This window comes from Rhipicephalus microplus, unplaced genomic scaffold (assembly GCF_043290135.1).
Source record: "Rhipicephalus microplus isolate Deutch F79 unplaced genomic scaffold, USDA_Rmic scaffold_56, whole genome shotgun sequence".
Taxonomy (NCBI): domain Eukaryota; kingdom Metazoa; phylum Arthropoda; class Arachnida; order Ixodida; family Ixodidae; genus Rhipicephalus; species Rhipicephalus microplus.
In genome coordinates this window covers 40,488-179,684 of record NW_027464629.1, presented here as the reverse complement: position 1 = coordinate 179,684, position 139,197 = coordinate 40,488, and the positions used below count along the sequence as shown (strand labels likewise).

Sequence of the window (139,197 nt, the reverse complement as noted above, 5' to 3'; positions counted from 1 at the left end):
GGACGGCGCTGGTCGAAGGGACGTCGATTATTGTGTTTGTGGATTCCTTGGAATTCATTTCACCGCGACCTTGGACGTCGACGCGCCGTACAAACCAACCAACGAGCGGCAACTGAGCGAGCGAGCGCCGACCTTGAGTATATATACAGCGCGACGGCGCATGCACTATCAGCTGTTGAATGTTCTCGAAGGAGAAGCGCGCGCGCGGCAGAGATGGCGACGGCGCGACGGCGCATGCGCTGTCAGCTGTCGAATGTCCTCGAAGGAGAAGCGCGCGCGGCACAGATGGTGGGCGACGGCGCGACGGCGCATGCGCGCGCGTCAGCTGTCGAATGTTCGAGAAGCGGTGTGGACGGCGCGGACGGCGCACTACAAGGCGCGAGTATAAGATGCTTCCGCATCTAAAACAGTTCAGCCGGTATCTTTCCAGTGAAGGTATGCGGAGTTGTGCGACAGCACAACAGAAAGTTATCTAGTCTGTGCTGACGTGTTCTTGCACTGCCTTTTTCTTTGTCCTCCAACAACTGTTTAAACAGGGCCGTCTTAGTTGTTTGTACCGCCCGCTCCACCACCCCGTTGGACTGCGGGTGGTACGGGGGTGTGAACGTGTGCTTTACACCTTGCGCTTTGAAAAAGTTTTGGGATTCATCAGCCCGAAATCGCGGCCCGTTATCTGTTACTACTTCTAAAGGAAGTTCATGTGTGGCAAACAAAGACCGAACTACTGCCACTGCCATAGTACAGCCGTCGTGCTACATACTTTAACTTCTAGCCACTTACTGTAAGCATCAACTGCAAACAAGAACATTTTGCTTTCCTTCCCGGTGAAATCAAAATGCACCCTTTCCCATGGGTGTTCTCACAATTTCCACGGGCTCAAAGGCCCTAGCCGTGCTCCTGTTTGTACGCTTTAACGACCACTGTATTTTCGCACGGTTTCTTCTAATGCATAATCGATTCCTGGCCACCAAACCATTGACCTTGCAACCATTTTCATCTTTGCGATTCTGATGTGTTGTTCGTGCAGCAGATTCATGACAACTACCTGCGAACAATTTAGAATAGCTACTCTATTTGTCCAAACAATGCAACCAGCATCAACAGAGAGTTCGAACCACCACACCCAGAATGGTTGCAGTTCTTAAGCAACACCTCTCGGCCAGCCGTGCCAAATCAAGTCGCGCAATACTGATAGTAGCTTGTCGCACGTTGTTTCATGCTCTATATCTTTTGCTGTCATGCGGTAGTTCGTCCAGAGTGGCAAAATAACAAATGTCTTCATTTTGCTCAGAGGTCTGTGGCAATGGCAGTCTAGATAAAGCATCTGCGTTACTGATGGCCGTGCCCGGCTCATGTGCAATCTTATAGCTGTAGTTACTCTGGAAAACAGCCCATTGGTGTATTCTAGCTTTGGCTACAGCACTAGCTTTCCTTTTCGGTTCGAAGAGCACGGTGAGAAATTGATAGTCCGTAAGAACCTTAAAAGTTCGACCACACAAGTAGTTATGAAATCGCTTCAGACCAAACACAATGCTCAAAGCTTCTTTCTCTATTTGGCTGCAACTACGCTCCACGTGCGATAGTGATAGCGACGCCAATGCTATTCGCTTCTTTGGGCCGCCCACAACATGTGACAGCTCCCAAACCGTACTCGGAGGCGTCACACGTTAGCTGCATTTCTTTGTTGACATCATACAACTCAAGCACATTTTCGTTAGTAAGCATTTCCTTATAGGTTCTAAGCCTCATCATATTGGTGTGACCAATTCCATGCTGCTTCTCGACGCAACAAGTTATGCAGGTGTTCTAAAACCATAGCCAAATTTGGCAGAAAATTTGGGTAAAAACTGACCAAGCGCTAAAAGTCTTTAAGCTGAGTCACGTTGTCTGGTTTTGGCACCTGCTTGATGGCAGCTACTTTATCCGCCGTAGGATACAACCTATTCTGGTCAACTTCATGACCCAGGTGTCTGATTCGCTCTTAGAACAGCTTACACTTCTCAGAGTTGACCCGTATGCCATGTTCTCTTAGGCGTATGAGCACCTGTTCCAACCTGTCATGGCATTCCTTCCTATCTGCGCCTGCAATGACAACGTCTTCGAAGTAACAGGCCATTCCTGAGAGGCCGTGTAGGATCTGATCCATCACCGCCTGAAACACCGCCGGTGCACTAGCTACGCCATATGGCAAGCGCCGGAACCTAAATAGCCCCAGGTGGGTATTGACAGTGAGCAGTTCTTGTGCTCGCTCGTTCTATTCGAGCTGTAAGTACGCCTTGGACAAGTCTAGAACCGAAAAGACAGTTCCGCCATGTAAACTTGCAAAAATATTCTCTGACAGAGGGAGTGGGTACTGATCTGCCTCAATGGCAGGATTTACTGTGACACGGTAGTCACCACATAGCGGAAGCTCCTTGCCATTTTTCTTGGGCACGATCACCAGAGATGTCACCGACGTACATAAGTTTGCCAATTCCTGCTCGACTTGTTCGCGTAGCGCATTATTTGTTCATGATCGCGCCTTACAAAATACACGTGAAGCGTTTTCTTTAACAACAATGCTCGCCTTGAACCTCTAATCGCTCCGTAACCCGGCTCAAACACTTCGCGGTATTTGTCAGTCAAGGGAGTTTCTTTTGTCAGTGCTTTCACTTGCATAACTTCATGCCATCGTATTTTTATTTTATTGATCCAGTTACGGCCAAACAACGTTGACATTTCGTCTCTTTGGGAATTGCCAGAGGCAAATGAAAGCACTGCTCATGGTATTGCACTTCAGCGTCAATGACGCCTTTGGTATCAACGGGTGTACCGTTATATATGTAACAAGTCTGACATCTGCTTGCCTGAAATTTGCCCCAGGAAAATACCTCACGCACTCTGCTTCGGACATAATAGAAGCTGCTTCTCCCGTGTCCAGTTCCATGGGTACCTCTTTCCCGTTTAGTCTCACATTTATTAAAATGGCACGGTTGCCCGAACGGTTCTCGGTGTGACCAAGCATTAGCAGTTCAGTGTCCGACGAGTGCTGCTCTTCTAGCCGATGTACCACCCTGCTTTTACACATTTTCTTGACATGGCCCTTCTTTTAATATTCATAACACCTGCTGTTCAGGAAAGGACAACTTACAGGTGCGTGTTGTCCACCGCATCGCTGACAGGTAGTCTTAGTCCGTGTCACCGAAGTCTTTGTTGTGTCACCGGAGACGTGGCCGGTGCATGGCCCCCTTTGTGAGGCTATGGCGCAACGCTGCTGATTGGCTCTGCCAATGTATGTCACTGCAGCTAGCTGACTGTTCGACGCTCTTTTCCGCGACCATTTCCACGGCGTCTTTCGCTGCCACCTCCATGGCCGTAGCGGTGTTGCAGACGCGGTCCCAGGTGAGCTCGTTGTCACTCATGGCCAGCAACAGGCAACGTATGGCTTCGGAATGCAAGCTTGCTATATCAGGGGCTTGGCGCGTTGGTATACATGTGGTGCGGCGTAGATGCCTGCATCTATGCAACATTACCGCAACAAATTGCAAGCGTTGCGCTGACGCACTCAAAAACACACCACGAATGTACCCAGCCTGCGGTGCTTTTAAAACGGAACACAGACGACCAACACATGATTTCTGCATATTACAAAGCGCCGTTCGATATCGCTGCCTCGGTAAATTGCCTAATATTGCTGTTATTTCATCAGGAGCCGGTACGCCACCTTCACCTCAACACTATACTTCAACCTTCTCAAAGACGGGTGAAGCGCCCAAAGCCTCTTAGGGCAGGTGTTTTCAATGCAACGTTTACAGATGCTTCGACGTTGTTTTCAACACGGTACCGAGGGCGTGAAGGCACATGTTGTGATCGTGTCTTTGATCCGCATACGGCTGCACGTGTTTTCTTCAAAGATTGGAGAAGGAATGGATGCATCAAAATATACCGGGCGACGGCAGCAGCAGACAAAAAAAAGCTATACGTATGTCTCATTAGTTCCGCCTGCTGTCGCCTTCGTGCGAGGAAAATCCTGCACACAACATCGCAGTTTTTCTTCTCCTCACACAAGACCAAATTTTCGCAAGAAGAGCACGACGAGTATTTCTCATCGCACCACAACAGTATTCAGCTCGCGTCGCTTACGCCAGCGCTTTGGAATGCCATCACGACGACGCGCTTGGCGAAGCGCACCACCGTGTCGACACCAGGTCCCGACTCTATTTGCGCACTAAAGCGGCCTCTCGCTGTGGAGCTGCCGCTGCAGCTATGGAGACCTGCCGAACTCGTTCCACCCAAAAATGTCGCTTTAACTTAGATTGTTCCGGCACAATGCAATAAAATCCAACTGTTGCCGCTCTAATCGGGTGCCAACCGCTAGAATGCTCAGCACAGACGCAGTAAAAAGTGATATCGCGGCGATGACAACTTACAGCAGCCTGGTGTATAGCGAACTGGGCTAGTTGGTACAGATTCATTATGTTACAGCGCGACAAAGGGGAAAAAAAGCAAAGGGACACACGCGACAGGACACAGCGCTTTCCCTGGATAAACACGTTTTTTGAATAAACAATTTATTTCATTTGATAGCGCTGCGTGCTGTCGTGTATGTGAGAGCTTTTTTTCGTTTTCATTCTTGCCGAGTTGTAACGTACTATTATAGCGTTGTGGTCTAACCCTACTGCAGACATCCCAAGAAAAGCGAGCAGTACTTTAGAGAAGCCCCAGCAGCTGCCTGAGAGAGTTTTCTTACTGATTACAGTAGGTCATTTGTCATAGAATGGTTCAGCTTTTGAGACACGCGTACCTAACCGGACTGCAGCCGTCTTAGAGAATCTCGTCACTTGAAGCCGGTGCTGCAGTGAAAGGCAAGAGCCGGGTCGAGATTAGGAGCGCTACTGGCAAGGCCTTCAGACTTGAGAGGCATGGCTCTTCGTTAAAAACAACATTCGCTAAAAACATCATTCGTTAAAAACAAACGCCCCGCCACTGATTAATGTACCATTTGAAACAGTGCACGTTTTGCGAACATTTTATAAAGTTTCGACATCACCACTGCTTTCCACGACTTCACGTTCAGGAAGTGGCATCAACGAGAGAAATCGCTAGTCTGACGCACTCGACTAAACAGCGCAAGAGAGTGAGCAATAATAATGCCAAACGAAAAACGGATTTGATCCCTGCTGGGCAACCACTCGATGTCATTACACGCTGAGGGAATACACTAACGTTCGTGGTAGCACCCCCCTTCACAGCCGTGCACCACGTGACGAGACTGACGTCGCGGTCAACGTTCTGACCTATCACATTGTGAACTGGTGGTGTTCGAGCAGGCAGCGATACTATAATAATAATAATAATAATAATAATAATAATAATAATAATAATAATAATAATAATAATAATAATAATAATAATAATAATAATAATAATAATAATAATAATATTAAAGCACGACCACCAGGTCCTCAACAGTTGGTAGGCACCCAACTGGGTACCTTGCTTCTACAAATTACACGAAGCTCGTCCGCGTAAAATATCACTCTCGGACATAAAAGTTATTAGAGAGGTTCCGTAGTTTGTCAAACTTGTTCGAGCGATACCGTCGGAACCTTCCCCTCGGCGCGACAGTTGGTTAAAAGAGAGAGAGAGAGAACTGGAGGCCCGCCCCAGCATAGCAACGTCTTTTTTCGACTGTCGTCATCATTCGTGCCGGCTGGGTGACCCTCAAGATAACAGAGATAACAAGAAATAATGACGAAAGACGATAATATTGGACGAAGTAAACTGAATGAGTCGTAGGTGCCGCGCTTTCTACCATTCGTTCTTTCTGTCCTTAGCAAGTAATTCGAATATTACTCAAGATCAATCGTCATCAATGGATCAACCGCCCAATATTATGAGCAAGCTGATATGAACGCAAGTTGATACGGAAAGCTGGAAAATATGCGGTCACACAGGGGAAACAACTATAATGAGGGAGTAGCCCTAGAGGGTAACTAAAACGAAACAATCTGTTTACTATGAAGACTCAAACAACATTGATACCATCATCGCAGGTTTACTATTAGACGAGAAAATCACGGTAAAAGTTTCATTTTTCTGAATTTCGCGTCAAAATCTTAGCGCGTGACGTCACGGAATTCAGTGTACTTTTCGTACTTTGGCGCCACTAGCTGGACGAAATTTCTTGAAACTGCGACATGTTACGTCTCTGAGCCCCTCGGAGGACAGTGTGCGTCATTTCTACGAATTAGGAACTATGTAGGCCCTGTAGCACAGGCCATTTGAAAATCTATGAAGCCACGGAAATTAGGGCGCGGGAATATCAAGGTCAACACCCGCATTCTCTTCTCGCGCGCTTTCACACGTCAAGTGTGGGGATTTTGGTATTCTGGAATAGTAATTTACCAATAGGAGAACTCTTTGTGTCCATTTAACGGTCCAAATAAAACTTGCGCCCTGGAAAGAGATCGTACCGACAAACCTTGCAAACAGTCGGCAGCGTGTTGAATGGCCTAAACGAGCGCGGAAATCACACCGCCGTAATTAGGCGCGCATAACTACCTGCCCCGCAATTTAAGAAACGGCGATTGAGACGCTGCAGATACGATGTCACGGCATGACGGGTCGCCGCTAAACATAGGTTGCTTGCTCTGTTGAGTGGCGCGCAACGGGGAGGGCCCCCCTCCGTCCGAAAGAGCAGCGGGACCCGTTGACAGAGAACAGAAACCTGTTGTCGGCAAGCTGAGTTGATGTTTATCCCGGAGAGCGGCGAAACGTGAGCCTGGAAAACCGCGCCCGCACTGCAGGCATTCGAGCACGCACGGGGGCCAAGGTCCGGACGATCACACTCCGAGGCGCGCCACGGTAAGAAGATTGCACAAATCTCTGAACACCACCAGAAAAAAAATAGTGAAATCACTGGGACGCGTACTGCGCCTCCTGTACGCGTGCTTTTCAAGCCAATCTTCGATCGCGGTTGTATACTGCTTATGGTGCTGGACTGCTCAGCCGAAGGTTGCGGAATCAGATCCCGAACGTTGCGGCCGGATTTCAATGAAGGTGAAATTCTTGAGGTCCACGTACTTGGATTTAGCCTTGACCTGAGAGGGGCCCTCTATAACACTTCAAGACATCGGTGCTGACAGCATCAAATTCTAGTGGCGCTCGCCAGAACTAGTGCGAGCGGATGTGACGACGGAGGGCGCAGGCCTGTGATTGGATGAATGTAACGTTAGATGTAATCGCGGCATTTCATGAAAATAGCGATTACTATTGGGGTTCTTTTTTTATTTAACATGGTTTCTCACTAAATGCGCAAGAGAATAGAGTTCTCCGACTTTCTCAGCTTCAAAATTGCAAAGCTGCTCAAAGAATGCACCGACCGCCACGGCGCTGGAGGAAACGCACCGAGGACGCTCCAGGCGCCGTTGTTTGAAGAAAGAAAAGGGGAAAAAATGTGAGTGTTGATATATAGACGGTAATACAAAAATAAGGATCAGTAAAACTATAAAACAATGAGGAAGCGTTTGCGGGCTGCCTCGTTTCGCCCGTGTCATTCACTCTCCAAGTGCCTTATTTGTTACCATCGCAACGGCGTCCTCAATACGCTGGAAATAATGGGCAATATGGTACGCAAGCTTCCTGTTCGGTAGGGCTTTCAGTTAATTTCATTGGACTGCCCTCCGACGTCACAGGGCGAGGGAAACATGGTCAGGTGAACCCGCGAGAATCGAGTTGAGGGCAGGCGTCCATTTAATTGTATTTAGATTTTTCTACGCTGAATAACTAAACGAACTGTATGCCCCTAACGCTCCCATTCTTTCGGCTCTTATCTCTTAACCATTAGTGTATACGCAACCAGCTAGAAAAAACATGTAAAACAACGAGGTCATGAAAAGTGTTACAGGGCCCCTGTAAAGAGCAACAGATCGTCATAATTCTCGGAGTCCTGCACTACGGCGTCCCTCAGCCATTATCAGAGAAACTGCGCGAGAAACAAAAATGAACGGAAAAAAGAACAGCACATTTCTTTTGTCCCTTCATCCATGTTTTCCACACAGTTTTTCTGATACCGAGATGCCAACTTGCCGAAGCCCCTCAAACCGTCGGAGCAGTTGAAGCACGTCGCAGCTAATTGATTATGAGTGCCGCCAGCTTTTCGCGCAGCGTATGCGCACTTCGTGGTCCAATAAAGAAAGCTCTACAGTAATTGACCGCTGGCAGGAGCAACAGGGAGACTTGAGGCGCCAGAAGTGAAACTCTGGCGTGTACAACGAGATTGCCGTTTTGCTGCGACTAAACGGCTACAAGCAGGTGCCATCAGAAATAAAAGTGAAGATTCTCGCACAGCAATGCAGGTAAATGCAAGGAAAAGTCTATCGAATGATGGATTATGAAATTACTTTTGTAGTGGCACGCAAAGCTTTTTGACGTTCGAGTGGTTCTTGCCCGAACAACATTGCTGATAAATGACTCTATAGAAAAATCGTACGCAGAGTTTTGTCAGTGGCATGACACCTGGTACATTTCATCTGACCGAAGCTCGAACTGGATTAGCCGTGTAGCAGTGGTCGTAAAGTTGATTGCGTTCAAGAAAACCGATCCAGATCGACCTGATGGCAATTAAAAGTGCCCGTGTGACACTGGTATTAGTTTTGGGACATGAAACCTCACCCATTGTTATTAAGCCAAAATAATAGAATGTCGATGAGCCGAAAGGAACGTCATAAAGAGCGCCGATTAGAGACAAGCGACCGTACTTACAGATATACGGGCACGGTTGCAGATCCATTCTCTGACAAACCGTAGGACTCAGCGCTGAAAACCAACAATGAAGAAAAAGTACGCGTTTACTTGTTTGTTTTGTATCAAGAAAGGGTACCGTCTTACTTTGTTTTAACTAAACGAAAAATCTGAGGAAGAATTTTTTTTTAAGTTAAGACAGCAACTGTCGCGCAGATGCGAGCCTACAACAACGCTCCGATGCAAGGAGCCTAAGAGGGCCACCGTGCAACGCTTTTCCCAAAGCGGTATTTGCTCCTTGTTTTTACCCATGATTAACATACTATAGTGTTCAATGCGAGCTGCAATGCGTGAGCTTTTAGCCGTAGCTGCAGCGACGTGTCTTAGGAAGACAGAACAACATATATATTGCCGCGGAAGGTTTCGCTATTACAGCGATGTGCATACTATATACTACGTCTTCCTTACTACCCCGCACTTTGTCATGACGCTCATCTTGCGCCGAGCTTCTTGATGGAAAGACAGCGCGCTCGGAGGGCCTCGGGGTACTCGCATTCCTGAGAGAGAAACCCTATCCCCCCCTTTTTTTTTCGCCCTCGAGCGAAGCTGCAGCCACGGCTGGCGCAGCACATTCTCCTTACAAGTAAAAAAGAATGCGAGAAGTGGGGAAAAGAAGCCGTGGGACAAACGTTAATTCGTACCCACTACACAAAAGCCCACCCCGATGACTAGAAAAAAGGCAAAAGTGAAAGTGCGTACAATAGACACGACAATCAACTGAAAATGAGACGCGATCCATTAGGCATTTAACGCGACCTCTTCTAATTCCATCAAACATGACACACCACAGCATAACCCGAGATGCAGAGCAGGTTCCAAACATTCTAAATAAGCCGGCGGAGAACGTGCAATAAACGTACGGCTCTTGCTACGCGCTTCTCAGTTCTTCATTCGACAAACTCGCGAGCCATCAAAGGCAGGACGCAAGCGGAACACAGACACGAATAAGACCCCCCCCCACCCCCCCCCCCTCAACTTCGCCCGTGCAAAATAGCTAAACGCCATCGCGTCGACAGGATTACACCCGGCAACGGCGTGCGATTCGAGAACACCGGCGAAACGTATGGCGCTGCTATATAACGCCCTAGGCGAATGTCAATGCGCGGCTACTGTATCGGGCATAAGTGTGCTGACTGGCGACGCGACTACATTCGAGGTCAAACCAAGGGCACTCGGGTGGAACAATGGGAGCTTGTGAATACAATAGGAAGCGGCACGCACATGCATCAAATATAACTTGGCGCGATTTAAGGGTCACCCCACTCCTAGCACCACTTTGTATCACTTTTCGTTGGGACAATGTCGCGGAAACTTGCAACGCTTGGCCATTCCACGTCACACAGTACAAAAAAGCTAATGGCTGAAATTCCTTAGGACGCCGAATGGGGCGGAACGGGGCACAGTCTACTGTCTTACAACGCACTCAGTTTCAGGATTAAGCGTTAACGTCAAGCCGCTTGGAACGGGCCGTCCCAGGACGCTGCCTGACCATGCCAGCCGCAGAGCACGCACGGTCCATAATTGCTATCGCAATAACATTTTAACTATTTATGACGTAGCGGCTACCTAGCAAGTGTGCTCGTAGCAGTTATTCAAGGAGTGTAAGAGAATGTTTGAAAGGCCACTCTTCTAGATTTTGTTATGACAGTGCTGCGCGTTCCGTGCAGGCCTGGTGTTTTTTTTTTCTGCCCTGGCGTCTACCGTTCTGTACAATGTTATGGTTCTTCTTGCGAGTCCTGCCAACGCCGCAAAAGACCAGCTGCGCACCCTGCCACGCTCCTTCAACCAATCGAGTTCTTTCGCGTCAGCCTCGACCTGCTCGGCATTTTCTCTCTAACAGCAGTAACAGGTGGGTTACGGTCGCTATAAATTATTCAACCCATTTTTGCAGTCACGAGGCCTCTCCCGAGCAGCAGCGTTACAGGCGTCACCAACGTTTTTATACAAGACGTCACTTACATCTCGGCGCTCCTCGTCAACTTGTCACGGACCGTGGTCGCTACTTTTCCTCTAAGGTGTAGCGTCGTGCGTCGGACGCGACGCACAGAGAACACAGGGCACGGCGGCCGAAACGCCGGCGGTCAAGAAGTATGCAGCAGCCGGTAGCCAAGCAGGAACCCTCATTATATACACAAGTACGCTGTTTATATATATATATATATATATATATATATATATATATATATATATATATATATATATATATATATATATATATATATATATATATATATATATAAAGGAAAAGGAAGTGTATACCTAAGGGCTTGTTTTTCCGTGTTTTAACACAATAATAATGAGATATAACAGACAGTAATGCCAAGGAATGTACAGGGGAAGTTATTAAGACCAATGGAATGTAAATAAGAAGAAAGAAAAGTGGATGAAAAAATTACCAACTGTGAGCAGTTGGTAGCAGTTGAGAAGGTCGTAGGTTCGATTCCTGCTCACAGTTGGTAATTTTTTCATCCACTTTTCTTTCTTCTTATTTACATTCCATTGGTTTTAATAACTTCCTTGGCATTACTGTCTGTTATATCTAATTATATATATATATATATATATATATATATATATTGTAACGGATATAACAACCTCACAACCAGGACGTCCTATTTACAAGGTTTAATAAGGGCGAACTTGTGCCCAAGCCAAAAGAACTACACAGTAGCTGGGAGAAAGCAGCGAACGCTCGTCGTCCTCTTCTTCTCTTCTTTTTCCTTGGCCGCTGCTCGGTAGCAGCTCGTGCACAGGCTGGGCCGGCTCGTGCCTTCCGGCGGGCTTCATGAGTCGTAGCGATGCCGTCAGCGTTCCTCTTTTAACAACGTCTGCGTTGTACTGCGCCTTAACAATTCCTCGTGGCATTATCCCCCCTCTCAAGCGGCATCGCCCCGATGCTTGCGATGAGGCTGTTCAGTACTTTTTTTTTTTTTTTTGTGTGTACAAGTTTGTAAAAATGAGGTTGCAGTACGTCAAGGGATTGGGGTGGCTAGGTTTGGAATCGGTCGTAGTACGGTTTCATCCGTACAATGTGTACACGCTCCGTGGGATTGCGTCGCCTCGAATGCAGGTGGCCTGCAGGTTTGACTTCGTAGACGAGGTCATTGTGTCGCTGTACTATCTCGTAGGGGCCAAAATACCGGGAAATGAGTTTTTCGGAGAGGCCTCGTCGTCGTACTGGAGTCCATATCCACACTTTGTCGCCAACGTCATATCGCGTGTCAAGTCTTCCTCGGTTGTAGCGGTCGGCATCGATGCGGTGTTGGTGGCGTATTCGGTATCTTGCTAACTGGCGGGCTTCTTCCGCTCTTTGTAGAAAGTCGTCAAGATCGGGGGGGTAGTCATCTTGGTCTATTGGTAACATAGCATCCAGTGTTGTGGTAACAGCACGACCGTAAACTAGTTCAAATGGGGTGATTTTGGTGGTCTCTTGCACAGCCGTATTGTAGGCGAAAGTGACGTATGGTAAAATTTCGTCCCACTTTTTGTGCTCGACATCCACATACATGGATATCATGTCCGCTAGAGTTCTGTTAAGGCGTTCGGTCAGGCCATTGCATTGAGGATGATATGCAGTGGTTTTCCTATGAACAGTGTGAGTCATGTTGAGCAGGCACTTCAAAAGTTGCGCCGTGAAAGCCGTTCCGCGATCGGTGATTACAACCGTTGGAGCGCCATGTCGCAGGACTATTTTGTGTACGAAGAATTGGGCCACTTCTGCTGCCGTTCCTCGCTCCAAAGAGTCTGTTTCGGCGTATCTAGTTAAATAATCAGTGGCCACAACGATCCATTTCTTGCCGAGTAAAGATGTCGGGAAGGGTCCAAGGAGGTCCATTCCAACTTGGCGGAAAGGCGCTTTCGGTGGATCTATAGGTTGTAGAAGGCCCGCTGGTTTAGAACTTGGTGTTTTTCGTCTTTGGCACTCGCGGCATGTTTTGACGTAGTGTTGCACTGAAGCTAGTAGCTTGGGCCAATAATAATGGAGACTGATCCTTGCAAGCGTTCGCGTCACACCCAAATGTCCAGATGTGGGCTCATCGTGACACGCTCGAAGTATTTCTTGTCGCATAGTTGCTGGAACGACAAGCAGGAACTTTTCGCGGTTGGGCTTGAAGTTTCTCTTGTAGAGAACGTTTCCTCGGAGGCAGAACGATGCGAGGCTTCGAGAAAATATACGGGGTACTTGTACGTCAATTCCTTGCAGGTGTTCGATAAGCGGGAGTAATTCTTTGTCTGTACGTTGGAATTCGGCTATTTGAGTGGTCTCGACAATTCCTACGAACGGAAAGTCGTCTTCTTCTGATAGTGGTGTGTCTGTAGGAGCCCGTGACAAACAGTCGGCATCGGTATGTTTTTTGCCAGATCGGTATACCACGCTTATATCGTATTCTTGCAGTCTGAGGCTCCACCTTGCTAGTCGTCCGGATGGTTCCTTGATGTTCGCCAGCCAGCAAAGCGCATGGTGATCGCTGACTGCCTTGAATGGTCTACCATATAGGTACGGCCGAAATTTACTGATGGCCCAGATGACGGCAAGGCATTCTTTTTCCGTGGCCGAATAGTTTGTCTCTGCTTTTGTTAGAGTCCGACTGGCATAAGCTATCACTTTTTCTTCACCTTTCTGCCACTGTATTAGAACGCATCCAAGGCCGATGTTACTGGCATCTGTGTGTATTTCCGTGTCGGCTGTCTCATCAAAGTGAGAAAGAATCGGGGGGTTTTCTAACCTCTTTCTCAATTCGTTGAAGGCGCTTTGTTGCTCGTTTTGCCACTGGAAAGGCACATCTTCTCTCGTAAGTCTCGTTAAGGGTTCTGCGATCTTTGAAAAATTTCTCACAAATCGTCTATAGTACGCACATAGACCTAGAAATCTCCGTACTGACTTTTTGTCTGTTGGCACCGGAAACCTTGCGACGGCGGCCGTCTTATCAGGATCAGGGCGAACACCTTGGGCGCTGACGACATGCCCAAGAAAACGAAGCTCTTCGAAACCTAATCGGCACTTCTCTGGCTTGATTGTCAAATCTGCCGAACGGATTGCCTCTAACACTGACCGAAGGCGCTTGATGTGCTCCTCAAATGTAGCCGCGAAGATGACCACGTCGTCTAGGTACACTAGGCAACACTGCCACTTCAATCCGGAAAGCACAGTGTCCATCATGCGTTGGAACGTTGCCGGCGCACAACAGAGACCAAACGGGAGAGCCTTAAATTCATAAAGTCCGTCCGGGGTAACAAAAGCAGTCTTTTCGCGATCACGTTCATCAACTTCGATTTGCCAGTATCCACTTTTCAGATCTAGTGATGAGAAGAACTTGGCACACCGAAGTCGATCTAACGTGTCGTCGATGCGTGGAAGGGGATATACATCCCGTTTAGTCACAGCATTCAGTTTCCTGTAGTCGACACAAAACCGTAGCGTGTTATCCTTCTTCTTGACAAGCACCACGGGAGATGACCACGGGCTGTTAGAAGGCTGGATAACATCATCTTCAAGCATTTCTCGTACCTGCTTCTTGATGACTTCCCTTTCCTTAGGGGAAACACGATACGGGTGCCGGCATACCGGCCTGGTTGTCTCGTCCGTTATGATCCTGTGTTTTGTAATGCTCGTGCGCCGTACCTTTGAACTGTTGGAGAAACAGCTGCCAAATTCCCGCACGAGGTCGTATAGCTGTTGACGTTGAATCTCTGAAAGATTAGGATTTACGTATATTGTGTCGCAGGCATCAGATGGAAGTTTCACATTCGGTGACGTCGTTTCAAGACTGCATATTTCTGTCACTTCACAGAACTCATGAAGAAACGCTATTGCCGTCCCTTTTGCGATGTGCTGGAATTCGTTACCGAAATTCGTCAAGAGGATGTCTGTGCACCCGTTTCGCAGCTGGATAATCCCTCGTGCCACACAAACGCCTCTTTTCAAGAAAACATCCACGTTGCTCTCCGCCACACCCTCGTAGTCGCTGAATGTATCATTATTCACGAGAACCATTATACTGCTCCGTGGCGGTACAGTCACATCATCGTCGACGACGCGCAGTGGAGTGGTACATCGTTCATCTGATCGTGCTACCTTTAAAGCTTGCTCCGTCGAAAAGGACACGCTCGACCTCTGTAAATTGATAATCGCACCATTAGCTTGTAGGAAATCCATTCCCAGTATCACTTCCCTCGAGCACACAGGCAGGACGACAAAGTCACCGACGTAAGTGAAGCCCCGTATCATGACCCTTGCGGTACATCGGCCGGAAGGGGTTATGAGGTGACCACCTGCAGTACGTACTTGAGGTCCACCCCATTCGGTCAGAACTTTCCTGAGTCGCTTCGCTAATTCGTAACTTATCACAGAATAATCCGCACCAGTATCGATCAAAGCATTGAGCTCTAGTCCGTCAATCACCAACGGCAAGTCTGAAGTAATTTTCTCTGTACTGCACTCCTTTACCTGGAAACAGTCGTCGTTATCAGGCTCGTACCGCAGTGGAGGATCTTCATATCCCAAGTCGCCAGCGGCCTCGCCTCCACAGGTCGCCCTCTTCAGTTTCCCGGATTTGGGCTAGGCGAACGCTGCCTAGACGTGCTTGGGAAGGGACGTGGGCTAGACGAGCGGTAGCGCATAGGGGATGGTGAGCGTGGTTGATGACGACGAGGCGGGTCAAATTCCCGACGTGAGCATAGGTATTCTTCAATCTCGGAAGGTCTTTCGCCGTTTCGCGGACACGGTGCATTGATGGCGAATCCCCTAAGACCAGCTTGACGATATCGGCAGAATCGGTACAGGTGGCCAGCCTCTCCACAGTGGAAACACAGGGGCCTACGTGTGGCATCTCGCCACACATCGCTCTTCCGTGGCATCATCTCTCTCGCACGAGGTGGAGTGCGTGTTGCCTCTACGATTTCAGGCGGGCTGCGCATTGTCTGCACATAAGTACTTGGTGTCTCGATCGGCGAACAGTGCAGAGTAGGTCGCCTGAGCACCTCGGAGTACGTTACCGCCCGTCGTGTCGCTGGCACATCACTCCGCGGCTCCCGCATGGCCTGTCGAATTTCTTCTCGGACAACTTCAGCAAGAGACAGCTCGGGGGTGACATCAGGTGACTGCAGTTTCCTTAATTCCTCCCTGACAACAGACCGGACGAGCTCCCGCAATGTGTCAAGATTATCCACGACGCCTGCTGAGTAGACTCCTGCGGATGCACCGGCTACGTCGCGGTTGTACTGTCGGGCTCTCTGCTGAAGCGTCGTTTCGATGGTTGTTGCTTCCGACCGAAACTCAGCAACAGTACGGGGCGGATTGCGGATGAGTCCCGCGAACAATTCTTGCTTTACCCCGTGCATGAGGTGGCGCACCTTCTTGTCTTCCGTCATGCCAGGATCAGCTCGCTTGAAAAGGCGGGACATGTCTTCGATGTACATCGCGACAGTTTCGTTCGTTCGTTGAATCCGTGTGCGGAGAGCTGCTTCCGCCTTTTCCCGGCGATCACTGTTGGCGAACGTACTCAGTAGCTGCCGCCGAAACTCTTGCCACGACGTCAGAGATGCCTCGTGGTTTTCGTACCACACTCGTGCAGAGTCTTCCAACGCAATGTAGACGTTACGCAGCTTGCCTTCCTCGTTCCACTGATTTAGATTTCCCACTCTCTCGAAATGCTCTAACCAGTCTTCGGCGTCCTCGTATGGGTCACCATGAAACACCTTTGGAATGACCGGTTGGCTTACGATGAGTTGTGCCGGCGTAACTTGGCTCGTCATGGTGGTGGCGGCGCTTGTCTCCGTCACCGATGCCCTTGATACAGAAGGGAGTGGCCCAAATTCTGGCAACTCTCCTCGGATACGGCGGCTGACTCGTTGGTGCACCGGTGTAAGCTCCACTGGTTGCGGCTGGTCAGTGCTTGGACTTCGCTCTTGCGTGGGGCTCGGAATCATGTACCCAGCACCTCCACCAGAAAATGTAACGGATATAACAACCTCACAACCAGGACGTCCTATTTACAAGGTTTAATAAGGGCGAACTTGTGCCCAAGCCAAAAGAACTACACAGTAGCTGGGAGAAAGCAGCGAACGCTCGTCGTCCTCTTCTTCTCTTCTTTTTCCTTGGCCGCTGCTCGGTAGCAGCTCGTGCACAGGCTGGGCCGGCTCGTGCCTTCCGGCGGGCTTCATGAGTCGTAGCGATGCCGTCAGCGTTCCTCTTTTAACAACGTCTGCGTTGTACTGCGCCTTAACAATTCCTCGTGGCAATATATATATATATATATATATATATATATATATATATATATATATATATATATATATATATATATATATATATATATATATATATATACCAAAAACAAAAGTGATGCTGGGTCCGGGAAAGATTATTCGTATAGGAGAGAAGACGCACGTACGAAGTTACTTTATTGACGTTTCGGCCGTGGGTCCGGCCTGATGAAGGCCGGACCCACGGCCGAAACGTCAATAAAGTAACTTCGTACGTGCGTCTTCTCTCCTATACGAATATATATATATATATATATATATATATATATATAGAAATTGAAGGGAAGGCACTCCAGGCCCGGGTATTTTCTATATTGAATGAACTTGCACATAGCACATTTGAAAAGGAAATTGTCTTTACTAACGTTTCGGCCGTGGCACGGCCTTCGTTAGAATAAATTTCGTCAGAGTAAGTTTATTTAACCCCTTCATTTCCGTTTCGACCGTGGCACGGCCTTCCTCTGACGAAGGCCGTGCCACGGCCGAAACGTTAGTAAAGACAATTTCCTTTTCAAATGTGCTATCTGCAAGTTCATTCAATATATATATATATATATATATGTGTGTGTGTGTGTGTGTGTGTGTGTGTGTGGGTGTTTATTTATTTATTTATTTTTATTTTCGATATTGGCAGTTTCATACGAGACCAAAGCAGAAAGGCATCACTTCTTGGATACACAATAGTTTTCTGTTTCATGTTTATACAGCGGCATATTTGTCAGAACGTCTAAGAGTGGCTGGAGGCAGAAATGCTTGTAGGGGTCTCGAGGCAAAATTCAATAAGTACATTCAGAAAAAACGGCGTTAATTGTATACGAACACTGAGCAATCGGTACATACTTGTGGCGGGTGTGTTCTTTTGACAGGTACCCGGCTATATCCACGCTGGAGGTGGTGGCGAGCCTCTGTAACCCAGCGTCCGGGGGCGAGGTACCTAACAGAATGAAGTTACCACGAGTGGACACTGGTCCACTCTGCCAAGGTGTGGAAGGCTAACACCATAGTTCGCTTTGTGAACAGAACAATGCCGGAATGGCTGGGAAATTGGTGAGCTCCTGTAATCTGACGACTCAGAAGCGCTGGCATTAGGAACGCATTCCTTGAGACAGGACCTGACAGACTAGGCAGATTTGGCAGGAGGTGCTTGTGTCCCCATGTAATCCAGCGTATGTGGATGCCGCTGATAAGGAGTCGGTCCTTGCCCGCCAGGCAGAGAAGTTTCCGGTCCATTCCATGATCCAGGTGCCTTGACGGTAAGGGTGGTGGCGCACCCATGTAATCCAGCTTAGAGCCGCGACCTCGGATCATGCCCTCCCCACCTCCTAGAGGTCCGCCACGGGCAACGTGCGAGTGGAATCGGACGCTCACATGGCTAAGAGGGAGGGAACAGCGGGTAGTCCACCTCACCCCACGGTTCTCGTGCAGTGGCACCCGCTGGCGTGGCACTGCCACACTCAGGTGGCACTCAGGGTCGCTTGTCTTTGTTGGCGTCAGTGCGCGCAGCACGGTGCTGGGCTTGCGACCCACCGAGGCTTGGCTATTTTGATAATGGAACTTCTTAAAGAAAACTGCCGCCGAGTGGCGGCGGTACCAAGCCACTGGTTGGCGCGGCGCATGCCTCACAGCAGAACTGCTGTGCAAGAAGGGGGGTCACTTTACGGCGCAACCCAGTCAAATAAGAAGGGCACCCAGTTGCGCCATGGAAAAACATCCCCCGAAGTGCTTGATTACCCCTGTCCCAAGGTGCCCCAATGCCGGGGGCATGAGGTTGTTGACAACCAGTTTCTGCACCCAGCTATATATATATATATATATATATATATATATATATATATATATATATATATATATATATATATATATATATATATATATATATATATATATATATATATATATATATATATATATATATATATATATATACAACGCCTTTAGGAGACAGCCAACCGGAAGCGAAACCACGACACCATATCATCTCCTCCTAGAAATAAAGAAAACAAAGATGTTGCAAAATAATACAATGCTTAGAATACACAGACGAGTAAGAAAACGTACAACAAAGCAGTATGAAGGCTAACGCAGCAAACACACGAAAATGGAAAGATAATGTGCATTTGAGAAGGAATAACACCATAACATCATCCCCTCCCCTGAGAAAGGATGTCTGCATAGTCAGTGGTCTGCCTGGGGGGCAACTAGGGCAAGACTGAAAATTATACCGCTGCCGAAAAACATGCATCCGGCGTTTCATGAAGGCAGACGCAAAGCTAGAACTGTAGCCCTGCAGGCGAAACTTGAAGGTCGATCTGGGGTGCTTTACACGGACGCTGCAGAATACGAAAGAAAGGGAGCACACACAGCGTTAGTGGTTCGCGAGAACGGGGACCTGGTCTCGTGCTGCACCTCTAAGAACACAACCGCCACAGAGGCACAAGAACTTGCGATTGCTTTGCCGATAGCTCAAAAAGGCACACGGGTGATTGTTAGCGACTTTAAGTCAGCCATTCAAAAACTACGATATGGGCAGGATCTCTGCTACAGCCGCCAAAATTCTAAGACAAGGACCAGTAGCCGCAGAGCTAATCTCACTAGTATGGTCCCCGGCCCACCAAAGTCTGAAGGGGAATGAGAAGGCGCACGCGATCGCCCGAGGGCTCACTTTCCGGTCGATCGACGCTGACCCGCCGCCTTCACGCGAGCAGCCCCTCTCCACAAGAGACGAACTACGAACGTTTCAGGAAATCGCCACACACTATAAACTCCACCATAAGATTTATCCAGAAGCAGCTAAACAGCTGAGCAAAAAGGAGGAAATTATGTGGCGAAAATTATAAACCGGGGTGTTTCCAAACCCTCACCTGTACAGTAAATGGCACTCGGAAGTGTTCAGCTCTAGATGTGCGCACTGCAACAGCACTGCGGGTTTAGTGCACATGGTATGGACCTGCCCATCCTACAATGATTCAAGTAGAAACGTAGAATCCTGGGAAACCTTATTACACAGCCGTGACGCCGAAGAACAGCGTCAAGTCATCGGTCTCGCCCTGACCGCCACCGAGTCCCAAGGGATTCCGGCCGATGGCTAGGGGGATGATTGGGGGTAGTGGCCGAAGCCTCTTCCCCCGTCATTCTAGATGGGTGCAATAAACGTTATTTCTCTCTCTCTTTCTCTCTCTCTGCATAGTCACTGTCGTGTTTGAGTCTATTGCGTAGATGCCTGTAGTGATGCCATTTGCACTACAGGCCTCTCAATTGCCGCCGCCTACAGCTGTCTGGTGGTGCGAAAGGATCGGTCCATGTGCTTTCTTTACAGTGCCCTTCCGGTACAGTAGGGGCCGGAGAAAGCATGAGATGATGCTCCGACGGTACGCGGCTCGGCGTCACTGGTGCAGGTGCCGTGCACTGAACAGGAACGGGCCCGACCGGCGCAGACGTGACCGGCGGAAGCACCTCCACCACACGCAGAACAGAGACCGCCTCCGGAATCACGGCTGACACGATCAGCGGATGCACCTTCGATGGACAAAGAATAGTAACAGTCTCCCCATAGAGAAATAAAAAAAGGTGAAGAGTGGACACTCCCGTAGACCCCAGCGGCCCAATCGACCCTAGCACACCTGGTGGTTGGTGAGAGCAGGTGGCGTGCGCTTCCTGTTTCGGTTTCACTGGCGCAAATTTTGAATTTTTATTTTTTAGCTTTATTTTGATTAAGTTATAATAAAGAGAGATGCAGGTAGTGATGATTCACTACGATTTTATTCATCGCGCTTGTTCTTTTGTTCACTTGTTGATCGCTTGTTCTTTTGGAACAAGTGATCAATGTATATATATCAGTCAAAGAGACAGAGTATCCACAATGTTTTATTTAAAGGCAAGGTAGAGTCTGAGAATATAAAAAGCACAATATGACAAAAGTAGACAACAAATGCATCTCGCCTTACAAATAAATTGTAACAAATATTGTAACAAATACAGAGAGAACACAGACAACGCACACATCGCTAGAGTTGGCAGAAGCCGAGAAGCTGGTGAAGTATGACACACCGGGCCCATGGGTAAGTAAGGATCTAGGGCAAAAACGCAGCGCACAATGCTGAAGAAGGAAGAAGTGACGTATACACAGCAATGAAGTCTCGAATCACGTCTGGGGTTAACCAAAATAATGCATAGAAAAAAAGAGTGCACAGAAACCACACGACACAATATAGCAGAAAGGCAAAGCTGCAGTGTGCTGGCTGTGCTTAAGAACAGCTAGCCCAAAATGAAAAAAAAAGCAGACTTGATGCCTGCTTGTCCTCAGAAAGGTAGGGCTTTGCAGCTTGCTCACTACGTGAAAGACAAACTTTATGCTACAACACTGGCAGGTCTTGTGGCTCTTCTTATCATCAAAAACTTAAGATCCCAAGTGATTTGCGTCTGAATGTTGCTGTGACGCTTGCGAGCTAAAATAGATTGTAGTCATCACTTATCCAGAATTGTGGACCTTAATTGGTGTTACGAGAGCGGTATTACAGGGCTAATAAATAGCAGAAGAAAACCACTTTGGCTCATTATTTTTCACAAAGGCTCTACATCGTGCATTATCACTCACAAGCTATATAAAAATAAAATGGCAGCGTCCGCAGCCCCATCAAACGCTACAAGTTTGGGTATTCTTTTGAAAATTTTGATGGGCGAGATGAGGAGGTTGATGAGAAGCTAAAATACAAAAAGCGTGATAACGTGAACTGTGCCCACTTCATACTGTGTTCCTTACCCGCTCGAAGACATTTAAACAAGCGGTTTTTTTATCGATATATTACTTGAGCAGGAGAGATAAAGCAGACACAGTGACCAAGCGACCCACAGTAAAGTGTACAGTTCGCCCGCATTTGCTACAAAAATACAGACAGGATACCCAACATTCTTTTTAAGGTTATGCAAATCACTTCGAGCGAATACACAGTGTCCCTACTCCTCATAGCGGGTAACCAAAACAATGTATGCAACGAATGAGTGGTTAGTTTGGTGAGGCTGTCTCCGCAGTCTTTTGAAAGTTTTCCGCTGTGCTGCTACTTTGGCTTGCAGATGTTTAATGGTTTGCTTGTACTTCATTGATGGAGACACATTGGCTGGCACACAGGAACGCACTGCAATAAACAAAAAAATGGATGTAAAAGCGAAGAACAACTAATCCCATACGAGCACTTTCCTCGCTCTTTCAGACCCAAGGTGCACAACTTTCTGTGGTGCAAAGTTTTCGATTCCACTACCTAAAAACAAACCATTCACAATGTTGACAATGCACAAAAAAAATGAAAATCACTGAGAGCCCACCCTTACATTTTGTAAGTGCACACGTAGTGTCCTTTTGAGGATAGGTTCCTCAGAATGTCCTAAACATAAAATAGCACATTAAAAACAGCTGCAATAAAAGCATAGTCACCATTTTCTCTAGGGCACTCAGACGTGGAGCTGTTGGCGGAGACATCTCCTGGAGGGTCTTGTGAAGCTTGTTCAGTGCCTCGGACAGTGCTGTCGGAACAATCTTGCGAGCGGCCTGCGGAACCAACAAACCCCTTTGAATGATTAGCTAATCGATGCACAATACAAAACCAGTGATACATCTCTGACCCATAAAACTCTGACTTACAAATATATACGTCAAGACTACGTACAAAGATCTTCAGAAGTTTCCAGGCCGCTATCCCTTGTAATGCAATGGTATCGCGGCCTGGGAACTTTAGAACACCTTCGTGCGTACGCAGTATCAGCACAGCACATAGGGAAGAAAAATCGTAGTTGAAATTTGTGCGGTAAAATTATATTGGAAACGTCAAAAAAATTTGTGGGCAGCTTGCACTAGTGGCACAAGGCTAGCGAAGAAATGAAGATGATGGCCACTTGGCTAGTCCAGATTTGCCTCCGGCACACCAAGAATTATTCGTGTTGCGAGCCTTCGGGAAACGTGTCGTGAAGCATGCGAGGCCCAGCGAACGCTTCTCAATATTTTGCACCGAGCCACCGAGCCTATGACCTAGCTGCCCAGCTATGCTCAGCCTACAGACGCTCGCGTCCGTGGCAGACGCAGCACGCGTCGCCTCGGCTTGACGCCGTGCCGCCTTTGCTATACTGCATACGTTGCACAATGTTCCCGTCTAGCCGCCGCATAGAGCCACAAACTTTCTTTTTAGCGAACCTCCCAGTCCTTACAAGCTTCAGAAAAAGGTTACAACTGCGTGAATGAGACGCCACGTAAGAAACAAACTCGCACACACGAAGCGCAACGTGTGTGTGTGCATCTTTCTATGTTTGTTGCATGGTGTCTTATTCGCACAGGTGTAACCGTTTTCTAAAAAAATGACCGAACAAGACCAACAACATGTCATTCAACAAGCTTCGCATGAAAACGTGCCTCACCTGTTATCTCACGCTTGAAAACGCCGACGCAGCCGACGTTGACGAAAGCGACGAAAGCTTCTCGCTGTCAGTCATGCATGGGCTTGTCGCTGGGTGGATGGTGTTTATGACAGTACGGCTGAAGAAAAATAATCGCGTAAGGTGTGCTGAATAAATTGTTTTTATGTATAAAGAACATACTTAATTTGGGCGTATAATTATTATTTTGTGAAAACAATTCCGTTGCATTGATTATAACTGTTTTTTTTGCGCTTGCGCCCTCTGACGTTTGATGAGAGCACTAGTTGGTTGCGTAATCGTGACGCACTTCCTGAGGCCAGGTTTCGCGGAGTGTCCTCTCTTGTCTTCTTCTTTCTCTATGGTCTCCCGGAGAACATCACCAATCGGAAGGCGTACAGCCGGAGCAGGAGCAGCAGAATGCGGAACGGAAGCAGCAGGCACCACCGACGTATTGAGAGCTGAGACTCAGACAGGTAAAGTATGATCAGCAGTGGTAGATACGACCGGAACAGCCATCCTCGCAGTAGAAGTACTCCCAGTCGAAGCAGGCAGAGTCCGAGTATGCCCAACCACAGGAAACAAATTAAGACAGGAGCAGGCACATCGGGAGCACGGCAAGTTGGGACGCCGACGGGTGCAGCACAAGTGAACACGCTCAGGCTGGGTCGGAATCGTCACAGTACGGGAAGTCGAAGTATGGCCCGATCTGTCAGTAGGTGCATCCCTTGTGGATCGGCAGGCGCTTCCGTAGTGGCCTCTCCTTCCGCAACGCACAAAGGTGCGGGTCCTTGCAGGGCAAGCGGCAGCGTCGGCCCAGTGGTGCGACGAACCGCAGAGGAAGCACACTCCCACGAGAGTCGACAGCGACGCCGGAGAACCGGGGTTGGACACGCCGGTAGCCGAGGGAGCAGTGGCAGTCGGCGAGCAGAGGGCGTCGGCTTGCGAAGCAAGTGAAGGAGGAACGCTCCGAACGGTGGACGGAAAGTCCCCAAGTCGCGTCCGACGCGACGAAACAGCGTCGCTTGAAAGGGCAGCCAGTAGTAATGCGCGGTCGACGCACTCCTCTTCTATGGCAAGATCTAAGGCTTTCTGTATGGAGAATTCCGCTCCCATCTTCAAAATCTTTCTCCGCAGATTCTGAAACGCGATTCCTGCTACAATTTGGTCGAATGTTAGCATGTCGGTACTCGCACCAACATTGCAGAGTCGAGCAAGCCGTTTAACTTTTAGAATGTATTGCACAGCGGTCTCGGCCAGTTGTTGCCATAGGGTCTTGAATGAGGCCCGCAGCCACATCGGATCGACTTGCTAGTCGAAATTCGCGTCCAGCTGCTAGAGCGTCGCAGCATACACGTCTTGCACGGTGTCCGCCAGGATTGCATGGTCTACTGCCGGAATCGGTTCATTCTCCACAGCAAGCAGGTAGGAGTTCAAACCTTCAACACCCAGCGCGTTCAGTAGTAACGCCTTTTTGTGCTTCGGCGTGGCGTCCCTGGCAGCCGCATCGATCTTAACTTGAAGAACCGGACGCCACTGTCCTCGTGGAATAGGAGGCCTATCGGGGCACTGCAGGAACACGGATGGAGGTATCGCAGTGTACATCCCTGTAAAGGAAGGTAGCCGAACCGGAGGACCGAGACAGACGCGTAGCCCAGTATGTTTGGTCTCGATGGTCACGAACTGGTGATCCGCAGAAACGGAGCATCGGTGGGCTGTACCAGGGTGCTGAGCTTGGTAGCCCAAGTAGCAAACGGTCGTATGCCCACCCTCGGCCGGATGCACGGGGATCCCATCCTCGTCGCCAAAATGCAGTAGCGTGCATCGGACGCGACGCACGGAGAACACAGATCACAGCGCCGAAACGCCGACCATCAAGTATGCAGCAGCCGGTAGCCAAGCAGAAACTTTCTTTATATATACAAGCACACTATTGAATGGATGGATTGGTATGGCTGTACCCATTAGTTCGGGTAGCGACTAACGTCACCTAGCTGTAGTACTTAGTGAACCAACAACTAAATTAACCGTCACGACGCGTCGAACGTTCCGCCGCGGCCGCTGACCCGCTGCACCCGCATGGCGGAATAGTATCCCAGGATTCCTAGGCTTGACGTCAGCATAGAGAAAGAAGAAGACAAGAGGGGACACTCCGCAAAACCTGGCCTCAGGAAGTGCGTCACGACTACGTAACGAACTAGTGCTCTCATCAAACGTCAAAGGGCGCAAGCGCAAAAAAAAGTTATAATCAATGCAACAGAATTGTTTTCACAAAATAATAATTATACGCCCAAGTTAGGTATGTTCTTTATACATAAAAACAATTTATTCAACACACCTTACGCGAATATTTTTCTTCAGCCGTACTGTCATAAACACCATCTACCCAGCGACAAGCCCATGCATGACTGACAGCAAGAAGCTTTCGTCGCTTTCGTCAACATCGGCTGCGTCGGCGTTTTCAAGCGTGAGATAACAGGTGAGGCACGTTTTCAAGCGAAGCTTGTTGAATGACATGTTGTTGGTCTTGTTCGGTCATTTTTTTCAGAAAACGGTTACACCTGTGCGAATAAGACACCATGCAACAAACATAGAAAGATGCACACACACGTTGCGCTTCGTGTGTGCGAGTTTGTTTCTTACGTGGCGTCTCATTCACGCAGTTGTAACCTTTTTCTGTAGCTTGTTAGGACTGGGAGGTTCGCTAAAAAGAAAGTTTGTGGCTCTATGCGGCGGCTAGACGGGAACATTGTGCAACGTATGCAGTATAGCAAAGGCGGCACGGCGTCAAGCCGAGGCGACGCGTGCTGCGTCTGCCACGGACGCGAGCGTCTGTGCGCTGAGCATAGCTGGGCAGCTAGGTCATAGGCTCGGTGGCTAGGTGCAAAATATTGAGAAGCGTTCGCTGGGCCTCGCATGCTTCACGACACGTTTCCCGAAGGCTCGCAACAGGAATAATTCTTGGTGTGCCGGAGGCAAATCTGGACTAGCCAAGTGGCCATCATCTTCGTTTCTTCGCTAGCCTTGTGCCACTAGTGCAAGCTGCCCACAAATTTTTTTGACGTTTCCAATATAATTTTACCGCACAAATTTCAACTACGATTTTTCTTCCCAATGTACTGTGCTGATACTGCGTACGCACGAAGGTGTTCTAAAGTTCCCAGGCCGCGATACCATTGCATTACAAGAGATAGCGGCCTGGAAACTTCTGAAGATCTTTGTACGTGGTCTTGACATCTATCTTTGTAAGTCAGAGTTTTATGGGTCAGAGATGTATCACTGGTTTTGTATTGTGCATCGATTAGCTAATCATTCAAAGGGGTTTGCTGGTACACTTATGACGTGCACATATCTTTTTCGTAATTTGACAGCGAAGCATCCACTTACTAACATTTTCAGACCGCGCTGATGCCATGCCGTCCGGCGGTCCAAGCTACGGCAGCTACTGCTGTGTATCGTGGTGCTTCAACAATGGCAGAACGTACAAGAAGCCTGGGACGAGTTTCTTCCGCATACCACGGGACAGCAGGTGTGTTAAAGCTTTTGTATGGTTTGCATGTCTTTAGGCTTACTGTTCGTACTTGCTCAGTGAGGGTAACAATAAAAAATCACTATTCAAGCACTTCCCCTTTCAGCTGGTAGTTCATTGCCAATGCAGGATGAAAGCATGGATGCAGTATGCTGGACGCGATGATCTCCTTAGTAAGCCGGCCAGCCTATTGTACGCAACGTACAGGGTTTGTAGCGACCATTTTACTGCTCAAAGTTTCATGGACCCTGGGCACACAAGGCTTACAAGAATGTCTGTTCCCAGTGTGCAACCAGCTGCACCATGTAAGTGATTGACTGAAACTCAAATATGTGTAATAGCAGCCACTTGTATTGAATCAGTGGCGACAGTTAACCGCGAAGATCTTTGTAGCCGGTGGAGAAACCTCACTATAGAAGTAACACTTGAAGAGTCTTAAATTTTGTGAACTATGGGCTATTACCTTCCTAACAGCAGCCTTACATTTCTGTCATTTTTTGATGCTCTCGACCAGCGCAACTTGTTTTGAAAGACTTTCAAGGGCTATTTCACGTTATCTTCAAGCCTGAGGGCACATGTACATATACCTTTCATCGGTGAAAGCTGGCACTGTTGATAATTCCAAAAATCACAAATTACTTGTTACGTAGTTGGTGCCTTCTCTTTTCTTTCACGTTCGACCAATTTATGCGTTTCAAAGAGCTGTTTAAGTTTCCCCATGCTACAAGCTTTGTAACTTGTACCAACTGCACATATATGCACGTTCTCCAAGCGTCGCTTCAAATAGTGACTGTGACATGACTGCAGAAGCTGCACTGCAAGGTGCGGATGAGCTTCAGTTTGTGTTATTTTAAGCCTCTTACTGACACATTGTCGTAATTTCATTTCTTCAGGACCTGCGGTAGAGGCTTCAAAAAGCGGCTCCCACACATTGAGGTGCCCCGATGAGCAGGGTGCGTTCAGTGTCGCAATTTCTTTTTTTTTACCCAAATTGACTGTTGACCAAACCTCTGCAGGTGGCAGCTCCCTTGTAGCTGGTGAAAGAATTTCTGCTGACTTCGTCTTGCCGGAGAAAACCTTAACCAGTCGTTCAGCTGTCACAAAAGGAACTTGTGTGACCGGTAAGTTGTATGTTCACTTCAACACCAGAGTGGATTGATATTGAGACTTCCGCAGGCCGCTCGCAAGATTTTTTCGACAGCACTGTCCGAGGCACTGAACAAGCTTCACAAGACCCTCCAGAAGATGTCTCCGCCAACAGCTCCATGTCTGAGTGCCCTAGAGAAAATGGTGACTATGCTTTTATTGCAGCTGTTTTTAATGTGCTATTTTATGTTTAGGACATTCTGAGGAAACTATCCTCAAAAGGACACTACGTGTGCACTTACAAAATGTAAGGGTGGGCTCTCAGTGATTTTCATTTTTTTCGTGCATTGTCAACATTGTGAATGGTTTGTTTTTAGGTAGTGGAACTTTGCACCACAGAAAGTTGTGCACCTTGGGTCTGAAAGAGCGAGGAAAGTGCTCGTATGGGATTAGTTGCTCTTTGCTTTTACATCCATTTTTTTGTTTATTGCAGTGCGTTCCTGTGTGCCAGCGACAATGTCTCCATCAATGAAGTACAAGCAAACCATTAAACATCTGCAAGCCAAAGTAGCAGCACAGCGGAAAACTATCAAAAGACTGCGGAGGCAGCCTCACCAAACTAACCACTCATTCGTTGCATACATTGTTTTGGTTACCCGCTATGAGGAGTAGGGACACTGTGTATTCGCTCGAAGTGATTTGCATAACTTAAAAAGAATGTTGGGTATCCTGTCTGTATTTTTGTAGCAAATGCGGGCGAACTGTACACTTTACTGTTGAAATGTCTTCGAGCGGGTAAGGAACACAGTATAAAGTGGGCACAGTTCATGTTATCACGCTTTTTGTATTTTAGCTTCTCATCAACCTTCTCATCTCGCCCATCAAAATTTTCAAAAGAATACCCAAACATGTAGCGTTTGATGGGGCTGCGGACGCTGCCATTTTATTTTTATATAGCTTGTGAGTGATAACGTACGAGCCTTTGTGAAAAATAATGAGCCAAATTGGTTTCCTTCTGCTATTTATTAGCCCTGTAATACCGCTCTCGTAGCACCAATTACGGCCCACAATTCTGGATAAGTGATGACTACAATCTATTTTAGCTCGCAAGCGTCACAGCAACACCCATACGCAAATCGCTTGGGATCTTAAGTTGTTGATGAAGGCGACGCATAAGAAGAGCCACAAGACCTGCCAGTGTTGTAGCATAAAGTTTGTCTTTCACATAGTGAGCAAGCTGCAAAGCCCTACCTTTCTGAGGACAAGCAGGCATCAAGTCTGCTTTTTTTTTCATTTTGGACTAGCTGTTCTTAAGCACAGCCAGCACACTGCAGCTTTGCCTTTCTGCTATATTGTGTCGTGTGGTTTCTGTGCACTCTTTTTTTCTATGCATTATTTTGGTTAACCCCAGGAGTGATTCGCGGCTTCATTGCTGTGTATGTGTCCCTTCTTCGTCAGCATTGTGCGCTGTGTTTTTGCCATAGATCCTTGCTTACCCACGGGCCCGGTGTGTCATACTTCACCAGCTTCTCGGCTTCTGCTAACTCTAGCGATGTGTGCGTTGTCTGTGTTCTCTCTGTATATGTTACAATATTTGTTACAATTTATTTGTAAGGCGAGATGCATTTGTTGTCTACCTTTGTCATATTGTACTTTTTATATTCTCAGACTCTACCTTGCCTTTGAATAAAACATTGCGGATACTCTGTCTCTTTGACTGATATATACATTGATCACTTGTTCCAAAAGAACAAGTGATCAACAAGTGAACAAAAGAGCAAGCGCGGTGAATAAAATCGTAGTGAATTATCACTACCTGCATCTCTCTTTATTAAAACTTAATCGAAATAAAAATAAAAAAAAAATCCAAAATTTGCGCCAGTGAAACCGAAACAGGAAACGCACGTCACTTGCTCTCACCAACCACCAGGTGTGCTAGGGTCGATTGGGCCGCTGGGGTCTACGGGAGTGTCCACTCTTCACCTTTTTTTATTTCTCTATGACGTCAGTGCAAGCTATGTATAGTGAAGGTGAGGGCTGCTAATTTGCAGTGAAGGGTTTAATTTTCACTCGTGCCTTGATTTTAGCTACCAATCAGATAGCCTCCTTCTAGTTCATTCTACCCGAATAATGTCTCTTTTGCCCTCTGTCTCTAAACACCAGTGCTTCGAAAAACTCTGCGCCATCATCCATTATATACATATGTGCAACGCTCCCAAGGGGCCAGCCAACTGGTTCCAAAACCGAAACCACAACACCATGTCACTAACGAACGCTCAGAAAAGCGCGTGCCGCCGAATTCTGGCGATGGTGATGCTGGCACCAGAGAGGCTCGTAAAGGTCAACGCTAAATAAAAACAGGCATCCAAGGACTCCTCGGGCGCACCATCTCTCCTCCTCGGAAGCGTAGTTTCGCCGACCAACCTCCTCACATCAGCCCCCGAACAAGCCCTGGAAAGATCTCGAAGGGGCGTGGTGACCCAGAGTTACGGCGCGTGTCGCAGACGGCTCTCGAAACGTCTCCCCCTTTCCCCAGTCTTGGCTGTGTATCGCGTCAACGAAACGATTGGAATTTTCTGGAATCTAGCGCTAAAGGTATTTAAGCGAGCAGCGGAGAAGGGAAATCGGGAGGTGAAGACAGTTTACGCCAGTTTGCGTAGGCAGGAGACGAGTACAGTTTACGCCAGTGTGCGTAGGCAGGAGATGAAGGAAGTTTCGCACAAGTGTGTGTAGGGTTTTTCCACCTAGTTTGGGTGAAGGCTTTTGTTGTCAGTGACAAAGCAGGTAATGAAGAGGGTTTCTGCCTGAAGAGTGAAGGCGGGCGCTACCAGCAAAAGAATAGCGTGAGTCTAGCGCCAGAAAGCGAAGACGCGTCCTGCAATCGCAACGCGCGGGAAGCCGACGTGTTTCTGGCGAAGAAGTTTGGTGCTTGGAGGGCGGACATTTGAAGACGAGGTTTCCTCGAAGAGAAACTTCGGTGGCAGCGGATCAACAACAGCGCTGTATTTCGAGTGCGTCTTTCCTATGAAAGAAACATTCAATTTTGATCCAAGAACTTTGGACTGAATAAGCGTCTTGGTTGTTAGATGTACGTGATTGCATTGTAGCGTGGAATGTTGTTTGTGTCCATTGTTTCGAGTGTATTTGATTGTACAGTGTAGTCTGTTGTTAGATTGATGAACCAGTGTACTGAACTATTGCCGAGTGTGCATATTTGTGTATCGTTTCATCTGGCATATTTGAGAATATAATTCCGTTTTGCTTATCAACTCTCGGCTCTGACTCGTTCTTTGGACCACAGCCGGCGTCTGCTGGCCCACCAAATGGGACCACTTCTAAATTGTCCGTGCTTTCGTGGTGCAGTTCGGGGGGCCGGTAACTCAGCCCTTGGAATTCGTCCAGCAATCGCCTCCCTAATTAACGGCACCTGTGACACACCACATAAGGTAATCGATGATCTACTTCGTTCTTGTGCAACCAAGCACACGCTTGCGACGGCCTATTATTCCGAAACGAATGGCCTGACAATGTTTGAATTGCACGCTCACCGACACGCTCACTACGCATGTCCCGACTGATCATCGCGACTAAGACATTATTGCTACCCTTCGTAAATTTTGCTTACGATAGCTAGCGCCACGACACTGCTGGATATACTCGATCATCTTTTGCATGAAAAAGAACTGACCTTGACGTTCGATACACTTCTATCAGCTTCTACCCGATCCTGGCCACCTGTCCACAGCATATGCTCTCCACGCTATTAGCACAGCCGAAAAGTCGCATCGAATTGCCCATCGACGCATTTCACACTCGCAGCTCCGCCAGAAACATAGCTATGATAGCCAGCACCGGAACGTCCGCTTTAAACCGGGTGACCTAGCTCGTTCTTCTGTGATCTCCGTCTGGGCATGTTGGCCTGGCCGAAAAGATTCTACCCTAGTACTCCGGGCCTTACCATGTGCTACGGCAGGTAACTGATATGTTACCTATGATCTAACCCCTCTAAACACTTTGGTGGCGTCCGCATCTTCGAACATCGGCCACGTTGCTCGCCTGAAGCCGTACCTTTCGTACGACAGCTGCTAAGAGCCGAGTCGGCGCTTTTGCTGCCGGAGGTCGATGTGGCGTGGTTGGGACTACTACGCTGTGGTTGGTTGGACCCGAAAGGAATGACGGCTGGGATTTCAAAAAATAACAAGGGTTGGGGGAGGCCTGAAAAGACCTTTTTAGGTAAACGAAAATATTAGTAGTGCTAACAGTCGTATTTTAAATAAAAATATTTATTGAAATAAATAAAATAAGTATGTGCTTGTGATATTAGCTTAGTAGCTCTTTTGATTATTTTTATAATTATATACCACTTCGTATATATTTCTGTTGCAATGACCCAGTGCCGGGTGCGAAGAAGAGGATGACGACGTGTTGGTGTTATAAAAAATACATCACCATTTTCAATGCTGGACTCTTTTCTTACTGTGAAGTAGTAATATATCCGCAATGATATCTTCATATTTAGCCATTTTCGATGGTACATACATACCCCCTAGATGCAGGAAAGGGAACCTGTAGACAACCACCCGTGCAATTTGTGGCACGAAGCCACAACTAAACCCGTACGAATCATAGAAAGTTGATCCTCACGCAAGTTGGATATCCCTAGTGGCTTCGTACCACAAACCCAATACGGGTGTTTGTCTCCTTTCCTTTCCTAACCCTTACCCCAACTTCAAACCAGCCCCATACACTGACATGATAGGGATGGAAATGCAGCGACAAACCTTTGCCCCCCCCTCCCCCATGAAGCCCTGCGCACGCTCACGTATCCGTTGCAACGCATCGGCGCATCTTTATGATGCGGCGTCGAGCCCTCTCTCATATCGAGAGAGAGCATGCGGATTCGCGTAGCCATGTGCCCACTCTCTCTATTCGCGGCGAGATCAGGCTGTAGCTGGCAGCAACGTCCCCGTGCAAGTGTGGATGGGTGGTCGGCGGCACGTATACAAGTACACGCAGCGGCGCTTCGTTGCGTGCGGCCTGAGCCGATTGTCGACGAATAAAATGTGTTGACTACAGTTTACTGTTAATATCTACGCTCATATCTACCGAATCGATGCATGATGTCTATGCAACGTTAACATTACCCGTGAGTAAAGCGCATTCTGCCTCTTATAGGGATGCTCGCTGTGGGCGACTTCTCTTCACGCTTTCGCACTTAATCACGCCTTTGCTGTGTTTGTACGTGGTTAACTTGAATTCCGCCTGCTACGCACTGTTGTACCATGAGTGAATTACTTAACTACTTATTTATATCATTGTCATCTGCCTACTACAAAGAAGAGAGAAAGATCGTATAAGTCCCGAATATCTGTGCGATTAGTTTATTACCACCATTTGACTTTATACGCATATGATTTCTTTTTCTCTCATTCTGTTCATCATGAACTGCAAAACAGTCAATAAGTCTAGTGAGGAAAGCTTAGTGGCTGACGGCGTTTTGCGCTACACTGCGTTCACCACGTGTGCGCACATGTTCTTGTACCAGTAAAGATATAAGAGTTCAGCAGAAAGCTTTCACTCGTAGATTACGTGCATGATGATGCTACAACAAAGGTTGATGGGAGAAGCATGTTTTTTTTTTTTTCAGACAAAAAATTACCACCGCCTTCCGTCGGTCACTAACAATTGCACACAAACACTGAAGACATTATAAACAAGATGAAATCTTCAGTGAAATTATACAATATACATAATGTGTGCTATCTGAATTATTTTCAATATTTGGGCTCTCTAAAACTTTCTTAAATCTAAGCACACGGTAACTCTGTTTTAAGTACAGTTTAAGTACTGATTCGTCACAGTTTATGTGATAATATGATTCATATGTAGTGGTACCATGACAAAATGAACACAACTAAGGTTTCTCGCATGATCTACAGTGCCATAGTTGTACCCCTACCAACAGCGAGCAAGTGCATGGCAAAGGGCTTGTATTTTTTTATATACAACCGAGTCACTATAAAACACTGCATTCACACACCATTTAATAGTCCTCATGTTCGGGAGGATGCCAAGAGCATTTCGCAATGTGCTTGAAACAGAAAGCTCCTCTTAAATCTGAAATTATTCTGGTGAATTGAGGGTACGACAACAATAAGCAGCACTCTGAAAAGTTGCACTCGCTGGCCTTATTACAATGCATTAGCAGCCAAGATAGACCAAATGCTTTCGTACGTCTTTTCACGCACACGTAGAAATAGTTACACTCGCGGTGACATGAACGGACAAACCGTACTTTTGAGAACGTGCGTGACGTACACGCACTAGAAACATGACGTGGCTAGCAGACGACGCACGAAGCAATCCATACTTTGCCTTTTCAGCCAGTTGCCGCCAGGCGGAGGCTCTGCTCGACTTCGCGGCCAATAGAGAGACAGCACTGCACGCAAAAACGTTTTGCGCAGACGCGCTGCGATAGGTACTTGGAGTCGGACCTTTATGCGGATGCCTCTTTCGTGCTGTTCCTCCCTGGGGCAGTGATCGAATGCTCTACCTTCCACCCTACTGACACACTGTAATGAGACAAAAGGTCACTGCGGCCGCCATATGACCGAGAAAGGCTTTCTCAACCTACTATCAGGGGTGTAGGCAGAAATTTTACTCGGGAGAGGGGGGACACCTTGACTTGAAGGGAGAACAGGCAGGCAAATGTGGTCGAGTGCCATTTTGTGCTCTACACACCTTTTCACAGGAGCTGCGCGTGGGAGTAAAGGCTAAGGGCGTAGCATAGTCGGTGCATTTTTCAGAGGTCACGCCAATTCGCGCAGCCCAAAGAGGACTATGGCGTCGCCCAGGGAGGCGTTTTTGAAAAGGTCTATATGACATGGCCATGAAAGGGGGGGTAGGGGTGCTGAGCAACCCCCCCACCCCACCTTGACCCCTCCGCTCACTGCCCATGGCTCGAGTTAGATACTTGCAGGCGGGGTGGTGACGAAGCAATCTGCAATGCAATATGCGACAATTGCGCTGCCAAAACCACTTCATCACGGGGCAAGACGCGTTTGCTTTGTTGTGCAGCGAAGTCCATGGTACAGCTACATAATGTTACCCATGGGCGACATCAGGTCACTTAGTAAACGACGAGCATGGTTGAGCACAGTAATTTTTTTATTAAATTCGCAAAAGTAAGCGCAGCGGCACCCATGGCATGAATGATTGAGAAGGTCGAAGAGTGAACAGTAAACAAAAATTTGTTCAGCAGACAGTGATTATCAGATAGCTAGATACTGCAACATTCAGTAGGTGCAACGCTGCAAACAGTTTTCGAATCAATCTATATCTGCTGAGAGAGGCTCTTTAAAAAGGCTTACAATGCTTATGGCAGGCATAAAATGACAGGTGATGCTTATGGCAGGCATAAAACTAAAAAAAGAAGTTTGGTTTTTAAAGGTTTTCTCTGGTAAAAATATCTGGCGATTCGGACTGTGCAACAAGTATCAGCATTAAATGTTTGTTAGAAATGATACTGCACTTGTCTTCTCTATGCTCAACCTTTAACATATTGCTACAATATGTATTATGTACACTGCACAGCAAGTAGATGTGAACGATGTTAGAGCGAATTTGTTTTACAACAATAATACCTGTTGACTTCTTTGGCAGAGTATTAGTATTATTGGGAGGCTTCCAAAATCAATTAGCGAGACTAAAATGTGCAGTATGGAGCTACAACAAAATTAGTGAGAGCCATTTAGTGAGGGCATGGCTAAGAGTGGGCTCCACACTCAGATCGTTGACGTCATTGTTACTAGCATATCATCACTCAGTATGGTACTTGTGGAATGTATCACACCGAACACATAGCACTAGTGTCGATGTCGCAGGGCAGTCTATTTTCTGTTTTTTCTCCTGAGCTTTTCTACGCTGTTTGATATCGAATTAAAATAACTTCTACGTGACGAATGCCATTCAAATTTGGCCAAGAAGACTTATGCATACTAAGCGATCGAATGATGGGAACATCTCGATCTTGAAATTTCATGCGAGAGCTCTTTTAATAGTTTCCTGTCGGGAAAGACGATGTCGTTTCCCTTGCAACAAATATCGTGTTTGCATACTCGTCTGTACATTGAAAACATTTTACGGTTTTATGACGCAAGCTTTCACTTTTGCTGCCAGTGCGCTGTCGTACGTAAGTTTGGCAAGTTGTTGACCGTCGCTGCTGATCTCCCGGCCGCTAACGCAAACTTCGTATCACGCACGGGGTTCTTGGTTCACCCCTAGTGCAATCTTTTTGATGCCGAATCCTCATGTTTTGGACAAGCTTTCCGTGACAACGTACCAAATGGCAAGCTAGACTTCCATCGGTAGTGGTCACGCGAATCTAAGTTGCCGTTTGGTACCGAATCAACGAAACTTTTGCGGTGGCCGCACTTGACAGGAAGGGATACATATCGTTAAATAAAAACAAGGGCGGCACGTCTAGCGCTTGAATAGTGGCTCGCGATTCGATTGCGATGTCATAAATAGTGTATGCACCCATGAAATGGATTGGTTGGCGTCTTTCAACGTATCAAATTCTGGACATGACATAGTTTCTGTGTGATGTGGATAATCGAGGCGGTCTGGTAGCCGGCGAATTCTTGCGATGGTGCTTTTACTTGTTAGACACCCCCCTCCCTTTCCTTTTTTTGTTCATTTCATTGGCAACGCCTGTATTTGGACGTTAAATTCTTTTAACATTCCGAAGTTTAAACGTTAGCAAGCATGCATCGCATGATTCGATTCTCGGACACGTGAAGGTGCATGCTTAACACCTTTTGCGCAAGTGCGGCCCTTGAAAAGGTTGTTTTGGTTTTAGCGCGGTACCGCTTATAGTGCAGATATTTGCGATTCTGACTTACATTATAGGCGGTCTATGCTGTATGTGGTATTTCAAAAGCTTTTGAAGAAGACGACACGAGTTCACTTAGATCTCCCTTTTCAGACTTGACAACAAGCGTCCAGCAAGTTTTTTTGCTTGGACTTGAGAATTTCCCTCTCTCTTTTTCTTTTTTGTGACATTACGAGAACAATTATTGCACTCCCTTATGTTTCTCGTCTGTTTTGTAACAGGTTTAGTCATGAGTGGCACCTCATTTCACAAGCATATTTTATTAATTAAAAGTCATGAAGCACAAATTTACAGAACTAACCAACTGCGACAGCATCTCAGCATTTACTATTAGCCAATTTTGTTTTACATTTGCAAATCACGAATGACATTTCACCTTCAATATGACTAATTAGAAAGCAATGATTAAATGTTTAGAAAAATAACACAGTATTACTAGGACAACGTCTACAGTTTTAACATGCTTAAACGTTGCTAAATATATGTTATAAGGAAGACTGCAATGCTTCGCGACTCCCTTGAAACCGATTGTCACCTCGTGTAAAGCGGATGAAACAATGAACAATGAGAATTAGTAGCAGTATAGAAATGTATATTTACAGTCATGCGGACATTTTACAAAATTTTTACAATATTTCCTATCTTCTCCTTCCTGGACTCTTAGACCTTGATCTCCTAGTTTTGGACCTCCGCACTGGTGATGGACTTTTACTGTATGACCTGGAAGCAAAAGAATAATGAGATGCCATTAGGAAACAAGAAAAAGTGTTACAGACGGGTAAACACTGCAGTGAGAAATGGCCGCGAACCTGCATTGTGTTACACCATAAAAATGAAAAAGATGACAGGCTTTTATTCCAGTATAATAAAGGACAAAATGAAGATGGGCTGCGACACTGAAAGCAACATACGAAGTGAACATAACAGCCTATTATCCTGGTTCATCATACCCTCTGTCAATTTTGTGCCATAACACACAACATAATTGATAATTGGATGCAAATTAAAAGTTTCAGCATGTGACAACTTGTAGCTTTCAAGCATGGAAAAAGGTAAGTTATGCAACAATGTAAGTAAAACTTTCTATAACGATAACTCAGTCTCTATACTCAAGAAAATGAACAACAAAATATTGTGCCAGGACATCCACCTTCAATTTAAATAACACAGATTTGTTCCATATTCAGCATTATACATTTGCAAACAGCTGCTACTACACTCAAATCTCGATATAATGAACTAAATGAAAAATCATTTTGCAATAGATTAGGTGTTAGAAATATACCTTTATAATGAATTTTTAGATGATTGATTGATTGATATGTGGGGTTTAACGTCCTAAAACCACCATATGATTATGAGAGACGCCATAGTGGAGGGCTCCGGAAATTTTGACCACCTGGGGTTCTTTAACATGCACCCGAATCTGAGCACAATTTTTTTTTAGGTATAACAAACTAATTTTTGTGTATGATGCAACTTTGCTATAAAAAAGCATGAGCGTAGTTTAAAATCAGAGAGTTAGCGCTCTGTTTACACAGGCATAGTCAGGGTACCGTGCAACGAGTACAGCATTGATAGCACGACGGGCATGCTACAATTGTTTAAGAACCACTATCTGGATTGGCTATCAAGACGACTTGCTTTAACTGGCCTAGTTGAAAAAATAAACCGAATACTATACATTCCTGCATATGCAGCAGCCATAACTATTGGCCAAAAGACAATGCTGACAGCACCAGACACTTGTTTTCCTAGAAAAAGATATCACCTTAGGCAAGACATGAACGTGTCAATGTTTTTATGCTGCACTCCAATCTGGCTTCGTAACTACTGCTGTCAAAGTCGCTAGTCCATTAAAGTATCAACACATATACATAACAATTCATAAACTTCTTTGAAAAAACGAGCATCAGTACCTCGAGTCAAGTGCCCTAGCTCCAATAGATTGTGCCCAAATAATTGAAGGGTCAGTCATCAAGCTACATTGCAAATTCTGGTTAGAAATTTGATATGGCACGAGCAGAAAACGTCAGACACAAATCACAATTGTAATGGGTGTGACATGACAGAAAATTATAAAATAACATTCATCTTCCCCCTACACCCATATCTCATTACAACAAAGTTGCATCTTACATGAAAATTGGTTCGTTATATTCAAAAATTTGTTATAAAAGTTTATTTTTAACACTACATCTATTGCGATACCATTCATTTACTTCATTATAACCAATATTTTGTTATATCCGAGTTCATTATATTGAGGTTTGACTGTAGTACACCAAGTTGCCCTCATTAACAACATGTCCAAGTCCTACTCTTCTATGCTTCCACCACCCCTCATCGACCACCCTTATTCCATACGTTCATCAGCAGCTTTAAACGCTTCTCTATCTCAAACCACCTCACACTTGTTTGTCACAGCACTGAGCCTCGACCTCTAACGGGGTACGTCACGGGTGCATGTGCAATTCGGCAGTTTGAAAACTACCCCCCTGGTGGCTGAGCGTGGTACAGTCATGTGGTGCTCAGGGCAAGCTTTTTTTTTTTCTTTTTCAAAGCTTAAGCTTACTCTTACACTGGCCACATTAGCTTTCATATGTGTCATAGAACATCTAGGTGTGCGGTAAACTGCACGGTGAAGTATTTGCGATCCTGGCTGACTGCTTATCTTGGAGAACACACGTGGCGAGGAACAGTGGCATCGTCTTCGAAAATGCGCAGTGTTGATTGTGACGTGTAGTGTGCGTTGTCGCATCGAAGAATTTTACGGACGGTGAAACTGAGAATACTGTGCATGGTGTGTGCGGTGTGAGTGACGATGCGTCTTGTTTGTGAAAACCTTTGGCACTCGTTGTGGGCCAGCAACAGCAACTGTGTATGGACGAAGGTTCACGATTCGACATTTTAGCCTAGGTAAAAATGTGTTTGACGTGGACATCTGCGAGTGGGTACATTTCAGCGTTTGCGCTGCATGCAGAAAAAAAGGAAAGAAAGTGCACAATCTCCGGGTTGAAAGATACCACTACGCCTTGGCTATCAACATAATGCAGCATTGCCGAATCTGCACATATGCTTCTCCACGCTGAATATGCAAACCCAATAAAGGTATAACTCGTATTATCGGAGCCCTCATACGTCTTAAGGTGAGACGCAACCTTTGAAAACGAAAAAAAAAAAAATCGCAAAAAAATCGATTTTTGAGAAACCACACTCCAGGCAGTACGTGTCATTAACTACTTTTACTGCAAATATCAATGTCTAACTCCTCACAAAACTGTTTGAAATAAAGTTTACAACAAGCCACCGCAGCCCTCGAGCAACACAGGAGCGCTCAAAATGGCCCAACTTGGCGCAGTTACAGCTCCGCCATTTTGGTGCAGTTTTTTTTTGTGTGTGTGTGAATTCTTTTCCTGCCACACGTGGCAACGGCGGCAGCACAGGAGAGGAGCAAGCTGCTCATGATTGGAAGGTTCACGAGAGCTTTAAAGTTTCCCACGACAGAGACGCGCCGCCAGGATTGGGCGATGCATGCGCTCCTCAAGGACGAGAGGGACCCTGCGACTGCGATTGGCTGCTGCGCGCGATGACATCGGCCTCCCTAAGTGCGATCGCGTTGTCAAGTGTGCACTTGCGAACACAATTTCTGACGTGTAAAGAAAAAGAGGCAGCGGATCAACAACACGCTGCTGTTCAAAGAGAACTCAGCACTATGCCAGCGACGATGCGGGAATTCCTGGCAATGGAGCGCAATCAACGGAGTGCGACCTGGTCATTCAACGGGCAGCCGAGAAAGATTCACTGCACTTGAAGAAGACGAAGAAGAGATCCTTGGAGAATACGAAAAAGCGGCGAAAAAAGAGAGGGCCAAAGAACACCTCCAGTTATGCAGCAAGGTTGTTTAAAATTTGCATATGTGCCCAAAACTTTCAAATCTCGTATTCTCAATATGACTTTCTTTGCTAGTGAGACTCCCTGTTCCACCCATATCTGGAAAACCCTCATCCTATTTTCATGAATAGTTGCCGAGGGTGAGACAGCCCAATTTTTCAATATATTGTGTCTGTCACTTATGATACCTAATCAAAACTTGATTATTAATATCCCAATCACTAACACTTTGTGTCTGTTACAGTAAAAGCTCGTTAATTCGGATTTCATGGGACCGGAAAAACAGTCCGAATTAACTGAATGCCAAATTAACGGATGAATAAGGAAAACAACATTTAAAATCAAGCTGCAGAAGCATACCTTTATTTGTTAAAGTATTTTGTAATTGTCGTCTGCGTTTTCGCACAGATTCCGGCTGATATCTGCATTTTCGCACAGATTCCGGCTGACATCACAATTTTTCTTAACTGTTCCAAATGGCCAACAGCACGCAAGCTGTCGGGAGTGTTCAGGCAAGCGTCCTCTAATATTAACAGCGCCTCCGAGACTTCCCGTGAGGTGCGATGAGGTCGCGGCTGTATCTCCTCGCATGATTCTTCGTCGGAATCGTGGTCTTCATGGGCGCCCGTGACTTCATTAATAATCTCTTGATCGGTCAGGAGACCACTCGTGGCGACACCATGATCAATCACGATGTAGTCCTGAAAGGTCACATCTGTGGGAAGAACAGCGTCGAAAGTCGGGCAGTCATCGTCGGTGGACTCGGCTGACACCTCCTCGATGCCATCGTCAGCTACTGCTGCATGCTCAGGCCTCACAAAACCGCTGTGCCGAAAACAGTTGGCGATGACTTGCGGCGGAGTGTTTTTCCACACGTGGGCGATGATGTGCACTGCGTCGAGTAAGTCCACTTGATACAACTTTCCAGCTTCTGAGCATAGGATCATTCGCTCTAGCAGGTGCTTGCGGTACTTCGACTTCACGTAGCGAATGTTACCCTGGTCCATCGGCTGAAGAGCAGACGTAGTGTTGGGCGGCAAAAAAAACTACTTTGATGCTCTTCAGTTCGACTGTACAGTTATGGGCACTGCAGTTGTCAACAACCATAATTATCTTGCGGTCCTTCGACGTGAAGTGCTGGTCCAACTGATGCAGCCAGCCGCGAAAAATGTCCGATGTCATCCATGCCTTCCTGTTCGCTGTGTACTCGACAGGAAGGCTTTTGGCATTCTTAAAACAACGTGGCTTAAGCGCCTTCCCGACGACAAGTAGTGGCAAGTGCTCCGTGCCAGTCATATTGGCAACAAGAAGCACAGCTATCCTTTGCTTGCACTTCTTGCCATTAATGCACGCGTCTTCTTTGAAAGTCACCGTCTTGTCGGGCAGAGCTCTGAAAAATAGAGCAGTTTCATCTGCATTGAACACGTCACGTGGTTCATATGCAGCGATGTGCTCCAGCGGCTTCACATTTCTCCACTCGGTGGTCACGATTTCGTCAACACTGGCCTTTTCGCCGCACACACCCCTGAAGACAAGTTCGTGTCTCTCTCGAAACCTCAGAAACCACCCTTCTGATGCTTTGAACAATTCAATGTTCATCATTGCAGCGTACTTCTCACCTTGCGCCATGATGAGAGGTTCGCTCAAAGGCAGATGCGCGTTGCGACAGTCAGTAATCCACCAAAGCAAAGCTTCTTCGAGCTGGGGATGAGCTGCGGTTCACAACCGCTTTCTAGAGGCATGAAACTTCTTGCTTTTGAAGGCTTGTCGAATCTGTTGTTCATTTTTCACGTACGTTCTAAACGTGCTCCGCTTCACGTTGTACTTGGTCATAACCTGCTGTCACGATTCGCCGTTCTTCATTGCTTCCAAAATTGCCTCTTCAGTCGCCAAGTTCTTCGCGTCGTAGTTCTGCCGCTTTTTCGGCGTTGCCATCACTGTAGCGCACGATGGTGGTGGCATGCAAATACGGTCACAATGGAAGAAAAAGAGAACTCCGCAAGAAGGGATGGTTCCGACACGACAACACAAGGGAAAATGGCGTCGGAGGCACTGAGTGGAGATGAAAGAAGGCGCCGACGTTCGGTGACGCTGTGATCGCCTCCACTAGTCGATGATGATGGCGATGCCACTCAGGTTTCGATTTCACTGCAGTGGTGCCAGTGCTGCTTTATCACACTTTTGTGTAGCAGCAGCCGTCAGCATTCGTCCGAATTAAGCAGTGCGGAGCCGAATTCCGACGAAATAACGAAGGTTTGGTCCCAAAGATTAACATGCATTTTGGCCGGGACCAATAGAGCCGTCCGAATTATCTGAATTTCCAAATTAACAGGTGCCGAATTAACGAGCTTTTACTGTTTTTGTGATACCTAATCAAAACTTGATTATTACTGTAATTACTCGAATCTAACACGCACCTTTTTTCCTGTTAAGCGAGTTCATATATCGCATGCACGTTAGAATTCTGCCTATGTGTTTCCCATGGGCAGCACTTCGTACGTGTGCTGAGGAGTTCGTCATCTTGTAGTGCATTAGCATCGATGGCATGAAAGGGCCGACTCCAAAAACTTGAGTGCACTACGATGCCGCTTTTAAAAAAAAAGTCATCGTGTATGCAGAAACGGATAAAAATCGGGCCGCATCGCGGTCGTTCGGAGTTCCCAAAACGTGCGTGCGGGACTGGCAGAAACAAAAGCAGAAGATTGTCGACAGCAAACATTCACGCAAAGGCTTCAGTGGACCACAGCAGGGTCAGTTTATGCAAATCGAAGAGCTGCTCGGCGAGTATGTGATTGAGCAGTGAGCGGCACAGCGGCCCGTAACGACAGAACTGTTCCAAGTGCAGGCTACGCAGTTAGCCTTAGAAAAAGGGCTAATGCGGAGCCAGTTCCAAGTGAGCAAGTACTGGCCAACTAACTTTATGAGAAGGAAAGGCTTTTCCCTCCGAAGGTGAACGGGCATATGCGAAAAGTTTTGCAGAGGAATACGATGAAAAGCTTCACAGTTTTCAGAGGTTCGTCATAAACTTGCGGCAGAACAATGGTTACCTGCTTGGGCAAATTGGGAATGCCGATCAGACGCCTCTTTACTTCGACATGCCTGGCACCACAACCGTCGAGAAGAAGGGGGCGAAGCAAGTTCGCGTGCTGACATCGGTCCACGGTAAAACTACAGAGACGGCAATGCTCTGTTACACGTCAGACGGGCACAAGCTTCCCCCGTACCTCATATTTAAATGGAAGACGCTCTTGAAAGGAGTCGTTTTTTCGAGTGGTGTGATCGTGCGGGCCAGCGAGAAAAATGAGTGCGCGTTGCAATCGATGTCTTACTTTTTTTTTTCGTCGCGGAAATCGGGTGCGGGTTACAGTCGAGGGCGCGATAGAATCGAGTAGATACGGTAATATCCCAATCACCAACACTTAATTTGATTGTCTGCTAGAACTTTTCCTTAATAGGAGATGCGGGTTGAAAAACGTGAGTTTTTTTTTCAAAATTACCGATTTTTTATTTTTGCCTGTTTTGATAAGATTTGTACCTCTACAGTTATGAAAAAAATAATACGGGTCGAGACTTAACTAGAAACGCTTCAAAATTGCATCTAAAGAGCACAAGGTGCCGGTTAAAAAGTCGAAAGTGTGGAGTCTTCGAGCACCTTGCCACCGATAATACACCGCCGCTCGCCATTGTTGATCGCCTGAGTCGAAGAGTCGAGCCTCACTCTTCAAATAACAATAACAACAGTTTCTCTCGCTGATGCAGCGCAAGAAATAATAAAAAGAAGCACGCTCCTGCGCCTTTTTCGAGCGCCGCGACTGGTTTATCACATGGTACGAATCGAAGACCGTCATTGGCCGCTGCGCGCCTGTATGTGCTGTGAAACCTATTTGCGGGGTCCATGTCTTGTCGAGCAGCGCAGCTGAAGAATGCTTTTCTCGTGCAATTATCTCCGTTATGAATGAAAAAAGGCATTACTCGCAAGTGAAAGCCGTTGTGTGGCGCGCTCTGTAGGAATAGGCTTTTAGCAGCTGGTCTGACTTGCGGCAGTTGTTGGCTTGCAAAAGCCAACGCATCAGTCACTCACACCCGTCAGCCCGAAAGTTCGAGATGCGGCATTGGACGACATCAGCGCCGATCTTGAGAGGTCAAAAGAGCTTGCAGTGAGAGAACTTAGCAGGGACGACATTGCCATTATGTACGACGGTATGGGACACAAACATGGGTACAAAATGGCATGACACTGGACTTAGTTTGGATTTCACAGTCCTGTCGCACTTCTTCCTAGCTTGCAGTTGGCACAAGGCTCTGCCAGATGGAGAGGACGTTTGACAAACGTTTCATGGCCCAGTCTGTGAGCAAAATGTCTTTGAGGAGTCGACTCGAAAACGCCGAGGGACAAACTCATGGTGCTGGCGTATTTTAGTCGCAGTGGCCGCTACAAGAAGGATTGTTCTTTTTGGTGTGCAAATTTCATCTGATTTAAAAATATCTTTTATAAATAAAAACTCAATTTTAACTTTAAAACTAGTTTTTTTTTTTCAGAACACAAATTTTGTCAGTTTTTCCAATGTGCCCCTCCTTTTTCGGGCATTAGTGCTCGGATCTGCATGAAATTTTGCCCAAATTTTTTCCAAAGTATGACAAATGCAATTATCTAGTTTAAATTTCAATATTTTATTTTATAATAAAAAATTGTATGTATACCTTTACTAAGGTAGGCGAAATGTGGACTTTTTACATATGTTATTTTTCACGCGTATTACATATTTTGTATGTGCTTTCTAATTAGTTATTTGCACTCTACACTTCATTTGAAACCTTATGAACTATTATGGTTTACAGAACTTTAGGGATGAAAAGTGGGGGCAAAAGGGTTAAGGTTTTCACTTTGTCATGTTGCAGAGCTAAAAGTGTGTAACTTACAAGAAAACTAATTATATATTTGAAATGAGCGTAAAAATTTCCATAAACAGCTCAAGTTTCATTGCTTTAGGGTGAATATTAAAAAAAAAAGTGTCTTGGAGTAGCATCTCCCCTTAAGAAAATTAAAAAAGAAGAGCTCTGTTACCCCCCTGAGGTATCAATCTGAGAATAATCATAGTTAATTTCACAGTTCCAGCATCTTCTAGATGTTCTCCAGGCCTGGAATAAGAGAAACATGTGCACTATTCTGACATACCATCGTAACTAGAGAACCAGTGAACATAACTTCATGAAATTTTCTAGTAGTTCCAATGCATTTGCTATTAGTCTATCCTGAACATTTCATTGAGATATTTCAATAACACGTTAAAGAACCCCAGGTGGTCGAAATTTCCGGAGCCCTCCACTACGGCGTCTCTCATAATCATATGGTGGTTTTGGGATGTTAAACCCCACATATCAATAAGATATTTCAATAAGCAAAAAAGTTGGTATCTAATTAGCCTATCCTAAAAATTTCATTGAGATATTTCAATAAACAAAAAAGTTAGTATCTGATGGTAGCCTCTCTCCTTAATGGAAACAGCGGAGATTCTTGTTTCTTTTATACTTCGTGCCTTTACGGCTCAATCACTATGAAGAGTGCACATGAGAAGTTTATGTATCAACTTTACAGGAGCATTATAGGTATGGACACACATTGTAGGCGTGAAATGAACCAATATAACTGTGCAAGATATTATGTACAGTGGAACACTGAATATACGAACTCTCAGGGCACCATGCGAAACCGTCGTATAAAACGAGGATCATATGATTAGAAAACTAAGAATATAGGCAGTGACACAGCCTTGCCCCCCTAAAAGACAGGTACAGACTGCCTGAATAAGCCCAGGGCAGAGCCTTGTAACTCTGCAAGCAAGGCAGATTAAATCATTCTCGCCAGTAGCAGCAAATGACAGCATTACTTAGTCGGAGGAGGTGCGAGTGAATCTTAAGTCTCGAGCTTAAAAAAAAAAAAATAGAATGCAAAGTGCATTTTTCTACCGATGAACGAAGTTCTAAAATCCCCTACATGCGAAACAAAAACTTATTGCCAACAGCCTCGCGTCAGAAGAGTCTTACACAGTGTCAGCGCTATCACATAATGGCGAAGGACAACGAGTTTGCATGGAGTGCCTTCGTAAGTCACTCAGCTGTGCGCGATGTAATTAGTTGCTTTGTGAAGTGCAACGAGTGGTGCCCGCTCTCTATATGAATGTTAACATGAAGTGAAACTAATTTTGCATGATGAAAATAGATGTGTTGCACCCTTATGCGTGTGCAAGCCTGAGAATGTGAGAGGCACAAAGGCAGAAGAAGATCAGCAGTATGTCGACCCGGAACAGTGTCCACGGACCAAAAACATGAAAATATCAGCTCTTTGACCGGCTGAAGCTACCATATTTACTCGAAAGTAGGTCGGGCGCAAATATAGGTCATCCTTTACTTATAGTGTTCTACGAGAGAAAATAAAAATCAAATATAGGTTGACCAATGCTTTTCCTTTTTTTTCAGTTTAGAAAGAGACAAATTAATTGAAACGTAGCACACCTTTGTTTACACAACCTAGCGCCCTAATCACTGCCGGGGCCGCCATCTTGTCAGATGTGCAAGATGATGTCGTCATCGAATTTTTTGCAAGCAACCGCGACTTCCCTATAACGACGTCCTTGGTGCCCCTGCTACTGAAGCAAGACTGATAGTCGGGCTAGTTGGTGATACATTATGGGCGGCAACAGTGCACAAACTCACGGGACGAAGAGAAGGAACACAAACAAGGCTCTGGGCTGCGATTCAGAAGTAGTGCAGGCACCAGGCCAAACAAAGCTTCTATGAACAGGTGTGTCGCCTTCAGGTAGCCGGCTTCCCGATGCCTTTTATAACTTCTGTTTACAAAGGTCTGATACCTCAGATCAAGAAGGGAAAAAATAGTGTTAAAAAACAAGAGAGCTTAAAAAAATGTGCCACCATGCCCTACAAGCATAGAATAGCCCATGGACTACAATATGTGGCATCACAATATGATGTACAGGTACTATTCTCAGCAAGAAACAAATTAGAAAAATTGTGCCCTATGGTGAATAAAAAGCATGATGAAAGAGCTCCAGCCAAAATAAAGTCGGTGTAAAACACAGGGATGCTTCACTACTCTGTGTGCTATGGGTAGTGTAGAAATTCCCTAATGGGAGGACACAGGTCTTATAAGACCGAAAATCGCAAAAAAATGAACTTTTCGAAGCTGACATTTTCGGAATCTGTACCTATTTATGCACTTAAATGAGAAATTTATAGCTTCTTGCCTCATTATTTCTGGCGCAAAATCAATTTATAACACCCCTGTGAGATGAATGTGAGCACAAATAGACACTACAATCGTGCTTTTTCCGTGCCGAAGCGTTACCACTACACACAAGCTATCGTGGTCATCTTGGTCTCGTTTGGAAGGGTCGTTCTTCATTTTCAATTTCCCGCCACCGCTGGTTCATTTTTCTCATTGGTATTTTTGCGAAAACGCGTGATCGAGAAGCACCAGCGCACGATTCTAATGGCTGCTTGAGGCACGTGACAAAACCTAGGCATCCGATTGGCCAAGTGGCGTTTCCGGTGTCTGCTTCACTATCGTGACGCGCATGGAGATGGACCATTTCGTAATGGTGCTGTCGGCTACCTGCTACAGTAAAGAAGTCTCGCGCCACACTAATTAATGAAGCGGGTGTGGCGATCGCTCGTTCGCTTTGAACTTCAGAAAGAGACCTGCTATGGCTCAGGACGAGGATAACGAACTCGCAGCGGTCAACAGCAGTCACCGAGTCACCAGTGTAGGCCTAGCTCAGGTACGAGCCGGTCGGTTGCCGACGACATCACTGAAAGCGGCCGTGTTTTGCAGCCTCATCAGTTTAGAGGAAGGCAAATGAAAAGCAGAAGTGAAGCTATGAGAGATATAAATTTATACAGCGACGGAACGAAGCACAGTCTTATCGCTAAGCTCGCCGATGCCGCGGTCCCCCGCGCCTGACGGAACAGCTCGCTTGTGTGTGAACTGCATGACGGGTCGTCAGAGTGGAGTACACTGTGCATCGACGAACAACAGAAAATGAATCTGTTCGCGATGAACGTGCTTGCCGCCTGCGCAATGGAGGCTACTGGCAACACGCAGACTGCTTTTAACGACCTGTTTGCAACGATGTAGGGGTCTCCACTCGAAAATGCGGCAGTCTTACGTGAAAAGAAAACTATCACGATCGGCACTAATGCAGCCTCTAAAGCGAATGCACAAATTTGGTTCGTGACGTCTACGTGTAACTCATTCTAGACAAGCCGAAAAACATCGTGTCATTCGGCGGATCGCAGATGACGCGTGCACATTTGTCACACATCGGCGTCAGTACCGTCACCGAACAGATAAGCGGCCTGGTCGTCAGACGAGCACACAGTGACAACTTGCAGCAGGACTTGAAGAAACGACATGCTCATGCAAACAATCTGTCCGATTACATGCCCGGTGCATATCAACTGACTACAAGTATGTGTGTCACGATTTTCTTTTGTCTCGAAACTGAAAAATGAAGTTTTAACAGTATTTTTCTTGGAACACAGATCGACTTTCCTGAAACACTTTCCTTGTTTGCTTGTTCTGTGAAACTTGACCTAGGACAGCTAGAGCTGTAATTATTTCGGCACAATGTAGCTACATGTGCACAAAAAAGAACTCTGAGAGCCGGTTTTTAATGTGTGCCTCCAATTTATCTATTTGGATATAACTCTTTTTGTTCTTGGTTCCATACAATGAACTTCATTGTGCTGTAATCCGAGAAGTACTTGTTCAATTTTTTATCAGCTTGCAGCGTTGCACTCCTTAGGCTTTCTAGTATCCATATATATGTTAATGACTTTGTAACTTAGAGTACATACATCTTTACAGTTGAAAGTGTTAGAGTGTTAGAATTCTTTTTTTTTTCTTTATTTTTTCAAAATGTCGATTTTGTACATCCTGCATGGCGATTCCTGCAATATATCAGAAACTATTACAGATAGCAGAATTATTTTTGTAACATGAAACTATATGTTTGAAGCACACAACATAGGAAGCAGACTTTAATTTGTCTTGATGCAAGTTTTTAAAATTAGTTTTTTGTGTGACCACAACATGGCCACATTCAGAGCTATGAAGTTTAGTGTACTGTAATGTAAGAAATAATGACCCATTCAAAAAGTGCTTCCTATGTTGTATGTCTTATGCTTTCTACTGTTAATTCCTGTCATTTGTAAACTTTTGTCTGGTGGCTATTTTTCTATTGTGGTAAGACCAATAGATATTGTTATCTTGATTATTGAATGAACTAATGATGCTACAGAAAAAATACCCAGATTTTTAGAGTCAGGAGAACAAACCAAGTAAGCATGCCAATTCTCATCACATTCGGTTAAAAAAAGATGAGATATCCATAGACCCATGTCCCCTCTTATCATGTAAAAAAGTGTGTATCAGGTGTCTCTATGTACGGCTAAAAGAACACTTCGGAACCTTCAAGGCCTGCACATATGCGAATCTGCCTTTGCACTGCCACACGTGTGGGTGCACGCCTTTGTTCAATAAACCAACAGCACTCTTCGAACATAGTGATCAGGTGACAAGAAAACTTGTGGAAGCATTCTACATCAAAAGAGAAGGGGAGTCCTGCGTTAGTAAAACATCGATATCTTAACATGAAAAAGAAGAAATCCTTATCAGCAGCATGTTTGTTTGAATTTATCTTTGTCGCGCCTGTGCAGTGACCTGCAGCATAAAATTGTTAATGATGTCGACACAGTCCCTCGCTGGCCCCTCTGAGCATGTTCTGTATGTTATATGTGTTCAGATAATTTGTATATTTCAAAAAATCTTCAGTTGAGAGCAGTGCTCGTTTGTGTCCCTTCTCTTCACCCCGAGAGTTTGTGCGCTGTTACCGCCCATAAAGTCCCCGCTACTGATTGCTGGGCCCCGAAAGGTACGAAGCCAACATTTGCACGCAAACAGACGGTCCCACTGTTTTCTGCAACCCCTAGTCGGCTCATTCACGCAGAACTCGCACTGCATGGCACAATTGCTCGAGTCCTCAGTAAAAAGTATCACTTAGCACTTTAAGAGCTCTGTTGACAAGACATCGTCGCAACCGCACACAACCAAATGGTAGTGGTCGTAATTAGAAGAAGGCGCCTAATTTCTGCAGCCCTGTAGGGAGCACGGTGCAGCGCCTATAGCAAATGCGACCCCCCCCCCCCCCATCACACCGATCGTACCATGAACAAAGCACGAGGCGGCGAGGCCTCAGGCCGATACCTAAAAAAATAGTAGATTTCATCGCAAACACGGTGGAGCGGCTGCATTTCGCAGGGGCGGTACACGATTATTGCATGAATAACTTTTTTGTAAATTTTTTAGGTAGTCGGAAAGGAGAACGGGGCTATTTTTTTCAGATTTTATGGTATATAACATGCGTATACAGCAGGAACCGCTTAAAGAACAGCTGGCATGGCAGTTGACCGCCATAACCTTGGCGTTATTGGTTGGTTTAATGGTGAATATAAGTCAAAATTCTTTGGTCACGAATATAGATCGATAGCTGGTTATGAACAACATTTTTGAAAAAAAAAAAGTAGACCTATATTCGAATAAATACAATACTCTGTGTGACTAGATCTTGACTAGGTAATGACCCCGGATACGCATACACACAATTAAAGCGTATGTAGAAGCGCATGATCTTCCAGAATGAATTTTACATTATAAAAAGTCTCCGTCTCTACTTTTCCAATCGTCAACCAAGGGGAAAGCAAGTTGATATTGTTCACTCGTGATCATTTGGTTGACATTTCATTCGAGGAGGGGGTGCTTTTTCTTTTGGACAGAATCTGAAAGTCATTGCAAGATGCGGGGTCGGTGTAAAACTGTTTCGTATAATTAAGGTTTTCAATAGATTATTTCTATGGGGATTTGGCAAGGACCAAACTGATTCATCGTAAAATGCGGGTTGTCGCGAAAGTGGGGGACACATAATTGATGTTCTACTATATATAAATAATTTATCAGGTTAAAAACACCACAAGTATTTAGTGGGTTATGAGAAATGCAGGGGCAGAAGTTCGCTATAATTTTCTTGGAGATTCGTTATCTTCTCAGCCTAATGCAAGACAAAAAGTGTTTCCTTGTTTTTTTTTGTTTTTCTTTTTTTTCCAGTTCTGATTAGCATTTTGCACAATGAGTGAGAACATCATCCGTGACCTCGCGCGCAGAGGCTCGGAACCATGCTGCCACCAATGCTTTGCTTTGTTTAAAACTGAATTGCACATGCCACACGTTTACATCCAGGCTATGCAAATATTTTCAAAAGCACCAGACATCGTGAACATGCAGAATGTTCGCTTTTGAAGATTTTTTTATGGCTGCCATTTACGACGAGCAAATTTCGACATGCTAACCTAACATAACCATGCATTTAAAGGCAGCGGCCCTTCCTTTTAAAAACTGGGACCATAGAAAATAGCAATGCACAAATTTCAGCCAACTGATTGTAGACACACGCAGCGCTACAACGCAGAAAGATCTTGCCGGCACAACCTTCTTCCCAATGAGCACCTGCTCTGGGGAAGGGGATGGTGAACTAGCTGTCCGCAGTAACGTCACACTGTCTCTATTGGCATAAGTCTATTGAATTTCCTCAAGTTGATAGCACCATTCCCAAACCCAGAGTCTTAGAATAGCATCTGTAGTGTCCAAAAACACATCGTTTGAAACCCAAGCCAGTGGATATGCAACCAAAACCATTACAAACTAGTCGAGCTAACCTTTTAGAGGTGACAAGCCGTGGTGACCGATGATGTTTGTGATGGTGGTGCTTCTCCCGCAACGGTGACCGGGAGGTGTCTCTGCCATGCCGATGGTGGCGATGACGGTGCTTGGTGGGGGAACGTGACCGGTGGCGGGACTTGGACGAGGACTTGTGCGACCTGTGGCGTGGGGAAACCATTTCTGCGGATGGGGCCCTGTCACTGCTTTGCTCCCTCGAGGAGTTTGCCGAAGGTGAAGCAGGAAGCGAGTCGGTGGGAGCTCGTGAAAGGTCGGCAAGCCTGCAGGTTGCAAAAGGCATGCTCATGAGGGACTTCTAAATGCTTTACGAGCAAATGTACAGTAGACTCTCGTTAAAGGAAAATTGAAGTGACCGTGAATGTTCCATTTAACAGCAGCTCCGTTTACTGAGAGAAGTGCAGGGGCGTCGAATGCAAGTACGACACCAATCTTATCAGAGGCAGTTGTTCCACTTAAGCAGTAGTTCTGTTAAACATATTTCCATTTACTGAGAGCGAACTAAGTACCAAGAGTGCTATACACACAATTTAATTAACTTAAACCTCGATATAACGAATGCCAATATAACAAAATATCGGTTACAACAAAGTAAATTAAATAGTCTTGCATTAGATATTGTGTTGAGAATAAACCTTTATAACAAATTTTCGGATTATATCGAACCTATTTTCATGTAAGAGGCAACTTTGCTATAATATGTAACTTCATTATAATGAGGCATGACTTATGAGGATGCCGCACTGATCAAATTATAATTCAGACAAAATAGCCACTTAGGCATAATAAGCTTTTGAAGCAGGAGACAATATGAAGCGAGAGACAATATGTAATGCCCAAATATGATGCAGTTATGGAGAGTATGCCATACATAATGGCTGCAAAGTTGCTAGAGGCAAATGACAGCCTATTGTCATAATGTTGTGACAGGGTCGAACGACCCAACTCAAGCACTTGAGGTTCATCAAAAATCGTTCTCACTCTACGCTTTTTCGATAGAAGTGCACAAACCCTTGGCTGCCCGAAATCCTTATCCCTCGCTCCATCTGTTCCGGTTTCAAGTAAAATCAAAGCTAAAGAAGCTTGCTTGCTTACTCTTTCAAAGAGAGATGTGATTCGGAAAAAAAAAATTCTTTAACCACTAGCCTAAAGCAAATAATTTTTTGCTGTTTACATAAGTTTTATGCAGATTTCAAATACGGAATCAGTTTTATATTAGGTTGAATCGTTTTAGTTTAGTTTAGTTTTTTACCATGAAAATTTGTTAAATTCAGCTTTTCTTTATTAATAATTATGAGTCAATAATGGCTCACATTACTGCACATTAAGAGTAAATAGTAAATAACCATCAAGAAAGGTATGTATAGTACATTTAAATGACCATAAAAAACTATATTATGAGAATCATTAAATGTCAGCCAATACTGATTGCTTGCATTAGTTCGTAATAACTATATTTATATAGTATCACGCTTTAAAAGAGATAATTGCACTCTTGACATGTGAAGAACTACCGTATTTATTCGCATAATCCTCCCACTTTTTTTGCTGAAAAACCGATGCAAAGTTGGAGGGTGCGAGAATTACGAGGGGAAAACTTTTTTTGAATACGTACATAGCGAAAAAGAGAACGAAGTGGCCACGAATCGGGATTCTCACACCAGCAACTAACAGCAAGCTTTAAGAAGTACTAATTAAAACTTACCTCAACAATAAAAGGAGAGGTTTAACACAAGACAAGATTTATTTGAGACACAAAAAGTGGAAGCAAATAGTCGAGAACTAGAATACCATTCGCAAAGCTTGTGAACGTTGCGGGTGTAGCGGTAGTGTTCGTCGCTCAACAGGAGCCCTCAAAAGGTAAGCGTAGGATGTCAGTATTGGGCTGATGGCCATTTAACAGAATCGTCCGCAGTTTCCTTCTGTATAAATCCCAGTTTTAGGCACACGGTAGGACCAAGCGTCTTGGTGGCTTGCAGCTGCAGTCACCAGTAGCGAACACAAAACTCGTAGACTCCGGAGGGCCTACTGGCAGCCCTGTTGCCGTAGTTTAGTGCATGATCTATCACTTTCAACTTGAAAGCAGCCGTGTAGCTTCAGTATTGCCTCAAAACATGACAAGATTACCGACACAACATACAAAACACACCGCAATGCGCACTGGCCACTTCGGCTAGGCTTAAATTGAATTGAATCTCTGTGCCATAGTACGCTTGATGGTTAAGAGATGGCGCGTGCCATCATCATCAGTGGCTGGAACGAGCACACGACATTACTGCGACAGTTTTCGGGGGTGCGATAATTACTCGAGGAAAAAAGAAATCGTATTTTTGTTGGGCGATGTGGGAGGTGCGAGAATTATGCGAGTGCGAGGATTACGCGAGTAAATATGGTATGTGGCAAAGGTCTTATCTTCATCTGACCATCAAAAGTACTAAAAATATGACGTGTAAACTCAAGAAGTTACCCAAAATTGCATCTAAAAAAAAAAAACACGCATATTAAACAGAACTCAAAGCTCATCTGTGTAGCAATGATATACTTCTTAATCTGATTTCCTGTACCATGAGAGCTTGCAAATCATGGTTATATTGAGCACATGGCTTTAGTGAACTCCTCATGCGAAATGCAAAGGCAAGCAGCCAGGGAACAATTTCCGGGGGAGCCTAGACAATGAGCCCTTTTAAGTTTTTTTTATAGCCCCTTTGTGCTTTTTAGAAGCGACTTTAGCCTCCTTCGAGCTTAATTTAAACCTTGATTTTTTTTTGTCATGAAAGTAGAGATACTAAACTTGTGGAAGCAATCAGAAACAAAAATTAAATTTTGGAAGAAAGCTTGCTTCTTTCTAAGTCGTATCTCCCCTAAAGAGTGGCGCATATTGCAGTGAGAAAGCATACGCAGTCGACGTGCGATTTCCCAGACCCTCAAGGCGAACATATCCAGAAAACAGGGCAGTCCGGACGAAAGGATGAAAGCGAAAATGCACCTTTTTAGTAGGTATTTTTTGCTGACGAAGAGGGTCACGGCAGGAATACAAGATTTTAATTGCAATTTAGCGAATGCATTGTTTGAATGGCTATGAAAAGAGCAGTTTATATTAAGAACAAAACAAAAAAAAGGAGAAAAAAAATCTAATGTGACCGGCACTACCGCGTTTGTAAACACTTTGGCACAAAAAAGTAGCTTCTTTTCGTTTGCACGGTATTTCACTTGTCCGCGATTACGCCAGCCTTACTTTCAACTAATACCACCCTGTTGCTGTACACCTATGACAGTGTCATCATTGCTTGTGTCAACTTCAAGCTCGTTGGCCGTGTAAGCGCTGCCTGTTCAATCCCGGTGTCTGAGTCATCGGAATCCTCCGTAACTTGAGGAATTATTTCATTATTGGTCAATTCCGCACACAGCTCAAGGCCTTTGTCCGCATCGATGAAGCGTTTAAAGGTTATCCCTGCTGAAATTGAAAACCGGCAGCGTGCAGCTTGTCGAAGGCAACATCCATGGGTGGAAAAGTTAATCGCACATGCTTTCCACTTTGGGTGAGACGGCCAGTCTCGGCATCCAGTAGAAGCTCGTGTGGTGAAAACAGTTGTGGAGGGTCTGTTATATAACCGCCTTCCACGAGTTCCAACGGCAGACCTTAGGTCAGCAGCATAGCTTTTGCCACTGTCGGAGCACAACACCATGCGGCTGTGGCCAGAACTTTGACTAAGCTACGGCTGGCAAGGGATCGGCGTGTGATACATAGCGGCTATGGCAGCCATGGCCATAGCCACACCTTCAATGCGTGTATGGTGGGTTCGAGGCTACAAACACAATAAATGGAACGGTGTCGATAGTGACTTAGAGTCTGCGGTTAGCGGTAAAAAGTCCAGAAAATCAGATGGCGAAAGCTATGAACATCCGCAATTTTGGACACTGACTCTATGGGGAACTTGACAGTGCCACAGATGGAGTCCAGGAAATCAGGCATGTCTAGAATTTCGGGCATCCGAGAAATCGGACGCCACCTGTAGTATATATGAAGAATCTTTCCAGCAGTGCCTGACAACAGAATTCAAAGGGTTAGACAGTGTGCCTCTAAATGTCTCGCACAATTACTGCATGAATCTTTTCAGACACCACAACTTAATTTTCTTTAAGTGCAGCTGAAAAGACGCCGACGGAGAGAGAATTCCGACCTGTTTGATGGTTCCTTCGGTGTAGAAGTAGCACTAGAACCCTTGGAGCTCTCGCGTTGATGTCTAGCTTGCGTCGCCGAGACGAAGCCCCCGGCACCAGCATCTTGTGAATCTTTGATCATGCTGAGGAATTTGGCAAGGCGCTTCTTTCGTTCCAGCTGTAGCTGCCGAGCAGGGGAGAGCCGGTCCTCTGACGACGCACCGTCTGAAAATGGAGGAACACAGCTACATTGCTGGCATGAGGTTTCACTATAGAAAGAAGCCAAATAAAGACCTAGCATTGCTACAGGTATCGGAGGGCCGCAAGGCGCATGAATGGATTTGGATGTGGTCTTGCGAACAAGTTCGAACCTCAAGCAATACTTGCAACAGCAAAATTTTGTGAAGGTTCTTTTGCAAACTTTAGATCTTGTAATTGCTGCTTTTTTCCGTAATTTTTGTCATCATGCAAATCGGGTCAGAACTTGAAAACAAATGCAGTGCAACTTCGATAAGTATACGGAAGGCCCAGGCGAGTGCCATCTATTGATCTCCTGTATTTGTCGAAGTCGTGCTGCATTTGAGCATGGACCAGCTCACCCCAGCCAAGCTATTATTGGTTAGAATTCAGATCGCAACAACATAACTTCATTCTATATGTATATTTCTTATAGTTCTAACCATTTTACTGATGTAAAACTACGTTCATTCCTATAACAATTACCAGCACCACAACTACCAAAAAAGGACGGTAAGAAGAAGAAACAAGCATCTTGCTTCTCCTTCACCAACTCGCTGAAATCTTGTTGCTATTATTGGTTTCCAACAAGACGTGTTGTTAAAGAGCTCTAACTCGAACTCCACTGATCCCTACCAAAATGCTTATCCTTGGCGACCTTCTCCACCGCTTTCGCAGGCTCCTCGACGGGTGCAGCAACGGACGGTGCAGCCGGTGCAGCCGGTGCAGCAGAGGCTGCGACTTCAGTCGGTTCCTCGGAGTCCGATTCGGAAGCATTAAGTGGCAACCGCTTTTTGTCCTTTCCTTCCGAATCCTTCAGCTTGAGTGAGAAACTCACAGGACCTGTGTGGAAGCATTTAAGCACACAAGAATGTTGCAAAATGAGCTGGCAGCAACGCTTTAACTGTGCAACACAAACATACCGTACTAGTATAAGCATAAGCAGGGACCAACAATATGAATTTGCATCAAGCCAATGAATGAATGAGTAAGGCCATGGCTTGTGGTTGTTTTTAACTGAAGTGAACTTACCAAGAACTAGAGAAGAGTGAGAGTGCATGGAATTAATATGCTGCCAATGGGAACTGAGAGAAAAAAACATTCTCATTTTAAAAAGAGAGACGCTGAAACCGCAACCTGCTCATTGTGCACGTGATGCTCTACATTCAAACCTAGATATAACAAACTCATATATAACAAACTACCTGTTATTACGAAGTAAATGAAAAATTGGCTTGCAATAGCTGTGGTGTTAAAATATATCTTTATAACAAGTTTTCGGATATAACTAAGTCATTTTCGTGTATGATGCAACTTTAGTAGGTATCTACTACAAGGCCTGTGTGTGCTAGTACCATACAGTGCTGTAGTGCAATGCACTAGAATGTAGCATTCGGGCAACACTTAAGGGGCATTCACACTAAGGAAGTGAAGCAAAAACTAAAGGGCTAGAGTAGCCGGAAAACTCCCGACTGCGTGTGTCAAAGATGTTCACATTCGTTCTGCCCCTTCCCACCGCCACTGCCGTCGCTACCTTGAGAGTTGATTCGATTTTGCCAGTTTCTGAGGTTTCTAATTTGATTTTGCCGGTTTCTGAGTACCAAGTTCTAGTCATTCTCGCAAAGTCCTGAGAAAAAACAGCTCTCACCTTTTCAAACGTTGTTTTGAGAGATGCACCACCAGAAACGACACGAGTGATTGCACCAGCAGGGGCGGTGACAGATTCAATTGGCTGTACACCAAAGTGAGACACTTTGGGGCATGACAACTAGAGTTAAACCCCTATATAAGAGGCATGCTCCAGGCACCAGTTCTTGTCTTTTATATGAGATGTCTTTTATAAGCAGGGTACCTTGTATGTGTTTTCTTATCAACTCGTATTTTACTGTAAGCACAATGCTGTGTCTTATACCCATTTGTTCCTTATATCAGTGTCTCCTATAAAGGGATTGAACTGTAATCCAAATTTCATCTAATTACGGAGTTCTCCCCAATCGTAATCAAAACCAGGCTCTTGATGAACGCACCCTTGTTGAGGCCATCATGCTTCATCGTGCTACGTAGGTAGTTTGCGATTTGAGCTGATGCAAGCCACCGCTGACGCCTTTGTCGCCATGTTGAATCTGCGGCCGACTGGTTAGATCACTTGGTTTGATCTAGCGCAGCCAAAAGCGATGAAGAAAAAACGGACCCGCTTTTGCGTGACGGAAAATTCGGTTTCGAATCAATTTTGGCGCACCAGGCGCGCGGCGTGGTTTTCTGGCTTTTTTGGCGGGGAAACGAACCAGTTTCCAAAGAGTTCCGCCCCTTTCGCTCTCTTCGAGGCAAAGTGTAAATGCGCCCTAATCTTTTAAAGAATTATGCCAAGCTATTTTTAAATATGATTTCCCATGTTGACAGTCACTACCTAAATACCAATTAACTAGTTGAAGCTTCTACAATGCAACACCTTGCTGTTTAAAGTTCATTATAAAGTTTAATAAATCTATGCTACTGTGCCAGTGCATATGCATCTGTCAGCATAAAGCAAAGTGAAATTTTACAATATAGTTTTTCCCATCTTATCTCATTTTCATTTTCCCATCTATATACCAAGGATGCCTCCATCACCAAGCTTTTCATTGATTTGAATGATATGTGGGCTTTAAACGTCTCAAAATGATTACGAGAGAGGCTGTAGTGGAGGGCCCTGGAAACTTCGACCACCTGGGGTTTTTTAACGTGCACTCAAATCTGAGCCCACCGGCCTATAGCATTTTCGCTTTCATCGATATTGCAGACGCCGCATCCAAAATTCGATACCGTGACCTAGGGGTCAGCAACCACTGACCATCGCTACACCACTGCGGCGGGGCATCACCACACCATTCATTGAAAAGAATACTCCAATGCAGACTACAGTGCAACCTGTTATCAGGTTCCACAAATATGCTTGAAATGCTTTTAACGATATTCTTTTATAATACATAGCACTACATTCAGTCCCCAAAACACACCTCGGAAAATAAACACGCTATTGATCAACTGATGCAACCGCATTTTCGAAGGCAGAAATTAAGTTTCCACTGGCTGACACGACAACACAAGGTTTCACATCAGACATATATCATCATACATCGCCCCAACAAACTGCTTACCTTTGACATAATTACTGTCACTGGGAGTCGAGAACCCTGGCTGGGAACTGGTGTCGTTACTGTCAATGTTGGAGAAGGGAGAGTCCGCCCGAGAAAGGCCGTTGTCCGTGCCAACGCTGAGGCCGTTCTCTAATTTGGGACCCACCACGTCGTAGCGCTCCTGAGTCGGCTCCGCAACATCACCCGTTGAGGGAGTCTTGCCAGCGTCGTCGGCGGGTCCGAGTTTGTCCTTCGATGCCGCCTCTACGACACTTGACTCCTGCTGTTTTTGCTGCTGAGCTCGCTCATTGAGGTACGTCTGCTTCTTGTGCAGGTAGTACTGGTGGTATTCGTGGTCGGGCAGCAGGAACTCGAAGCGCTTGTCACCTAGTGAATAAGAATGTCATGCCAAGACTTAGTTAGCACCGTCTCGAGATCACGAGCAGAAACAATTGTAGTTGTCCTCAAACTCCCTTGTGTCGGGCATGTCTAGTAGCAGCCTACTGATACATCTTATTGTAATTACAGTGGACTCCTCTTAAATGGAACTCGAAGGGGCAAGAAAATTTGTTCCATTTTTGAGAAGTTTTATTTAAGCAAAGCCCACAAATCGAATGAAATATGACTTTATTTCAAAAGCACCAACTGTGACTGACTGAACAGAAACATTTTGAAGTATACAATACTACTATAGTACTAGAAAAAAAATGTTTATAATATTGCTGATTCGGAAAAAATGAGGTGATAACAATTTTCTTGGCCTTGTTCAAGCACTTTCTCACACTGTAGAAGTGCATTACTGAAAGGCTGGGCAGGAACTCTGTGCCACCATCGTGTTCAACGTAGCGCTGCAACAGGATGACAGCATCTCTTGCTGCACTGTCAGCCACTGAAACGGGCTCGGGATCACAAACTATCTTATTACCACTTGAGCACAAGTTCTCATCTGGAACTTCAGCTATAGGTTCCTCACGGCTGTCCTCAAGTTCACGACAAGACATCGATCGCTGCTCCGTGTGCCCGGACATGTGCAATCGCTGGGTTGGTTTGGCTAGACTAGCTTTGGCATTTGTTTCATGGTTGCTAGACTGCCATATTCGCTTCCGTTATTCATGGATTTTGCCCGTTTCAGTTTCATTTAATAGATGCAAGCTAAAAAAGCGTTCCGATTACCCGAAACTTTTTATCATTACATATATAGAAGACCAACCAAACAGTTGTCACGAGATAGTTTTGTTTAATGGGAGTCCACTGTATATGAACACTCTTGACGAGCTTCTGCAATAACATCCTCCCATGCATTGTATGTTATACAGTTGAAACCCGCAATAACGAAATCAGCAGGAAAAGCACGAAATTTCGCTCTTGTGGGAATTCCATTGGCGCGAGAATGTAGCAGAAAAGACATGGAATTAAGAAAAAAACACATTTTATTTCCAAAACTCAGTAAGTTTACTTTGGCGGGCCTTACCATGCAGCAATTTCATGCCTCTCGACTCCACTGTAAGAAATAGTTCATCGCCACGTCGTCATCGTGCTCGTTGAAAAACAAGTGAATTGTGTCGAAGGCATTCAGCACATCCTGCGAACTTGTTTTCTCTGGCTGCTTCGGTCGTTGCTCATCGGATCGGCCGCCTCGCACAGCTACTGACAATGGCTTCATCAGTAACTTCCTCGCGCATGACGACGCCTTCGTCGGCGCAAACGAACTCTTGGACACTGAGGCCATCGGGAATCTCGTTTGCCACGGCAAGTTCGCCCCATGCACTGGTCAGTGACGACGGCACTGCGCTGTTACCAGAACTGTCATCAAGTGGGCCTACAAGCGAACCTTCTTCCAGTTCCTCTGAATCAGTGCGTGATGCCTGCGGAGTGACAAGGCTGGCGTGTGTGAAGCGATTCGTTATCACGGCTGGACTCATTGCAATCCATGCAGTGGCGATCATCTCTAGCACCATAAACAAGTCCACATCAGTGGGCCACTTCATATGTATATTTAGCAGCAAATGATGAATCAGCCTCTCTCCATAAGCGCACTTCATGCTGCAATTAACTCCCTGATCGAGAGGCTGCAGCACCAAAGTGTAGTTGGGTGGAAAGAACACCATACGCCTGTTTCTGAGCTGTACGTTGACGTGATGGGCACTACAGTTGTCGAGAAGAAGGCAGACCGACCTGTTCGCCTTCTGCATGTTGGCATCGAAGGACTGGAGCCAGCTGCTAAAAATAGCCTGCGTCATCCACGACTTCCACGCGGTGTAGGTTACTGGCAGCCTGCGATTCCCCTTGAAACAGCGGGCTTCTTGCTCCTGCCAATAACGAGCAGTGGCCGTTTATCTTTGCCATCCATGTTGGCGCACAATAAAATCGTCACACGCCGCTTGCTGTGCTTGCCACTGCGGCACTCCTGGCCTTTAAAGTCCAAGGTCTTGGACGGCAGCATTTCATAAAACAGTGTCGTTTCATCGGCATTACATATGTCCGAGGGCTTGTACTGGCCGCGCAGTTCTTTGTTGCTCAGCAGTCACAACGACGTCACCGTGTCGACGGCTGCTGCCTCCCCAGAGATAACTTTGGCCACGATGTCGTGGAGAGCTTTGAAACGGCTCAGCCAGCCGGGACTCGCCTCAAGGGGGGACATGGTTCTTAGGGCTCTCTCATTTATTTTTGAACCAAGTGTGACAGAAGTTGGCATGCTTACTTAGTTTGTTCTCCGGATTCTAAATATGTAGTTATTTTTTCTGTAGCTTCGTTAGTTAATTAAATAATCAAGATAACAATTTTTATTGTTCTTACCATAAAAGAAAATTAACCACCTGTCAAAAATTTATAAATACCATAGGGATTGACAGTAGAAAACATAAGACATGCAACATAAAAAGCACTTTTCTGAATGGGTCATTATTTCTTACTTTACAATACACTAAACTTCACAGCCCTGAATGCGGCCATTGTGTGGTCACACAAAAAACTAGTTTGAAAAACTTGCATCAAAGAAATCAAAATCTGCTTCCTATGTTGTGTGCTCCAAACATATAGCTTCATGCTGCAAAATAAAATATTCTGCTATCTGTAATAGTTTCAGATATATTGCAGTAAATTTCACGCAAGGTTTACAAAATTGCCATTTTGAGAAAATGAAGAAAACAAACATTCTAACATTTTTAACTGTAAAAATGTATGCACTTATAATTACGTAGCCATTGACATATAAATGAATGCTAGAAAGCCTAAGGAGTGCAATGCTGCAAGGTGATCGAAAATTGAACCGAGTACTTCTCGAATTACAGCATAGTCAAGTTCATTGCATGTAACCAAATACAAAAACTTTTATATTAAAATAAAAAAAAATGAAGCTGCTCATTAAAGATAGGCCCCCAGCATTGTTTTTTGTGCACATTTAGCTACATTGTGCAAAAACAATTACAGCTCTAGCTGTCCTAGGTCCACCTTTAACGAACAAGCAAAAGAAAGTGGTCACAATCTGTGCTTCGAGAATAATGCTGTTAAAACTTAATTTCGCCATTCCCAGGGAAAGATATCATGGCACACATACTTTTAGTTAGTTAATATGCACCGGGAATGTAATAGGACTGATTGTTTGTACGAGCGTGTCGTTTCTTCTAGTCCTGTAGCAAGTTGTTGCCGTGTGCTCGTCGGCCGCGAAGCCGCTTATCAGTTTGGTGAGTGTACTGACCGCGATGTGCGACAAATGTGCGTGCGCCATTCACGATCTATCGAATAACGCGGCGATGTTTTCCAGCTTGTCCAGAATAAGTTACCCGTAAGTGTCGCGAACCAAAGTTGCTCCCTCGCTCATCAATTTGGAGGCTACACGAGTGCCGAGGTGTTAGTTTCCTTTTCTTGTAAGACTGCCGTATTTTCGAGCAGAGATCGCGACAAGACAACGTTGCAAACATGTCGTTAAAAGCAGTCTACCTGCTGCCAGTAGCCTCCATTGTGAGGGCCGTGAGCATGTTCACTGTGAACGGATTGACTTTCTGTTGTTGGTCGACGCGCGGCGTACTCCACTCTGACGACCCGTCGCGCAGTTCAAGGTCCATTCGTCAGGCGGAAGGAACCACAACATCGGTGGGTTTAGCAATAACACTGCACTTCCGTTCCGTCACTACAAAGATTGATATCTCTGGTAGCTTCACTTCTGCTTTTTACTTGCCGTCCTCTAACTGATGAGGCTGCAAAACACAGCCGTTCTCAGCAACGTTGTCGGCAGCCAACGGGCTTGTACGTGAGTTATGCCTGCACCGGTGACTCGGCGACCGCCGTTGACCGCGTCGAGTTTGTTATCCTCGGTGTCCCGAGCCATAGCGGGGATCTTTCTGAAGTTCACAGCGAACGAACCACCGCCACACCCGCTTCACAAATTACTGTAGCACGGAACTTTTTTACTGCCGCAAGCAGTCAGTAGCACTATGACAAAATGGCGCATGTCCGTGCGCGTCACGATGGTGAAGCAGACGCCGAAAGCGCCCCTTAGCCAATCGGACGCCTAAATTTGGTCACGTGCCCCAAGCAGCCAATTGAGTCGCGCGCTAGTGCTTCTCAATGACGTGTTTTTGCTAAAAAACCAATAAGCAAGGTGAGCCAGCAGTGGTGGGAAATTGAAGATGAAGAACGACCCTTCCAAACGAGACCAAGATGAACACGATAGCTCGTGTGTAACGGCAACAGTTTGGCGCGGCAAAAGCGCGATTTTTGCGTCAATTTGTGCTCACATTCATCTCACAGGAATGTTATAAATTGATTTTGCGAAAGAAATAATGACGCGAGAAGCTAGAAACTTCTCAGATAAGTGCAAAAATAGGCGCAGATTTAAAAAATGTCAGCTTCAAAAAGTCGATTTTTTTGCAATTTTTGGCCTTCTAAGACCCGTGTCCCCCCTTAAAGTTGTCGCGGCTGAGCATACAAGCGAAGTCCAGCGCCTTCTGTCGCAGGATCCTGCCAGATAAAGGCACCTTGTTGGCACCCTGTTTCGAAAACCACGCGTCCAAGAACGCTGCAGCCGTCACGGTTTCGTTTCTTGCACTCGTGTCGTTTTCAAGGGCACCAAGAATGGAGGCCTTGTTCTTGAGAATCGTGGACCACGAGCTGCAAGTAACCCCGAATTCCTCGGCGATGTCCATTTTTTCTGCCCTTTTCCACCTCGCTGATGATTGCAACCTTATTTTCCAGCGTGATCAACTTCCACTTTTTCGTGGGGAGCGGCATCTTCGCAGGCAGCAAAATCAGATGAAGCAATCGCAACACACGGTTCACGTTGCACCAAGCGACCAAGCAAACTCTCCACAAATGGCTCCACACACGCGACCATGTGTGTGCAAAGTCGACAAAGCCAAGCACAGAGCCAAGCCAACGAACGATACTCCATGAGGATTGTGGTGTTGGCTACGTACGTAGTCCGCGATAATGAGCAGGTGTTTCGCAAGCCATAATCATCATCATTGTCGCCAGCTTTTCGTTTTTTTGTAGACAATGATGGCGGCTGCTTCTCAAGTGCGCTTAGCAATAGTTTTGCACAATTGAAGTGAAGCATGAATGCATTTCAGTAGTTTTCGAATGTAAATGTTGCGAGAGTAGATTATATGCACACTCGTGTTTCAAAAATGTCATTAATGAGGGACTGTGTTATGAATATTTTTCATTGTCGCGAGTTAGGAAATGCATTGACTCCTATGGGCATGCACCGATGCTCCGAAAATATTTCGTTGCGGTGAGAATTTCGTTCCCTCGGGATTTCGTTATCGCGGGTTTCGACTGTACACGTGGGCGAAAAACGCGCTGGTGGGGGCAATGAACGCGGCTGAAGCAGAGATGAAAAGAGCTGACCCATCTTCGTAGCACGAAGGATACATGCGACACCACCTTGCGTGCCACGCCTTCCACCGACTGCTACTGAAGCAGGGAGGAAGCGCGCAGCCCGTCTTCAAGGAGCATTAAGTAAGGTGGGAGAGTGGAATGCGTCGCTCAAGCTGAAACTGTAAACTTCGACTTTAAGGGTGTGGTAGAAATCACTGGCATGCAAGCTATCTCAGCAGGCATTACAGCAGGTTCGTATACCCTTCTATGTAATGTGCTCTCCATGCAAAGAGAGATGGCGAAAAGAGCGTTTCTTGCTGGAGTGGCTGTATTCTCTAGCACATATGTTTTGAAGTGCAAGATCTTTATCTAAAAGAGCTATTTACCAGCCTTACTTCATGTAATACTACAATTTGTTGCTAACCCACCCACTCCTTTACCGCTGCAATGAAAAAAAAATTTTTTTTCAGGCAAATGTGTAAAGTAAACAGAGTAAGTAGTAAAACATGCAAGATTTGAGAAATTGCAAAAAAAAAGAAGAATAAGGATTGTATTGGAATGCACATAATTTCATTTCAGTGGATGAAAAATGCAATGCCGCAAAGGTGGCAGACAAGAATGACACGTACGCGTTGCAAAGGCTCTTTTGCATATTATTTCAATGCTTACACATGAAAATGAAAAAGGACAGTGCCTGCAGTGCTGTGTGATTCTTGGCATGCTCATTTGAGTGTACCACAGATTGAAGTGAATGTGCGTCTTTGAAACAGAGTTTTGCCTATTGCAAACTGGTTCTTTGGTAATATTTGTGGGAACTATTGTAATATTTACAAATCTGCCTGTCCAAAATTTTACTCTGCTTGATGATCACACCACAAGTCGGGGAATTTTTCGAGAAATGGAGTATGTTTACTTAAGGGGGCAGACTGGTCTTAGACATTGTTTTGTTTATTTCTTCAGTTATCTTGATCAAACTGCAGAGAATTATGCAGTTTTTGTCTGCTGAATTCAAATATTTATTTAGTTTTTCTGTAACTCACCTCCAAGTTCACCCCCTATTGTTTAAGGCCACCACGGAAAAAAAGTGCTCCATAAAAAGTGATATTTAAAATATGCCAACATAGACTGATAACTATAAATTGAAAGTATGCAGATAGATTGAAAGTCTGATTGAAAGTCTGAAAGTTTTAGTTAAAGTGATATTTAAAATATGCCAACATAGACTGATAACTATAAATTGAAAGTATGCAGATAGATTGAAAGTCTGATTGAAAGTCTGAAAGTTTTAGTTTATACGTAGGCCTTTCTTGGTTACTATACAGAAAAATGAACTATAATTTTCAAAAGCAGTTAGAATTGTGTTACAATTATGATGAGTAATTAATAGAAAAGGCTTGTGCTCTAAATGCTGCTCCCATACCTGCATTCGACACACATACAGGTTTCCATTACTAAAAGAATTATTGTTGTATCTGCCCTAGCTGCAGAGATATTGAGGCCTCAAAATTGAACAGTCGTAATTTTTTTTTTCTTTCAGAAAAATGGAAAAAACAGAACACTAAGCTTCTTCTAAAAGCAACAATCATGGTGCGCATGTTTTGCAATCCTCATAAAGATGCTCATAAATTCGTAGCAGAGCTTCTAACACAAGTGCCGGCAAATTATAAAGCAGCCTCGAAGTCGGTTCCCCATTTGTTTTTTTGCAGGTTCTGCATGTTAAAACATCAAGAATCTGGACAAATAGAATAACATTACCAAAAAATTACCACTTCCTGGTGTGTGAAAATTTGCAAAGAGATAGAAAAATACTTGCAATTTTTAAAAAGGAATTTTTTTGTCACTTTTGGCTCCCGAAGACCTGTCTGTTCCCTTAAACGGCCAGTCAACAGGCTCAGACTATTTTTTACATCCCCCAAACAAGCTTGGTAATTCATAAAGTAGGTCGCAGCGATCACGTTTTCTCAATATTACAGAGCTGCGCGCTGCGCACAGCCTCCATTTCGAAAAACAATTCCCATGCTCCTTTCCTACGACTGACCAATCTCCTTGCACGCGCAGTGACGAAAACTCGGCGATCGGCGATGTGACGCAGCACGCAGCTCTTTGATTGGTCTAAACCATGTCTCAACAAACAGTAATGAAGTCAACAACAGTTCCTGTTCCCAGTCACAGCTACGACAGAGCTATTCAATCATACGAGTTGGGAAACTCCCCATAGGCTCCATGCATCAAAATCGGGACACTTCACTGACCCAGTCTTTGGGAGTGAGCAGATTGTCGCGCCACCTGTTGATAGGCACACCCACTATTAGGAACATTATTTGTGTTTTGTGTTGCTGCTTCCAGATGGTGCGGCAGTCTACTCCCAAAATTTTGAACTCCAGAAAAATTGAGCCAACTTCATGTCCGAGATTTAGAACGCAGTTTTGTTAAGGGGGGACGCGGCACTTCGGGACCGAAAATCAGCCAAAAAATCGAGTTTTCGCGGACCTTCTTTTCGCGTTCCCAACATCATTGCGCACCTATTTACAAAATTTCATAGCCGAATACCATCAACTTTTATCGTTATTCAACTTAAAAAAACCGAAAACGTGCGTTCTGCCCTTTAAATTGAGGGCGAATAGCGCAGGTTTCGGCTCTACGATACGCGGGAACTACGCGCTCGATCGGCGCCATTTTGGTCTTGTTTGAAAGAACGCGTTTTCAGCTGTTTTTTTTATTCAGTAAGCAACATTGAGCGTTTCCCCCGGCTCGAAAAACGGGGCCTCAAAGACGAAGAGCCGCGCTCACTGCCATTGGCTAAACGGCGCACGTGACTGAAATGGCGCTTTCCGGTTGGCTGGAAGCTCGCGGCTTGCGCCTGCATACGCGACCCGACGCCATTTTGAAAGGGTTACTGCTGTGACGCCTCGAAATCGGCAGAGCACTCTGAAGCTTCTGATCGTATCGCCATGCCTGGAAACGCAAAAAAGTATCGGACCGTGCACGCATTTGGTCGCAGGAAACGCAAAGGTCGTGGGAGAAAGTCTACGAAGTCATCAGAGCCCTTGGTTGACTCCGACGAACGATGTGTCGACGCTCCGCGGCCGTTCAGCGATGGTGCGACCGAGCGCGTTGCCTCCGACGACGATGACGGTGAAGCGAACTCCGGACGACTACGAATCGACGCCAAGGTGGTGACAAACGCCGAAGTTGAAGAAAATCATGCCCGGGAGAAAGCGACGCTCGACCGGCTTTCATCGGCGCCAGCAACTGCACGGAAAATTGACTTTTTCACCGCGAGTTGTAGCGAGGCAACCGCACAGGACTCGGACCACGCTGCTCCTTATCTGCTTATGCATCTAGATATCCTAAACGCGATAATGGGTGCCTTGTGTTGCAAAGCCTGCCACTGACCGGCTACGATCGTCAGAGGGGATCGGGACTACGGACTTGCCGTGAAAGTGCTAGTGCAGTGTGAAAGGTGCGACGAGATCGCGAATGAATGGACTTCGCCCCGCGCGAACGGCACGAAAACGTGCAATCCGTTTGAAGTAAATCTTCTCGCTTCGAGGGCGATGGTGGCTACCGGCAACGGCCAAACGAAAATGAACGATATTTTCGCAACAATGGGCATCTCACACCGCGGTATGCACCACAAGACGTTTCAGCGGCACTTGAAGAACACGCTGGCACCCGCTGCAACGCGAGCGGCTGAGTCCGCTATGAGCGAATGTGCGGAAAAGGTTAGAACAATTTATGATGACTTGTGCTTCGGCCACCGGGGCAACATTGCCGTTAGCTACGACGGCACGTGGAAGACGCGAGGCCATTCTTCCCACATCGGCGTGGGCACAGTTATCGAATTATTTAGTGGCTACGTGTTGGACTACGTCGTTCTTTCCAACTTTTGCCTAGGCTGCGAGGTGGGCCCAAAGCCTAGTAGTGAGGGCTATCAAGAATGGAAGGCTAACCACAAATGCCAAAAAAATACGAACAGCAAAGCGGGGCAAATGGAAGTGGAGGCGGCTCTAATTCTATTTCAGAGGTCGCTTGAACGCCATGGCCTGCGCTACACAACTATGCTGTCCGATGGAGACTCTAGGACATTTTGCGCCATACAAGACGCCAAGGTGTATGGTTACATTGACGTGCAGAAGGAAGACTGTATTAATCATGTACAGAAACGGATGGGCACCGCATTGAGAAACCTGGTGCAGAAACAAAAGTGCGATGGGAAAAGAGGCCTTGGTGGGAAAGGCAGGCTCACAGGTGAGCTGATCACCAGGCTGAGCACATATTATGGCCGGGCTCTGAAATCGCATGAAGGTGACATGGGCGAGATGCAAAAGGCTGTGATGGCCACATACCCCCACGTCACCTCCACTGATGAATGCTCGGACCACAGTCTGTGCCGAGCTGGTGAAACTTCATGGTGTCGGCACAATGCCGCAAAAGCAAAGGGTGAGCCCGACCCCAGGCATGCCTACAATCTACCGAAAGACGTGGCAGAGGCATTACTACCGGTTTATACCCGGCTTTCGGAAAGAGCCCTGCTTCAGAGGTGCGAACGCGGCAAAACGCAGAACTCCAACGAGAGCCTACATTCGGTAATCTGGAGTTTGGCCCCCAAGGAGCACCATGCGTCCCTGTTCGCTGTTGAAGGGGAGACGCTCCTCGAAAGCACTTTTTTTTTGTTATTCAACTTAGAGCTTCAGAAATTGGACCACTGATGCAGTTTTTCCTCCTGATTCCAAATCTGTAATCAGTTTTTACATAAGTGCAATAGTTTGGGAGTTGTGTTTCAAGTAATGGTGAAACTTGATAAGTTTTCCGGGAACTTTCGCGCATACTAAATGTTCATGCAGAGAGTTGTTCAATGGCTCCTTTTGCTCCCTATTAGCCATAGAGTGCCGATATCTAGCTAGAAATTGTGCTCCAACTTTGAAACTATGAAAAAAACATCTGTGTAGCAAAGTACCCTTTTTTTTCCACTCGACCACCATTAAATTTATTAATAGATATTTACAGCTGATAGGTTGTGCTGATTCAAGTAGATATCGGCACCCTACGCACTCTCCTCAATGTGTGTGCCAAATTTCGTCGTCGTATGACCATTCTAAGTGCCCGAAACACTTCCCGCAAAAAATGCAAATTGGCCAAAATTGCGAAATGAGAAAAACGCGTTTGAAAGTTTGAAAGTCTGTATTTACAAAAATGAAAAACGCAGTAGCACGAAACTTGTGCTGAACACATACACACATGTCCAGAGGGAATATCAGTTGTCTAAAACTCTCCAGCACCGTAGGTTTTCCCTTCCCGGCTGGTGCGGCAGGACTCTTCCACCCGGGCCCTCTTGGCTGCACTGCGACGGTGTGCCCTCGCCTCAGCAATCTGACGCACATTCATCTTGTGCATGCGCATGCTGTCTCGGCGGTCGCTGAGGGTAACCAGGGCCTCCGAAGGAAGCACCCCAAGCTCTTCCAGCACCTTTTCAAAGCTCGCGTGGCCCCGGTTGAACCACAGGACTGCAATGGCTGTGGCTGTTTCCACAGCAGTCCGGGAAGCAAACCGGGTCTTTGGACACAGCAGCCATATTTTGCTGTTCAGGGACTCGGCCGCGTTCTGTGTCTTGCCGTGGAGGCACCGGGCAAGCAGCTTCGCATCTGTGAGACGCTTGTAGATTGGGAGGACTGCCAAACCCTGGGCCTTGGTCAGGAGGGGGGTGTGGCACGGTGCAGGCTGGCCCTGCGCCTCAGCACGTCGGTGCTTGCACCACGAGTCTGGGCCTGCAGGACAGAACTTGTGACTTCCAGCACCGTCTGTTGAGCACGAGTGCAAACATGAGGCCCATATGGCAGTGTACATCTTGTGGACATTTCCCCGATTGTTCACAATGGCCACCTGAAAGTAAGTTTGAAGCTTCTGGATGGTGGTCTCCTTCAGCTTCTCCCCTCGTGGAAGTGGCGTTGGCAGCTTCCGCAGGCCGGTGCCCAGACGTTTCGCCACGTGGTTGGTGCACTCCTCTTTTTCAATTGGAGTGTCAGGGTACACGTTGGCATCACAGACCCCGTTGTAGGCCTTGCTGTCTCCATCGCTTAGGAAGATGGTGAACCGCAGGGGTGTCTCATAGTCCACAGTCCTCTGCCAAATGCGCACTGCAGCTTCGGCCTCCATGGCATGCGAAGAACAGTCGCAATTCTTCTCACAAACGGGATGATGAAACGCCTGCCATGTTTCTTCATCGCCTCCCATGTCGTTATGCAAACTGCACGCCAGGCAGAAGTTGGAAAGCACTTCATAGTCCAGGCACAAACCAGTGTCCAAGGACACTACAGTTCCCACACCATTGTGGCTTTTGTGGCCTCTTTTTTGCCATGTGCCGTCAAACATGACTGGCACGTCACTGTTACCAGCCACCTCTTTGGTGACGCTGCGTGCCCTTTGCATGTTTTCACAGACAGCCTTCACTGCCGCACTGTGAATCTTTTTGCCGATAGCATGGAAGGTCTTATGGTGCATAGGGTTTGGCAATCCAACTACTGCACAAAATCGTGAAAGTTGCTCATGCCCGATACCGACGGCACGCGCTGCAAGCACCACTTTCAGGTTCACGGCAAAGGCGTCACGCGAACTCCCGCTGTCGTAGCTTCTGCTTGCACCGCGGCCGCCATCTGACGCGACCCGCTTCGACGAGTACGCGGACGAAAGGATGCTCTCCGAGCACTCCGCATTCTCGCAGTGTAGCTCCAGAAACGCCGAAAGGCCTTTCCGCTTTTTATTCGGTGCCCGAACTGCGAGTTTACTCTCGTGACAAACGGGGCATGCCGCGCCTGCGACGACGGCCGTCAATGCACCCAACTCGCACAGCACTACGCTTTCGGCACGATCGGCATTCGGCCTGACGTCGTTTTCGAATAACGCGATCTTTTTCTGCGATGCACTCACAAAATTCACTGCAGCGTTGATCTCGTCGTCGCAGTTGCCATGGTCGACGTTGCCGTGGTCGATGTTAGGCCTACCGGCCGCTGGCCCGTCGCGGACATTTTCGTTGGCGGTGGCTTTCTTGTACGTCCTCCGCCGCTTCCCTCTGAACTTGTTCTTACTTCTGTATTTCCGATGGTCGGCAACGGCCTTTTTCGGGCTTGCCATCGCACGAAAACAGCGAAAAATAACTCCGGAAAACAGTGAAGCGAACTACGGCAAGAAAACACGGGTGCTGTCAGCCAATGGCGGCCCTGCGTTAGTGGCGCGCGGTTTGAAACGGCGGGAAAAGACTGTTTTTGTTGCTTTTTTTTTAGATTTTTCGTGAACGTACGAGACTTCAAGAACCGGGATCGTGGAGAGTAAGGACAACTCTACACGAGCCAGCGGCCGCAATATGGCGGACAGCTCTCTTCGCGGCCCCGCGAGCACGCGAACAGCAGCCCGTTTTGTGTAAATTTCGTGATGCTGCGCGTCACTGCCGCTCACTCAGACGCGTTTTTCACTGACTTCTGATGCTTATTTCGCTGTGATATTTTCAGATGTCAAAATATAATGTATAAAGATGATAAAGCAACAAAAAACAGAAAAGGTGAAATTTGGAAAAAAAACGCGACTTTTCGACCTGCGTCTCCCCTTGAAGCAGCTGTTGCAGAAGCAGTGCTGCGCTTCAACACGGGCAATTTGAATTCTGCAACGGCAATCTTAGGTGAAATGGACATGAATGCGACAAGTACTGGTGCCAGGAGAGCGAGAGAAAAAGACCATCGTCGCAGCATTGTCTCCAACAAGAAAAGAACAGCCTCATTGGAACTCCGGAAGCTAGTGCAGAGGAGGCATGAGCACAGAATGCATTCAGACTATGCTTCTGGTGCGTTTTGAGGTTGTCTTGTTGCATCTTCTGCAATAAAAATGTGTGCCCACGTTTTTTCTCGATTTCTCAAAACGACAATTTTCATGTGCTTCCCATTATGCCGGAGCAATATCTCTTGTTCTATCTGGGTTATCATTACGATTTCTTTTTTGTTTCGAAGATAAATGCAGGGGATGTGTCGTAAAGTAAGTTTTATTGTAATAATTTTTGGAAAAAATTCTCTAAATGGATCTTTTGTTTCAAGTGTAGATGGGGAAATTTTTCATGTTATATTCAACATCCCACAACTTTGCTTCGAAATAGCCCAGAACAATGATTTATACTTTATTGCACACTGTGAACATACCGAATTGGTTCTATAGGTTGCACATCAATATCCAAGTTACAGTTAATTAGCTAATTAGGCCTTAATTGAGAAAGTCGCAGTTCATTATATCTTTAAAACTAATTCTCACAGCAAAAAAAGAATTAGATTTTTGAAATCAGCAGTAAAATCTACATAGGCTCTCCAAATTTGACTGAGGTACTCGCAAAAATAAAAGAGTTTTTGGAAGGTGTAGTATCCCCCCTTAAAAATGTCGACTGCAAGTCAATCGTCTGGGCTGCAGAGAAGCATCGGCACCAGGTAAATGGAATTAAACCAGGCATTGCAGCAAGCGGAAGTGCTTTGCGACTGATCGAGTTCGCCGATGACGTAAATCGCTGACGTCTTGCCATATTGCCGAACTGGGCAGAGTCACGACGACGGGCCACGCCTTCCGCTTCCTACGTAGGAGAAGGGTGGCGAGACCGAGTGAAAATTTGAAACTAGCTGGAAGCGATGTTCTAGGCCCTGTAACTTCCTTAATATAGCACGTATTCGCAAAATTTTTGTGGCAGCGTGTTCACGAAGTAAATGTGCACATATCTCTCTTTACAACAATTTCTTGAGCTTGGGGTTGTTTACTGGCCCTTTAAGGGGAGACGCTCCTCGAAAGCACTTTTTTTTTGTTATTCAACTTAGAGCTTCAGAAATTGGACCACTGATGCAGTTTTTCCTCCTGATTCCAAATCTGTAATCAGTTTTTACATAAGTGCAATAGTTTGGGAGTTGTGTTTCAAGTAATGGTGAAACTTGATAAGTTTTCCGGGAACTTTCGCGCATACTAAATGTTCATGCAGAGAGTTGTTCAATGGCTCCTTTTGCTCCCTATTAGCCATAGAGTGCCGATATCTAGCTAGAAATTGTGCTCCAACTTTGAAACTATGAAAAAAACATCTGTGTAGCAAAGTACCCTTTTTTTTCCACTCGACCACCATTAAATTTATTAATAGATATTTACAGCTGATAGGTTGTGCTGATTCAAGTAGATATCGGCACCCTACGCACTCTCCTCAATGTGTGTGCCAAATTTCGTCGTCGTATGACCATTCTAAGTGCCCGAAACACTTCCCGCAAAAAATGCAAATTGGCCAAAATTGCGAAATGAGAAAAACGCGTTTGAAAGTTTGAAAGTCTGTATTTACAAAAATGAAAAACGCAGTAGCACGAAACTTGTGCTGAACACATACACACATGTCCAGAGGGAATATCAGTTGTCTAAAACTCTCCAGCACCGTAGGTTTTCCCTTCCCGGCTGGTGCGGCAGGACTCTTCCACCCGGGCCCTCTTGGCTGCACTGCGACGGTGTGCCCTCGCCTCAGCGGTCTGACGCACATTCATCTTGTGCATGCGCATGCTGTCTCGGCGGTCGCTGAGGGTAACCAGGGCCTCCGAAGGAAGCACCCCAAGCTCTTCCAGCACCTTTTCAAAGCTCGCGTGGCCCCGGTTGAACCACAGGACTGCAATGGCTGTGGCTGTTTCCACAGCAGTCCGGGAAGCAAACCGGGTCTTTGGACACAGCAGCCATATTTTGCTGTTCAGGGACTCGGCCGCGTTCTGTGTCTTGCCGTGGAGGCACCGGGCAAGCAGCTTCGCATCTGTGAGACGCTTGTAGATTGGGAGGACTGCCAAACCCTGGGCCTTGGTCAGGAGGGGGGTGTGGCACGGTGCAGGCTGGCCCTGCGCCTCAGCACGTCGGTGCTTGCACCACGAGTCTGGGCCTGCAGGACAGAACTTGTGACTTCCAGCACCGTCTGTTGAGCACGAGTGCAAACATGAGGCCCATATGGCAGTGTACATCTTGTGGACATTTCCCCGATTGTTCACAATGGCCACCTGAAAGTAAGTTTGAAGCTTCTGGATGGTGGTCTCCTTCAGCTTCTCCCCTCGTGGAAGTGGCGTTGGCAGCTTCCGCAGGCCGGTGCCCAGACGTTTCGCCACGTGGTTGGTGCACTCCTCTTTTTCAATTGGAGTGTCAGGGTACACGTTGGCATCACAGACCCCGTTGTAGGCCTTGCTGTCTCCATCGCTTAGGAAGATGGTGAACCGCAGGGGTGTCTCATAGTCCACAGTCCTCTGCCAAATGCGCACTGCAGCTTCGGCCTCCATGGCATGCGAAGAACAGTCGCAATTCTTCTCACAAACGGGATGATGAAACGCCTGCCATGTTTCTTCATCGCCTCCCATGTCGTTATGCAAACTGCACGCCAGGCAGAAGTTGGAAAGCACTTCATAGTCCAGGCACAAACCAGTGTCCAAGGACACTACAGTTCCCACACCATTGTGGCTTTTGTGGCCTCTTTTTTGCCATGTGCCGTCAAACATGACTGGCACGTCACTGTTACCAGCCACCTCTTTGGTGACGCTGCGTGCCCTTTGCATGTTTTCACAGACAGCCTTCACTGCCGCACTGTGAATCTTTTTGCCGATAGCATGGAAGGTCTTATGGTGCATAGGGTTTGGCAATCCAACTACTGCACAAAATCGTGAAAGTTGCTCATGCCCGATACCGACGGCACGCGCTGCAAGCACCACTTTCAGGTTCACGGCAAAGGCGTCACGCGAACTCCCGCTGTCGTAGCTTCTGCTTGCACCGCGGCCGCCATCTGACGCGACCCGCTTCGACGAGTACGCGGACGAAAGGATGCTCTCCGAGCACTCCGCATTCTCGCAGTGTAGCTCCAGAAACGCCGAAAGGCCTTTCCGCTTTTTATTCGGTGCCCGAACTGCGAGTTTACTCTCGTGACAAACGGGGCATGCCGCGCCTGCGACGACGGCCGTCAATGCACCCAACTCGCACAGCACTACGCTTTCGGCACGATCGGCATTCGGCCTGACGTCGTTTTCGAATAACGCGATCTTTTTCTGCGATGCACTCACAAAATTCACTGCAGCGTTGATCTCGTCGTCGCAGTTGCCATGGTCGACGTTGCCGTGGTCGATGTTAGGCCTACCGGCCGCTGGCCCGTCGCGGACATTTTCGTTGGCGGTGGCTTTCTTGTACGTCCTCCGCCGCTTCCCTCTGAACTTGTTCTTACTTCTGTATTTCCGATGGTCGGCAACGGCCTTTTTCGGGCTTGCCATCGCACGAAAACAGCGAAAAATAACTCCAGAAAACAGTGAAGCGAACTACGGCAAGAAAACACGGGTGCTGTCAGCCAATGGCGGCCCTGCGTTAGTGGCGCGCGGTTTGAAACGGCGGGAAAAGACTGTTTTTGTTGCTTTTTTTTTAGATTTTTCGTGAACGTACGAGACTTCAAGAACCGGGATCGCGGAGAGTAAGGACAACTCTACACGAGCCAGCGGCCGCAATATGGCGGACAGCTCTCTTCGCGGCCCCGCGAGCACGCGAACAGCAGCCCGTTTTGTGTAAATTTCGTGATGCCGCGCGTCACTGCCGCTCACTCAGACGCGTTTTTCACTGACTTCTGATGCTTATTTCGCTGTGATATTTTCAGATGTCAAAATATAATGTATAAAGATGATAAAGCAACAAAAAACAGAAAAGGTGAAATTTGGAAAAAAAACGCGACTTTTCGACCCGCGTCTCCCCTTAAGAGTAACAATAGCATACAAGGTAGGCTTCACGAATTTTATAGCTAGCCAAACCCTGTGATCACACTAACACGTAAAAAGAGAACGCACGCACCTTTGCTCTTGACGATGGTCTCAAAATCCTCCCCATTTTTGGCTACATAGACGGCCATCTTGTCAATGATTGGCTGCACATCTGGGGGTGGTGGTATCGCATATCCTGTAAGCACAGCTTCTGTTGGAAGGAGGATGGGCTCCAGGCCTGGAGGTGGAGGTGGCACTGAACAGTCTTCGGGTGCTCCGTAACCTTCATAGCCTGCATGAATGACAAAATTTGAAAGATCGCCGACCACGTCAAAGGGGTCGCAGCATGCCTTTAAGAGTGTGCAAATATACAAGTATAAATGCACCCCCAACTTCAGTAGTTGATATGTGGGGTTTAATGTCCCAAAACCACCATATGATTATGAGAGATGCCGTAGAGGAGGGCTCTGGAAATTTCGACCACCTGGGGTTTTTTAATGTGCACCCAAATCTGAGCACACGGGCCTACAACATTTCCGCCTCCAACAGAAATGCTGCCGCAGCAGCCGTGATTTGATACCGCGACCTGCGGGTCAGAAGCCGAGTACTTTAGCCACTGGACTACCGTGGTGGGACCCCAACTTCAGAAGTGAAAATTTAGATTTTTTTTCCTCCCATAATACGCACATCCCTACATTCATCCGCTTCAGTCCCGCAAACCGACAACTGGTGCTTTCCTGACTGTTTGATCTTCTCTAGTACCCTTCCAACTATTACCCTTCTGACTGATCTTTTCTGTACACCGTGGCGGCAGTTTCTGATGGTGCCATCGAGTGTTTTAGACTTCGTCTACACATTTTCATGTTCTGAAAATGCATCAAAATGTTCAAGATTGTGTGAACTGCGTGGCAATAAATACCTTAGCCTAGAATTGCATAGTCAAATTTCGTTGAAGTGGAATGGCAGATTAAAAAGTGCTCGTTTTGAGTGAGTGAACAACTTTATTCACTTCCTGCAGGTTACCGAACTGGGATTTCACCTAGGAGTTGGCCGAGAGACCATGTCTCTCAGCAGCTTCCTTGGCCTGCTGGATCCCCAGTGTTGATTATCTAGTCTTGAGCTGAGCAGCGCCGTCCGCCAACGCTTCAGAAGGTCTTCAATGGAGGCCGCATCTCTCATATTGACAATTAGTGCTGGACATTCCCTGAGAATATGTGCTAGTGTGGCCCTATTACTACATACAGTCGCTCACAGATTCTTCGGACTCCGAAAATTCAGACTTGCTGGAAGCATTTTTTCGGCTGATTTTCCGGACGAATTCCTCCCCCTAAAGTTGAATTTTTTGGACTAAATCACTTGTTTTGAGGCACACCACGAACCCGCATGGACGCTGCCGTGTTGAATTTTCTGCCGGCTTGACTAAACTTAGTGCCTTAATTTTAAAATGGCTTTCCTGCCTCCAAGATTGGAAAGCAAATGTCATATTTCAAGCTTCCGAGGCCGTGCCTGCTTAGTAAACGCGGCACGGGACCATTTTTTCGTCTTCAGTCAGCCGTAGTGGTCAGCACTGTCGTCATCGCACTGTACAGGAAGGAGGCGGAGCTGCGCAGTAGTGGAGTGAATGTGCCTGCCACAATGACATTAGGGAGTTTTAGAATAGCGCACCGTGAGCCCTTCGGTGCCGTCACTGCCACTGCGCGTGTGTCGTAACGCGAGTCGCCGTTCGGGGCCTGCCCGCAGAAAACTTGAAATAGTGTGCGACAATCGCAGCCCACGAAGTGTTGTGTGTAGCTTCCGTGCATTTGCGATTGTGGTCGGGGCGAATGTCCCTAGACCTTTCCCTAGGAGGAGCAAACGCTATTCTAGAACTCATAATGTGTCCGCTATACCGGCAACGCCCGCAAACGTTATTCTAAAACTCCATATTTAAAGACTTCACTCGTGCGAACGATGACGATTTCGTGCGTGGAGCTCACAGGTGAAGAAATTCTTTGCCAAGTTGTGCCACAGCCGGTGAGCGGTTCAGATGATGACGACGATGATTGGCCGCAGCTATCGGCAGCAGAGATTGGCACCACGGTGACGTTTTTGTTGAGCATTTACGGTGACGATGTCACCTGGCGCAAATATAGGGGAACCAAATTGCTTCCAAGCGTAGTATGACGCAGGCAGAATCATGGACTTTTTTAAGCCTGCCTGATGCAATAAAGCTTATATTTCTGACAAAAGTGAATTTTTTGGACTGTTCAATTTTTCGGACTTTTTTTCGGTCCTCGCCAGGTCTGAAGAATCGGTCGGCGACTGTATACAAATCAGGGTAAGTGGGTTTTTTAATTACAGAATTAGTGTAGGTGCCAGTTTGTAATTGCCGCCACTGAACGAACTGGGCCCTGTTGGGCTTGGGGTGAGGCGGGTAGTATTCCCTTAGTTGAAGTCTACAGTGTTGGGTAATGTTGTTGAATTTGGTAAGTCTATCTTGCCACTCCTCCCCAAGAGAGTCCGTATGGGTGGTGTCAACCACGGACGTAGCTCGGTAGCTCAGAACGTGAGGCCTTGTGTGATCGATAGGTGTGTTGGCGGGCAACCAGAGGATGCATGCGCTTTCGTCGTCAGAACGGCTTTTGCTTTTAGTAAGAACTTTCAATGCCACTGGAGAGATCCTACCATATGCAACACGGACGTAGCTCGGTAGCTCAGAACGTGAGGCCTTGTGTGATCGATAGGTGTGTTGGCGGGCAACCAGAGGATGCATGTACTTTCGTCGTCAGAACGGCTTTTGCTTTTAGTAAGAACTTTCAATGCCACTGGAGAGATCCTACCATATGCTTGTGAGTCACTGATAATACACTGGGCATTGGTATGAGCTATGGCGAGCGCGATAGCAACCTTCTCTGCCGTATCCACATGATTTGCGTTGATTGAAGCGTTGGTTATGCATTTGTGCATGTGGTTCTCTAGAACCGCAGCAACAAAATGGCGATAGTTCCGATAGCGCGCTGCATCAATGAAGACCGCCTCCTCATTGCATTGAAAAGTTTAGAGCATAGCTTTGGCTCTACCGATTCTTTTACCTTTGTTGTGCTCAGGGTGCATGTTCTTTGGCAATGATGGTATTATGAGTTTAGAGCGAATTTCGCAAGGTATGCGTATTTGATACCATGCTGTGTGAAGAAATGCTGAGACTGTCGTCAATTTGGAAACATTCTTTCGTATTGCTCAAGCACTCATACTGTGAGATCTGTTGCGCTTCAATTATTTCTTCAAGCGTTTTATGAAGGCCTAGTTAAAGAAGGAGTTTCGTGCTACTATTTTGTCGAAGCCTTAACGCCTGTTTATAAACTCTTCTGATGAGCCCGTTGAGTTTGGTTTTTTCCACCGCGTACCATCAGTGGTAGGCAGCGACATAAGTAATGTGGCTGAGCACAAAGGAGTGGATAAGCCGAAGAATACTACATTCCTTCATGCCCTGATGTTTGTTACTTATTCTTTCAATGAGTTGCATCGTTTGCACAACTTTAGCTTCTAATTTGAGAATTGCCTCACCATTTGTGCCTTTGCTTTCAACCACCTGAAACCCGTATTATATTGACTGTCGGTACAACGCGTCCATCTGCCGTCTTTGGGTAATGTCTGTATATGAGGTTGTTGGACTTTACTGTTTGGGTGGTCTGCTTCTGAGTGTGGGGCAGTATAAGAGGAATTCGAACAAGTGAGCTCTGTTCTATGTAGGTATTGTTCCACTACCAGGCTTGCACAAATATTCAAATGCTTCGAATATTCAAACAAATAGTTCAGTATTCGAATGCGCTTCAATTCGAATTTAAATTGTCGAATATTGGAAGTATTCGCAATGAACGAATAGATGTATAATAATCCACATGTCATTGCCTGTAAAGGTGGTTTCACTGCAGTGTATTAATGCTAAGCCATGAAAGTACCTATCAAGGGAAAATTCACTTTGCCGCGAAACCCCCTTCAAATTTAAAGGGGCCCTGCAACACTTGCTGAACATGGTCAGAAAATGCTGCCGATCGGTAGTCGAGGCTACCAAGAACACGGAGACAAATATTACAGGGCAGCACGCGGCCTGTAATTCAAAATAAATTTTCAAAGCTGAAAATTGCCTTTTTTTTCTTGGCAAATGACACTACAAGCCTAAAAATCACTTGTCAAAGCCAAGAAGGAATATACGGCTCTGGTCACAGCCACTGGCTGATTTGAACAACGCGCGCTCGTCATTACTGGAGCTGCCGCAGGAGACCGCCGTTTGTCCACGAGTAGGTGCACGATTGCACTGAAAATCCGTGTATTCGAAAAAAAAAAAAGGTGCTCAAGGTCACGATGTGCATGCGTTGTATTTTCTTTTGCCGTGCCATTCCTCCCTGCTTAACTTCCAGCAATTTTGTCGGAACAAGAAGAGAGAGTGCAGTTGCAGCGTGCGAAAAATTTTTGGAACTCTGCTCGTACTGAACTGATTCTATAAACCTCACCGCAGTAAATTTGTGAGGCAACAAGCATGTTTACTGGCTCCATGGTTACTTGAAAAAGTGTTGCAGGGTCCCTTTAAAAGAACATGTTACCCTCAAATCAATTCTTTATTTTTTAACAAATTCTTTATTTTATTAAGCTGGTTATGACAGCATATGTTCTCCAAGTATAATAAATTTTAAGACATTAAGTATCTTAGAGGTTATCGATCCCATTCTACCGAAACTACTCCTCAAGGTTGTTTCGACTTCCTTTACAAAAAAAAAAAAAGGAATTTGCATAGAGCTCCTACTTCAAATCAAAAGCAATAATGTGCAGGTTATTACATCATATTAAATGTTCCTTTCTTTATGTCATACATATTATTAAAATTCTATTCAAAATCATTCAATCAAAATCACCATTTGCTTCGAACTCGGTTCGAACCTAAAATTCATTATTCGCACAAGCCTATCCACTTTGTTTACTGCTTCTTGTAGCCGTTCTTCTATAGAGCCGTCACTGCCATCACATGTGCTGAGAATATTTATGCATTGGCTCCTATGAACTGCTGACAGGGCCCTGAGAATTTTTTGTTGTAACGGAAATTTTAGTGAAGCAGCGTTCGTTGTAGTGGGGTTTGACTGTAAACCTTTATATAAGTGCTTTCACAGCTTACCACGCCTCCACTGTCATGAAATTACAGTTACAGGCAACATCCGAAATAATATGCCTATTTATTAATTTCGAACACTTCAACATTTCAAATAAATTAAATTCAAATCAAAGCAAATTCGAATACTTAGTATCCGTTTGTATTTTCGAAGCACTTGAATCCTCACACAAGACTGGTACGGGGTCATTCTAACATGGCGGCTAATACAGGGTCACCCTGCCATGGCGGTTAACATACGACGGACTAGACTGCAGACAGTTCAGTTGCCAGACACGTGACGTAATACAGATCCCTCCCCATTGATTGATATGTGGGGTTTAACGTCCCAAAACCACTCTATGATTATGAGAGACGCCGTAGTGGAGGGCTCCGGAAATTTAGACCACCTGGGGTTCTTTAACGTGCACCCAAATCTGAGCACACGGGCCTACAACATTTCCGCCTCCATCGGAAATGCAGCCGCCGCAGCCGGGATTCGAACCCGCGCCCTGCGGGTCAGCAGCCGAGTGCCTTAGCCACTAGACCACCGCGGCGGGCAGATCCCTCCGCAGCCAGCATTAACACGACAGGAGAGAATTCACGCTACAAGCGAGGATTTCAGCTTTGCTCCCTGAGGGATCCCAACAGTGATTTGGGTTTTTGTCGTGTCACGAATTGGTCAGTGCAGACCGAAGTGGGAATGGCTGACGTACCGTATTTACACGCATAATCCTCGCACTTTTTTTGTCGCAAAACTGCTGCTAAGTTGGGGGGTGCGAAAATTACGTGGGGAAAACTTTTCACTTAAACGTACCGAGCGAAAAAGAAAACAAAGTGGCCGCAAATCGGGATTCTCACACCAGCAACTTACAGCAAACTTTAAAAAGTACTGATTAGAACTTACCTCAACAATAAAAGCAGAGGTTCAACACAAGGCAAGATTTATTTGAGACACAAAGAGTGGAAGCAAATAGTTGAGAATCAAAATACTATTATATGCAAAGCTTGTGGCCGTTGCGGGCGTAGCGGTAGCGTTCGTCTCTCAACAGGAGCCCTCAAAAGGTAAGCGTAGGACGTAGGTATTGGGCTGATGGCTATTTAACAGAATCGCCCACAGTTTCCTTCTGAAGAAATAAAGTTTAGCATTAATCCCAGTTTTAGGCACACGGCGGGCCCAACGCGTTTTGGTGACTCTCAGCTGCCGTCACCAGTACTGAACACAAAACTCGTAGACTCCGAAGGGCCTACTGGTGGCCCTGTTGCCGTCGTTTAGTGCATGATCTATCACTTGCAACTTGAAGCAGCGGTGTAGCTTCAGTATCACCCCATAACGTGCCAAGATTACCGACACAGCATACAAAGTACGCCGCAATGCGCACTGGCCACTTCGGCTTGGATTGGATTGAATTAAATCTGCATGCAACAGTACGCTTGATGCTTAAGAGATGGTGCCAGATGGTGCGCGCTATCATCATCAGTGACTGGAACGAGCAGACAACATTATTGCGGCAGTTTTCAGGGTGCGATAATTACTCGAGGAAAAAAAGAAATCTTATTTTTCTTGGGCGAAGTGGGGTTGCGAGAATTATGCGAGTGCGAGGACTACGCGAGTAAATACGGTATATGGTGACACAGTACGCAATTTGCCGGCACAAGTCGCGATCTGGTTTTTTGTGTGATTAAGGCTTTATGTAGAGAGTCGTCTTGCCACAGCAGCCGTTATGTACATGGTTGTTCAACCATGGCGGATATATACAGAGTTGTCCTACCACAGCGGTGATGTATGGGGTCTTACCAGAGCGTTTACGTACAGTGTCATCCAACCACAGTGGTTATGTACAGTGGCGCCTTACCACGGCAGTTATGTAAGCGGTCGTCCTACCACGGCGGTTATCTACAAGGTCGTCTAACCACAGTGGTTAAGGGGGGACGTGGCAATGAAAATTATCTTTGTTCTTCATGAAGCTAAAGGAATGAAATTTGGCATGCAGATGTCAATTGTTGTGCTGATATCATAACTGAAATCACTTTTGGGCTATCTAATATAACTTCTGAGTTACAACACTTGATAGACTCTGTCACCTAATTAGACACAAGTTTGTCAAAAATTTGCATAAGGATATTTACAAGGATCCGATTTGTGCCATAATGCTATTGGTTTATACGGCAGTTATGTTTGGGGTCGTCCTACCACGGCGGTTATGTACCGGCTCATCCTTCCACTGCAGTTATGTACAGGGTCATCCTACCAGAGCAGTTATTTACAGGGTCATCTAACCACGGTGGTTAAGGGGGGACGTGGCAACGAAAATTATCTCTGTTATTTATGAAACTAAAGGGATGAAATTTGGCATGCAGATGCCAATTGTTGGGCTGATATCATGACTGAAATCGCTTTCGAGCTATCTAACATAACTTGTGAGTTACAACACTTGATAGACTCTCATCGTCACCCCAAAATTAATTTGCTAATTAGACACAAGTTTGTCAAAATTTCTGCATAAGGATATTTACAAGGGTCCCTTTTGCACAGTAATGCTATTGGTTTATTTTTAATATTTAGGTGAGCACACAACTTTTTTTCTAAAATGTTCTGGACATTGTCTTACTAACAACTTTTACAAAAAGCCAATTACAAAAGTCTGTACGATGTGCACATTAATATGGACAGCTTTAAGGCACTCATTGATGCCTCAGAATCCAAGTGCAAGAAACAAAATGGCTATAGCTGAATTTGTTGCGAAATGGCACTGGGATGACTGACGGGAACTACTCAAAAAATGAAACCTGTAAAAATAGAGAAAAAAAAATTGGAGCTAGAAGCTGATAAATTGGAACTCGAAAAGATTGATAGATATGTGGGGTTTAACGTCCCAAAACCACCATATGATTATGAGAGACGCCGTAGTGGAGGGCTCCGGAAATTTCGACCACCAGGGGTTCTTTAACGTGCTGGAACTCGAAAAGAAGCTGGCTTTATTTTTCATTGGAGAAATGCATCTTTGTGGCTATCTTGAGCTCCAATATGTCCTCTTTATGATGATGCCAATATAGTGGCACTTCGCCAAGGAAAAGCTGCGAATTTGCATTTTGCTATGCCTACTTTTCACATAGCTTCTGACGACAGCCAACCAGTAAAATGCTTGTTTCTCAACTTCTAATACTTATTTTGATCTAAAAGCACACTGTGATGTAAAACATGGTCTCAGGATTACAGAAAAAAATTAATTGAAAAACCGAACATTTTGACCAAATTTACAATTTCCATTGCTACGTCCCCTATTAAATGCAGAAACATCCACATCTGAGGTGAGCCACATCAAGCCCTCATAGAAGGTGATGTTTAAGACGCCACTAGAAAAATTATTACTGTGCTTGTCGGCATGACGATTGCGCATCCCGCAAAGAATACTTCTCTCTCAAAAAAAAAAAAATGCTTTAGTTTTGCCGGCCTGAATACTGGTGAGGTGTTTACCTCAGATGTGGTCGACTGTACACAAGCAAGGTTTTAGTGTACAAGAGCACGCTGCATCGAAACAATTAAGGCGACAGACACGCACCTGCACCATCAGTGTAGCCATGATTGGCCACTTCTGCGACATCCTGGGGAGCGCACGGTGAGCCACCCCCCGAAGGGCTGTCCAGCTGTGGCTTGAGGTTTCTGATGAGCTGCGAGTATGCGTTCTCCTCGCCTTCCTTAGAGAGAAACACCTTGGAAACGGCCGCTGGCTGCACACGAGACAAACACAGAAAAAAGAGAGATAACATACAAGCAGTGTTAGAGACACTTCAAACATTCCAAAATCAAAGAATTAAAATGCCCAAGCTAAAGGGCGGCAACTCTTGCTTCCTTTAGATAAGAAATTGCCTTGCAGCTAGCACATGCTTGCAAGATATCTTTCTAGGGAATTTCAGTATGAGGCTGTACATTCCGCAAACAATATTGTTATAAGACCTATCGAGGGGAAAGGATATATCTCTAAATGCATCGCAAACATTTCTTTTGTACATAACAGTTGCGACTTTCTTTTGAAACAAATCAGGAAGGTATAATCTACCGACATACAGCTTGTAGAGATATTTTCAGGTTTAGCAAACATATAGTAGAACAGAGCAAGCACACCCGTAGTTTTCCTAGCTATCATTTTGGCATAAGCTATGTATATTATTAATTTAGCTACTAAAAAAGGCTTTAAACTAATTAAATTTAACATAAGCTTGTATCTCAGCTGGAGTAACATACGCACAATACTATTTTAAAAGGAGAAATAATCAATTCACTGCCTCCCTTCAATTGGGACCTGGACCTAATCATGAGCTCAACGAAACATTCCAAAAAGCTGACAAAAAAAAAAAGATCCTGCAAGAGAGTCCCGTTTGTGTGAGCACAATGTCACCTGAACTCACGCAATGCCTCCTTGACGGTGTTTCGTTCGTGCAGGGTATTTCTCCTGGGGCAGGCAAACACAGCGTGATTTGAGATCTTGAAGATGCACAGGCATACACAACAGCACTCAAAAGCACAGAGCAGCAAAACAGACGAAAGAATGGATGAGAAGGTCACTCTTGTTAGTGCAATACACTTAAGAGTGGCAAGTTGGTTTGACAGTATGACACACTCCTTTAATTAAGAACAACAAATATGCTAACAGAGGGACGAGACAACATAAGTGCTTGCTTTGTTGTCTCTATCTGCATGCATGTTTGTTGCATTTTGCTGTCTCATTTGAAAGGCCCTGCAATGCCTTTTCAAGTAAGGGCCTTTTCAAGTAGTCATCCAATGGATTCACTAGGCAAGCTTATTGCCTCACGAATTCCCCACTCCAAAAATTTTTCTAATCGTATCTGTCCAGCCTGAGCAGAGTTAAGATTTGACTTTGACCTATACTACAATCGCACTCTGCACTCTCTCTTTGATTGTTCCAATTAAAGAACCGGTAATTAAGCAGGGAGAAATGGCCCAGGAAGTAAAAGAAAATACGTCACGCTCACGCGTGCCTCGTGACCTTGAGCACTTTTTCTCTCTTTTTTTCTTCTTCAAATATGTGGCTTTTCAGTGCAATCGCGCACGCATGCGTAGACAAGTCGCTGCCTTCCTCAGTGGCCAGAGTAAAGACCGAACACGCCATGCAGAGTCAACCAATGGCCAATACGATGGCTGTGAAAAGAGAAAGCAATCTCTACCTGACTTTCAGAATTTATTGCGAATTCCGCGCAGCGTGCTGCGCTATATTATTTGGCTTGCACGCTCTCAGGTGCTTCGACTACTAATCGGTAGTATGTTGTGACCAGTCTCAAAAAGTGCTGCAGGGCCCCTTTAAAGGTGTTCGGAAAAACTTTTTTTTTTCAGCATAGTCACAACACACTGCAGATTGGTAGTCGAGGCTCCTGAGAAGATGCGAGCCCAACATTAGAGAGCACGAAATGACATGGAATTTGTAATTATTTCTAAAAGTCAGAGAGAAATCATTCTCTTTTTGTACAAATGATGCCATGTACACAAATGACGGTGCCATATGCTCAATTCACGGCCATTGGCTGATTTGAGCAGTGATAGCCGCATAGCTACCGAGGCTACCGCAGGAAGCTGCTACATGCCCATGCGTGTGGTCGCTTTTACACTGAAAATAAGCCACACGTTAGAAGAGAAATGTTGTCAAGGCCTTGACACGTGCACGGCATAGCTTCTTTGATCAAGGTTCTCACGAAACTAATCCCTCCTTTCTTCACTTTCAGTGCACTCATTGGAATGAGAGAAAAGAGCAATTAGTACAGCGTGCAACAAATCTCCAACTCTGCTCGTACTTGATATTAAAAAATTGTAGCATCAATTAGATCATGAGACAATAAACCCCACTAATAAAGTCATTCGATGGTTATTTTTAAAAGTATAGCAAGTGAAGACTGTACTTCACAAACGTTCGCTCACTACTAGCACAAGTTATGAACAAGACTGTTAGCTACTATGCCATGCTGAAATTGCAACAATAAGTACTAAACTGAAATCCACAACACAATAAACTTTACCACATGTTATTGTGAAATGAATCGGTAATGCGAGTTTACCACCCATACAAATAAAATTAGAATCGCATGGTTACGTTTCTAAAGGTGCCACTGAAAAATAGCCATGGATGAATTTTTATGACTACACAAATTTGCACTTCAAAAATGTGTCATCAAAGTTCTCATGAAATTAATTCAGTTTAAAAGATGATTCTTCGAATAAATTTACACCCTCGACTTAAATTTTTCAGACTAGATTGCACGTTTGGAGTTTTGCCATTCAATGTTTGAAAGTTACTACCATATTTACACAACAAGTCGACTCGAATGTAGGTCGACCCCTCTAGAACCACATTTCATTAAAAAAAAAAAAAATGTTTTTATGCATTGTGGAACACCTGGCACGGCAACATGGCTTCACGGCAGTTCTTGAAAGCTCTGCAGAAAAGCTAGCTTTGCAAAAATGTGTAAGTATCATTTTTGGAAAGACTTTACAACCAAAACAAGTTTTCGATTCTAGATCAAACCCCCTACGTCAGATTTCAATTTAAGACATATTATGTTGACCTACAATAGTGTAAATATGGTATGTTGCATTTTCTGCTGGCTTGGACAAGTGTGGTTACTAGTGGCCCACTGCATAGCATCCACGACTGGCAGCGAGCAAAATCTTCCATTTTCGGAAGCCATACCTACTCTTCTTTGGCCAGCAATGCTTTAGGAGGACGCCACTTTTTCTTTCTCAGCCAGCCTCATAATTGTAACTATTACACAAGTAGCCTTTTTTTTTTCACCCTTGTTTTCCCAATCATCATTTTGCAAGTGGCTGTTTCAGTGGACAGTCGAGTATGTTTTCAAGACATTATGCACGTCAGATATTCCATGCCACTGCGGTCGCTCAGTGACTTCGACACTTGGCTGCTGAGCTGAAACTTGCAGGTTCGATCCCGGCCATGACGGCGATGATCTGCAGGAGGCTTCCTAGCTGTGAGATGTCCGTACAAATTAATCCAGAACTCCTGCTCTCCAGTACCGCGTCGTTAAATCCCACGAACCGACCAACCGAAACGTTGTGCACATCTTTTTTCTTTTTTTTTACTGGCTTTAAACTTTGTGCGTTTGCAGCCATCACGGACGCATGAGGCGATCACAGTATAATTTGCTTCACAGGAGATGCCACATATGGACTGTTTTCAGTGGTGACTTGTGTCAGTCATTGCATGCGTCAGTAACCCCGTAATGTTCGCAGGCAGAAAAAATTGTGAAAAAACAATCATTAGTTTTACTTTTTTGTAAAGTTCTTATTGCAAAAATTTGAGGCATGACTTAATTAGCACCAATTAAAAGGAATTAAAACAGTGAATGTGTACCTCAGCTAAACTCCACTATAACCATTTAAATATTCAATGGCTTCTCTTCCATGAATCTTTCAGCAGTCTATCTATTAGACTGTTTTAAGGCATTCAATGCAATGCATTGAATAAGACCCAGTGGGCCCTACAAGGCAATGCTAACTCAATGAACCACCGTCAGTTTACACCGTATTTACTCGCGTAATGAACCCACCTTTTGTTTTTTCAGAAAAGTCGTAGCCAATTTGGGGGAGGGTTTATTACGTGGGAGAAAAAAAGTTACGGGAGTAATAAGAGTGAGAATTTCGCGTGACGGCTGTGCTTGTTTTGGCCAGTGAAATGCGCGACAAATCTTTTTTCATAGCCCAAAGCTTTTTTTGTTTTCTGCCGTAATGGAAGCGCGCAGATCGACGCCCAAATGTCCTCTAGCCGCTCTGCTCCAATGCTCCAGCGCATGCTGTTTGTAAACAGCCTTGTAGTTACGTACCCGCCTAACGCACCCTGCGCAGCAGGTGTCCCAACTAAGTTCACAACGACAAACTCGACAACAAAAACGCAGCGTTGAAAGGCTGCGCTTTGCATGGCTTCCGAGCTGGCGGGTGCGCGCCATGTTTCTACCCTGCACGCCCGCCATTTTAGAGGCAATGCACTTTGTTTTTTTTGTTTTTGTTCTGTTTTTGTGCCAATATGTTTGTATAGCGCTAATAGCAAAGAGGTTCCTCCTGCATTCAACAGATGGCACTTCGCCACAAAAGCCGTGACTTTCAAATTTTGATTGCATGATTGCAAAACTATGTTTTGACATTTATTGCATTGTTATTTTGTTATATAATTGCTTAATTTAATATTGTTATGATTGTCAATGACAGTGGCTATCATACCGAAATAAAATGAACAGATACACTAAAAATATACATTCAAAAATTTTTCCCCTATTTTCAAACACCAAGATGGGGGGGGGGGGGGGCAGTAGGTTCATTATGCGAGTGGGTTCTTTACGCAAGTGAATATGGAGGATGCATTAACCTATAAAGATAAAAAAGAATGCATATACCACCCACGAGCATAAACTAAATAGAACTGGTGTTGTATAATGGAACAGGGACAAAAATGAACCTAATGAGAGCTTATCGACGTGGTTTTACTGTAACGTGAAACGCACCACACTAACGCGAAGAAACCACCGCTGTTAAATAGACGAGAAATATGCCACATTTTTCGCAAGAGCTTGTGCCATGTGATGAATAGATCAGGAAGCTGCAAGCTGTTGTGCGTTACGCAGACAAAAGTTCAGTTGCCATGTGATGATCACGTCATGCTCCACTGGGATTGGGCAGATAATATCAGTCACCCATGGGGGGGGACACAGAAATACATGAGCAGAAATCATTTTAAATATTGATGGGGTAGAGAAAGCACACTTTCATCTGCATCGTCATTGTGGCATTTTAAAAATGTTCAGGTACAGTCCCTAATTAGCCAAGCTTTCAATCTTTCTCACAATTATTGTATGGTAAAATGCCTTGAAACACCTTGAATGTATTCAGATTTAAATAGTAGATTACGGGGGTAACGAAAATATAGCACTGCGTTGATTATTAAACATGGGAGAAAACACACAATGTACTGTATAAACTCTTATGGGCTGGACTTCTTAAAGGGGCCCTGAAACGCTTTTTCAAGTAACCACGAAATGAATTCACTGGAAAAGCTTATTGTCTCACAAATTCAACGCTGCAAGAAATTTAAGAATCCGTCCAGTGTGAGTGGAATTAAAATGGTTTGTCTCATGCTGTAATTGCATTCTCTCTTCTCTCGTCCCGACAAAAGCGCAGGAAGCTAAGCAGGGAAGGATGGCAGGGCCACTAAAAAATGTCACACGAGCCTTGTGGCCTTGAGCACTTTTTTCTTTTTTTTCCCTTCGAATGCGCCGCTTTTCCGGTGTGATCGCAAGCGCACATGTGCACAAGTCGCGGCCTCCCACTGCGATCTCTGTAACGAGCGAGCGCGCCATGTTCAAATCAGCCAATGGCTGATAAATGGGTGATTCACGTGCGATTTTTGGGCATATTCCCCCATTCGTTGGGAGAAGAGAAAGGAATCTTTAGCTAACTTTCATAATTTATTGTGAATTCCAGGCCGCATGCTGTGCTATAATATATGGCTCGTGTGTTGTCAGGAGCCTCTACTACCGATCGGCAGCGTTTTCTGACCATGCTCAAAAAGGGTTGCAGGACCCCTTTAAAAAAAGTTCGGCCCGCAGAGAAAATAATCAGACTTTCTTTGCACAGCTCCACACCCATCTAAGGCAGGTTACAAGTCCATTTACCAGCAAGCAATGGCTACTTCTTGTGTGGCACTAAATTTTAAAAAACATAACCAGCAACAACCTAACAATGCTAACATAAACCAATTTTTTTCTGTCATTCTTGATTAACACAGACTGTGGTGATTAATGGAAGATAAAGCACAAGTGCAGCGCAAGTGAGGAAACAGTGACCTGCTTTTCCTCTGCAATATGAAAAGTTCTGGAGGGAGAAAAACCGACAAAGCAGACACAATTATGCCATCACTCCACGGTAAAAGGAGAAAAAAAAAGGGATAGTCAAGAACATAGGAGCTCACCACAGCTGGTGCTGATGCGGCAAACAAGCTTGGGTGGAGATAGTGGTCATCATCATCATCGGAGTCCTCGTTGCCTGCAGCAAGCGCGAGTGACAGTTGAATAGACAAACAGCCAAAGCACACACGTAATGCCCCCAATACTGTCGCGATACCAATGGGGCAATCTTATATGATCAGTCAGGCATTTATAAACACTCTAATAAAAATATATATGGCCCTTATGCAAAACATTTAACTGCGACAGCGATGAAACTCTTCATGCCATCAGCCATGGCCAACCTTTTTAAAATTACTCTCAGTTTGCAAACTAGCTTCGAGAAGTGGCCAGGTTTTGTCGCTGTTGCGAAAAGTAGCGCTGGCATAGCGTGGAGATCACTTGAGCTGCAGTATGAAGGGCGACGCTTGCCTCAGCAATGATGCTACTGGCTTAGGTTGTTCTGGAGCAAGTTTTGGTAGGATTATGCGAGTATTCAAATGCTTTGAATATTCTAGCGAATAGTAGAGTATTCAAATTTGCTTTGATACGAATTTAAATTAGTAAAACTTTCTATGTATTTACAATGAACAAATAAACGTATTAGTCCGCCTATAACTCCCTGTAAAGGTGGTTTCACTGCAGTGTAGAAACGTTAGGCCGTGAAAGCACCCACCCAAAGAAAATACGCTCTGCCACGAACCTCCACTTCTAATTTGAAGGGGCTCAGCAACACTTTTTGGGCATGGTCAGAAAACGTTGCCAATCGGTACTTGAGGCTACCGAGAACACGCGATCCACCAAATATTATAACGCAGCACCGCGGCCTGCCATTCACAATAAATTCTCCAAGTCAGCTAAAAATTGCTCTGTTCTCCCGGCAAATGATGCCACAAGCTTAGAAATTACTCGTCACAGCCATTGGCTGATTTGAGCAAGGCACGCTTGATCGTTACTCAAGCTGCCCGCGCGCGCATAATCGAACTGAAAAGTTGTGTATTCGAAGCAAAAAAAAAATAGCAAGGGAAAATCCTGAGGCGCATGATGCATTTTGTTTCCTCATGCCATCCCTCCCTGCTTAACTTCCAGAGCTTTCATCTGGACGAGAAGAAAGAACGCAAAGGAAGCGTGCGACAAACCCTTGCAACTCCTCTCGTACTGGATGTATTCTCAATACTTTTGAGGCTGTGAATTTGTGAGGCAATAAGCTTCTTTAGTGGATCCATTCCATGGTTACTTGAAGAAGTGTTTCAGCCCCCCCCCCCCCCTTTTCCCTTTAAGCTAAAATATCAATATCGTTTCAGCATTAAGTAATTGCTCTCGGGCTGTCACGTCAACTTAGCATCGTAGTTTTCTGACCACTTAGGTGGCGAAAGGAGCAAACTTCCGATGAGTTTTGTCGTTTTCACTTCCTTTAAGGCACAGTGTGAACAGGCCTCCTCACAGACAAGTTGTGTTACGCCGTTCGTGTGCAGAAGTCAATCGTGTGGTTGTACCATTCGTAACATTGAATCACAGCGTATTTTATATAATGTAGTCCCTTCGAAGTAACTTTCAAATTCGTATCATCGTGAAATTCGCATCAACCGTAATTTTATCATCAAGACCTGTACTTTCGTGTTTGCCCATGATCCCATTGACGCGACTGCACTTGTGTTCACAGCGATTGTGGTAGTGTGTAATTGCGCTTGGGCTAGCAGTGCCTGACTGCACTTGCGTACTTATAACACCGTGGTTGTAATTCACGATAGCGAGGCTATACTCGGCGACAACTTTTCTTGATAGCACTGTGGAAGCTATAAAACCAAAACGCATGCCTGCTGCTATGCCAAAAAATAGTGCTTTAGTTTTCTCGTTACTTTTTCACGTCCCTTGCTGTAATACAGTCGAACCCCACTACAACAAAACTGATGGGGTACGGATAAATTTGAAGCGAAAATTACGTTGTAGTGAAATACAAAAAAAAACAGCCGATCTGAGCTACAAAAACAAAGACACGTTTATTCTCGAAATTCAAAAAGTGTCCGCTGCTTTTCATTCTTTCCCAGCAGCGTCACGATGTGATTCTCACCCACGCATAGTGAGACCATGCTGAAAAGCACGCAGAAACAACGAACCAAACAGTTGCATTAACACGTTAACAACAGCAGCTGTCCGCCCTCAACGTGTATCCGACAACGCCGAGATGGAGGCAGAGTATCGTGGAGCGGCAACTTCTATGTCGTTCTTATCACCTATCACTCGCAGCTAGCTGATTTTGTTGATAATGCGGACGAACAGCCGCACTGATTAGTTACCATACTGGCAAAGCGTGAACATAATGATAAGCATCGGAAAAGGCATTGTTCCGCGGTTGCACCGAGCAGCAGCGTGAAGGAAACCATGAACTAAGCGATGAGCTTCAGTTTCGGATCGTCTGCGGCCCAAAAGCAAGCAAGTGGCTTGCTTTTACTGCAAGCCAGTGGCAAAAAAGCAAGCCAGTGGCAAAACCAGGGAAGTCTCATCGCCATCGCTATCGAGCAATGACTGCGCCCACGCTTGCTCAACAGCGGCGGTTTCTGGTGGTGCCAACGCGTGTTTTAGGCTTCTTTGATGCATTTTCAGGCTATGAAAGTGCATCGAAATGTTAAAGATTGGATTTAGTATATAGGAATAAGTATCTGAACCTGGAATTGCATCGTGAAATTTCATTGAAACAAGACGACATAAGGAAAAGTGTTCGTTGTGGCGACAATATTTATGCATTGAATCCTACGGACTGCTGAGGGAGAATCATGAATTTTTCGTTGAGCGGCGTTCGTTTGTCACAAAACGAGCGCTCTAAAACGGGCGCACCGCCAAATTCTCGCGACGAAGCGCCGAGAGGTCAACGATAAAAAAGAAAACAAGCATCCAAAGACTCCCCGGGCACGCGTCCCTCTCCCCTCGGAAGTGTAGGTTCGCCGAGGAACCTCCTCACCCCACATCGGCGGCCGAGCAAGCCCTCGAAATTTCTCGAAGGAAAGGGGCGTGGAGATGCCGGGTTGAGTCATCCGTCGCGGACGGCCTTCGAACCGTCTCGCTCTCTCCCCAGCATTCGCTGTGTATCGCGCCGACGAAATGATGAGAACTTTCTGGAATCGGACGCGGAACGTATTTAATCGAGCAGCCGAGATGAGAGATCAGGAGAAGACGGAAGTTAGCGCCAGAGCGCGTAGGGATTCCGCCGTGTAGTCGGCGAAGGTTTTGTCCGTAGAGACAAAGCAGGAAAAGAAGATGATTTCCACCTGTGGGGTGACGACTCGAGCTACAGGCAAGAGTGTGTGTTTACCGCTATCAAGCAAAGACGCGTGGCAACAGCTACGTGTGTGAAGCCGACGTGTTTCCGGCGAAGAAGTTTGAAGCTTGGAGAGTGGCCAATTGAAGACGCGAGGTTTCCTGGAAGAGAAACTTCGGCGAGGTTTTCTGGAAGAGAAACTTCGGGGGCAGTGGAACGACAACAACGCTGGACTTTGAGTGAATGATTCTCGGAAGAGTATCATTCAGACCTTTGTTCCAAGAACTTTGGACTGAATAAGTTTCTTAACACTTTAGTCTTTAAGTGTCTTGGTTGTTCGATGCATGCGACTGGATTGTAGTGCGTATTGTTGTCTGTGTCCGTTGTTTCGAGTGTGGCTGATTGTACTGTGTAGTACATTGTTTGATTGGTGACCTATTGTATGCAACTATTGTGGAGTGTGCATTCTTGTGTATTGTTTTCGATCTGCCATTATTGAGAATATAATTTTGTCTGTTTATCAACTCTCGGCTCTGACTTGTTCTTTGGGCCACAGCCGGCGTCCGCTGGCGTGCCAAAAAGGACCACTTCTAAATTGTCCACGCTTTCGTGGTGCGGTTCGGGGGGCCGATACTTCGGCCCTTGGAATTAGCCTGGCGATCGCCTCCCTAATTAACGGGACCTGTGACAATTAATCTGGCGTCCGCGACAGGACCTTTTGGTGCACAGTGTGTCCAAAGTAGTGAGAAAGAGCCTTGAGCGGTTGATACTGCTATCGGAACGATTTTGTGTGTTGCTCAGTGTTCTCGTTAACGAGTGCAGGGGAGTGTTCCGATAGACTGATTTAGGCAGATACTTTTTACACGCGGCAAGACTGCATTTGTGAGACACAATGGATCTCGAAGTTAGTAGCTCTTGGTGAGAAGATGGGTCTTTCTGGCGCCGAACTACGGAAGTGGGTAAGCCAGAAGGAGAAAGAGGCGGTGGAAATAGAAAAGCTGGCCGCTGAGAGAGCGAGAGAAGAAAGAGAGGCAAAGGAGCGACAGCTGAAAGAAGAAAGAGAGGAAAGGGAACGGCAGCGGCAGCATGAGATGGAACTCGAGCGGCTCCGTTTGCAACCGCGAAGTCAAACTCCCGTCCAAGCTAGAGTTGAAAGCAGCGAACGGGAAGATCATGGCTTCCGCTTGAACCCAAGCAAGCTGCTCGTAGCGTTTGATGAAAGGAAGGACGACCTTGACGCGTACCTTCACACATTTGAGACGATTGCAAGGAGCCAGAATTGGCCGGAAAATCAATGGGCAACTGCTTTGAGTACTTGCTTGAGTGGTGAAGCGCTCAGTGTGTACGGCAGGCTGAGGCCGACTGATGCAGCCAACTATGCAAAGGTGAAAGCTGCTTTGCTGAAGCGACTTAGATTTACTGTGGAAGGATTCCGGGACAGATTTCGGACAGGAAAGCCAGCTGATGGTGAGACGGCTACGCAGTATGCCGCCCGACTTTGCCGTTATTTCGACAGATGGATTGAACTTTCAGGGACAGCGCAGGAGTACGATGAGCTTAGAGAGTTCCTAATTAGAGAACAATTTCTTAGTAGATGCCACCCAAGCCTGTCGCTGTACTTGAAAGAGAGGAGAGCTAAGTCACTTGAAGACATGCTTGAATTAGCTGATCAATTCTTGGAAGCGCAAGGTGGAACTAACTTGGCCAAGGTCAAGAAGGAGTGTCCCGAAGATTCAAAAAATTCGGCACCGGAACAAAAGAAGCGTGCACCGGAGAGTGTTCCGCGATGTTTTCTGTGTAACCGAGTGGGTCATCGCGCGAGCAACTGTCGTACTAACTTTACGAGCCCTACGGTAGTAAAATGTTTTAAGTCTGGTCAGACTGGGCACAAAGCAGACGCATGTCGAAACGGAACGAGTCAAACTCACCAGGTATCCTGTGTGCAAGCGGCACCGAAATCCGGTAATAATGCCGTCACCGATGGATTCGTAGAGTTGAAAAATGGGGAGAAAATTCCTATTGTGGGTGCTGTAATGACAAAACAGCCAACCGGTGTCACGAAGGGAATGCCCACGCTGCCTGGAAAAGTTGCGGGCAAGAAGGTTACGGTGTTAAGGGGAGATGCGGGTCGAAAAATCGCGTATTTTGCGAAAATTTCCACTTTTGAGATATTGCTTCTAAAATCACTTTTGATCATTCAACTATCATTTCCCCAAAGGTCATAGCTGAATTCAAACAAGAAAGTGGTAAAAAGTCGATCTGCGCTAGTGAAGGTAGCTGCCGAAGTCGCCAATTCACGCATCCGACGGCTATTTTTGAAAATCCGCCACTCGGCAACACGATGACGTACGCCATCGGGGTTTGTTCGGTGGTGTAGATCAAGGCTCCTTCTAGTGTACAGGCGTCCCCCTAGTTTCGTATTTTAGTGAGGAATTTCACAAAACAGTCGTTTCCAAGTCGGTTTACAGCCAAGCTGCAGCCGCTTCGCGCATCTCTACCGGTCACATGGTACGCTACCGAGGCCGCCATCGGCTACATCTGATCGGCCTCGCTCGCTGAGCGCTTGCGACGATCGGCACTTGCCGTGCGTTTCTATGTTTTTCCGAGTTCACCATGGATAACTCGAAGAAGCGAGACTTCCGAGCACGAAAGTTTGCAAGCAAGAACAAGTACCAAGGGCGTCGGCGTAAACCGAAGCGCACAGCAGCGGTAGAAGAATGCGAGCCGCGGGCCACTAGGCCTAATCAAGGCAGCGGAGATACGGCGGCTTGCGGGAACTTCGACGAAATCGACGCCGCGATCAAGTGCATCAGCGCATCAGAAAAAAAGATTGAACAGTTCGAAAGCGAAAGAACGAAGAGTGTTTGTGGCTCTGTGAGCGGAGTATTTTGTGACATCGGCGCACTGACATCGATAATAAGCCGTGCTGTTTGTCCAACATGCCACACCGCTGGACTCGTCGTTCGCGACACCGCAAGTAAACGTAAGGGCCTCTCTTCGTTCCTCGAGCTGCACTGTGATAACAGTGAGTGTCCTGAGTCAGTGGTTTCTGCCGCGCATAGTTCACGGCGTGTTCTGCCGGAAAGACAGCCCACCGATGCCGGTGATGACTGGAGCTACCGAAGCGGCAGCTCGCGCGACAGCTTCGCTGTCAATGTGAAGGTAGTTGTGGCTGCGCGTGCAATAGGCATTGGGCATGAACAGCTGTCGCGTTTTTGCGCTATTCTTGGACTGCCAATACCTATGCATCATAAGACTTTTATTGCAATCGGCAAAAAAGTTTATGCTGCAGCTACCAAAGCTGTGCAAGAAAACCTGGCGAAAGCGAGGATGATAACTAAAGAGAAAGTGGATGGGGCTGATGTTGCTGTCATGTATGGTGGCACATGGCAAAAAAGAGGGCACAAGAGCCACAATGGCATTGGCACTGCTGTGTCTGTGACACTGGTTTGTGCCTAGATTTTCAAGTGCTATCGAATTACTGCCTTGCCTGTAGCCGGCACCAGGACTTGGGTGATGAAGAAGAAATATGGCAAGCATTCCACACACCTGTCTGCGAAAAAAATACAGAGTGCTCTTCTCATGCCATGGAGACTGAGGCAGCTTTGCGCATATGGGGCAGGACATCCTCATACACAACACCATTGCCCTTCACCAAGTTCCTCAGTGATGGGGACAGCAAAGCTTATACCGCTGTCGCTGAGGCCAAGGTATGTGGTGAAGCTGTTGTGGACAAGGAGGAGTGCACAAACAGCTTCACCACATACCTTGGCCTCAGCGACAGCGGCCAAGCGTCTAGGCACTGCACTTCGGAAACTGCCAACACGACTTCCACGAGGGGAAAAGCTGACAGATGGCACAATTCAGAAGCTGCAGAACTATTACCGTATTGCTATCACAAACAACAGAGGTGATATTCTGAAAATGCATCGTGCCATCTGGGCCTCATATTTCCATTCATCATCGAGCAACACAGCAGGCAGCCACCGATACTGTCCAGAAGGGGCGACTTCCTGGTGCAAGCATAGGCGAGCCGAAGCGCTTGGGGAGGCCCCACCCGACCACACACCAATCTTGACCAAGGCTCAAGGATTGGCTGTGCTTCCCATTTACAAGCGGCTCACAGATGAAAAGTTGCTGGTGCGTTGTATTCAAGGGAAGACCCAAAACGCTGCAGAATCTTTGAACAGCAAAATCTGGTTGTTGTGTCCGAAGACCAAGTTTGCCTCCCGGACAACAGTGGAAACTGCAGCTGCTATGGCCGTGTTGTGGTTCAATAAAGGACATTCAAGCTTTGAACAGGTGCTAGAGGAGCTTGGTGTAGTCCCACCAGATCAACTGATCACCCTGGGCCAATCCCGCGACCAGAGGAGAATCGAAAGAATGTCTGCGTGTGAAACAGCCGAGGCAAGGGCCCATCGGCGGAACGTGGCAAAGAAAGCGCGCCTTGATGACTCCCTTCTCAAGCGGCGAAAAGGATCCACATATGGAGCAGGACAATTTTAGGTGCTCTAGCTGTGTCCCTTCTATGATATCACCAAGTTTTGTGCAAATCGCACTGTGTAATCATGAGTAAACATATTTACAACTTTCAAATGCATTTTTCTCGATTTCCATTTTGAGGTAATTCTCTCATCTTGTGCACAATCTTTTTTAGGCATAAAATAGTCCTATCTTGATGAAATTTTGCACAGAGCTTAATCAGTCACTCTAGAATACAAGTATCTACTTTAGGTTGCATTATACATCACAGATTTTTTGTTACACAACTTGATACACTGATAGAGAGATGTAAAATATGCATTTAGTACTTTTAATTTTTTTTTAAAATGTAGCAAATAAATTTTCTGTTTGAGGTACTTTTCTGTATTGTACTGCTCAAGTGCAGCAGAATGAGCCATTTTGCAATTCTGTGTGAAAATGTTTAGTAAGCTTTATTATGTGCACAAAAAACACTATATTTTGATATCAATGTTATAGTAACTCCGGAACTACTATAGCTATCAAAAAAATAATTGCAGTTATGAAATCAGCACTGCAAGCTTTACTTACACCTAAAATTTCAAGGAGCTGGGTTATGAAATAAAAAAAAAACCTTTTTCGAGTAGCATCTCCCCTTAAGAGATACCGGCAGCTCCACTGTTATCGTGCGGAGAAATTTGGTACGGGAAAGTGAGTTAACAGGCAAAACGAAACCAGTTTGCCTAATTGACAGTACGGTTCGGATGCTTCCCGAAGCAGAGATTGAGGTTGAAACCCCGTACTTCAGTGGGAAGGTTAACGCTCTATGCATGACGACCCCCCTGTACGACCTCGTCATAGGAAGCATCGACGGGGCGCGAGGGCCGAACGAACCAGAACGTTTGGGGGAATACCCAAAGATGGAGCACCCGCCGACACAGGGACCGCGAGATACAGCGGAGAAAAATCTCGTGAAGGATCTCACTCGAGCCCAAGGTGAAGCCTGGGCGCAAGAGACAGGGAATGAGAAGATGATCGTGTTGAATGAGTTCACGTGCTAGGCAGCTGGACTTGCGTCGGCACGACCTCAACCGACCGACAGTGTAAAGGTGACGGAGTCGGCCAGCCAGGCCCCATGTCGTGACATGAACAAGCGGGTGAATAACCGCGCCGGATCGGTTGAGCGTCATGACCCGTTAGCAGTGTCAGAAGTGACAACAATGGCTGAAACGCCGCCTCAGATACCGTCGTTGGAAGGGGCTCGCCGGAACAAAACGAGCAAAAACAATAAGAAGAGATCGAGAGAGCACCGCAAGAAAGGGCGCAAGCGCCGCTCAAAGTACACAGGATAAGTGCTGAGGTCGAATCAGAATGTGCTTGGCAGTGCTGAGTGCCATATGTTGTGTTATCCTGTGTGACAAGTGTCGAAGTGTTTGTGCTGTGACGTGATGTATAGTATTGCACAATTATTGTAATGACAGACCTTTGTACATTTGTATTGCTTGAAGTATGTGATGGAGTATTGTATTCATGTACCTGTGTCTATATCATATGTGTTGTGAGATTGAATTGCAATGTACAATTGTATTGAGTGATATATTGTGAATGTGACGTGTCGTGAGTTACGGACTATGTTACAGTCTCTGAGAGTGTAGGGACTGTTCGCGCTCGTTTGTGTGGTTTTGAAAATTATGAGATAATATTCTTAAAGTGGCAGTGTCACAAAACGAGCGCTCAAAAACGGGCGCGCCGCCAAATTCTCGCGACGAAGCGCCGAGAGGTCAACGATAAAAAAGAAAACAAGCATCCAAAGACTCCCCGGGCACGCGTCCCTCTCCCCTCGGAAGTGTAGGTTCGCCGACGAACCACCTCACCCCACATCGGCGGCCAAGCAAGCCCTCGAAATTTCTCGAAGAAAAGGGGCGTGGAGATGCCCGGTTGAGTCATCTGTCACGGACGGCCTTCGAACCGTCTTGCCCTCTCCCCAGCCTTCGCTGCGTATCGCGCCGACGAAATGATGAGAACTTTCTGGAATCGCGCGCGGAAGGTATTTAATCGAGCAGCCGAGATGAGAGATCAGGAGAAGACGGAAGTTAGCGCCAGAGCGCGTAGGGTATCCGCCATGTAGTCGGCGAAGGTTTTGTCCGTAGAGACAAAGCAGGAGAAGAAGATGATTTCCACCTGAGGGGTGACGAGTCGAGCTACAGGCAAGAGTGTGTGTTTACCGCTATCGAGCGAAGACGCGTGGCAACAGCTGCGTGTGTGAAGCCGACGTGTTTCCGGCGAAGAAGTTTGGAGCCTGGAGAGCGGCCAATTGAAGACGCGAGGTTTCCTGGAAGAGAAACTTCGGGGGCAGCGGAACGACAACAACGCTGGACTTTGAGTGAGTGATCCTCGGAAGAGTATCATTCAGACTTTTGTTCCAAGAACTTTGGACTGAATAAGTTTACTAACTCTTTCGTCTTTAAGTGTCTTGGTTGTTCGATGCATGCGACTGCATTGTAGTGCGTATTGTTGTCCGTGTCCGTTGTTTCGAGTGTGGCTGATTGTACTGTGTAGTACGTTGTTTGATTGGTGACCTATTGTATGCAACTATTGTGGAGTGTGCATTCTTGTGTATTGTTTCTGATCTGCCATTATTGAGAATATAATTTTGTCTGTTTATCAACTCTCGGCTCTGACTTGTTCTTTGGGCCACAGCCGGAGTCCGCTGGCGCGCCAAAAAGGACCACTTCTAAATTGTCCACGCTCTCGTGGTGGGGTTCAGGGGGCCGATACTTCAGCCCTTGGAATTAGCCCGGCGATCGCCTCCCTAATTAACGGGACCTGTGACATCGTTGTAGTGGAGTTCGACTGTAAATGCTGCTTTATTCATTATCAGACGGAGACAGCTGCAGGAAGTTGTGCATAAAATACCGTTATTGTTCGCCTGGAAAAAATTCTTGCCTTTTCTTTCCATTTCTTAGACAACACCACCTTTTGAGTTACCCCGTTTTCCAAAGAGACATGGTGTTTGTGACCTCAGTGTGGGTTGCAGACTTGCTGTTTAGTTTTCGAAAAAAAAAAAATGTACTCGTAATACAATACTAAAATGTACACTGAGCAATTAAAATGTTTCTCCCATTCATAATTTTCTTGCATATGTTTTTTTAAGCCTGTTAACGTTGCCAGCGAGCGAAACCAAAATCAGCAGCAAGCTGCTGCACTTCTTGCAAAGCAACACAAATGTGTGGAAGCCACACTTCATTCGCTCCAATGTCGAGAAAATTTGTCGCAGAGTATAGTGACAATGAGCAGTAGCATCGCTTCGAGCGCTGTATCAAAAAACAGGGTAGGAGTTTATGCAGAACGATTCCGCCGCGGCCCGCAAGCTCATCAAACCTGCCGGCAGCATCATGGTTGATGGACTACAGTCGATCCCGAATATATCAAACTGGGATATATAAAATTATTTGTTATATGGAACAGTTGAAAAATCCCCTTAAATTTCCCATGCAAAAGAATGGGACCGGTGCACCTGTATATCGAACTCCCGCACAGCAGGACATCCGCTATATTGAACGCTGCGCCATGCCGAAGCTCAGAAAGTGCATTTTTCCTAGCAAATATTGATCCATTTTAGGCGACGTTCCAGCGAGTTCCGATCCTTTTTCGCACGCAGGCGACGAAAAAACAGTGTCATTTCGTCGCGCTGATCTAGTTTGTTGCACGGCACTTGCACGTAGATCGGTACGTTTGATGCGTGATCTGCAGTTTTTACCGCGCGGCCATGGTGTCTTCCAAAAGACCGATTGCCGATGGCACTGAAAGAGAATGCGAAGTGACTCGGTGATCTCAGAGCAATGTTCGCATGCGGTTCTCATTTCCTTTTTTTTTGTCAACGCACAATGGCAGGCAAGCCTGAGAAGCATGGCCCTCGAGATGTGCAAATTTGTGACGTATTCTTTACGAGTTTTCGGGTTCAGAACAATGAATCGGAGGCTACGCTATTTTTTTTTATTGTTTTGCATCAAAGCCGCTAAAAGCAGCGGCTGCCAGCTACAAAGCCACAGTGACATCGATATTGCCAACATGTTGACAATGAGAACTCCGGCGAACTCGGCGTTGCATCTTTTGTGCTTTGTGGCCTTCTCGCCTGGTTCTTGATAAATCCTCATTTGAGAGTTGAACTGAACGTTGACCCGCACGTAGCGATAAAAATTATGACTGCCGCTTGGAGCCACGACAAGTAAAACACTGTCGTAAATGTTCCTTTGGGCCACGTAATGACTTCGGGTGCGTCAAGGCTACTGACAATGGCGTACGATGCCTCAGTGAATTCTGCGACTTGTCAGCGTTTCCGGGCACCATCTCAGAACTTCATCAGTACAGATGACGATGTTTCTGACTGCATCGATTCTGGTGTACTGCGTCAATCAACGTTGTGGCTGAAGGAGTTAGGTTCGCTTATTTGAAGGGCTTCAATGATATTAAGGATGACTGGAACTTGACGGCGTGCAAGAAGCATGACAAGTTTACGAACTAAATAGCGAGGGGCAACCTGCAGCTCGCACCTTGTTTTTGAGCGAATCGATATGTTAGCTCTTGTAACTATTTCCGAGGCCTGAAATTCTTCAATTTATGCCTTGAATATGCATATATTTTGTATTTCGAATTCTCAATATATCGAACTATTTCGCAATCCCCTTCGAGTTGGATATATCCGGGATCGACTCTACCTGTCGTCAAAGATTTTCAATGGCGAAAAATTTACCGGGATGTGCGCGTGGCGGCAGTAGGCGTGCATCTTTCATGATGGCACCGATCTTGCGATGCGGCCACACGGTTGTGGCAACGAGAAATTGTAGAGTTGCTAACGAACTTTCATGACAAACCTACGGAAGCTCCTTTTTCTTATGTGAGTACTGGTGAGCTTGAATATACCCAGAAAAACTATTTGTTGTGGCGAGACATTTTTCTGATTGTTTTAATTGGCCGCCTGACACGGAATCGAAAATTATTAGTTGCTGCAGAAAATTCGTTGCAGCAGTATTCGCTATAGCGACATTCGACAGCACATTTTATTTGTGTTATTAAATCTCAGCTCAGACTCTGTCTTTGAACCACAACTACCGTATTTACTCGATTCTACCGCGCCCTTGATTGTAACGCGTACCCGGTTTCCACGACAAAAAAAAAAGAAAAATAAGACATCGATTGCAATGCGCACCCATTTTTCTCGTTGGCCCGCACGATCACACCACTCGAAAAAACGACTCCTTTCGAGAGCGTCTTCCATTTAAATATGTGGTACGGCGGAAGCTTGTGCCCATCTGACATGCAACAGAGCATTGCCGTCACTGTAGTTTTACCGTGGATCGATGTCAGCACGCGAACTTGCTTCGCCCCTTTCTTCTCGACGGTTGTGATGCCAGGCATGTCGAAGTAAAGAGGCGTCTGATCGGCATTACCGATTTGCCCAAGCACGTAGCAGTTGTTGTGCCGCAAGTTTAGGACGAACCTCTGAAAACTGTGAAGCTTCTCATCGTACTCCTCCAGAAACTTTTCGCATATGCCCGTTCGATTTCGGAGGGAAATGCCTTTCCTCTTCATAAAGTTAGTTAGCCAGCACCTGCTCGCTTTCAACTGGCTCCGCATTAGCCCTTTTTCTAAGGCTAACTGCATAGCCCGCACTTGGAGCCGTTCTGTCGTCACGGGCCACTCGCTGCTCAAGCACATACTCGCTGAGCAGCTATTCAATTTGCGGAAACCGACCCTGCTGTGGTCCACTGAAGCCTTTGCGTGAAGCTTTGCTGTCGACAATCTCACAGAACACCTACACAATCTTCTGCTTTTGTTTCCGCCAGTCCCGCACGCACCCGCACGTTTCCGGACCTCCAAACGACCGCGATGCGGCCCGATTTCTATCCGTTTCTGCACATGCGATGACTTTTCTTTTAAAAGTGGCATCGTGGTGCACTCGAGTTTTTGGAGTCGGCCCTTCCATGCCGTCGATGCTAATGCACTACAAGATGACGAACTCCTTAGTACACGTACGAAGTGCCGCACATGGGAAACACATAGGCAGAAATGGCCACAGTGCCATGCCGACGCACGTAGGGGGCGGCCATTTTGAAAATGCCGATGGCAATGGAATGACCATATTCATTTTTTTTCCGTACTCGATTCTGACGCGCATGCGATTTATGAACTCGCTTAACCAGAAAAAAGGTGCGCGTTAGATTCGAGTAATTACGGTAACGTTCGCCGTTCGCAGTGCACTAAAAAGACAAATTCTAAATTGTCTGCGCTTTCGTGGCATGTTTCAGGGGGCTGATAAGTCAGACTTTTGAACTTGCCCGATCATTGCTTCCCCATTAAGAAGGGGACGTGGCACTGGAAATTGTAAATTTGGTCAAAATGTTCGGTTTTTCGATTAATTTTTTTCTGTAATCCTGAGAGCATGTTTTACATCATAGTGTGATTTTAGATCAAAATAAGTATTAGAAGCTGAGAAACAAGCAGTTTACTGGTGAGCTGTCGTCGTAAGCTATGTGAAAAGTAGGCATAGCAAAATGCAAACTTGCAGCTTTCTCTTGGCAAAGTGCCACCATATTGGCACCATCATAGAGAGGACAGATTGGAGCTCAGGATGGCCACAAAGATGCATTTCTCTAATGAAAAATAAAGCCAGCTTTCATCCGAGTTCTGTTTTATCAGCTTCAAGCTCCAATTACTCTGAGCTTTATTTTCTCAGGTATCATTTTTTAAGCAGTTGCTTTCAGTCATCCCAATGCCTTTAAGCTATAGCCAGTCCATTTCCTGCACTTGGATTCTGAGACATTGGTGAGTGCCGTAAAGCTGTTCATATTTGTGTGCACATCATAGGCTTTTGTACTTGGCTTTTTGTAAAAGTTGATGGTAGGACAATATGTCCAGGACATTTCAGAAAAAACATTTTGTGTGCCTACTTAGGTATTAAAGATAAACCAATAGCATTACGGCCCAAAATGGACTCTTGTAAATATCCTTATGCAAACATTTTGACAAACTTGTGTCTAATTAGCTAATTAATTTTGGGGTGACAACGAGAGTCTATCAAGTGTTGTAACTCAGAAGTTATATTAGATAGCTCAAAACCGATTTCAGTTATGATATCAGCATAACAAATGGCATCTGCATGCCACATTTCATCCCTTTAGCTTCATAAAGAACAAAGATAATTTTCATTGCCCCCTGAACAGAATCAGTGAAAGTAGAAATGAAAGAAAACAACACTTCTTAATTTTCTTTAGGGGGCTACACGAAAAAAGACACTAACACACGCTTTATACATCGTCATTTGCACTTTTGCACATGAGAATGTTGCACCTGGTCATGTGCACCTCGAACTCTAAATGAAGTCTACATACATATTCAGGTGAACGTCCGTCACATCTAGATCTGTTGTCAAGCCCCCTGACACACTGACCACAAACTGGATCTACAAATAGCTGTCTAAGGCAGACAAAGCAAGTGATATGCAACACTTATGCCAACCAGCCGTCACTTCCTACAATAGTCCAAGACGTCACCAAATCAGACAAAGCACTTTGGATAGGACTACAGTGAGACCACCAGGTGGTGCAGTTTTGTTTGGCTGGCTGCATACAGTGCTCCGCTTTCACGTGTTCTTGGCCTGTTACCGGGCCCCGCCCGTGTCTGGACAAGCTCAATATTCCTTCTAGAAAACTTCCGGGTCCCGCCGACACCATCCGGGCCCCGGTCCAACCCCAGGCTGGCCCTCTAGGCCCCTTCAAAAGTACAAAGCGACGCGGCGCCGCGCTAACCCAGACGCGCCGCGCCTGCACCTCCGCAATGCAGCGTCCCGCCCAGCACTCGACACCAATGACGACTAACGCCCTGTTGGTAAGCCCAGCCTCGTCCGGTCGTACCGCTGATACAGCCGTGCCTCCGCTGTCAACATCTGGCAATGTCACCAGCGCCACACCGACAATACAGCAACAGGCAGCGTTCCTCAACAGCGTGCACGGTCCCGCAACATGCAACGCTGGCAGCGTCTCTGCTACTCCCAGCTTGATAACCACGCAAACGCCACAGCCCGAAAGCCGTAATGCAGCATTGCCGTTGCAATGAACCCCGCCTGCTGCTGTTCTCACCATGTCTGCGCCTGGCCTACCCATAGGAAATTTCGATTGATTGATTGATATGTGTGTGGGGTTTAACGTTCCAAAACAACCATATCATTATGAGAGACGCCGTAGTGGAGGTTTCCGGGAATTCCGACCACCTGGGGTTCTTTACCGTGCACCCAAATCTGAGCACACGGGCCTACAGCATTTCCGCCTCCATCGGAAACGCAGCCGCAGCAGCCGGGATTCGATCCCGCGACCTACGGGTCAGTAGCCAGGTACTTTAGCCACTAGACCACCGCGCGGGGTGTATAGGAAATTCCGAGTCTGTCGACAAGAGCGTTTCAACGAACAACGTTCCTTCCGTCGCCGAAGTTTTGCCTTCCATCACGTCAGCTGACGACTTATCGACGGAAATAAACTTCATGGCGTCGCAAGTCAACGAAGACAATTCGCCATCCCCAGAAGGCAGCTGGAACACCGTTAGTGCCAATCGAAAACCTGCCTCGACTACCCGCCCCCGCTCCGAGCTCATCACAGTCAAAATCCAACTTCCACCCGGAACACTCATGCCGAAACTTCCTCTGTACAACCTGCTTGCTACCATCATAGCCGCCGCAAATCTCTCTCCCAAGGCCAGTGCGGAGGTCACTCTTCAGACCAAACCAGCTCAAAGCATTGCGTTTCTGAAAATGCACTCGCCCCTCACTGCTCACCTCCTACTGTCCCTTACAAGTATGGAACTTAATGGTAAGCCGATCACCATTAAGCCCTATGCCCCCAGTCCTCCAATATCAAGTCTCGGCATCATACACAATGTCGGTGGTCACTTCACATCATCTCAGCTCTTGCATGACCTCGAATCCTTCACTTCAGACATACTTGTGGCACGTATGATGGGCTCCACTCAATCTGTTCTCATAATATTTGCTGGAACCGTCATGCCTCGCTTTGCGTATTTTAAACTCGTTTCTTTCCGATGCCGTCCACATAAACCTAAGCCCCCTACTTGCACTCGGTGCCTTGCTATAGGGCACCATGCTCATGAATGCCCTCAACCCAGCGTTCCGGCCAAGTGCCGCCGCTGTGCTTCTCTACTACCAGCAGATCCCGATGCTCACGTTTGCCCCCAACCCTGGTGCATCCATTGCCAAGTCAACACCCACTCATCTCTCTACTCGACCTGCCCCTACCTTCTAGCTAAGCAACGCGATTGTGCCAAAGCCGCTTTTCTCCCTCGCATAGCCATGCGCCGAGCCACTCAGCCTTCGCTGTCCTCCTCTTCAGCGCATGTGTTCCTTTCACTTTCACCTCCCGCAACATCCCCCCCCCCCCGGGCTCCTATACCACTAAGGTGAAGGGGGCACCTCCCATGTGCCCTTCTTCATCAAACACACCTTCATCATCCTTGGGTAACGAGAGCCGCTCCTTCAATCTACGACTGGCTATGTTGCAGCGCAACCAGCGCGAGCAACAGCACGTTTCAGATGAGCTACAACAGAAAATACTCGCACTGACGCAGATACTCACAACTACCGCATCCTCTCTTACCTCTCAACTCATCGAGCTAAATAAGCAACTCGCCACACTCACTGCCCCGACCTCCAGCTCCCATGTAACCAAATTGGCCGACATGGTCGAAACCAACACCACTGCGCATCATACTCGTTTGGTCCAGCTGGAAAATTCAATTGTCCGGATTCTCACGACCTTCGAAACCCAATCCAAGCAACTGGAATCCTTCACCTATACGCTTAACTCCCTGCAAGAGTCGCTTGCCCTGGCAAAAAAGAAGGAATGTGCACGTGCTTGCTCAACTTCAAAGACCTAATGGCGCGTTAAAAGGACCTCGAGATTTTGCCGTGGAACTGCCGCAACTTTCGTCATAATAGGACCCTATCCACCAATATCTTCTTACCCGCCCACATTACCCCCTTTTCTCCTTATACAGGAGACTCGGACGGCCCTTACTGTCCCCGGCTACCGTGCATATCATGCTACGACAGGAACGCTACTTGCGCCCATTTATGTACGCAATGACGTTCTCGTTGAACCACTAGTTGGTGTGGTCTATTACTAACCATCTACCCGTATTTCTCTCGCTCCGATGCCCTTTTACAACCCCCCTGTCACATCAACTATGTTTAGTGCTCTTGGCCAATTACTGCACTTCCTTCCATCGACCACCCACATCCTCCTTGGGGGTGACTTTTAATGCTCCCCATAGGCTCTGGGGTTTTCTCCAAACACTCAAACCAGGTCGCCTTCTACACTGCCCCGCCCAGGAACGCCACCTCACCCTTCTTAATACCCCTGACACCTCTACTCGAGCGGGCACCGTTTCACAGCGCTCCACTACACCTGATCTCACTTTTTCTCAAAGTTCCTTCCCTTTTCACTGGCAGGTGTCAGCTGAAAACCTTTTCAGTGATAACTTTCTCATACACATCACCATCCCTTTTATCCAAAACAGGCGGAAACAACGAGTCGCTCACACTGACTGGGAATCGTTCCGTAATAATCTTTTGTCTGACTCTTTTGAAAGTTACGACGACTGGACATTGCAAATCTCCGCTGCAATGACATCCTGTAGTCGCCGCGCTTGTTTTCGACTCCCTATTCCTGACCCTGATCCTCACTTCCTCCGTTTATGGCGACGTCATCAACGTTTGAAATGCTTCCTCCGCTCCCAGCCACATAACGTCCAACTTTCCTCCCGCATTGATGCTCTGCGGGCTGAAATCATCCTTACGGCACTTCCCTCGAGCACTCTCATTGGAACACGCTGTGTGACGACCTTGACTCGGCACTGCACTCGCGCTCATAATGGTCTCTGTTTAGGTCTCTCTTAGGTACCAAGCCTGCCGTTGCTCCCACCCTAGCTAAAGCTCTCACTCAAGGGACTTCATCTGATGCTTTTGACAATTTAAATCTATGTATCTCCCACCCCCCTCACACCTTTCTACCCAGATTACTGTGGCAAAGCTAACCTAGACCTGGACCGCCCATTCATGCTCAGGGAGTTGGAAGCTGCCTTAGCCACTCAATCTACCCGCTCAGCTCCCGGCGAGGATGAGATAACGTATACTACACTACGTAATCTTCCCGAACAACGCGAAGGAATTTCTCTTACACACATTCAACGACGCATAAAACAGCGGCTGCCTTCCAAGCTCTCGGACATCCTCTCTAATTTGCATGATTCCGAAGCCGGGCAAGCCTTCATCTCTCTCTCACCTTCGCGCTATCTCTTTGACGTCGAGCGTTGACAAGAGTCTTGAGTGAATGGCCTTGACTCGACTGTCTGATTTTATTGAGGCGAAAGAGTTTTTCCCTCCTTCTCTTATTTGCTTCCAACGCCGCGTATGTGCGCAGGACATGTTCCTTGTTCTTCAGCACACTTTTCTTTCACCTTCTCGTAGTCACATCCATGCTCTTGTAACCGTCGATGTGCGGAAGGCATTCGATAGCGTGAGTCATGACCACAGACTCGCTTAACTCTCCTCCCTGTCATGGGGCTCCCGCATGTATTTTTACATCCGGTTATTTCTTTCCAATCGAGTTGCTTGCTTTAGAGTCGATACTCATTTGTCTAACCCACACTCCCTCACCCGCGCCACTCCTCAAGGTACCGTACTATCTCCTACTCTATTTATTATGGCTATGATCCCCCTTGCCTCCCAACTGTCCCAAATACCTGACCTCCACCATAATTTTTATGCAGACGACATCGCTCTCTGCTGTACATCTGTGTGTCCCGGCCATGTGCAAGATACTTTGCAACGTGGCCAGGACCTGATCACTTCCTTTCTCGCTACTGCTGGCCTGTCTCCTGCACCGAAAAAATGTGAGCTACTTTTGTTAAACCGGCTGCGTACCAGCGCTCCCACAACACCCTCATCTCCCTACATCTTTCTAGCTCTCTCATCCCCACTATTCCGCAATGCAAAGTTCTTGGCTTCCCTTTGCACGCGACAAAGAACGCGCAGGCCCTACATCACGCTGTGAGAACTTGCCACTCAGTGACTCGCCTCCTGCGACGCGTTGTCACTCGGCAGTTGGGGCTCTACGAGGCTCATGCGTGCCAGGTTGCACATGTGCTCGCCCTTAACAAGTTCTTGTAATTTGTACCCTACGTTCAGTTCACCCAAACGCAACTCAACATACTCAAAAGAGCTCTACCAGGCCTTTACAAGGCAGCTCTAAACCTTCCTGTCACTACCTCTACCACTAAGCTCTTTGCAACAGGCCTCTTCTATTCATTACGTTCTCTTATTTATCTACACCAAGACTCTCAGATTGCCCGTCTTTCTCTCACTCAACAAGGCCAATGGCTATTAGCCCAAGCGAGTATCCCTCACATTTTCGTTTCCGTTCCCACCTTGCCTTCTGCCACTAGCACCCCTGCTTCTAACCTTCGCATCCTTCCCCTCCCATCCAATATGCCTCCCGTTCTTCACGCCGGCCAGCGTCATGCGGCAGCACAACATTATTTCCCTCCTCCCTCTACACAGGGAGTTGCCAACACAGATGCCTCATACATGGCTCCTCAGGGCTCGTGTGGCTACGTTATCTACCATCCACACCTTTCGGCACCTGACACGCACACCAGCGGGCCACACTTGCACCCGCCAAATGTACTTTCGCTCGAGGTCCTTTCTATGGTCCACGCTATGCAGTCATTTTCCTCTCTCCCTTCTCTCCCCGAGTACACGATTTACTCTGACTCTCACACCGCCATCCGTTGCCCCTGCTCTTTAACAGGAGGTAGAGCGAGCAGTCTCTGCTCTTCAACTCTCCACTGTCTTCGTCCCCTGGGTTCCTTTGAGTTCAGGTATTAACGGAAATGAGCTTGCTCATCAGCTTGCCTGCGATATATTGCACCGGGCACCGTTCATTCCCTGGTCCACACCTTTGGAAGACAGTGAGAGCTCTGCGAATAAGGATGGGCAGATCTCTTTGCGTCACACTATCAAGGAGATATATCTCCAACTCTGGCTAGACAAGCGTCTTTACCCTCCCCCTCATCCATCACTCACTGCGCTCGAGGCTCGAACTCTACGGCACATCCAAATGAATTGCCTGATAACCCCCTCTCGCCTTTTCCTTTATAAATATAGGTCTAACCTCTGCTGTCCCGATTGCCCCTCCCCATATGCCGACCTGTCACACTGGCTCTTTTACTGCCCAACTGCTCAGCAATCTAGCTAATACCCTCCCCCATCCCTTTCCATTAACTCCTGGCTTGACTGGATCGGCGCCGAAGGGGAAGAAGAACAGCTCGACTGGTTGCACAGGCGGTCGAAACGCTCGGCCTGTAAATTGTGGCTGAATGTGGCTGAATAGGTGTGCCTATTACTACTACTACTACTACTACTACTACTAGCGCTACAGTTTCTTTATTTATTTATTCGGACACTCATTTATTTGAACACCTTTGCGACACCGCCACTTTTTTGATTGGAGTAACATAAACTCACGACCGAAAACTTGGACACCACTCAGTGCTCTATTCGATTTTTTGGGACTATGCTGGCTTATCGAGCGTGACATCGACTGCCAAGACCACCTGTCCGCGATATTTACAAAATTTTGCTAAGCTGCAAGGCTGCATGGCTGCACTGGCTATGGCTGGAGATCGTGCTAGTGCGAAAATCAAGGCGTGATTACTATAGCCAATTTTGATGGCCATGTTCTTTGACTTCATGTTATGGCCACCTAATGGCCAACAGATACTCAGCTTTAGCTAGTCGAGTATCTGTTGAATGGTTACCACTGTCAAACCTGAAGCCACCTCAAGCTCGCAGCCATTGGGGGTGGCATTTGAGAATGACCGCACATACAAAACGAACGAGATCTTAAAGCATTTGTGACTATCATAATATCTATAACCTTGTCATGAATGCTACACATAAAGAAAAACAGAAACTCTGCTTATCTCAAATTTACAGTTTCAAGTCAACAAGGCGCTGCAGTACAGTCAAATAAAGACATACGCATGCACATTCTTTCAATTTACTTCTTTGCCTACAAGTGCTCAAGCGCAGGAAAACCTGAAGGGTCGTCTCAACTATCTAGGTGCAAGTGCACATAACGTCACATGTGCTTCCAGAGACGCGGGAGTTCTATAATCTGACAAAAAAGCTGGCATCAATGCCAACATAAGCCTTACCAGTAGGCTCTTCAACGGGCACATAGGTTCCACACTTGATCTGCTCTACAAGGAAGCGGTAGTAGACGTTGAGTGGGTGGTCGAACGAGAGAAAGGCGAACTGGGGATTGCCGGCCTGCTTGGTCTTCACCAGGATCTCCATCTGGGCTCCGTGCTGAGACACAAACAGGGCCGTCTTCTCAATGATGGCGTGCAACTTCATAGTTGGGGGCTGCGAGGAAGACAAATCAAGCAGCCCGGTGATTGCAAGGTCTCACCGCAAATCACTACATGAATCTTCAGAACTGTCAAGGAAAAGATGACACAGCTAAAGAAGGGTTGCTGCTCCTATGCTTCCCATGTTACACTGTAATGACTCGTTTTTAAAGCTGCTTCATAAGATAAAATACACTGTAGACTGCTTGTAATTAGGTGTGCGAACATTCCAATGCTTTGAATATTTGCATGAATGATACAGCGTTTGAATTCACTTCTATTTAAATTCATATCACTGAAAATTTTGCGGTATTTGAAATGAACAAAAAGATGTACATCAGTTCGCTTGTAAAACCTGTAAAAGTGGTTTGACTGCAGAAAAGAGATGCTACGCCATAAAAACACATCCCCAAGATAAATTCGCACTGCCTCGAAGCCCCAGTTCCAAGTTAATTGAACATATTACCTTCACAGCGATTCATAAATTTCTAAGTTTTCAACAGCTTTTTATAATGGCTTATATGCTTCAAGTATTAAAAATTTTGAAACCTAACATAATTTACAGGTTATAACTTGTATTCTACCGAAACTCACATGCTGCAACTTTTCGAAGTTATTTCGCACTTTCATAGAATGAAAAAAAAAAAAGGCAATTATACAGGCCTTGTTTCAATTAAAAAAACTGTGGACCATCTCCCAAAAGAGAACCATGATATGATGCGAAGCAGCAGCGGTGCACACGGCGTTGACCCGGGTGTGGACGCAGGTGCTGGAAGAACGGTTTGAAGCGAAACTCGGTGAAACATTTACTCGAGTAAACATTTGTTTGAAATGCAAGGACATGGGAGGCGAAACGCGTTGAAGACGCTTGCACTCAGCTTCCTTGGCTCGCCTCTTGTCGGTGTTACCTGCGCGCCGTCTGTATTCTCGAACACGATCGGTGTTCTTGACTTGCACCTATACTCTGTTTCACCACTTTGGTTCAGCGCTACCAAAGCTACGGGGTGTAAGAAAGCCACACGCTTGCGCAGGGAAATGTCGTCCCACATACAAGTGCCTTGAAATTGACATGGTTGGCTAGAGCTGGCGTTTCTTTGATGTGTTTTACACCACATTGATGCATGATATGTTTATTTTTTTCCCATTTATTTCGTATGCACTTGATTATCTGTGTCGGTTACCACCGCTATCTGTGTTCACAAATCGACATGGCAGCACCCATGCAGAAGTGACCACCCGCTTCGATCCGGACTTGCTTTTGCTACGCACCCACTGCGCTGACAGCAGTAAAAAATGGTACAATACAGCCGTCGATTTGTTTCATCTCACTCTCAGAATAAAGCATCAAATACGTTTTGTCGATATTAGCGAGATATTCTGCTTGCTTAGCCGCACCTGCTAATCTTAACGCGCCGAGGCAGTGTTCAGACAGGGTCGTCAGACCAAGAACGCAGCATCTTCAAATACCGGACATGTAATTTCGCACAGCATTCTGTGGACGTCTTATCCTCCTTCGGTGAAAAAAAAAAGACAGAAAAGGAGCATTGCAACGGGAGACACGAAGGAACACATCGAAGGGAAAACAGACAAACGAGAGCCCCAAACAGCATCAGAGAAAAACAGAAAAGAGGAGAGAATGCGATTGTAGCGTGCGATAAAATTCTGCAACCCCGCTCGTACTAGACGGGTTCTAAAAGTTTTTGTGGCAGTGAATCGATAATCCTTTTTAGTGAATCTATTTCATGGCTACATGAAAAAAAAAAGAAAAAAAGAACAGGGCCTCTTTAAACATGCAAAGCCATGCGGCAGCGATGGTGCTACTCGCGGTGGTCTACTACTGCAACAAACCTCTTAGGCAGGGTCGGTAGGTACTACAGTCAAACCTCAATATAATAATCCTGGATATAAGGAAGTATCGGTTATAACACAGTAAATGAAGGACAGGCTTGCAATAGACATAGTGTTAAAAATATACCTTTACAACAAACCTTTGGACATAACGAGCTTATTTCCATATAAGATGCAACTTCGTTACAATGAGGTTTGAATGTACCTTGGAATGCCATTCACTTTCTACTTCAATTCTAGTTCATGTAATTTTTTGTAGCACGCGCAGGATTTCACAAACATCATTGATGCATGGTAGTGGAGCTGTAACATAACCTTTCACAGCTGGCGAATATTTAGGCGGCAAACACTTAGCACTTTACATGATTTGGGAAAGTATTTTGGCCTCATACCCATTTCAGTGCTGCTCATCACTTCATCTGGTTAACGTGGCAAGGGTCATACCTCCACACATCCTACGTGCGTTTATGCCAGCAAACTGTTTGACCCTCCCCCTCCTCCGGGTGCCACCTTGAATTGCATGGCGCACCACCTAGAGTTGGTGGCCGTCGCGAATTATGTTAGCTTAGGTGGTTCTGTAGCACTGCTTGCCCAATTAGCGAAATCCAAGTAAGCCTATGCTAGTTTGCGCTAATGCAAAAAAAAAAAAAGAAAATGGCTACTCACTGTAGGTACTGATACTGGAATGTGAAGTCCCTTGGGTGCTTTAAATGGTACTTCAGCCTCATCCTCTGCAATCAAAATAAGCCACATATACACACATGCTTATTGACAAATGTACCAAACTAACATAAAAATTGCGTCAGATCTCTTATATGAAACGAAGTCTGGTGCTGAGTTCTAATGATGGAGCCGAAGCAAGTTTTTTGCTCGTTTTCAAAAAAGTTCATTTCGATGATTAGGCTTGTGCGAATATTCAAACAAACAATGCAGTATTCAAATTCCTTTTGAATCGAAACTAAATTATTGAAAATTTCGAATAATTCGGAATGGATAAGTAGGTGAATAATATTCTGCATGCAAAACACTGTGAAGGTGGTTTCTCTGCACTGGAGCCGTGCTAGGCCGTGAAAGCACCTATATTGAGGCCTGATCACACGCACTCCTTGCAGCGAGTGGCTTTTTGGTGGCTTATTAATGCGATTACACGCTCTGACGCACTGCAACGAATAAGTGTGGTCAGGCCTTTAGTGTATATCAATCCGCATGCAACCTCTCTATAAAGGTGGCTTAACTGCAGTGTGGCTGCACTGCTCTGGAAGTCATGAATCAATGAAAAATCATCAATTTGCAATCAGAATTTAATGATAATCCTAGGCAAGCGTGTCTTTTTTATGTGGTAGCAGTTAGGCAAACTCCGTTCAAGTGTAAGTACTTATGAAAGTTATTGGTTGTGACAAAACACTTTTTTATTTTGTTTTTTTGTGAACAGCTCAGTGCAAATTGAAAAAAAAAAAATAATGGCAAAAACTTCATTGTAGCAGTGTTCGTTATTGTGGGATTCAACTGTTATAAACAGAGTTCAACTGCAATTATGAAAAAGAACAAGAGTAGTGCAAGACATGTAATCGAGCAAGAAGATAACAGATAATTTATTTCAGTGCTAAAATTGGCATCTAGTGCACAGACATAAGATAATACTAGCAGAGAATTGAATGAATCACCACATATTTCACACAAGAGAGGCTTATCGCCGTAATATATTAACACATGACTAGATTAGTTTCCACTAAAGAAAACACAAAAAACTTGCTACAAACAGACAAAGTTAGTTCTCAAGCTAAAAGGTTTGCTAACTATACTCACGAGCGTCTTGAGATTCCAGGCCGGAGTTTTCAGAGTCGTAAGAGAAGGCGGTTTCCTTGTAGGTGCCGTCCGCATTCAAGGCCACGTTAAGACGCTTGAGCTCTTCCTCTGCAAATGACAGCACATCACCAGTTACAAATGCTAAATTGCTTTGTCAAATACACATAAAATGGCACAACTATAGCATAACATCGCATCAAGGTGGCCCTTTTTAATGTTACCATTTTCATTTATTATGAGCAGCTATTCCAAATTGAAGGCCCAGCATACATCACATGTTCCACAAAACTTGATCCCTCAATTTTATAATCATACGAATGCACACGATAGAATCAACGTGATGTTGATTGTCATTTGCAGCTATATGGGCACTTCTTTAAAATTTAGCTTGATTACAAAAATAGTTTATACAGTCAAACCTCGTTATACCAAATCTCAGATGAAGGATTTTTTCAAATTAATGTCTTCTAAAAAATCACCGTTCAAATGACTATTGGCTTAATGTAGCAATATTTCAGTAATACGAATTTCAGAATAACATATCAAACTTTACTCCTCTTATATCTCTACAACACTTCAAAATAACGAATAGAAATTTAAAAAACTTACGCGCAGCTGTAAAAACAATGCCCAGCTCGGTATCCTTCACTATCATCAACATCAGAACGCCCGCATATTTTCATACCTGCCCACCCTATTCAAATGTGCGACAACCCTATCGCCATCACCATCATTTGGTATTTGTTATTTGCATCAGGCTTCGCCCCGTTGCCTTTGCTTTAGTCGGGCAGCTTTACCTACTTCAGGAACTTGTTTGTATGAATTCCCATGAAGAATAGTGTGTCTGCACCATCACCAAACTTCTTTGAATACAGGAGAAGTTGACATTAACATTCATTAAATGAGCATGAATAAACATTGAGTAAAATACGGGCGAGTCGTTCAAATGCGTTGAAACGCGGCTCTGTATGGACAAATGTCGTACAAAAAATGAAAGGAATTGTTACAAAGATATGAACACAAAAAATAACCAACAATCACAGTTTTTATGACAGATGGCTTTGGTGCTCAATTTAGCGAGATTTTATTTCTTATAGATGAAGGCAGTGGAATGGAAAAAGCTTATCCGAATGCTGCAAACATTTACACAGAGATGTTAAACAGATGTAATCATTCTCTATTACAACATAAAAATTATTGGTATTATAACTACAACAATGTATCTTTTTTATTCAATATGATAAAGTACAGCCCTAAGCAGTAGCACCAATATTAACTCACTCTGCGACAATACCTTCCTCTACCTTCCACTGAAGTGCAGTCTTAACCAGAAGCTAAGCTCGCATTAATAGGCAGATGTTAAAGAACAGCTGGCATTCGCTAATGCATTCATAGGAACAACTAACGCTGCTTTTTATGGCCCTCAGCCATTTACACGAAGGTTTATTTTGAGTATTTAGGAGCCACAAAGGGTAGGTAATTATAAAAGAACAATGCCAACCAGTGTACAATGCTCGGAGACAGCTTTTTTTTTGTTTGCAGCGCTGTGGAAGCAACAGAATAGAGGTGCATGGCTGCTATTGCACCAAAATATAGCACACGAGTTTTCCGTGCTGAAATGAATGCTTCCTTATTTATTATAGAACTCCAATAGTTGCGCAAAGTCTTACGTAAAATGCAGTTATTCTTCATTTTGCATGAGTGCCTTCCTTTTCTTTCGATTTCTTACACACCACCACCTCTTCAGCTCACCAGTTTTCCCAAGTAAACGTGGCATCCATGACGCAGTGGGTCGGTGTGTGGCCACTAGCACGCTGTTTACGTCTCCAAGAAAAATATACTCATACTATAACACTAAAATGCACACAGAACTGTGAAAACGTTTCTCCCATTCACATTTTTTGTCTATAATTTTTGAAACATGTTAAAGTTGCAAGGGGGAAAAATTGAAACTAGCTGCAAGCTGCTGTACAAATTGTAGCACAACACGTCATAAAGCAGCATTTGTTTCAGCAAGGCAAGTGAGAATATCAGTAAACTTTAGTGCCATTTCTTGGCGCAGCAGCAGGCATGCGCTTCCATTCTGTAGCTTCCGCACTGCTGCCTAGAGAAGTTGTCACCCAGTACAGTATCATTTAAACTTAGTTAGGTGACATCTGATATAGCTCTTCAAGCAAGCCTACTGCTACTGCTGGTGGTAGCGTAAATGAAAGTCCTCACAGAATCAGTCCATTCTCCAAGAACAACATCTAATTTAGATATGCTGCCTTATGCCTGTGTCCACTTCTAATCGCCGTGTTCAGGCATGCAAAGGCTGAAGAACACCTACACGAACAAATACTTCTGTTAAAGGAATAGGAGACTACTGGCCAAAACGTTTGAGCACATGCTGGCGGAACTGGTAAATCTTTGAATCAAAGTGACAGACACAGTTATCCTTTCGGCAATCCCCATAGGATTAACGGTTTGAAACTGCATTTACAAGTCACGAGAGAATGGTACACCGCGCAACCTAGCAGACGAACTTTGAAACTAGATTGCGGAGTTGTGCACATGGCTGTATATACTCAGATCCTTACATGCGCACAATAACTAGGGCTCAAAATTAAACTTTGTTTATTATTATCTATTCCAGCTTTACTCTGTCATGCTTACAAAGCGAAATGAGCTAGATGTCAAGAAAAGGCACATTCTTCGCGGTGAACAGTGGGACACGCCAAGCCGTGGCGCTTGCCCAAGGAGTGCATGAACGCATGGCATACTGTCTCATTACAACATGAAGAACTCTCATGCTCAATTTGAATGTTTGCAGCATGTGTTGCGCATATATGATTACACAGCTGCCGCATGTCAGAACATCCAGATTAAATATTCAGTTTTCTGCATCACTATTACGACAGTAAACACTCTGGCCGATAAGGCTTTTACCGTGCTAAAGAAAACAAGTGTCTTAAAATTCGTCTCTTCAACCAGAGGTTAAAATTATTTACATTGTGGTTGATCTCATGCTTGTCCAATCAGTGTGGAGGGGTTGTGAGTAGATGATGTAAGTGATTGTGCTAAGCAACGACGGAATGGAGACGTGCCATACAAACGAAATGCAGCTGCACCTTGGTAAATGGACTCCTCGTGGAGGTCCCTGAAGAGCGCCAGGAACCGCTCCTCTTCGCACAACTCTTCCAAGGCTCTCTCTTCTTCCGAAAGTGAGGCGGCGTATCGATGCGCCGCTCCAGGCTTCGGCTCGTATTCTTCGATGCTGTGCAAGTAGCCTCTCGCATCATACCTGACCAGCACACACAAAGCACGCGGATTAGTTTACATACTTTGCAATTCGTTTTGTCTAAGAAAGACATTAGGCAAAAACACGCACTGCTCTCTGCATAATAGGTAACAGCATCTGGCAGACTTACCAACAAAGGCCCCCGTATTGATTTCTGTTACTTTGAAGCTACATCGTGGGTTGACTGTGCTGGCTTTTTTGGCGCTTCGGTCTGGCTTCACTGCTCATTTGAGCATTGCGAATTCTGACCCGTTACTTCGAAGTTGCTGCCGTTGATCCTAAAGCTTCATTAGGTGCAAGGTTGCCCTTACCAAATAAAATAAACTGGCCATGGACCTTTATCACCGACCAACGCACATGTAGCACTGAGAAGTTTGAAAGCTAAGTGAAGTGAGACAGGGAGCACATTCTCTACCAATGAGCTATGTAAACGCATCACAACCTACACAACTCTAGACCAAACCCTTCTGATGAGCACTGCCTTGCGACGCCACAAAAAGTACAACATGCCCAAGCTTAGAACTCAAGCGCATCGCTAGTGGTTTGATTTAGATTTACAGAACCAGATATTATGTAACATTACGAGAACAAAATGCACTTTACCACTGTCGGCTCCACACAGATGCGACATTCCATATCTCAACGCTTCGCTGCTACACTACAGCTTATTGCATCAGTTCTTATCGAATGCCATAAACTAACCTTAAATTTTCCAAGTACGTCAAATATGCGTTGAAATGAGAAGAATAGACGTGGTGAACAGAACAGGAAAACCCACGACGGTTTACTGCGCATCATACCGCTGGTATTAGGTTTCGGATGAACGAACGCAAACACCCACTTAGAGAAACAATCACAACAAGGCAGCACGTCGTGTATACCTTTCTCTCTCGAGCCCAGACAAAGCCTGGGCGGCACCAAACACACACGAGCCACACAATCACAGCCCAAGCGCGCGCCCAGTAGGGCACAGCCCTCGTCTAGTACACAAACTGATTCGAAGCGCCGGAGTGCTCGCTCCCGGCTCCGTAGCTGGCTCCCACATCCTGCGCCGCCGCCGGGACGCTAGAACAACTAGGGCAGATTCGTTAGCAGCGAGTGAAAGAGAAAAGTGATAAAAAAGGCATGCTGATAAGTCAAAACATCAGTAAAAACCTGCACGATTGAAAATCCAGAAAGTGAGGGCAGACATTGTTTGCTCGGAGACGGACCTGTCAATCATTAGGCTGTTGTCGCCCATCCACGGGATCAAATGCTTGCCGCGGTCAATATGCATCGCCTTTTCGTCGTCCCTGAACAGTTTGCACGAGTAACCGAACACTAAGAGGTCCTCGTCTGACTTTCCACTGCGTTCACCGCCTGCGGCCCACGTACGGCCATTAGCAGGAGCCGCCATTTTGCTAAATACCGTTCTGCGCAATGTTGCTGCCATGACCTACTACACTCCTGACCTGTTCAGATAGCGGGGTTCCTATGGGAGCGCGTGTCCCCGCTCTCGTTCAATCGCTCGCCGTAGGTGGCGCTACCTATAACCTGTTCGTCTGTTTCTTTACGGTTGTTTTGTAGGCGCTGGTATAAGAATGCCTGCATTCTGTAGTGAACTGGCGGCATATATGTGACTATTTCTTCCCATACATTGCTGGTTAAGCAAGGTGTTCAGAGCGCTTGAGTATTTATAGCACACTGGTTGACAAACGTGGGAACCCGTAGATTTACACGATGTAGGGCAGCCTATGCGTGGTAGCGTGCATTTTATTGCAAAAAAATTCTGAATGTCTTTTAGTATTATTATTTCTGAATAATTCTAAATTTTGGATCATAAATACGCACTACGAGTGCTTTGTTGGTCAAAATTTGACCACAAAGAGTGAAGATGACGTCAGCGAGCAGGTGCTGCCTAGCGCCACGCCGCTCGTAGGTGACGGCCCTAGCGGCAGAAGGTATGAACTAGAACGTGGGCGCTGGAAGAGGTGCTCTCTGGGCAGGTCAGGAGTGTAGTAGGTCATGGTTGCTGCTAACTAGAGGTGTGCGCTGACTGGTCGGCGCGCCGCCGCCAATAGTTTTCGCCGCGCCGCCGCCGCCGCCGCCGACGTTTTTCATCGGCGCAATCGGCGCGCCATTTATGTGCCAGTACTGACTTTTCACAGATTTGTCTTCTTTTTCATCGTGATTTATAGTTTCGTTTCACATTTTATGTAGCCAGTAAAAACCAGGCTTCTTAGTTATCTTCATCCAGCTTCAGAGACCGAGAGTACCACTATGAACAGCGGAACGAGTTCGGCGGCCGCTGCATAAACTGACATATTGGACAAATTGACAAAAAATAAATGTAACAGTTACTGTAAAGCATAGACACTGCCATTTTAGGCTTAGAAGCAATTTATCTGTTTTTTGTGTCGTAATTAGCTATGATTATGGTGATACGACGTTGAATGTAATGGCCCAGCGTTTTGATGCGTGCGAGTTCACCATAGCACAATTCGAATATTCATACGGATGGAAAACAGCATCATTATCAGTCCAAGATGGCAGCCTATAATTGTGCCCGAAACAGGGCGTACATAAAGAAGAAATGAAGTGGTAGCAGTGCAGCACGAATGCAGCGCGTTAGATGAAGGGAGGAGGAGGAATAAATGAGGAAGGACATGGAGGTTAGGCGTTAGATGAAGAACTACACAAAACCCCGAAGGATGAAACCGAAAGGGAGAAGTTTAATGAAGATTAAAAGCGTCGAGGCATAATACATGCTCGAACCTACTCAGGGTATATCAGCACCTGTCCGCGGTGTTAAAGTTGATAATTTTCGAGGATGACCACTTATATGCAGTGTCTGAACATGCTGCAGAAAATATTCACCATCTGTTTTATTTTTTAACTTGTCTGTTTGTACCGGCCTTTTAAGACATTGGATACCCGGGATGAAGATGCCAAGGCAGTAAGATGGCAAGAGAGAGAAAGGAAGGCTGGGGGATTAACCATATCTTGGCATCCGGTTTGCTGCCTAGCACTGAGGGTTGAGAAATAGGGGCAAGAAAGGGTGTGTAGAGAGACAGAAAAGAAAACGCATGTGCACTCAGGAGTAAGATGGCAAACTTAGCAGAGTATTTATTACATTCTGTACAGACAGGGCGAGAGGTCTTTTGCGAATGAGCTGGGTGGCTCACTATAAAGTGTACGTTTTGACTTAATCAGGGAATCGGTCCAGAACGCGCTGTTGAATCACGAGACACACACACCATTTCTGACGGTGCCGCTCACACTCGCTCAAGTCAAGGTCTTTGATTAGGGTGTGGCCACCACACTGCACCTGTGACACCAAGAAACCATTGTGGTCGTCTCGTCGAACGTCTTATGGTGTCGGAATGCCACCTCACTTCCCGGCTAAGATAGACAGTACACGGCGGACAGCAGGCTGGCAGCCCTTCGGTGACTTGTTTGATGAACAAAGAACGCGGCCCTCCCCCTTCGGCCCAGGCGCCGCGCGTAACAACGGCTATCCAGTGGTGAGAAGAGGCGTAATAAGCTTGTCTGAGACCACCAGTTTTAAAAAGAACAAAAACAAATTAAAAAAAAAACTTGCCGTAGACAATTTACAAAAGACGGCTGGATTCATCAAAAATGCAGAGACCGACATTTGAGCGACATGTCATATATGACATAGTTCAGCAAACTGGTTTTCATCACGTAACTTGAACGGACCTACTGGCACTGGGAGAGGTTAAGAATGATTGTCGCTGACAGATGTACTTCTGTTGCGAAGGTAATGATCAGAGTCAACCAAATAAAATTTAACATTATATTCAAGTCTTGATAAAAAACAAGTTAGAAAGCTCCTCAGGTGGCCAAATAATAAATTACTTCACCATACTTTATGAAGAAGTAATTTGCAAATAAATAATGCAACCGCTGTTTAAATGACATTCAATGACGTGACCGCAATCAACGGTGTGTCGTCGCTATAAAACGGGAAAGTTATATGTGGACACGATCGGGCGAATGCGGTGGAGAACGAATATGTCACGTAATAAAAGCGATGTGATGTTGCGCATTTTCATCTTTACAACTCCGTGCCCTTTTGCTTGCTCGTGATGTGTTCGAAGGAGCTAGCCAAGTCTCAGGTAGAAGTCAAGCAGAGTAGCCGGGGCTGATAAGAGCAACGTTTATGTTCACTATTTACAGTCTAAAGGTAGCATCATGGAAGCTTGATGAGAGCTTCTGAGAGCTGGTTCAGAGCGTCTCGGTGCTCGCGTTTTAAGCCGTGATCTTCCTAAAATTCTCTTCAGGAGAAAACAATAGACAGTTTGCAATAATCAGCAAGGCAGCTTTTCTGTAAGGTTAGTTTTCCAAACATAAATTCTCGTTCACAGACTGCTTTTTTCGCTCATTTTGTTTTTGCCATTCACCTTTTTGAGATCTTCTGCTCGCGTGCCTTTGCTGGAATTCGGAGAGGTGACATTTTGTTGTACTCGCGTGCATTCGCTGGAATTCGAAGAGGTAAAGACACAATGAGGGAGAAAAGCAGTCTGTGAACGATAGTTTTTGGCTAGAAAATAAACCTTACAGGAAAACCGCCTTGCAGATCACTGTAAATGGACAGACTGCATGTCCATTCAGTCCAGGGCAGTCTTGTCTTGTCTTGTCTCCTAGGAGATCTTAGCTCATCAGGGCAGTCCAAAAAAATTGTCGTCTTCATCTCCGTCCCCCAAATGGTGGGGGTAGTGGTTAGAAGAAGGCGCCTAATTTCTGCAGCCCAGCAGGGAGCACGGCGCAGCGAATAAAGATAAAAAAACGAGAAGGAGAAAGAGAGAGAAAGTCAAACACTGCCTTCTTTTCTACCCAGGAAATAGAAAGGATGCACGTTCAGTTCGTCACACGGCGAGAGAGAAACACAACGTAGGTGATAATGCAATAATACGCACAACACAGCACAGTGCGATAACGTTGCATCGCACGTGCAGAATAGGGCCTGCAGCGCTAGGCAGGCTAGGTCGTGGGGGAGTGAAAGACTTGAAAGCACCACAGAGTGTGGGAAACATACCTGACGAGGAATCCCAACCTCTCGGCTTATTATTTAGCGCGTCTCGTGGCACGTCGAACAAATCAAGCTGCCTCGATTTCCGACAGCTCTTCCTAGGCCGTCAGTCAGGCAGGCGTGTCCAAAGAGTTTTTGACGAGGGGAGCCTACAGCCATAAAGAATTCGAAGTATGACTTTCGTGTTGTCGCCTCTTTTGGCGCACCTCGAGAGCGTTGACCCGGAACAAATCAGGGTAGGTGAGGTGACTTTCCGCGAACCTTACCTGCTTTCCAAACCAGTTACTTCATGCAAGCTTCCCCTGAATGGATGAATGTGTGGTTGAAGAAAAAGAAAAAGACACTATCTTTCCTTGCGAGACCATGGCTCAGTCCTTTGAAGGGAAAGGGGAGAGTGGAGAAAATAGTTTAGAAGTAGGTAGGAGGAGAAGGTTTGGAAGAACGTGACGGTCATGGCTGCTAGAGCAGAAAGAGAATAGGGGCCGTCGGCAGGGCAGTCCGAGTCGTACAACTTGGAAATGTGGAGCTGCAACCATGTACGCAGATACCTATGGTCATTGCCACGAAAAAAAAATTCTGGATCACACCTTTCTTGGGCAAGAATACAGAAAACTAGCTAAACGAGAAAGCTAAAATAAGTAAAGAAATAACCGATAATCTAACCACCATTTGTCACCACAGCTGCGGAAGGAAAGAAGCAAAAACGTAATCCGCGACCTCGGCACCAGCGGCTACACAGAGGCATTTCTTCGTAGAACACTGTGTATAAGAAAAGACACGAGAAACACAACACCAATGGCGCCGCAACGATGCCACGTGTCGACCAAACTTGAGCTCACGGAACAGGGAACGAAGCACAATGGCAGAACACTGCGAGACCACTCGCAACATATTTGCGTCATGCATACCAGTCCCGATGGCACGGTGTACAGCTCGTTGGGTTGTATTGTAGTCTTTCTGAATTCCTTGAAGTGCACAAAGAGCGCGAAAGGTTGGGTACAAGGAACTTGAATATAGAAAACGACTTTGCCATCAAGCCTTTTGCAGTGTGTACTGGACGAACGCAGTGACGGGTGACGAACGACAGGAATTCAGTTCTTATGCGCTTCAAAAATGACTATGAATGGAAAAGTTTTTGAATGACAATGAAAAAATCATCAAAAACATTGGTGTTGCTATGTCGGTGCAACAGAGCTGCAAGCCTGTTGGAAAAAGATGGCAGCAATATCTCATAAAGAGACTGGAGAATTAAAAGCCTCTCTGATTGCCGAGAAGTAACAGAATTCTTCAATCACGTTACAGCTTGAATAAATTGATTTCCACGAGTGATGAAGGATCACGTATGGCATGAACGGTGCGTTTCTGCCTCCTTCCTTCTTGAAATATGGCCGCGACAATTTTCATGGTAACCTAAATTACGCAGCCACTGTTTAATTGGTAGCAAATGACATGACAAAACCCATGATCTGTGTCATCGCTACATTTTAACAAAACTTGAAATCCTGCCACATGGCGCATTGCTATCGGGAAATTTCGAGCGCTAACTAATGCCTCCACGCGACGTTCACAAGCACCCATCCTGTCTCTCTCATTCTTGTTAGCGCCTTGTTTGGCGCTCACAACTTTCCAGATCGCCACATTTATTCAAAAAGAAATTGAAGTGGCATCTCAGGGCACAAGCAGTTCAACGAAATAGAGAGAGAGAACGGGCGCTCGATTGCTCGCGAATTGTGCTGTTTTCTCGTCTTTGAAGCCACATTAATAATGAATCCGGAGCTTAGCTCTTATTCTCCGTTGATTAGGTACAAAATCATAGATCAAGCTCAGTGTGGATTCCGATGTCATGTAATAAAGGTGACCTGGAGTGGCACATGTGTCACAACATGCTGCAGAACCCAATTCCATGCCTTCGTACCGTCATGCTCGTTTAATACGAACGTTTGTAGATTGGACTACAGAAACAACATGAAAAGACCGAGAAATATTTACTTCTTCCGTTCGTTAGTAATGTACTTCGTTATGCGTTTTTCTGTTCTCTGGGAGCATATCACGAGAGTTGTGTAGCATGAATGAACATAAATTGCTGTTTCTATTTCACCACAGTCGTTGAACGGTGTACTCTATAAACGCATCATCTACAATAAACTTCGTGCCAGCACAATGCATAAAATGCTCAATTACATCGCCAAAAAAAACGCGGATTTCACCGAAAGAAACTTGTAAGCCTCGTTAGATATTCAAACGTCAAATTTAGAAATAGCACTGCCATGAACGAGATTAACTATATGGCCAAATTTCACTGCAAAAAGCGCTCGAATAACTGCACCTTGCAGGTATGCAATATACATTGCATGAGGTTTTAGAAGTGTGGTGACATTATTAGTTAAGGTTACATTGTTTTAGCGTTGAATTAGCTTTTTAGTCACGTTTACTGTGCTTTTACAGTTAATATTTCACTTCATCGGTAATTTAGTGACGTCATTTCATTTCCACATCTTTAAGTGAGAGTTATGAATAGTTGATATCCAAGCATTTCTTTAAAAATATGTGACTGGTGTTTATCAAAGGACCAACCCTAGAACGAGTGCCGGGGAGAGGAGGGGGGGGGGAAGATATGAACAGTTTATAATTTGAAAAATAAAATTTTCGGATTTACAAGCCAGAACGTCAATACGACACCAAGGCACGCCATAGTGGGAGGTTTTAAATATTCGAAACCATAGGTCGGCAAAATAAATAGAGCCTATACATAGACTGTCTCAGTAAATAGGCTTTTATCTTAGGACTCAATATAGGGCCCAGCTTATAGCTGAAATTTCAGTCACATATAGGTCACCAAAAATATTTTTCTCTCGAAAGAATTTTCGCGATAGACTGATTTCAATGGAGTAAATCAGCCCGACTTTTTTGAACCTTAGCAATGAAGCTTAGCAATGTCATATAGAAGCTGAATGATGCCTGCACATGTGATGGCTTCTGACTCTGCAACGACACAGGATGAAACCATTTTTTTTTCATTCGAACATTATACACAAAGGGAGGTCCAATAATCCACGGTATTCATGAAGAAACTATCACTGAACTCTCAAGAAATTTACAAATATCGGCCTTTTCTTGATCCTTCAGCACCTCCAATAAAGCAAGTCGAAATCGCCAGTGTTGGATATAGCCACCGGAATGGCCCGCCGCGCACCAGTAGGCAATCACGGAGGCCTACGGAGGCCTACATTGGTGCCTTTTTATTAGAGGGGGGGGAATCGGGAGATGTCGTGGGGAAAGGGGGGGGCACTTACAAGTTTGTGACACCAGATGTGCCTTGCAGAGACTTAAGTCTAGAAAAATCACGTCTTGCAACACACATCTTGCAATAGCAGCCTTTTTTTAATATGTTGCAGGTTTTATTTTTGTTTATATAAGAATTCATATCATGCCTAGAAATCAAATATACAAAATAACAAAGGTTCCCAGCACTCGTAATTGCATTGTTCCATTGTGTCTTTTCCGGAACAAGTCGAGAGTGGCAGTTGCTATTTCGATTTCTTACACATCTTATGGGTATTGAGCACGTGAACACGCTACAAAAAAGCATTGAAAAGTTGAATGTTTTAGACATACTTATCAAGCATTCTTATTTGTGACGTTTTTAAAGAGAAATTTTAATGGGGCCCACTTGGAAGGGGTGTCCCCCTGCCCTAACCAAACACAAAGGGGTCGGGGAGTCAACGTTCACTGCAGGCATGGTCAATGGACGCCCAGCTCGTGACCAGTATGGGCTGTCTATCTGAGCAAATATCGCATTTGCTCTCATCTGCACATATGACCATCGACAGGTTTTTGTCTTGGGGGGATGCAAAGCCTTCTTTCAACTTGCATCACGACTGAGGGAATAGGTCGTGTTGGTGTCGCTAGAGTGGGTAGCAAGTGCTGGTGGAGCTTGAAGGGTTCAAGTGTCCTTTTTCACCACCCGCCTCGCCCACGCCCATGTCTACACTTCATTTATTGAACACCGCGCTGAGAACTAGTTGAATAAATGCGCAGATTTGTCTCCTTCCGCATCCTATACCGCTGCATAAAAGATTCTCACATTGTGAAAAGTAGGTATTTCGATTTGTTTGAAGGAAAGTTACATTCAAAGCATGACAGATACTCAAAAAAGCGGTTTCATGCAATCGTAATAAGAAAACTCGAAGCAGAGGTGCTTCTTCTTTTGTGCAGCGTACAATGTAAAAGTAAGATCAGATCCGGAAAAAGCGAAATGAGTGACGTGCGTCACTGCTTGCTCATTGTTCAATGAAAAAAAGGTTTCATGAAGTATGACGTTGCCAACAACAACAACAACAAACTGATGCATCTTAAATTAAAAAAAAAGCAAAGTGCTGCACATTTACCGTAGAACATGGACATAGATTGAAATACGCGTTACTTTTTCATGAAAGCGAAATAAAAACTATTTTACAAAACGCTTTGCATTCATCGGGATGTCGACACATCTGTGTAGTGTCATTTATGCTATTTGGATTAAAATTCCCGAATTTCAACTAATTCAGTAACCTGTGGCGGAGGAGTCTTTTGAATTTTCAGTTTCGGTTTCTGCGCCGCCGACGCCGCCGCCGCCGACGAAAATTGGCCGCATGCCGCCGCCGATGAAAAAACCGGCGTGCGCCGACAACGCCGCCGCCGCCGACTCTGGACGACCCCCACGCCGCCGCCGGTCAAAATCGCCTCGGCTCACACCTCTACTGCTAACACGGAGCAGTTTATCGAAGCAAATGGCTACCAAATATGACGAGTGTTACAAAAACTTTGTCAATATTTTCAACATGACCTCCAATTTTTAAAAACAAAATTCTTTTGGTAATACACTTTTCAAAAAAATTTCGAAAATGCCTAATGTGTATTGTATTTGATAACATACGTTGTTACCAAAAATCATTGTTTGTAATTTCGGTTTCGAGAAATATTTTCCGCATTTTTTAAACGGGTCTCAGAAATATTGTTTGTTAATTGTTTTGGAACGGCGTGAGCAAAATGATACTTTAATCTCCTTGCCGAACTGCACACACTGGCGTATGCGTGCGCAGTTGGCCTACCCCATCAGGGGTAGGCCAAACTTTAACGCCGCAAAGTCGTTGGGTGTGAGCGAAAAATCAACGTTGTCTGTGAGCAAAATTCAAGATAGGTGCAAATAAACTAATAATAGATAAACGTTGGTTCTATTGAGAATGAAACACAGGTCTTCTGTGTGAAGAGGAGGAATTCTACGCCATAGCTTAGACATGTTTAAAAAAAAAAACACCCTATAGGAACGTCTACCAACGCAAAAAGTATCTGCAAGTAGTGTTGCGTGACAGGCGTAGAATCCCGCCACGCGTCGAGACATGTGGATTGCGAAAGAGCTTAGTTGTTTAAAGGCTTACCTATTACAATGCGCTCATGCATAGTTAAAGATCATTGTCAGCTGCAAAAGCATCATCAAAGTGAGCTGCTGCGTAGATTCGCGTGTAGTAAGGGAAAACATTGGGAGCATCGATGATTCACAAAAGGAAGAATTGCGGCGTAGTGTGCCCTTCGCAACTTTACTTGGAGTAGGCATTTAAGGATAGTCGTGAACGGCCAATGTCACACTGACACCGACGTTGCTTTCATCGCATCATGGTTGAGGTGTACGCGGGGAAGTGAGGCGAGTCCATCGAAGGCATTGCACCGAACGGGGCTCGATTACGCTATCGCGTTCTACACTTGAGGCGAAGCTCAAGGCTCCACAAAATTTTTTACGTAGATTATGGAAGCGTGCAAAGGAAAGTACCAAGCGAATTTTGTTGAGGTCCATCGACCTAAAAAATCGCGGTAGCTGGCCGCTTTGTTTCGGACTTCTTTACAGTAATCGGTTGCTTTGTGTTTGGTGATCCCGTAATTGAATCGTAAATGATCTAAGGCGTCGCGTAAGTAATGCTAGCACCGTTAACACCTGAACACAATAAGCATCTAGAAATGCTGCTGCACCGTTTTCATTTCAAATCTTTTGGTAATAACACACCGCGGGAGACATTCCGCTACCCACGAAAATACTTGAAACAACAGATTGCGGAACGCAGTTATGTAAAACAAGTCGATTGTATGCAGTAAAGAAATGATATCAAGTGGGGAAATGCGCAAGTATGCGAGAGCCATTTACTGCGTGCGCGCGCACACACACACACACACACACACACACACACACACACACACACACACACACACACACACACACACACATACATATATATATATATATATATATATATATATATATATATATATATATATATATATATATATATATATATATATATATATATATATATATATATATACGCCTTTGTTTGAAGCCACGATGTCTTGTATGTAAGGCGATGCGAGAAACAGACAAAGCAACCAGCAGTTTTCGATTAACATACAAGGAAACCTAACATGCGATTCCTCTAATGTGGTATACCTACTCGAATGCAACGTGTGTGGTATGCAGTACATCGGACAAACAGAAACACCATTTAGGATCCGCTTCAATAATCACAGAGCCCATGCGAAATCAGCCCCAAGTCTACCTCTATCAAAACATCTCAATCTTCCCGACCATGCATTCGACAAACTATCAGTAACGCTCTTAGAGACGGGATTTAAATCAAATCGAGAACGTGAACAACGAGGGTCATACCTTATCCACCGATTTAACACCCTCGGTAGAGGAATAAATGAGAATTCTGGTACACTTGCAGCAATTAAAACATTAGAAAACAATAACGGCAACAATGAAAATAGTAACTGAGTTCACGGCACTGCAGCTGCGAAGGGCACTGGACAACCCAAAACAATTCCAAGTGTAACCACTCTTCCTAAATGCAGCTGTCGTCTGTTTTATTTTACTACCCAAACAATTGTGCCATGCATGACATGCCCAACAGCAACCCTGTGCACAGCCGGGAGGCCCCCACTACACACGTAATCCAGAAGCGGGCAAGGAATTCGCATTGCACCCGCTTTCACCGCCTACCGCAATACGGGGCAACCCTCTTTTTACGACGAAATGTTGACAGGGCGCGGAGTAGTTAAAGGCTTAGAACTTCCTAAAATGCCCGCTTACCAGCCTCTGCCACAATACGCAGCACCCCTCATTCTACGACGAATTGTTTACGGGACTCCGAGTTGTTAAAGGCTTAGGACTTCCTGAAAAGCTCTTTTTTGCCCCACACCGAACCGCCAGTGCCAGGAGGGGCCGTCTGATCGGGAGGAATGCGTTAGTGAACGGAAACATACACAGACTGCTGACATCAGAAAGGTGAAGGGGAGAGAGATGAAGGGGGAGGTGGAGGGAGGAGGGGGGAAGTGGGAGGAAGAGTGGAAGGGAGGCACCCGAGGGGCGTCCACCGTATATTATTTTTCTCTTCTTCTCTTTTTCGTCTTTTTCTTCCCTTTTTTTTCCTCTTTCCTGGCCCTCTGATTTGAGATTGTATAAAGCTGAGCACCGACAAACTGTATATTTAATCCTGATGAAGGCCAGACTCTAGACCAAAACGTCGAAATGAACCACGTTGTGACCGCTCACGGAGGATCTACTGGACTATATACAACGCTACGGCCACTCAACCACCATGCCTGCCTATATATATATATATATATATATATATATATATATATATATATATATATATATATATATATATATATATATATATATATATATATATATATATATATATATATATATATATATATATATATATATATATATATATATATATATATATATATATATATATATATATATATATATATATGTGTGTGTGTGTGTGTGTGTGTGTGTGTGATGATTGATTGATTTGTGGGGTTTAACGTCCCAAAACCACTATATGATTATGAGAGACGCCGTAGTGGAGGGCTCCGGAAATTTTGACCACCTGGGGTTCTTTAACGTGCGCCCAAATCTGAGCACACGGGCCTACAACATTTCCGCCTCCATCGGAAATGCAGCCGCCGCAGCCGGGAATCGAACCCGCGACCTGCGGGTCAGCAGCCGAGTACCTTAGCCACTAGACCACCGCGGCGGGGCTTGTGTGTGTGTGTGTGTGTGTGTGTGTGTGTGTGTGTGTGTATGCGAAGAGCGCTAAGGCGAATTAGCGTGATCATGCGATGGAGCGCCTGATTGCTGGAAGAAGAGGAACAAGAAAAAAGCAAGTTATTCGGTCTGACAAAAATAAAAAAAAAGTGAGAGGGGGTGGGGCTCGTGCAGGCAAGACCGTTTCGTACGTGGTCAGAACGGCCCGGACGGCCACCGAACCCGCTTCGTACCCCACCGTATGCTCCTCTGGTTATCTTTGATATCTGCAGCTTATTCTTTTCTACAGCATATTTACATTCATTGATGCATTGGCAACTCAATAAGGTACCTTCATTCACTATGTATGCGCGCAGAATGCGTTTATCAAATATGACCCGTGAGTGCGGATGATTGCTGTGACAAAACAGCTGAAAGACAATATACAAGATCCCCGTTCCAGAGCTACCAAACGTGTCATCTGTGTTGTGAGTCGCTACCGTATAGTGTTGGAGTGACACAATAATAAATATTGCCCATATTACCGCAACGGTGTCTAATAGCGGCCGAAATGTCGGCAACGTAGCAGACTGCCACCGGTTTGACTACAGTGTTGTAGTTTGACGCTCCTTTCACTGCGAAAAGAGCCCACGGATGGATGGATGGATATGGCTGTACCATTTAGATCTGGTGGTGGCGAGCGCCACCAAGCCATGATACTTAATGAACCAAAAACTAGATTTATTTTTTTCCCTTTAAATAGTGACGTTGAAGATTCGTACTTTGCCATGAAGGGTTTAATTTTCACTTGTGCCTTGACTTTAGCCACCAATCAGATAACCTCATTCTAGTTAATTCTACTCACTTAAAGTCTATTTTGCCCTCCCTGTCCCTGAACCCCAGTGCTTTGAAAAAGTCTGCGCCATCATCCTGAACTATAGCGTGAAGTCCTTTACAGAACATTATCAAGTGTTCGGCACTTTCTTCCTCCTCTTCGCACGCACTGCATACCGTGTCTACCCCTTCGTATTTGGCCCGATATGTCTTGGTTCGCAATACTCCAGTCCTGGCCTCAAACAGAGGAGAACTACCCCGAGTATTATCATATATCCTTTCCTTGGCAATTTCCTGCTTAAAAGTTCGATAGGTTTCTAGTGCGGACTTCTTAGTCATGCCAATTCTCCACATATCGGTCTCAGCTTCCTTCACCTTCTTCTTAACCGATAATTCTTTTTTGGTTTGGCCCCCTGCTGTTTTCTAAGTATTTAGCAGTCAATTTTTTGGTTCGCTTTCTCCATTTTGTATTGACATTCTTCATGTACAAGTAGCTCAATACCTTCCTAGCCCAACGCTCCTCCCCCATTTCTCTCAATCACTTCTCAAATTTTATCTTGCTGCTAGCATCCCTGCCCTTAAATAATGTCCATCCCATATCACCTTGTACTCCCTGATTTGGTGTATTCCCGTGAGCTCCTAAGGCAAGCCTACCTATTCCACGTTGCTTAATTTCTAATCTTGCTTGAACTTCTGATCTCATGCACAAGACCGCATTGCCGAACGTCAGACCAGGAACCATGACCCCTTTCCATATTCCTCTCACAACATCATACTTACTGAAATTCCACAGTGCCCTATTTTTCCTCACTCCTGCATTCCTGTTACATTTAGTCGTCACGTATCTTTTGTGTTCCCTTCGGTACTTGGCCCCATTGCTTATTCATACACCCAGATATTTGTATTTATCTGTTATCTTTAGCGTAGCCTCCAGTATTCTAAGCTCGTTACCTTCATTATTATTAAAAATCATGACTGCTGATTTTTTGTCACTGAATCTGAAATCTAACCTATCTCCCTCATTACCTCAGATGTCCGTCACTCTCTGCAAATCTCCCTTGTCGGCCATTAGCACTATATCATCTGCGTATATCAATGCTGGTAGTACCTGTTCAATGAGTTTTGCTTGTTTGACGAAAAAGAAGTTGAAGCCCAGTCCACTTCCCTCTAATTTGGCCTCTAATCCTAGTAGGTACATCATGAATAATCATCATGAATTTGGCATTGCCTATTATATCGCATTATTATTGTGTCTAACAAGTAAAACAAGCCCATTATAGTACTTTTTTGTTTAGCATGATTACCTGTTCGATCTCATTATTATTGTGTCTAACAAAGAAAACAAACCCTTAAATGTACTTTTCCTTTTTTTTTGGTTGCGACACTACAGTCCCAATGGGCGATCTCGATGTTACTACTTGCTTATACATGCCTCATTCACTGTGACGGATGCATTGCACGCGGACGTGTAAGATTTTTCATAACATGCTCAAGTCATAGCACCAATTAACATTAGATTGGTTCACATGAAAGGCTGGGAGATGAGTGCTTCCTGCCTTTTGTAAAATAATGTACACTTACCACAAGAGCTTAGAATTGTATAATGACGCTATTCCCAAAACATATTTCTTCTTTTTACATTTCTATACCATCACGTTTAATTGCAATGACATCGAGCCTAGTTGTGACAAATGAGCAAATATTCACAAATCACCTCACGTCTCTTATTTTTTTACACGGTAGTTGAATAAGCTTGCACTCATACGCTAGCAAAATCAAGTCCTAGGGTTTTTTGCATCATGGCAAACACATGAACTCATGATAAATATTACGCCAAAGGGGCGTGCACACACTCCCAGACTTACGTTGTGCACCACTTCGCCCATCGCGACACAATCCGCGCATACACCACGTCGTCCATCGTAAAACGATCCGCGTTTACATTGCCAACAGCCGCGAAAACATTTGGCAACAAAAAACCCGCACATTTCGGCGCCCGTCATGCCTGCGGTGCACGGACGGCGGGACTTCAGCGCCGCAGCGCAAACGAAAGTTTATTGCGTCGTGTCAAACACATGATCGTACGCCAAAGGGGCATGCACCACACACTCCCGGATTAATGTAAACACCACTACGTCCATTGTAAAACGACCTGCACCGCCGCACGTAACACATGTCAGCGAAAAACCCAAATTTCGACGACGTACGGCTTCAACCAGCTTCGCAAAAACCACTCTGTGACATGGCCATCTTGCATAAAAAATGAACACAACAAACCAAAAACGCGTTTGGATCACCTGACCTTCTTCAGCCAACAGCGGTACCGCATTTCTCCCATACATCTCGATTGATTGATATGTGGGGTTTAACATCCCAAAACCACCATATGATTATGAGAGACGCCGTAGTGGAGGACTACGAAAATTTCGACCATCTGGGGTTCTTTAACGTGCACCCAAATCGGAGCACACGGGCCAACAACATTTCCGCCTCCATCGGAAATGCAGCCGCCGTAGCCGGGGTTCGATCCCGCGACTTGCGGGTCAGCAGCCGAGTACCTTAGCCACTAGGGCTCTGTTCCAATACTCACCGTACACGGCTAAATAGACAGCTGAATGGACGGCAGCCTTCTTAAGTCAAATTCCAACTCTCACGTAGCCGGCAGAGTAGACAGCTCCGAGAAGACCGCATTGTAGACAGATACGATGCAGGCTACTTTGCTGTCTAAACAAGATGGCGGCTCAGCGAATCGCTCAGATAGATCAAATCTCGCCAGAATGGTCGTCTACACACGCTTTCCCAGACGCTCAATGTGAGTAAAGTTTATTTGTTTTTGATTTCAACTCGAAACAAGCCAGAAATTACAACTGTTACGTTCGTTTCTGTTAGGTTTTTCTTCTCGACGCGAAGTGGTGCATCGTCACGTAAAAGTTGTTTAAACACGGAGGGAGGAAAGGTAGGAGAGGCCCTGACGTCACTCGTTGAGAAGCCCCATATTCTAGTACACTATACCGCGATGAAGCCGGAAGTCGACCATATCAACTAGGCAAATTCTCCTCTCTTGTTTACATCCGAATGTAAAGCAGAAGGCACGACTCTCTCTCCGGCTCGGAAAACACGTGAGCTGCGCAGCGCGCGTGTCGTGACGATCCGAACCGAATGGACGGGGCCAACACTCAGGGCCAGCGTGACGCTTTCAGCGAAATCATTTCGTCCGAGTATTAACAGCGAGTAAAAGCTCACCGACAACGAAGCAAGTACAAGAAAACGCGCGCAAGATGCACTGACGAAGGCGAGTGTTTTCACGTC

General features: G+C 45.7%; 1 protein-coding gene and 1 long non-coding RNA gene across 4 annotated transcripts; one reads left to right on the top strand and one right to left on the bottom strand.

Moving 5' to 3' along the window:
- The first annotated feature begins 25,827 nt into the window (after positions 1-25,827).
- Positions 25,828-31,332, top strand: LOC142788367 (uncharacterized). Of its 3 annotated transcripts, none has more exons than XR_012889336.1 (4): positions 25,828-25,927; positions 26,848-27,930; positions 27,994-28,267; positions 28,557-31,332. It is a non-coding gene; the product is annotated as an uncharacterized LOC142788367 (long non-coding RNA). The 3 variants fall into 3 exon arrangements; XR_012889335.1 differs by lacking the exon at positions 25,828-25,927 and having other exon boundaries at positions 25,940-27,930; positions 27,994-28,098; positions 28,154-28,267; XR_012889334.1 differs by lacking the exon at positions 25,828-25,927 and having other exon boundaries at positions 25,940-27,930.
- A 6,199-nt stretch (positions 31,333-37,531) lies between these two features.
- On the bottom strand, positions 37,532-123,347 carry LOC142788359 (splicing factor, suppressor of white-apricot homolog). Its single transcript, XM_075884919.1, has 13 exons — positions 123,163-123,347; positions 121,782-121,954; positions 118,672-118,779; positions 117,532-117,596; positions 114,823-115,033; positions 92,849-92,922; positions 86,426-86,594; positions 77,835-78,035; positions 60,192-60,557; positions 57,691-57,897; positions 56,838-57,042; positions 52,638-52,919; positions 37,532-37,676 (listed from the first exon to the last, which is right to left on the bottom strand). The coding sequence occupies exons 1-13, from the start codon at positions 123,345-123,347 to the stop codon at positions 37,595-37,597; spliced, it is 2,328 nt and encodes a 775-aa protein (XP_075741034.1). The 3' UTR covers positions 37,532-37,594.
- Between the last annotated feature and the right edge of the window lie 15,850 nt (positions 123,348-139,197).

Coding starts and splice junctions, on each gene's coding strand:
- LOC142788359 (XM_075884919.1), bottom strand. CDS start 123,347: ATGGCGGCTCCTGCTAATGGCCGTACGTGGGCCGCAGGCGGTGAACGC. Junction 78,036..86,425: donor TGGCTACACTGATGGTGCAG/GTGCGTGTCTGT, acceptor TCATTCATGCAG/GCTATGAAGGTTACGGAGCA. Junction 57,043..57,690: donor CGCCAAGGATAAGCATTTTG/GTAGGGATCAGT, acceptor CTCCATTTTCAG/ACGGTGCGTCGTCAGAGGAC.